This window comes from Sphaerodactylus townsendi, linkage group LG04, assembly GCF_021028975.2.
Source record: "Sphaerodactylus townsendi isolate TG3544 linkage group LG04, MPM_Stown_v2.3, whole genome shotgun sequence".
In the NCBI taxonomy this organism is placed as follows: Eukaryota; Metazoa; Chordata; class Lepidosauria; order Squamata; family Sphaerodactylidae; genus Sphaerodactylus; species Sphaerodactylus townsendi.
This window is the reverse complement of record NC_059428.1, coordinates 99,715,651-99,859,829: the sequence shown is the minus strand read 5'-3', so window position 1 is coordinate 99,859,829 and position 144,179 is coordinate 99,715,651. Positions and strand designations below refer to the sequence as shown.

General features: G+C 41.9%; 4 protein-coding genes across 13 annotated transcripts in view; 2 read left to right on the top strand and 2 right to left on the bottom strand.

Annotated features, from left to right (window-relative positions):
• Nucleotides 1-300, top strand: part of ST6GAL2 (ST6 beta-galactoside alpha-2,6-sialyltransferase 2) — a 57,553-nt gene extending 57,253 nt beyond the window's left edge. For all 7 annotated transcript variants that reach the window (XM_048492785.1, XM_048492779.1, XM_048492782.1 and 4 more), the window contains one exon: nucleotides 1-300. This exon is cut by the window's left edge and continues 3,495 nt beyond it. The gene's annotated coding sequence lies outside the window, so the exon portion shown is untranslated.
• LOC125430674 (parapinopsin-like) overlaps nucleotides 1-43,012 on the bottom strand; it is a 49,400-nt gene extending 6,388 nt beyond the window's left edge. Inside the window, exons 1-4 of one of the 2 annotated variants that reach the window (XM_048492787.1) lie at nucleotides 42,872-43,012; nucleotides 34,713-35,388; nucleotides 32,186-32,511; nucleotides 14,071-14,304 (exon numbers count right to left, since the gene is read on the bottom strand). In XM_048492787.1, coding sequence (XP_048348744.1) covers nucleotides 14,071-14,304; nucleotides 32,186-32,511; nucleotides 34,713-35,049 — 897 coding nt within the window. In that variant the 5' untranslated portion in view covers nucleotides 35,050-35,388; nucleotides 42,872-43,012. Of the gene's footprint in view, nucleotides 1-14,070; nucleotides 14,305-32,185; nucleotides 32,512-34,712; nucleotides 35,389-35,943; nucleotides 36,041-42,871 lie in introns of those variants that run through there. The other variant, XM_048492788.1, reaches the window with a different exon arrangement.
• A 48,895-nt stretch (nucleotides 43,013-91,907) lies between these two features.
• UXS1 (UDP-glucuronate decarboxylase 1) lies at nucleotides 91,908-116,434 on the top strand. 2 transcript variants are annotated; one of them, XM_048493363.1, is made up of 12 exons: nucleotides 91,908-91,971; nucleotides 93,971-94,031; nucleotides 97,018-97,198; nucleotides 99,723-99,827; nucleotides 100,736-100,795; nucleotides 102,052-102,173; nucleotides 103,323-103,442; nucleotides 105,953-105,996; nucleotides 110,346-110,406; nucleotides 110,950-111,007; nucleotides 111,781-111,884; nucleotides 115,626-116,434. In XM_048493363.1, the coding sequence occupies exons 3-12, from the start codon at nucleotides 97,066-97,068 to the stop codon at nucleotides 115,755-115,757; spliced, it is 939 nt and encodes a 312-aa protein (XP_048349320.1). In that variant the 5' UTR covers nucleotides 91,908-91,971; nucleotides 93,971-94,031; nucleotides 97,018-97,065; the 3' UTR covers nucleotides 115,758-116,434. The 2 variants fall into 2 exon arrangements, with proteins under 2 accessions (XP_048349320.1, XP_048349321.1); XM_048493364.1 differs by having other exon boundaries at nucleotides 91,914-91,971; nucleotides 97,116-97,198.
• Nucleotides 116,435-117,161: 727 nt separating this feature from the next.
• Nucleotides 117,162-143,852, bottom strand: ECRG4 (ECRG4 augurin precursor). 2 transcript variants are annotated; one of them, XM_048493365.1, is made up of 5 exons: nucleotides 143,609-143,852; nucleotides 128,207-128,312; nucleotides 126,098-126,145; nucleotides 123,865-124,022; nucleotides 117,162-117,540 (listed from the first exon to the last, which is right to left on the bottom strand). In XM_048493365.1, exons 2-5 carry the CDS (start codon nucleotides 128,271-128,273, stop codon nucleotides 117,379-117,381), a joined length of 435 nt encoding a protein of 144 aa, XP_048349322.1. In that variant the 5' UTR covers nucleotides 128,274-128,312; nucleotides 143,609-143,852; the 3' UTR covers nucleotides 117,162-117,378. The 2 variants fall into 2 exon arrangements, with proteins under 2 accessions (XP_048349322.1, XP_048349323.1); XM_048493366.1 differs by lacking the exon at nucleotides 143,609-143,852 and adding an exon at nucleotides 135,409-135,452.
• Nucleotides 143,853-144,179: the final 327 nt, after the last annotated feature.

Genomic DNA, 144,179 nt, shown 5'->3' with positions numbered 1-144,179 from the left:
GGAAGATTGTCCTTCAGCATTTTGCTACCACTAAGTACAGATAAATATTTTATGTTGATTCCTGCATGTAGGCATTTCTGTTTATCAATAGTACTTGAGCTCTTTTAAGAGGGATATTATTTCTTACATGATGATAACAAACCATGCATTTGATACTTTTATCCATGGTATTTTATTAGGGTATACTCTAAGGCAGGGGTCCCCAAACTTTTTAAACAGGGGGCCAGTTCACTGTCCCTCAGACTGTTGGAGGGCCGGACTAAAAAAAACTATGAACAAATTCCTATGCACAAATGATTGTAAAATGTTTGATTTCACCTTTCAGCCTTTCTGTCATGGTCTATTTTTAGAACAGTGACCAAAGTATGTCAAGTACAGAGTGGGCTCCAAATATTGTTGGGGAGGCTGTGGAATACCTTCCCTGTAAAAAAAAAAAGCAGAACTTTCCCAATGAAGCATTCCATCTAACCCAGGATCAGGTATCTTCCTGGGTTCTTTCCTCCCTAGCAGCCAGCGAGCGATTCGCCAGCCTGGCTGATGCCAATGGGAGTGAGGCGGAACAGAAAGCCTGAGAGCAACACATGGAGTAGCTGAGAGGGAAGGGTGGAGCAGGCGTTGCCACATGTAAGGTTTCCAACTCTGGGTCAGAAAGTTCATGGAGATTTGGGGGTGCCATCATGTAATTGCAATCAACAGCCGTTGGGGCCAGTTCCTCCTCTCCCTCAAGCCCCCACTGCACATGAATGGAGCCATCGCCGCCTTGCCTGGCGGGCCGGATAAATGCCTTCAGGGGGCCACATTTGGCCCCCGGGCCGTAGTTTGGGGACCCCTGCTCTAAGGGATAGAGCTCTCTGATATTTCTTCAAGATTCTTAACCCAAATTTATGCTTATGCTGGATTTTCTGAAAAGAAACTTAGAAATGTCATCCTTTTCCAAAAAAATAGACAAGAACAGATTTGTGAATTTTTGCAAATTGTCAGTCATTCTCTAAAGAAGTAGCTTTCAAAGGAAAGTTTCCCACCTTGTCTTTCAAACGTGACCATAGCCATTTTAGGCACTTGTTCATTCCACTGACTTCAGCAGAGTTTGTTGTGTAAGGTTTAAAAAGTTAGCAGTTCTTCGGGTGATCATAAAAACACCAAATGTTGGCTTGGCAAAACTGAACAGACGAAGTACTCCAGTTAAAGAGGGAAGTGTAGAAGGAAAAATAAGCATTGGACTACCATCTATACCAATCTATCTTTTTCCTTCTCAAAGGTAAATGAAAACATTAACAGAATCAACAATGGCTTTCTGAAAATGCAAACAATCTAGTCAGTTTAAGACAGTGAATGAATGTGTATTAGATGTTAAACAGATTTTTATATTTTTTTAGACCAGCTTATGGTATATAGTGCATTTTATAGTGCATATAGTGCAGATTTATAAATATTGTACATATGTCTATAACTCCTACTTGAAGTCAGTGAAAATCTCACTTAAAAATACAAAGCCTGTTTAAACTTCTGCTTTATTTGTTGGTTAAAAAGCAACCTACACTAATTTTAAAGAGTAGGAACTAGTGAAAGGGGTGAGTTTTGACTGGAATAGAGACTATGAAGGTTTCATAATTTGTCTGCATTGATGGCTGAATAGATAAAAAGAGAAACATCTTGGGACAGACATGCTGAATTTCTGTTATTATTTGTTATGGTCTATGCTTCCCACTGTGAATTTAACATGGTGCTTTCTCGATTTTTATGCATAACACCTTTACATGGTTAAATCAAGGTGTTCCTTTGTAGCAGGGAATTTCTCTGAACTATTTGAGCCAATCTTTGTCAGAAAAAAATTATTAATTGCATTCCTTCTTATTCTTGTACCGGGACATATATTAGTCTTTTCATTTTTGGTTTGTGCTCTCAAACTGTTCTATTAGTACCAAGGTTCATTTGCTGGGCTCTGTAATACTATGTGGCACTTGAAGCCCTGAAAAAAAATACAGAACTTACAGAGTTCAGTTTTTTGAGAATCGCTTTCAGTTGTTGTTTATTTTTCAAAGCAAGTTTGTTGCCCTTATGACTGCAAATGTGTTTGAAAGTGTGCTTCTGAAATCTCAGAGCCCAGAAAAGTGACAGAACAGTGATCTAGGGCAATGCTTAAGGGTCCTTTGCCCCATTTTTAGCAAAACCAGAATAAATTATGCAAAACAGTAAAAATTGTGGAATGAACTATACAGATTCAGAGTTTATGCAAGATTGTTTCATTTGCTCACAGAATTTCGTTCTGAATTGCTTTACAATTCAAAGTGTTAATTTTGAGGCAACTGAGCATCGAGTCTATACAGTCCACATTGATCTTGTTACAGCTGAAGCAATGGCCCTTTTCACACAACACAAATAAAACGTCTTGAGGACTGAAGTAGAAGCTTTTGGGGAAGAAGTTCTGCGCTGCTTTTTCCCCAACGCATGGTGACCACATATTATTTCAGCCAACAAACGTCTTTTTTTTATCCTGGATTTTAGCAATCTTTTTCCCCCAAGATGAGTTTAAGACACTTCCTTATGCTGTATGAAGGTCAGGACACATATTTCTCCTGCACAATTTTAAAGCTCTCACTTTTGTTTCTTCACCACCCGCCACACCCACCATTTTCTGCCCCTTCAGAAGTTCTGTGTGCGGTCCACCATTTACTGAAGTGTCCTATGGATGCTTTGTTACCTAGCATCATGGCTACCTGCCATTGCTATGCATTAATAAACACAGTGTTACCTGTCAATTACGCAAATGTGTGGTTTTCTATTTTTTTATTTTTTAGGAACTATTTTTGAAACTACGGAGACACAAAATGAGAATCAGCAATGCACGCAGATTTCAAGTCTCCATATTTTTGCAGCTTCAAAGATACTTAACATAATTTAAAAAAAACAGAAATAACCTTTGTCACTGGAAACACTTTATTTTCCCCTGCTGTGCAGACAAAAAAAGCCAGAACGGTTCTTTTTATAACATTTGCAGGACATTTTATTTTTGTTGTGCAGAAAAAGCCAATGACAATAACCTGAAGATGGAAAACCTGTATCAATTCAGTAATGTATGGTGAATGTTTCTCAAGATTATAATAGAATATAGACCCCAGATGATAAGATGTGTGGTAGCTGATGCTAGCAGTTGGCTGAAGTATATGAAATACATTTCAGGTTGCATGCAAGCTGCCACATCCTTTACCCCAGAGTATGCCTTGACCTGAATGGCCCAGGCTGGCCTGATTTCATCAGATCTTAGAAATTAAGCAGAGTTAGTTCTGCTTAATACTTGGATGGGAAACCACCAAGGAAGTACAGGGTTGCTTTGCAGAGGTAGGTGATGGCAAACCACTTATGAACATCTTGGACAGATTTATGGAGGAGAAGTCGATTTATGGCTACCAATCTTGATCCTCCTTGATCTGAGATTGCAAATGCCTTAACAGACCAGGTGATCGGGAGCAACAGCCGCAGAAGGCCATTGCGTTCACATCCTGCATGTGAGCTCCCAAAGGCACCTGGTGGGCCACTGCGAGTAGCAGAGAGCTGGACTAGATGGACTTTGGTCTGATCCAGCTGGCTTGTTCTTATGTTCTTATGTTCTTATCTCTCACCTTGAAAACCTTATAAGGTCACTATAAATCAGCTGCAATTTGTCAACACTTAATACATAATCCAGAATAGGCTGCAGTAGAGATAGTCACTAACATTACTGAGAATTACCTCCATCTTTAAATAGGCATTGAACATTTAAAAAAATCTATCATTTCTCCATCCTTTAACCACCCTAACCACAAGTACAAAGCAGTTAAATGAGTGATTGAGTAGATACAAAAGGGCTGCTATCTGAAACATACTTAATGAGAAGTAAATGCTGTTGCTGTTGGTGGTAAGTTTGTTAAAGGCAATGAAATTATGCCACTAAACATATGTTTATGTGGAGAGAAACAGATTTGTATATAGTCAGAGAGCTCACAACCAGACAGACTAGGTTCATTCACAAGCATCAGTCTCCATGTGAACATATGAAACTGTCTTATAGTGAATTAGATCTGGACTATCAAGGTTAGTATTGTCTACTTAGACTGACAGTCTGCTCAGACTGCCAGTGGCTCTACCCTAGAGGGCAGAGATCTACAACATCACCCACTACCTTATCCTTTACATTGGATGGAAGGGATTGAACCTGGAATATTTTTTCTTGCCAAGCAGATGTTCTTCCACAAAGGCACAACCTTAGTTGCCATCCTAAGAGACACGTTGACCGACCTGCCTAAATCTACTCACGCCATTTCCCCCAGAATTATAACCTTTGCTAGCTTTTGATCTATCTCTGTCCCACACGAGTCTGAAGAGGTTGCTATCATATGCCCCTGGTTAATGAACAGAGGTGTTTCAGATGTTTTTTGCAGCCCTGGGTAAATTAATATTTTGTCTCCCTTCCAATGCTTGGGTAGAATTGACTTATAAGTGAGGAGAGGATTGCATTCTGTTTACATTGTTCTGGTTTCCCTCACAGAAGAAATACTGAAAGGGAATTAATCTTGCTGTAGTACAGTTACTGCCCTGATCTGGATCGCCCAAACTGACCCACTCTTCTCAAATCTGGAAAGCTGAGCAGGGTTAGTACTTGGGTGGGAAACCACCAAGGAAAAGTCTATAGAGGATAGCAATGGCAAACTAGCTGTGCTTCTCTCTTGCCTCAAAAGCCCCTTGCTCGCGTTGCTACAAGTTGGTTGCAACTGACAGAGATTTTTGTATTCCTGCATAAAAGGAATTACATTTTCAGTTAAAGGAAAGCAGATGGTCAGGAAGGAAATAAAGACTGTTTCTTCTGTCCCATTTTACTACCATCCAAGGCCTGCCAAGTCAGTCCTGAAGCTATGTGAGCACTCATCCCTAAGACATAGAAGAAACACCTACTGGTGTTAAACATATCGAGTAACAGATCTGAAGTGATACCAATGAATACGGCTGAGTGCTCCTTCACACCACAAATCACTGAGCCTCTGGTGAATAAATAGAACTGGGTGTTTTTGCAAATATTGCTCTGACCCTACTTAATAAGTAGATCTTCCAGAAGCTTTTGGTTTCTGTTTAAGAGAGCCACTGAATTTTGACTTTGTTAATTCAGAAGATTAGTTGGCTGTGATCCATAATTTTTGACCAGTTCTCATTTCATTTTTTACATTCTCATTCACACATCACTTTTAAAGTCCTACTAATAATGGTAATTCAGTAAATACTAATTCCAAGAGCATTGCACTAGAAAGAGTGGTTGAAGTGTTGGTTAAACTGACAGACAGGTTTATAGACTGTAGTTTCCCATTCTTTAACTTGTGGATAGCAAAGAATCCACCCCATGACACACCAAAAGAACTGAATAGTAACATTTTTAAAGCCACATTCTGATATTTCTTTCCTTAAACTCTACTATTGGAGATATTTTGTATTGGCTTTATATATTAATTTTGACCTTTAAAACGTCCTTCTAGACAGAAGTGGTAGTTTCACAACCCCATCACCTTCTGTGCAGAGGACACCTGTTTTTATTTTAAGTAGCCCGTGTCTGATGAATACTTATGTAATAAAAATCCATTTGTGACATCAGATATTTATCCTCTTTAACTGGTCCACATAAATTGCTACTTGGTTCTTGAATGATCATCCTGTGCACATGCCTTAGAGTCATATATATCATCTCATTTTCTGAAGTTGTAGTGGCTGAGATATTCAAATAGAAGACTGTACTTTTTAATAGCCTTGAGAATTATTTTGTATGATGTTTTTTAAGTGAATGTGCACTCTTCAACAATTGAAAACTTGAGATTTTCCAGGAGTCACATTTTTAAACCGTGTTTGTATACATTTTAACACTTTTGTATTTTCTATTTTGGTTTTATATATTTTTATGTATGCACAGTGTACAGATTTTTTCTTGTAAATAAAGTTTGTTTTTTTATTTGATTAAAAGTACTGATCTGCTGTTGTTATTTAGCTGATACTGCAAACTGGATGTCATTAGATAATTGTGTTTTGAGTCAGTTTGTGTGGGAGCTCATGACAACAAACCTATAGTTGGTTAGTGAAACCAAATTTCCTGCTTCCACAGGTGGAAAGCTCATGAGCAAGAAATAAAAGGGGGAGTGAAATATTTTAAAATTACTAAGAGATAGGCTGCATTCACATGAATGCCAATGTAGAGGCATGAATAATGGAACTTCCACACAGGAGTTTGCTGAGTGCTTCTTTCTGTCAGCTGCCAGTTTTCTTCATTGTGCTAGTGGGGGGCTTTGTATGGCTTCAGAACCCTCAAAAGGCCCTCAGTGGGGGGCAGGGAAAATGGTGGTCACAAAGGGCTGACGCCCACCTTCTCACCCAGAGTGAATGATAATGCAGTTAGACTGCACTCTTCCCAAAACAATGTAGCAAAGCAGATTTAGGAAGGGTCATACTGAAGACTGGAAAAGGACAATTTGAACAAGATTACATCATGATAACATGTGGATGACCCAAAATAAAAACCAATCCAGTTTTGATGCCAAAATGGACAACATTTTTCATGTAGAAGCAGCCATATTCAGTCAGAACAATATACTAGGACCTGGATTCAGAAAGAGATTCCCATGTGTTGAGCAGGCTTCAACATGTACAGCTGATGCTTTCCAAATAACCAGTGCCACACTGAATACCCTGAACGAAATCTGCTAGAACACGAGAATATAAGTTTTAGAATACAACATATTAGCAATAAACTCATTCCTGGGATGATCCTGTTAGAGGCTGCATCAAAAAAATACTTGTAACACAAATTAAGGTGGCACTTGAATGTTGTATTGCTCCAAACAACTTTTCCAGGAACTCAAGGATTGATTAAGAGAAAACTACCATAGACATGTAAAAATATTACTGGAAACTGATTTTGAAGTTAACCTCTGTGCATTCATCAAAAACTTCATCATCATCAAAATTAATACAGCATTCTCCAGAAAAGATGCTTAAATTACTGCTGATCGATTGGAAGTTCAGAATGCTAAGTGTTTAAGTGAACACTTCACCTTGCTCCTTTTCAATGTTAGTAGGCTGGAATCCCTTAGTCAAGTGATACACTTATACACCCTGACATATATTTTCAATCAACTACAAATTACGATGTATTTATTAATGGAAGCATTTGATGAACAATTTCAGATTGTTAATGTTAGATGTATTTGTCCTGGAAGATTGTTAGGAAACTTCAACAGGTCCAAAATGTACAGTCAAAGCCCTTACAAACACCTGCCAGAATGATCATATTAAGACCAGTGTTACATCACCTACACTGGCTTCTATCTTGTTTCCAAGTTGAATACAAAGAGATGACTTGGGGCCAAAGCCCTCAAAGGACTGACTTTACCCATATCAGTGAACTGGAGACTTGAAATTAATCTAAGGCCTTTAATAATTAACTTTGTAGTGGATGGAATTATGACTGCTATCATAGATAGCTTTAAAAGGAAATTAGATTTCCTACTGACCATGGCAACTGAAGGAAACCTTCAACACCTGGAGGTAGTAAAGAATTTAATACCAATTCCAAAAGGCAGCATCAGGGAAGACTTGGGTCTCTATGTCCTATTTTCTGGCCCTCCAGGGTGACTTATTTTTCATTATGTAAAATAGGATGCTAAATTAGATGGACAACTGGCCAGATTCAGGAAGACATCTCTCAAATTCTTTTGCAATCTGATCACAGGGTTACATGACAGATCAACTAAGCGAGGAAAGGAATTTAGTTTTACAATGAGATGCAACTGAAAGAAGCCACCGTTATCCAGAGCTTTGTACTTGCTTCTCAAAAAGCAACCTGGAATCCAAGATCATCCTCAAACCTTTTAACTGCATGGACAAGGATAATCTCACCCCCTCTAAAAACAGTAAGAATAGTTACTTCTAAAACAGGGATGGTGAACCTTTTCGAGACCGAGTGCCCAAATTGCAACCCAAAACCCACTTATTTATTGCAAAGTGCCAACGTGGCAGTTTAACCTGATTAACCCCCTCAAGCAGGGGCCAGCCTGCTGTAGCCTCCAGCAAGTCCCACATGCGCCACTCTGTGCCTCCCTAGCATCTCTGCTGCCTTGGCCCCCTCCCCAGGGCAGCAGCCACCTGGAGCACAGGCACCAGGCCTGCCAGCTGAGTCCTCCCTGCTTGCTGAGGTGCACGCACATCAAGTCTAGTGGCCCAGGCTAGCCTAGATGTGGGGGGGGGCAATTCCCCCCCCACATGATGAACTCTGTGCGCGTGCCCACAGAGAGGACACTGAGTGCCACCTCTGGCACCCATGCCATAGGTTCGCTGCCACTGCTCTAAAATATCCACTCCGCTAATCAGTGTTATTCTGCTTCAGCTATTCTAAGTGATCCAATTTGACTCAGACAACAAGGCGCTGAATCGGGCTACAAGCAGCTGCTTCTAACAGCCTTGGTAATATAAACCAGGATGTAATCTGTATACTGATCACCCAGACCCAAAGCTCCAGATTATCTCATTTAAAGGATTAAAAGAATATGGGTAAGAATGTAGAATGCTGAAGAACCAGGCCAGGATGGTGAACCTGCATCTCTGACAGAAACACCCTGTGCCCTGTCGGACAAATGCTTTCTTCTACTGCCTATGTTTACACTGTTCCTTTTTTTGTCCTTTTCTACTGTTTCATTCATTGTTTAGTGATTTGAATATCCTCAGATTGAGAGGCAGCATGATGTAATGGTTAAGGTGTTGGACTAGGTTCAAATTCCCATTCATGCCATGGTGCCTGATAGGTAACCTTGGGCCAATCACAAACCTCTCAGCCCTTACCTGGACTGGGATTTGGATGGGAGATCTGCAAGGAAATGCCAGGGTTATATGGAGGCAGACAATGGCGAACCAACTTTAAATGTTTCTTGCCTTGAACACCCTATGGGGTCAGGATAAGTGACTTGATGGGGGGGAAATTGCATCAGAAGTTCTGAACTGTGTATCTTCTACTAATTTGTTTTATGAATAATTTTAAGCTGTTCCGGGAAAAGAAAATCAGTTCTAGTTGCTATCAGCTCAACACCAATTTGCAAAACGAACAAAGCATACAGCCTTGATAGTTTTAAAGGTTGGTATTGTTGGATAATCTCCTTGCAGAGATTATACCGTTTCACATCGACCAGAATGCAACTGCAGGCTAAAGCGCAGAGAAGTTTTTCCATACATGCGCACGTGTGCGGATCCCAACATGCGTGTAAGCTTTGGCACAAAGAAAAGTCGGAGTCAATTGTAGTTTCTAATCTAATAAAAAGAGTATTTATTAGTAAACTCCATTCTGGATAGAAAGGTAGGTAGATAGGTTCACTAATCTAATCTAGCTGGATGGAGATGGATGCTAGGAGCGTCCATCCTCCTTGATTGCTGGAGAGCAAGATGGAGAGCAAGAGAGAAGAGTGAGCTGGAAGGAAGAAAGTCCCTAAGAGTATCAGTTTAACATCAAAGGGATAGAGCCAGCATGATAAAGGTGCTAATCCCAGGTCCCTATCTGGCCTCTGGCTAACTAGTAAAGCCCCCCTCTGTGGTTGAGGCAGGAAATGGCGTAAAGTCCTTCTCTTCCAACAGGTATATCTCTTAATTCCATGTCTGGCGACACCCCAAACACAAGCCTCCTCAACCTCTCCAGCAGCAGCTCTAAATACACCTTGCTCCCTTTGGGGCACCTCCACAACACCCAGGCAGCATGACTGCAATTATTTCCAGGTGGCTCCTCAATGACCCCATCTTTGTCGGGCTGAAGGCTAAACCCCACACAGGTGAATCTTTGATGGCACTAGTCCCTATGGGCCTGTCTCTACCTGCAGAAATAGCAAGGGTGGAAAGGACAAGGCCCTTCTTCCAAAGCTGAGAGAGAGGAAATGTCAGGAGACTGCCAGTAACTCACTGCAAAGCAGAGCAAGAAGGTGGGAGCATCTCATAAGAAGCCCTTTTGGGCATCAGGGGAACATTCTCTCCAGAGGAAGTTTGAATCCTCGAAGCGAAGCCAAACTGTAAGGTAGGGCATGGCAAGAAATTGGACGAGGGAGGGGGAAGTTCTTCCTCTAGGGAGAAAAGGATTGTGGGAGAAGTAGGTCCATAGGTGGAAGGGTAAAAAGGATGAAACAGCTTCTCCTTAAATACGGGCCAAGGAGCAGATAAGCTGGAAGGAGTCTATGGTACAGACTTGCCAGCCGGGGCGGGGGGGGGGCGGCATTTGCTATCTGCTGAACCTCAAAGAGGTCCAGCCCAAGTGAGGGTGGAGGATCTGTGGCAGGTCATGTCCAGGAATATGTCTCATATTTAATTACTAATCAAATTTGAGGTGATAGAAATCAAAACTTTAATTTGTTATGCAAAAGAACAGTATGACTGGAAGAGGTATAACAGGTTCAGCTGCCCCATGCATGCCCTTGAGGAGCTGCTACACACATCTGCATGTGTTTTTATTGAAATGACAATCCTTTCAGATAGTTTTACAGGTTTGAGAATAAATTTTTGAATATGAAAGAAAATTATCACAAAAAATCCCATCGGTTATGAAGCAATTAATTGGGTTATTAAAATAGCAACGTAGCCACAGGCTGCCACACTATATACCACATGAAAATAACGTAAAGGTCCAGAGCATAGTTTTAAATTACAAGGATAGGCATCAATGAAAACAGTAACGATTAAATACAAGATCTTGGACTTTAAATTAATTCTACCAGACTACTAAAACCATCAAATTTACACACTTGGTAGGTTTATAAGAAATGGCCCAGGGCTGGACTAATTGAAAATTCTATTACAACCCATTATGAATCATTAATCATTTCTATCTAGGTTGAATCTACAGTTCCATAAAGCGTTGAGCACAGAAATTCTCTCTGGATCAATTCCAACATAACGTTGACTCCTTGGACTGTTTCTGAATGATGTCCACTTTGATTTTCCAGGATGGAGCTAGGAGCAGAAGATTACTTCATCCATCAACTCCTGGCCAGAGATTTTTCCCTGTAAAATCCACTTGCATTTTCAGGTCTGATGAAACTATTTGTATATGTATTTGATTAAAATAACTGAAAAGTTCCCAAGAAGACAGCTGCTAAAATCTGAACTGGACTTACATTAACAACCCTATCCAAAGGGGGGGGGGGGGGCACGAATCTGCCACTAGGCGTTATGAGGAGTCTGTATCAGCAGATTCACCCTCTCTAAGGCACTTACCCCTGCAGAGGGGCAAAACCACTTCATGCAGCTGCTGCCCTCCCCAGCAGTGGGACATGGTACAGGACTCTGAGGCAGTGTCCCTGTGCCTCTGCTGCTGCTGCCAGTATAATGGGGGTGGACCAGGAGTAGGGCTGGGGAGAGGAGCTGACATTAGTCAGTTCTCCCCTAGCTTTTGCTGGTGTTGCATTGGCAGGCCACAGCCGACACTTAAGCCAGCCCTTTGGCTTGCATAAGTGCAGTGCATCCCACTGGGGCTTCTCTGAGGCAGGGAGGGGTTTTTTTCCTTCATGCTGCTGGGGAGCCCCTTTGGGAGGGGAGGAGCAGCACGGTTGCAGTGCCGCACCTGGGCACCCGGCCAATGGATGGGACTGTCAGTCATTAAGTAGGGAGGGATGGCTCTTCATTTAAGCATTGGCACTATTACAAGGTACACTTCTGCCCTTCCCAGCTTCAATAGCATCCTATATAGAGCACATCTGTCCTGTTATAACATATATACACATACTAACACACACATACACAAACGTGTGCTGTAAGAACATCCCCATTTACAGAAGAGAGCGTGAATACTTGCCAAAATAGTTGCTGAAGGGCAACTTCCTGTCCCACTACCACTCTTGATCCCTAGGTTAGATAATGCACATATTATTTCAATTATCTGGTTGACTGAGGAGGGAGAGGATTCATTGAGTTGTTAGGAAAGAGGTGCATGTTCCTCACAGACACAGGCCATGTTTACACATGTTTGGTCTCCTTTACTTCAAGCGGACATTATCTTCGGGGTTGATTAGCTACATACAGGTTTTCCACTCTTTGGCACTCACTCCATTCTCAGATCACAGAATCCTGACGGTTTCTAAAAGTGCTTTTTTTCTCCCTTTGCAGGGAAAGTGAAGGAAATAACTATGCATTAAGAAGAAGTGAAAAAGAGAAGAATATGGATTTATATCCCACTTTTCTCTCCTGTAAAGAGACTCAAGGTAGCCTACAAGCTCCTTTCCCTCCTCTCCCTTCACCTTGTGAGGTAGGTGGGGCTGAGAGAATTCTGAAGAACTGTGACTACCCCACGGTCACCCAGCAGGAATATAGAAGTGTGCAAACACATCTGGTTCACCAGATAAGCCTCAGTCACTTAGTTGGAGGAGTGGGGATTCAAACCCAGTTCTCCAGATTAGAATCCACCTGCTCTTAACCACTACACCATGCTGGCTTACATAAGATTTTCACATGTTTTCTTGCTCCTCCCCACCTTCCCCAGCCTCTCACTCTACTGACCACAATTTCATGATGATCAGAAGGTTTGAGGAGGTTCCCCCACTGGCTTTTTTCATATACACAACATTAAATTAAAGTGAAAGACAAACAAGGTAGGCAATAGGACCACAGCACAGCATTCAGTCAAAAAGAAGGAAGAAGCCAGGAAGAGGGGGCAGACTGATTTACAATCAAGTTCTCATCTTTATCCTTAACAGGGCACAGGCACCTTCCCCAAATCTCCAGGAATCTCCCAAGCTGGAATTGCAGTCCTTTTCATTTGCAATGAAGTGGCTTACGTTCTGTTCATTCAAATATTTTCAGTAGAAATGTCCTCATGGATTCAAAACACCAGGGGGCAGTATGAAGCCTCTTTGTGTTTTAGCTGTTCTTTCCAATTGTCAACTATTTTTCAGTTGTTAATACAGTACTGGTTTGACTGGACCATATGAACAAAACCTTTCCTAATGCCCTTGCTACATTCCTAGACACCTGTGGTGTCTACATTCCTAGACACCTAATGCCCTTGCTACATTCCTAGACACATGTCATCAGTACACGTCATTCTCTGCTACATCCCTCAGACTGTTTATACTAGCAAGAATGAGCCTTTATGTGGAAGACCATGGTTTAAATCAACTCTGACTAGTGATTTAAATAAAATCCACCCTAGTTTGAGTTAATGGGCATATATTGTTATTATTTCTTTTATTTATATCCTGCTTTTCTCCCTAATGGGGACTGAAAGCAGCTTATATAATTCATGTCTCCGTTTTAACCTCACAACAACCCCATGAGGTAGGTTAAGAGTACAGCAGACTCATGGTCACTCAGCAAGTTTCTGTGTCAGACTGTAGATTCAAACTTGAGTTTTCCAGATCCCAGTCCAACATTTCAGCCACTACACCATGCCGTCTTTCTAGTGACATGGTCAAGAATTCCTTTTTGTGGTGCTTACCTCAGAACTGAAATAAATGATAGAATCTGCAACAATTAAAGAGTAAACAATTTGCTTAAAATTCAAATTATGACTCACAGATCAGAGACCTGTAATATCAGTCATACAAATAATACAGATCTGTGAGTATAAACAAAGACAATTATTGATTATTGATTAAAATATATTGAAAATTATTAATTATTTAACCAGGTAAATTATTTATTATTATTTAACCAGGTTATTATTAATTATTTAACCAGGTATATTATTTCCTGCAGGCTGATGAGCATCTGCATTTGGTTGCTTATCTTCATTTGACAAAAAACCTTTAGAAAACAAAGTCAGTGTGACTTCATTTTATGGAGGATGGTGAAGGGTGTTGTGGCAGCATATCACTGTTTACTGAATATAAACAACAGTGAGTGGGTTGGATTCTACCACATTTTCCAGTGATAAAAATAAGAGAAGAGTTCTCCTTTGTCCATCCAATAAAGCTATGCTGGGGATTGTAAGACCTCCAGGGAGGAAAGTCATGCAGGACAGGAACTGTTAATAAGGAAAATAATTTAAAAGATTGAGGAAGAAAGGTTGGCAGTAGCTAAGTTGAACATCATTCTCACCTGTTTATTCATAAGTATATAGATGACTGGATTACATACAGTGCTGCACTTTGCCAGAATAGATGGTATGATACTTGCTACTGGAGTCAGTGAGCCCGGCCTACCAAACGTTGCAAGTAGTGCTATAACTCCATAAGGCATCCAACAAATCAGGAAGCAGATGACAGTAGTAATCACCATGAAGAGCACATGGAATTCTCGTTTCCGGGCAGGATTCTTCCGTATTTTTCCAACCTGGTAAAAATCACATCACACTTTACTAGTCACATATTTTATTAGAAAGACACTGTACTGAATACCTTTTTAATACTCAAACTATTTGTTTTTAATTTTGTCTCTATGTCACATTTACTCAAAAAGGATTGAAGAAGACATCATACATAAAAGAATCATAACAGTTGGTGAAGGCCCAAATGCTATCCTGCACAGATTTAGGCTGTTAAAATGCAAATAGCTTCTACAGATTTTATAGCTATATTCGAGTCCAGTAGAACCTTACAGACCACAAAGATTTCTTCAGCTTTGACAGTCAAAGTTTCCTTGATCAGTTTTTATGTAGTATGTGTTCAGGATGATGTTTTAAATGTTTCAGTGCCAATCAAAATCAATTGGTAGGACTGACAGCACCACAAGAATCTGGGAGTTGTGCTACCACATCGCCTCATAAATGACCCCTTTGCCCCTCCATAAATGACTTCTTTACCCCTCCATCAAGCTTCTGAAAAACACTTGATAACAGCTTCCACTTCTCCATGTACAAACCCAGCATATAGCTTACTTTTCGTCCAAAACTGATGGCTTTTATTGCAGCACTTAAAACCAAAGTGTGCAGAAATAGACCATTGCTTCAATAATGTGTGAGCTATGTCTATGGCTGCATCTTCCATAATAGTGATAAATCTTCAACCATATTTTAAAACAATTTTTGGAACTGCAGAACATGCAACTTCAGAAACTATTTGGGAAAGTCAGATATTCATGACTGAAATCTGCTGAAACTTTTTGGTAGCAAGTTCCTCTGCGTAATACATAATGTGACATTGCTTAATTCCAAAGAACCCCCAATATACACTGTAAGTCCTGCACCTGATAGATTTGTGATTCTGTTCAAACAGAATCAAATGCACTGCTGAAATGTTTTGCTGGACCTGATTTTTGAATCATCTCTAATTCTAATTCCAAACTTTATGGTCCTGTGTAGGACAGTAAAAACCCTACAGAAAAATTGGGGTTTCTGCACATTTCCAGGTGGAAGAACTCCCCGAGTATACAGGAATTTGAGGATGAAACATTACCCTTGGATTCCTTCCAATCCAGTTTAAGCCCACAATTTGGCACTGAGACTGCCCTGTGACCTTTGGTTCATGACCTTTAATTGTACATTGATAAAGGTGGACTAGTGCTACTGATTCTCTTTAATCTGTCAACTGCTTTTGATTTGACACAGTTGAGTATCTGGTCCTTATTCACCACCTAGCCTTTTCTGGGGGTGAGGGGCACTGCACTGAGGTGATTCTCCTTATTCCTCCAGGGATGCTCATTGAAGATAGTGGTCAGTGGAGAGAAATCTACACCCCAAGCCCTAACCTGTGGAGTCCACCAAGGCTCTATCTTCTCCCAAATGTTGTTTAATATTTATATGAGTCCTCTGGTGGAAATTGCCACGGGACTTGGAGCTGGATGCCACCAATAAGTTGATGTCACCTATGTCTACCTACTGCTTGAAAAGCAGCCAGCTGTTAGGACCTTGGTCCTGGCCTCGTACCTTGACCTTGTAGTGGATTGGTTAGTGAGAGCTGGCTGAAGTTAAACCCTTCAAAAACAGATATCAGGAGGTTGGGTAGATCTGGGGCCTGGGGGTAGCCAGCTCTACCTCCACTTTACCTCCAGTTGTCTGCAGTTGGCTCTACTATGAGCTTAGGAGTGTTACACAATGCTTCCTCTGGACACATGCAAAGTCAGAGTGTTTATCATCAATGCTGAGCCAACCACTCTGTCCCACTCTGACCTTGCCACTTGATCCATGTGCCCAGCGTAGGGCTGCCTTTGAAGATATTTTAGAAGTTTCAGGAAGTCTAGAATGCTGTTGCTACACTGCTGTCTGGGACTCCCTGATCTGCACATATAATGTCAATATTTTGGTACCTATACTGACTTCCAATCAGGTTCCTATTCCCATTCAAAGTGCTGGTTTTGACCTACAAAGATCTCAATGGTCTGGGGCCATCTTACCTGCATGACTGCCTCTCCCAGTATGACCCACCCCTCACCTCCTTAGATCACCATCATGGGCCTTCTAAGGATACCTGACCTGCAAATTACCCACCTATCAACCACCAGGGCACAAACATTTTCTGTGGCTGCTGCTCCCCCTCTTTCTGGAACCAGTTTCCCAGGAAAGTTCATGTCATTCTTGGCTTTTTGGCTAAGATCAGGTTAGTTCATACCCTACCGGAACTGTCAATATTCTGTACAGCATATAAGGCTCCTTTGCTTTGTGCAGCCTTTGGTTAGTGTAATAAACTAGCAAGCAAGTCAATTGTTTTCATTTTCAGATTTGCTCATTAAATTGATATTTAATTGGTTGTACTGTTTTATACTTACGTTTATTTATACTGTATTTGAATTTATTGTATTTTAAATGCTGTAAGCTGTCCTGAATCCCCTGCAGGGAGAGCATGCGACAGATTAATTAATTGATTTTACTAAAAGAAAAAATAAACATTCCGGTGCCCAGTGGGTTACCAAGGACAGAAAACATATTAATTGTATTCTAAAAGCATAGGATATTAATGATAGTTGAGCATCAGTTAAAGGAGGAAACAAAAGAATGGAGAAATTGGCCTAATTGAATAGCTGACAGCTTTTACGATGATGGAGGGGGAAGATCATGAATGTGCTATGTATCTACCCCCCAACTTGAATTTCCTTCCATCTACTATCTTAGGATGCTAAGATTTTAAGGGCTCCAGCCACATGGAAACTTAGATTACTTGAGTGATTGATTAGGATTGGAAGAAAAGCACTTCTGTTACTTCACTTTGTCAAAATCATTCTCCTAGCATTCTTTAAGCTGAAAATAGAAGACAGCCCATTACAGCTATATTATCCTGGGATGAAGTATGTGTATGTGAGATACAAGTTGAAAAATGTATGCTGTGAAGTGCATCCCCCAGTTTCAGTTCCTGCACCATTTCCAAATTCTCACACAGCACAGGAAGCTCATTTCAAAATATCCATTATCGGGGAGAAATTCCTAACTGCTTTCCTCCCACCCACAATTCCTCTTCAAGATCTCAACTCTTTTCTAATATGGACTGTTCAGTATTTCAAAAACCTGATGATCTAAATATTTAAGATGGCCCATACTTCTTGGAGGGAGCTATACTGTTGATTACTAAAAATGTTCTCTTTTCTACACAGTTTTTGAAACAGCTATATTTTTAAATAACTTATAATTATTTAGTTAAAACTCAAAGAGAAATAATTGACCTTGTTCATGAAACTATTAAGAAGTTATACAACCATAAAACTCCAGAATTACTGAGACATACTGAGCCCTTATCCACACAAGTCATTTAGAATGTTTCCAAAACATTTTCAGTTCTCCTGCTCTTTGTCTGCATTCACCCGGCTCCAAATGTTCCAAGGCCGCTATGAAGGGTTTTTTAAAATTGCTTATTCATTGAAATGATACTTTGCTTCGATGCTCTATAGATCTGTTCAATCGATGCTTTGTTGATTCAACCAGAACAGCAAAAATAAATAAATAAAGCCACATGAAACGATGAAAATAAAGAGACAAGAGGGAACGGAGGTAGGCAACAAACATGAAAAAGGGGTGGACCTGGTGCTGAGAGGGAAGTTGGGCAATGGCACAGAACAATGGAAAATGGCCACACTTTTCAGCAAAAAGATAAAAGTGGTTCAAATATGTCCACACTGTGACGGAAACTATCTCAAAAACATTTTGGTGAAAAGCAACACCGTAAAAGTGCTTTTTTAAATCGATGGAGAAAAAGTAGCTTGGAAACATTTCCAAAAGATTTCCAAAACCAAAGATAACAAAACCAATGCAAAACTCCACAGAGGGAACGTTTTATTTCCAGCCTGGCGGCGGGTGGCCTAGATGGGTGCCGCAGAGCCCCCCGGCCTTCCTCCCCATTGCAGCACCCATCTGAGCTGCCCCCTGAGTCCCGCTCTCCCTGCTGTCTCCCATAAGTGGGGCACAGGGGGGCATGGGGAGCCAGGCGGGGGGGGGGGGGGCGGGGGAGCCAGTCATACCCCTGGGCGTCATTTAGGCCCGGTACACCACTGCTGTCAACACAGCTATGCTCACTTGTTTGTATCTAGCTGTTGACTCAGCATAATGTGGACAGACCCTTCCCCTGCCAACAAAATGGGGAAAGATTTGAAGGTCATGGCTTTTGAACAGTATTGCAATATAGATTAGATGTTGCCCTTGAAATAAAATATGTAATTTCTTAAAGCAATTCCTGAAACACATTATGTTCTGAATATTGTTCTCTATTATTATTTTATCAAATTGATTTTAATCAGAACATGCAACTTGAATGTAAATCACCTTGCCCATACCTTCTAGAAACTCTCGGATTCTTGACAGGTACATTGAATCATAACATAAAAACATCGCACAGGCCATTTCCCACTTGCCTAATTCATTTCACATGTTTTTCAGACCAGGAAAAATACAATTGCAAATGTTGGCTGCAGTGCTACACTATTTTGTTTACATAGTGCCTGACTAAGCCAGTAACAAGGCTACTTCAGAATGAAAAGGGATGCAATTCTCAAGTACTACAATCTTCAAAAAGTTCTAATTCTTGCAGTCAGGAAAATGGAAAGTAAAAAAATCATCACCCTTCCATAAGCAATTAAAATTCTTACTTGCAGAGGATTGATTTTTTTAATTAAAATATTTTCATGCTACCTTTCCACCCAAACAGGGTGCCCAGGGAGGCAAGCATCAGAACATTAAAATATTTCAACATCAAGGCATTAAAATTACATTTACAATATAATGAGAAATGAAACATTTTAAAAAGTCAGTAAAAATATAGAAATACAAACATACATAACAATCATCAGGGAAGAGGGCCAATAACAGCACATGGGGGAAGTCAAACAAAAAAAGTCTTTCCACTGGTAGAAGACAACAGTAGAGGTGTCAGGTATAGCTAATGGTGTGTGTGTGTATTAAGCCATAGAAAGATATCTTTTCACCTCAGAGATGTATTAGAATAGCACACAGCTTATTATATGTAACAGACAGCTAGAAGGGTCTGGAGAAGACACTAAAGCTTTGTTAACAGTTGTAAACATGCAGGAATGCGGTATTCACAGAGAAGAAGAGATAGTGGGCAAAGAACATAGATTAGTTTAAATTGACGTAGCACTTAACACGAGGGTGTATATGACGTAAATATATATTGACCAAATATAGAAGTTAAAGGTGGGCTTATAGAGGGGAAGGATTAGAAAATGTGATGGGCAGTTTGGCTTAGCCAATGACCAAAGGACGGCCCGGCGGGGGGGGGGGGTGCCCATGCCGGAATTGTAAGACTATAACTAAAGCCGAAGTTATTCAACATCTTGTGTATGGCATACCAATCTGGATAACATCTTGGAATAAGTCAGCTGAAAGATTGCAATCTGTTTTTCTTTATAAAGTGTTTGGGGTGCCACACTCTGTTTCCTACTCAGTTTTATGTCTGGAAGCAGGCCTGAGTCTATTAAAAACCAGAGCATAGTTAACTACTCTGAGGCCCCTTCCGCACACACAAAATAATGCATTTTCAAACCACTTTCACAACTGTTTGCAAGTGGATTTTGCCATTCCGCACAGCTTCAAAAAGCACTGAAAGCAGTTTGAAAGTGCATTATTCTGCATGTGCGGAATGAGCCTGAAATTCTGGCTGAGACTTTGTTTTAATACAGAAAAAGACAGCTTAATCCCATTTGCAATGCCTGATCTAATGAGTTCCAACTGGTGGTCCAACATCATAAAGAAGATCAAATCACTTGGTTTCTCACTGGAAACATTCTATATGCTTAATTCAAACCAGATCTTTAGCATACTAAAAACAAGACTACTATACCAGGAACAACAGCTGCTTCTAGCATCAGCAAATAGATGGTAGTCTCCTCTATACCACAATATAGTACCTATACACCAGCAGCTGGCACACTATATTGACCTGATATTGGAGCCAGCACAGAGATGGATGGGTCTTAACCCACGCCAGATGCAATGTGTTTCCATCAGCAATAGAGGAGGGGCGACTACTCTCTATACCATACAATGAAAGATTCTGTCCACATTGCCTGAATCAAGCAGAAATTTTAAATCATACGATCTTCTTTTGTCCTAAGTATTCAAATATCAGATACTTACTACCACAACCCACATACCATAAAGCACTAACCTGTCCAGCTGACTTGCAAATGAACTTACTTCTTAACAGTAAAAAACAGGAGATACTGGAAAAGACTGCAAAATTTCTCCAGCAAGTGATTGCTGTACGCAGTCAAGGAAAACAGAAGGGAACATGATCTGTTTAATATTTACCCACTGAATCACCTCTATTTATTTTATTCTGTATGCCTAATAAAGGTTATTGATGATGAACTAACGCCTGCTGAAAACAATGTTTTGAATTCTCCTGCTTGCTTGCTAAAGGAGAGAGTTCCCAGCTTGGAAGAAAAAAACTTTGACTGCAGAGGCACCTGAAGAAGGCCTTCAGTGCAATGGAAGGTTTATATGGGGTGCAGGTGGTTCTTAAGGAATGGTGCCCTCAAGCCATACAGCTTTTAAAAGTCAATATCAACATCTTGAACTAGACATGGAAGCAAACTGGAAGCCCGGGCAGACATAGGCAGAAAGTGTGAAACAGAGGTGTGTATGGGCCTCTCCGCACTGTAGATTCAACCTTAATTCGACTTGGGTCCGACCCGGGTACTCCGCACAGCCGTAGCATTGGACTCGTGTCTGACTCGACTCACCCCCCTCTCACCGTTAAATTTTTGAGCTCAACTGGGAAGTAAAACTTCCTGGCGAACTCAGGTTGCACTCAAGCAGAAGCCAGCAGAGTGCGGAATCTCCCTCGCCTCGACTCTGCCAGCCAGCCAATCACAGTGCAGTATTTTCGGCCATGCGCAGAACGGGAGACTCGTGGCAGCAGTGAGAAGCATACCTTTAAAAAAATCCTCCTATGTAGCTCCTACGTAGGTAAAAGCGGAAAAAAAGGGACGCACACTCATGTTTCCCACCATAGAACAGCAGCCAATCGGGAATGAGGAGCGGAAGATGCAAGGAGGTGGTCCCGCCCTCTGAACTCGGCTCCGGAGACATGAGTCAGCTGCTGTGCGGAGAAAAGGAGGAGTCGAGCTCACATAACGATTTCCGCGGACATGAGTCAAACCTGAGTCGCCTTGTGTGTGCAGAAGGGCCCTATGGTTTGCTCCTCTGACCAGTATGCTATGGTTTAATTTTGTTTTTATGAATTATTTTCCCCTGTCTGCCTATTTTCCCCTGTCTGCCTAAAGGTACACAGTCCCTTAGCAACTGGAGCCATACTGTTTTGAATCAAAAGGTACTCCCAAAGTTAGTGAGGCAGTGCAGTTACCAGAAGATAGAAGAAAACAGTAGAAATTTTTGGATGTCACAAACAGTGATACACTAATCTCAGCACCATTTTACCAAAGAAGAAGCAAACATGAGCTTCTTTGATTCTTATTAATGGACTGAAACTCAACTATTTCTTTTGAAGTGGCGTTTTTTTATTAGTGGTCTCTGATCAATGATTATCTAGTCTTGCTGTAGACTGTGATTAATGCCTAACAGAGATTTTGATGGGCTGAGCATTATATCCAATGTAATAATTTTAACTATGCCATTAAAGGTTTTCTTGTCTTGTTTTGTCTAATCTCAGTTGGTCATTGCTAGAGTCCAATAACAATTAATAAAACCACGAATTGCACATACTTCATATAAATTCCCTGCTATTTGCTCTCAAATATCATACAATGCAAATAAAATAGATAGATAGATCCACTCCCCAGAGATATTTTGTCAATCTCAGGGGCTTTCCGAATTTAGTAGGCTAATAAATAATAAAATTTGTTCAGTTCCATTCAAAAGGAAAACTGTTTCCCAAAGTTGGGGAAAACCCCACATTTTTCTGGTGGTTTCTGCACAGCACACTAATAACATGTGTAGCATGTTATTAATGAATCCAGTTTCCTCTGTTTGCCTTCTCACTGCAAATTTCACCCTTCCAAAAAGCGACTGCAAACAGTCCAAGTTGCTGTGGCTACTTTGGTTTCTCCAAAAAGATAGCTAGTTAAGTGATTTTTGTAAGACCTGGGTTGAGGGAAATATAACGGGGTGAACCCATTTTTGAAAAGAGTCCTGTGTGAAGTTCTTCCCCAAAATAGGATAAATAGCTTCCTCAGCCTGTTATATTTGGGCTGTGCGGAAACCAACTCTGTTCTGGTTTTACAAGTAAAATCCTGAATATATTTCATATAAATTTTACTGTATTGAAGAAGAAGAAGAAGAAGAGGAGGAAGAAGGAGGAGGAGGAGGAGGAGGAGGAGGAGGAGGTGGAGGAAGAGTTTGGATTTATATCCCCCTCTTTCTCTCCTGCAAGGAGACTCAAAGGGGCTTACAATCTCCTTTCCCATCCTCCCCCAACAACAAACACCCTGTAAGCTAGGTGGGGCTGAGAGAGTTCCAAAGAGCTATGACTAGCCCAAGGTCACCCATCTGGGATGTGATGGAGTGCACAAGCTAATCTGGTTCCCCAGATAAGGCTCCACAGCTCAAGTGGCAGAGTGGGGAATCAAACCTGGTTCTCCAGATTATAGTGCACCTGTTCTTAACTACTACACCACACTGGCTCATTGTCATTTCTTGTTCCCACTCATCAGTAGTTTCTTACCATATACAAAATGTGAATTCTGTAACTGCTAATCCCTTATTACGAGATGACAGAAACATTACTGCAATTGTAGCAAAATACTCTCCTGCATACCAGAAGAGCGGTATCCCAAACACTGTTGACTCTTTGATTATTTCTGGACTTTAGAAACAGTAAAGGATGCCAGTGCAACATGACAGTAATGGGGAAGCCAGAGCCAAACACAAATGTAAGAAGGTTCTAAGCCAAATGTCCTCCTCTGTTAGAGGCAGCTGCTTCCAAAATGGGCAGACAGAACAATAATGTTTGTTGGGTTCATCATTTGAAACATCTTGCTCACAGAGAACGTAGAGGAAAACTGGGATCAGCTCTTTGCTTTTAAAAGAAAGATGTTGTTTGTTTTCAGTTTCCTAAAAATGGGGATGGTCTGAGCCCAGATTAACAAGAAAATCTGCATATATGGCCAAGCCAAGAGACATCTTTTAATATGCCTACTAGAATAGAGAGCAACCTGAAGTATCTAGGGTTTCCCCCATCTATATGTATAAAAAGTTAACCATTCGTTTGTTGGTAATGCCCTAACGCCGAAACGGCTGGACAGATCACCCCCAAATTTTCACATGACGTCCCTCCCTGTTGCGGGCAGGTAATTGGACCTTCAAATCGCCAAAAGTCCATAACTGAGCCAGGTAAAACCTCTTTTTTCTGGCGCACCAGACCATGAAGCTGGCTCTGTTTAACTGTCACCCTTAGAATGTTCGTGCAGCCTGTCTGTGGCCTGAGGGCTTGGTATGAGGGCCTAGAATGTTCGTGCAGATGGGCAGAGATGAACAGTGAAGAAGAAGAAGAAGAAGAAGAAGAAGAAGAAGAAGAAGAAGAAGAAGAAGAAGAAGAAGAAGAAGAAGAAGAAGAAGAAGAAGATGAAGAAGAAGAAGAAGAGGAGGAGGAGGAGGAGGAGGAGGAGGAGGAGGAGGAGGAGGAGGAGGAATTTGGATTTATATCCCCCCTTTCTCTCCTGTAGGAGACTGAGAGAGGTCCGAAAATCTGTGACTATCCCAAGGTCACACAGCTGGTGTGTGTGGGAGTGCACAGGCTAATCTGAATTCCCCAGATAAGCCTCTACAATTCAAGCTGCAGAGCTGGGAATCAAACCCGGTTCCTCCAGATCAGAGTGCACCTGCTCTTAGCCCCTATGCCACTGCTGTTCCCAAAAGGCTATGCTGGGGATCATTGGACCTGCATGGACATTTGTGTGGGTTGTGATGAGAAGGACAATTGCCACAGCAACGCGTGGCCGGGCCCCGCTAGTATTCCATAAGATTTTATTCCAAAGACTCAAAAAAGTACAAATATCACACAAATACTTAATTTTTACTTGGAAACACCCACAGTTCTAACAAGATCAAATGCTGGACAATCTGGACAATCGCTAATGCTGCATGTAGTGAGTACACCACCCCACTGGCCACCAAGTATAGTGGATTGGCCAGAGAAAAGGGGATTCCTGGTTGTTGTTTTCAGGAACCCTCCTTTATTTAACTTTTGCTGCCACCAATTACTTAAGGAAATCTAGAAACCCCCACACTGCTTCTAGCCACCAGTATTTTCAAGGATTCCCACCTCTCAGTCACTCTTGCTTGAGGGGAAGTTCCTACAGGGTCCCTTAAGTAATAATTTTGGAGGGAACTCAAGATGGCTGGGGTTTCAAGTCAGTCACCCACGTTTGAAAGCATTTTTAAAATGTTTAAAAAATTATTTCTGCTGTGTGGCATGGCATATTGCTGTGTTCAGATTTGTGAGTTGGGGCATGTTCTATAACGTGATGATGACTTTGAAACAACCTGGTGTAAAAAAATCATTGCTTGGTCACAGTGGGGGAGGGCGGCTGCCCATGGGGGGGCGCCAAACTCCAGTTTGCCTGGATACGCCACTGGGCATAGCTACAAGGTGCCGGGGGGTGCAAGTTGCACCGGGCATGCCCCTGGGGGGGCATCAGACTCAGGTTTTGCCCAGGGCTCCAGTTTGCCTAGTTACGCCACTGACTCACACACACCAAACCCGCTCTGCCAAGAGGATTGGGCCCTCTCCAGACTGGTATGGTACGGTGGCTGGACAGACTCCTAGGTCCGGTCAGTGTCCACTGACAAGCCTCTGGCCGGCGCTTCACTCTGCACCAAAAGCCAGGGCCTTCCTTTGCACAAGCTTCCTTTGCTTGAAGAGAGTTACTGGAATTCTGTCAGCTATCTGACAGCTATCTCCTTCTCTTCTGACAGCTATCTCCTTTTCTTCTGACAGCTATCTCCTTCTCTTCTGACAGGCTCTGCTCTGTCTGTCTATCTTGTCAGCATTATATCGCCCCCTAACATTGGCCATAGGCAACTGTGCCTCCCAACGACCAATCACATTACTTCTATGTAAATTGGGGCCTGCTGCATTACTTTAAGTGTCACCCAGGCCTCTATAAGCAGGACTGTTTCACACCAACCCTTCAAAGTGGGGCAAGTCCGTTACACTGCACCTTCCTGAATAGTGATTTTCTGAAGCTAGGAGGCAATTATTAACTATGATGTCTGCAATCAAGCCTCATGAATGTGAAATGAATGTGAAAATTTAGCCCAGAAAAAGGAGCATTGGCCAATTTGAAGACAAGTGTACTCCCAATCTCTGCTAAGCTGCCTGACCTATTTTTTTTAAAAAATGTGCTTAAATATGTTCTGTATTTTCTGAAGATGAATCAGAGATCACAGGGTACACATTAATAAGCATTGCCTGATAGTTTCATATGCGCTCCTTCCATAATAAGCTTTCAACCAAGAGACCATAATATTCCACATGCAATTAAACAGTCCAGATCTTGAACAGAAATAATTAACTTTATCTTCCATCTTATATTTATTTCCCTCTAAAACCAAGATGCAGAGCTAAGGAAGAAAGAAGTATGCAGAGTTCTGTCTACACTAGAAGGCACAACTAAGCTGGAACAGTTTCCTAATGCAGGACACACCAGATCACTTTAACACATCACAAAGTACTAGGTATTAAAAGTTTTGGAATGGAACAGAATAATACAAAGATTTACAGCATATTCCTTCTGAGAGACTCATGAAAATCTCAAGGTGTACCAAATAATTCATAGCAATACTTAAAGGCCACATTACATGGATTTCCATAAGTTTCTGACTGGCAAGAGGAAGACGGGCAAAATGGTTTGACATGCAGGAGGTGCTTAAAGTAAGTCAAATGCAAAGTAACTTCTTTGTCTTGGGGCTTTTCCACACAATTCATTTAAAATGTTTTGAGGCAGGAAATAAACTTTCTCCATGGAGGTCTGCATGGTTTTTACTCCCAAACAACCTCAAAACATGTTAAATGAATCCTGTTTTTAAAAGATTCTCTGGCTGAAACATTTTGAAAATGTCTTCAGTTGCTGTGTGATCCGTTGACTATGTTTCCCATGCTTTTCTGCTTCCCTGAACTTTTTCCTCAGTGCCATTTTTTGAGCTCACTCAACTTCCCCTCGCCTGTTAATTTGTAGCATTTGTTTGTTCTTTTATCTTGAGGGGCCAATCTTCGAAGTATCAAGCATAACAAAACATTCCCAAAGGTATCAAATCCTATTTGCTACAGCAGGAACTCTTCCTGGAAAGATACCAGATGAGTCTTCCAGATTGGTAGTTGCCCTAGGAGCAATGGCGTATCTAGGGGGGACAGAGGGGGCAGACAACCAGGTGTCACTTTCAACCTAGATGGGAAAGAAGGGATCCAGTCTTTCCCCCTGCACTGTTTTCTGAAGCCAGGCCCTGCTTGCTCCTGGGAGGAGGGGGGACAGAGTGAATTCCCCCCCACATGGCCTGGTTGTCTGCCCCCTCTGTTTCCCCTCCAATATGCAACTACTCTTAGGGTAACTACCAAGTTGGAAGACTCGTCTGTTGTCTTTCCAGAAAGATTCTTTGGGATTCTGCTCCAGACTTGGTCTCAGAAAGCACACACACTGCTGTCTGCAAGGGGCTGTGAAGAGGACTCTATTATATGATAACAGTTAGTGAACCAGTGTTAATATCTTCGGGAATGTTTTCACAAATGCTTTTGGCTGTAGTTTAATAAATGTTATTTGTATTTTGAGTTTATTAGCATCATTCTAGATTTTCAACCTGGCCATTGGGGCCAAGGGGTTATAGATATTTTTCTTTTTTTAAAAAAAATACTTAAACATTGTCACCCCAGCAGTTCACAGTTAAATCATAACTACAAAGGAGTTAGCATGCCCAGAAAGTTCTCTTGCTAGGCTGATAAGAAGCAGGGGCCACAAAAGACTCTGTTTACTTACATGAAGATTTTTGAGCATAGTTGTGGAGACAAGACTTTTAAAATTGATCTTTGCCAATAGAAATGAATGGATACTATAGTTCCGTTTAAAGCCTAGAAACTGGCCCTTTCCACACAGCAAATTCTGAGTGGGTTACAGCCAGGATTAACGAACTTGGCATAGCCCTGGGACCTCCACATGGCTGGCTGTCCCATGGACAGCAGGGGCGTGCACCTTCACATGAAGGAGCTTTTAAAAAACTTTTCTGCCTGCTTTTTTTCCCTGCCTGCCTGCGAAGGCAGGATCACTCACCCACCCACGCCTACCCCGGGCCATGATAAAGTCCATTTCCCCCATGTGGCTCTGCAGGTGGGAGCCAGAGAAGGGGTTTTCGAGAATCGGATTATGTCCGATTCTCTTGTTTTAACGCAGCTGACAGCTGTGGCTGTTTGCTTGGCTGCAGCTGTCAGACGCATTAAAACAAAAGAATTGCACATAACCCAATTGTCAAAAAATCCGGGGTGGGTGGGTGGAGCAGATCTATGTTACGATTGGGATCCTTACAAAGTCCCCCCCACCCAACCCAGATTTTTAACCAGGTTTATCATGGTTTAATTGGCCCGTGCAGAAAGAGCCACTGAGAAGCAGAGAGGACAACTGGCTGTTGGATTGCACATCAATGTTCAAGACTTTGGAGCAAGTTACAAACAGAACCATGAACCTTTTTAGGACTGCAACTTGAGAGACTGCATCACAAGGGTACAATTCCCTTTGGAGTCACCCAGAACATTTCATTTGCCTTAAAAGCAAAATAGAAAAATCAATCTATCCCACAAATAAACTCACTTTTGGCATCCTCGGGGAGACAGAAAGTGCTGTAATGTCACTGTGTGGTAGATCCTGTCACAACACATTCATCCAACCATGCTCAAGAAACGCTGATGTTCTTTATAGTTTTCTCACTCCAGCAAGAGATTGGTTGCCATATGGGATTAGTCAAAGCACATCACATCTAAAACACATACAATTTTACAGTTCTTCCCTACATATCTGGATTCAACTTCCCCTCTGCATGAAAAAGAACTTTTTGTAGATATACCTGGCCTCCAGCAAATCATCCCTAGATTTTTCTTGACAGAAGGGGGAAAAATCACAGGTCTCCAAGAAACAAAAAATGATTTAAAAAAAGAAAAAAATGTGTTTATGGGATTTTTGTTGTAATAATCAGGGTCCAACTCAAATAGTTTGAGAAATCTGCAGTGTCATACTATTTAGTAGGGAAGCAAATGCATTTCTATGGGAAATTTGTGGTAGAATGAGGTTTTTTAGCTGTAAGATTCCCTCCCCAACCCCCCGGTCATTGGAATTTGTATGTTTCCTAGTCACAACTGCTGCAGAGTGTGAGTCAGATCCACAGCAAATCCTAAAACAGTGATGGTGAACCTTTTCAAGACCAAGTGCCCAAATTGCAACCCAAAACCCACTTATTTATCGCAAAGTGCCGACACAGCAATTTAACCTGAATACTAAGGTTTTAGTTTAGAAAAAATGGTTGGCTCCAAGGCATGCGTTACTCGGGAGTAAGCTTGGTGGTATTCGGCGACTTTGCTTTGAAGCAACCGTGCAACTCTTCCAACGACCCTAGGAGGGTTTACTCAGAAGCAAGCCCGTTGCCAGCAACCAAGCTTACTCCCAGGTAAAGGATCGTGCTTTAGTTCTTTGCATGAAAATCAGTGGGGTTTAACAGCACTTAACAGGGTTACCTACACTGCTTCCCCAAAACTAGGTCTTAGGTTTAATGCTAATAATCGAGCCCAGCGGCCCAGGCCAGTCTAGATGTGGGGAGGGGGGAACTCTGTTTGCGCATGCCCACAGAGAGGGCTCTGTGTGCCACCTCTTGCACTCATGCCATAGGTTCGCCACCACTGTCCTAAAATATGAACAACAGCAGACTTGGTCTGATTTTAGCAGATCCACACGTGCCAAAATTTCATCTTGGAAATGTTAGAGCATTTAATCATACCAGGGTCTACTGGATGGATATTCAGTCCTTAAGGATAGTTAGATATTAAATTCCCCACCCAAAGCTTATATACTATATTATTGAGCTCAGAAACCCTGCATGGAAGATTCCCTCCCCCCACCTCCGCCTCTGCCATCCAAGCCCTTCAGGTTTAATTGAGTTTTAAATGTGTATGTGTGTATAAATTGTTGTGAACTTGTTGTAAGCCTCTTTGACCCTGACTTGGTCAGGAAAGGGTGGAGTAACAATCAAGGTAACAATCAATCAAATAAATAAACAAATATTTCTCCAATAGCCTGTTTTTTCTCCCAGAGGTATTTTCATGAGAGGTTAATTGAATGCAAACGGGGGGAGGGGGGGCAGTGAGGGGCAGAAGTGATTCGCTTTAGATGTAATTAATTCCAAACACATATAAAATGAGCTTCTGTACTTACTGTTTTAGTCATTTATGCTTTACTGAATGCTGTGCTAGTCTAATTCTATGTATAAAAATCCTGTTCCAGAACAACTGATGAGTGTTGTTTATTGATACTGTTTTTTCCCCAGGGTAATACAAAAATGAAATCAGTTAGACATTCCATACAACAAAGCCACATATATCTTCTGGATCTTCCAATCCAGAAAGCAGAGTGCGGGAAACACAGTGGTCACAGTTAACTGACTATTTAGAAGAGATGAGACAAGAACAGCAGTGTACTGACCTGATTGTGGCAGGGAGTTTTAATGCTAGAATAAGAAGGGATGAAGACAACTTTCAGAACTCATCTTGGGTTAGATTCTGATGCCTTACATTCGTACTTTTCCTTTGCAAGGTGCTCCAATGATTTAATAATGAACCAAGCTGGCAGTGGTTTTGTTAAATTGTGTACTCAGTTAGATCTAATCCACCTTAATGGTCTAACCAAATTTGATAATGCTGGTGAATATACCTTTCTTTCTCCAAGAAGGTGCAGTGCTACTGACTACATACTGGTGACCCATACTGGCTTTCACTATGTAAGGGATTTTCAGATTGACCACCAGCACAGGAGTGATAATCTGTGGTGGGTTTTCCGGGCTGTGTGGCCGTGGTCTGGTGGATCTTGTTCCTAATGTTTCACCTGCATCTGTGGCTGGCATCTTCAGAAGTGTATCTTAGAGTGAAGTCTGTTACACACTGTGTCCACTGGAGGTGGCACCTCCTAGCATCCAAAGCCCCTATGACATGGTAGATTCAAAATTATACAGAATAGCTCTGTAGAGACCAAAGTCTGTGTCCTACTTTATTCTCCAACTCTAACTAACATCAGGGCAGAGATGATGCTGATGACTACACCTATTGATTTTTTTAACTGAGGGAACAAAGGAGGAAACAATGGAGAAGATCACTGATATGTCTAGACAGCAACCAGTTGTCACTATAACGCAGGCTTTTAGCCACGCTAGCACATGCCATTCTAACATCAGTGTTAATAAAGAATGTTGAATTATGAAGTGCCGAATTAAGCAAATTTACTGTGCCTTCAAAGGTAGAAGTGGAGTGAATTTGCCCAACAAATATTTTGCACTTAAGAAACAATTATCCCAATTGGCAGAAGAAAACAGGCTTAACATCATTAATGCTAAATGGGCTGCCCTTATCCTGGCAACCAAGAAAAACATTCCACATAGCAAAGGGAAGCAAAAAAACCCCTCTTCTTCGTTTCCTTTCATACTATTAAGGTTAACCAGTGGTCTAGAATACAATCCAAATTAATATAGTCATTACATTAAAGACATTCTTTCACACATTTCTTTATCCTAACTTTCCTGCTAATCCTGCCTCAGTACACAAATTAGATCATGAACTTTGCACAAATCACCTTCTTTTAAACATTTATTACAGCAGACAATAAACCAGGTGTTCCTGCCCCAACTTAACTTCAGCATCACCACAATTCAAGAACGATATTGGCAAGCTGGAACAGCTCCAAAGGGGAGCAACCAAAATGGTACAAGGTCTGGATTCCATGCCCTATGAGGAGTGGTTTAGGGAGCTAGACATGTTTAATCTGGAGAAGAGAAGGTTAAGGGGTGACATTATAGCTATGTTTAAATATTTGAAGGGATGTCATGTTGAAGAGGGAGCACATTTGTTTTCTGCTGCTCCAGAGATTAGGACAAGGAGTAATGGATTCAAAGTACAGGAAAAGAGATTCCACCTAAACATTAAGAAGAACTTCCTGACAGTAAGGACTGTTCAATGGAATACACTGCCTTGGAGTGAATTGGAGTATCCTTTGGAGGTTTTTAAACAGAGGCTGAATGGCTTTGATTGTGTATTTCTGCATGACAAGGGGTTGGACTTGATGGTCCTTGTGGTCTCTTTCAATTCTGTGATTCTATTCTATGATCTTCATGTGGAGAATGCTTTACTCCATATTCATGGACAATCTTTTTCCAGGGATAGATGTTAAATATTATGGACAAGGTACAGTTCAGAAGGATCCAAAGTGCAACTGAAATGGGAACAAGTAATAGTTCTCAGGGCCCACTTTCTGGCACAGGTCAGCCAAGTAAGAATAAAACCTCCCTCCCCCAAGCCTGGTGTCTCCAGTATTCATCTGTATGTCCAGAAGGATACAATGCTTTAAAGTACATTTAATTAGATGTTTGTTAGACAGTTTGAACAAACATGGAAAGGTGGGATGTGAATTTTCAATTAATTAAGTGTAACATATACAGTTAGGGGCCATGAAGCTCAGTTGAAATTATTTCCATGTAATATACATAGTATTGTAGACATATACGGTTGGGAACAAATTTGCCTGGAGATAGCATTCCATATCAATATACAATGTGCGATTAGCTTGTGACATCACTTACTTGTTTGACAGCATAGAAGAGGCATCCATAGCTGTATATCATGACCATTACTGGGATGACTAAGCAGAACATGAAGAGGCAGATGATGTAGGATACTGACTCTACTGATTCCGAGCTCCACTGAACTGAACAGCTGGTGCCTGCCCCCTCAATCCCATAGCTGCCCCAGCCAAAGAGGGGTGGCACGGTCCAAATCAGAGCATAGAACCAGGAACCACCAACTCCTAGCAGGACCTTCTGATAATCAGAGCCATGTTTCCTGGAGAGTGTGAGTGTTCTGTAACGTTCATAAGACAGAATGGCCAATGAAATCAGGGACACAATGCCTGAAACAAGCAATAACAGACAAACAAAAAAATCACACAGGAAGTCACTACGTATCTGACACAGAACAGAAAGTAAAACTTCTTCATGCACAATTAAAATGTCAATTAATATTTGCATTAATTGCCATGCAAAATAGTGTATTCAATTTCCATTTTGCCTAATTTCCATCTATAACCTTTGACCGCTTCAGAATTATTCACATTCAAGCAACCTCTGCAAAAGTTCCAGGGTCTGTCACAAAGAAAATAATTCCTATTTGGGACTATAAATAAAATGATGTTGGAATCCCTGGCAGGGGAGGAAGTGGGAAAGATGATGTTTAGCTGAATAACTGACTGTTTAGCTGAATAACATCTGATTGAGTTTGTTTCTTCTCTTTTGCAAGTTTTCCAAGCCTGCATGCGCCCAGAGACATGAGCCCTTGTGTGAGTCTGGAAACTAGCTGCTCTTGCTACTTTTACACAATCATGAAGGCTTCTATAGATACAAGGGTCCTGCCCTGATTGCTGCATTTGCAATATTTAACAGTAGTTTGAATACTGAATTATTAGTTCTTCCATCTGCAAAAAAGTTGCAGCAATACTTGATGAAGCAACAGCAGTAGCTATCATCTTTTTTAAAAAAAAATCTGTATGCAAAAAGAAATTTACATTCGTAACAAGTTTCATACCATCTTTCTCTCCAGTGAGGACCCAAACCAGTTTCCATTGTTCTCCCATCCTCTACCATGTGACAATGTGTCACTCAACATCTTTTCATGGCAGATTCGGTATATGAGTATTGCAGACATATGGAAGGTTGCTTCAAAGCTCTCTTATTATATACTGCCTATCATGAAGATAACCTGGTTCAGGTTTTCCAATTCCCTTCATTTTTGGCAAGTTGCATCATCATTCTGGAATTGGTGGCAAATATTTAAATATGTAGAATTATTTTCTGATTAACTAAGCCTGCCACAAACAGGAACCCTTGCCTTCCATTGCAAATAGCCCAGGTGGGTTATCTGGTTATTTCCCTGCCTTTCATTTTTGGCAACTCTCACAATCTGAAGCTGGTGAACAATTTTGAGTCTTGCTTTATTGGATGGAGAGGCCAATTCTGTTATTACTACAGATTCATGGTAACAGCAAGCCAAGTGATTTGTTTTGCACTGATTTGATTTGGATCAGGGCCATATGGGATGCCCACAGTCTTAATATGTAAAGAGAAGGCTTTGGACAAATGAAGTTTCCCTCTGCATTATGTACCAAGGTATGATGAAGTTGTTAAAGCTCAGTGCTAACAGAGTAACATCGTTTCTAGCATAAAGCTATTTTCACTCTGTGTAAAGAACAACCTTCAAAAGCTGAAGTTTCGCTATACTTATAGTAAGTCCAAGGCACGCAACAAACCAAAGGGAACAACATGTAATCTGGGAACAATGTATCAACAGATTTACACAGACAAAAGTATTTCGCTTGATGGAAAAGGATTACATAAAGTACAGCAACTTGTGAAGCTATAAAGAAGTGGCCATCCGATTGCTTAACTATAAAGCAAATCTCTGTTCAGCTCATGATTAAAAAAAAGAATTCAGTTGATAATGGACTGGCTTGATAGCACTGTTTTGATGGTCACAATGAATTTAGTTTTGCATATTCTTTTGCATCACACTGACCTCGGTCATTTTCCTCATAGTGCGGCAACTATACAACTGGAACTTGGGCAAAAGGAAAAATTATCTCTCAGGTCTGGGTCTGCCAGCATATATCTAGTTCTAAGCAGGTATACACCTATAATCAGTGGTGGGATTCAGCAGGTTCGCACCAGTTCGGCAGAACCAGTTGCTAAACTGGCGCTTGTAAACAACTGGTTGTTAAATTATTTGAGTCCCACCACCGGAACTAGTTGTTAAATTATTTGAATCCCTCCACTGCCTATAATACTTGTGCACAATAAAGTTGCATGGTTGAATTTGGTGGGAGAACAGGCTTATATTTACCTAGAAAAGTACAATGATAAACAAAACCGTCCTAAACAGAGTTATGTCCTTCTAAGCCCAGTGATTTCAATCAACTCGGAAGGCATAACTTTATTTGAACTGCACTGCTAATTGACCCAACAAGCATCTTCACAGCATACAATCCTATGAAGTGTTACAACGTTACATGAAGCATCAGCGTTATAACAGCAGTGAAATTTTAAAATGTTGAATCCTTACCAAAGCAAGAATTGACAAAGCCATACCATCGACAGCCATACTCCCCTCCAAGCCATTTGCCATAGATGTTGGATGCAAAACTGATGGTGGTGCCAGAGATGCAGACAAGCATGTCGCTGAGACTGATGTTAAGCAGCATCATGTTCACAGGATTACGGAGAACTTTAAACTTGCAGAAGAGAATGAGGACGATCAAATTGTTCCAGAAGCCAAAAATCATTATTAGTCCAAGAAAAACCGCCACAATGATGTGCCCCTTTCTAGAGAGGCCAGTTCCCAACGCATCCGTAGATTTGTCCAGGTTGAATGTCCAGCTGGCATTCATTTCTGACATCATAGTGAGATAACAACGAAGAACCTCATTTTCAGGTTTATCACCGTCCGAAGATAGCTTTCTTGCCAGTCATGGTGGACCACCTGTTAAAACATTGGACTGCAAATTCCATAAACATATTGTGCCACTTTTTCTGCAACTGACGGTCAGTGTTAGACAGGCGATGCAGATAATCTGAAGGCTACTGTAAATTAGGCCATTGAAGTATGTTTTCATTACATCAAAGACGGTATCTTTCAAAACTGCAAGGAAGTGATTTCTCTTTTTCTCCTTCAGAGCCAAAAGATCTTCTCCTAACGGTGTGCTGTTGCCAAGTTACTCTCCCATGCCAGTTCTTCAATTCTACATGTAAGGAAAGGAGTGGATTATAATAAAAGCAGTAATTTTATACTAAGGGATTATATTTAGTACCTTTTCTCTGTAATTATATTTATCATCCTTATATATCCTTCCACACTGAAGGCAAAACTACACTATTCTGGGAGAAAAGGGTTTTTGAAATAATAGATCTGAGTCACAATGCAAACAAGGAAGCGTTTAACCCTTATTCTCCATAGAGTTTTGCTAATAACAACCATCTTCTCTCCCCTGCATGATTAGCATGGAAGAAAACAGAAACAGATAACCTGTCTTCTTTACTTTTCAGGGAAAATAAAATTGCAGGGTAAAATAGTAGTTATAGTATCAAATTTTGATAGGGAGACTCAAATTTGAATCCTCACTCTGCCATGGGCGCTTGCTGGGTGACCTTGAGCCAGTTAAAGACTTTCAATCTAACTTCCTGCTCAAGGTTGTTGTTGCAAGGACAAAATGAAGGCGAAGATAATGGTGTAAGCCACTTTGAATCCCCAATGTGGAGAAAGGTGGAGTGTAAAGGAAGTAAATAAATAAATGAACCTGCTCAGGAAAGGAGGACTACCGGTAAATCTCTTCCCCAGAATCACAACCTTAGACCAAACTGGATCTCTCAGCCAATCATAGATCTCAATGGTACATCCAATTTTGTTCCCAAAAACAGGAGAAAAAAAACGTTTTTAAAAGGTTTGACAATCGAAAGCAAAACAAAAATACAGCCTCTCCAAAGCTGAAGTTCATAAGCTTACATTATAAATGTGAGTTTCCTTGATCACAGTGTTGCCATACGTTACACCACTATGTTTATAATTTTACAAACAATTCCAATTATTTTTTTCTAATATGATATAAGACAACCACACACACTTCATACAAGTTATAATGGCTTAATAGTATCTCAGACTACAAACCAACCTAATACATTCTGCGTAATATCCAATAACATTTAGAGAGAAAAAATTAAACTCTTGAACTCTTATTCTAGACTAATCTTCTAGCTGTTAAAAAAGACAGGCAGCTGGAACAATGCCCCTAATCTCTTCTTCAATTTAAGGCGCCCATCTGCAAAACACCAGTTTTTATCATTCTTCCTCACTTAACTGTCAGTTGTAATCTTTGGACTGGGATGAAGCTCCCAAAAGCCTTCTGAGCAGAAAAACATTATTGCTATGCATACATCAGTAGCCTCATACTTCTCAGTCATGCATAGATATGACCACAGCACTGTGACAAACACTGCTAATGTATGCCAAGCAACTGTTATTACTATAACATGTAATGTGCATATGTTGCTTCTCAGTTAATTTATGCTGCAGTTTTTAGGTTCCCTTGTGTAGACTATGTGAGTCACAAACAAGGCTGCCACAATCGCATGATGACAACGTAGCCTGAAATACTATTGCTTTAACAAAATATGTCATTATCTTAAAAAAAAAGAATTGTTCCTCTTTAAATATTATACACATTAATTCAAGTTGTAATCTTTATAATATTTATCAACAGAAACTGAATTATTAAGTATTGCAGCAAGTAGTCTTGATGGGGAAAACAAAATTTAGTCACACCCCACATTTTCAGCAAAATTGATGTAACCACAGACTTATTACCCAGTGTTACTGAACAGTATCTGTATAAAACTATCCATAACCATTCACATCTTAAATGACTTTCAAGAAGTTAGTTGGTAATTAATCATAACATGAACTAAATGCACCATGTTCTTTAATACAGTTTTCACACTGATCTTCCTCAATAATTGGAATAGGTAATTAATCCTGATTTTTCTGGTGCCTTGCTGGTGCTTTTTCCATTTGATATGGGAAGTCAAATAGGGAAAAGAGGGGGGGAAAGAGCAAGCAGGTAAGTGACATGGTCCTTCGACCCACTAGTAGAGAATATATTGATCTTGTTAGTAAGGAGAATTGCAGTAACAGATTTCTTGGAAGGAACCGCATTTCCAGCACTCTTTGTAACATTCTTCGTCTCAATGGCCTGGGAAAGGCTTTATAGATTACACAAAACCTAGAGATCACACACAATGAATAATGCATTCTCAATCCACTTGCAGTGCACTTTAGTGATTGTCAGCAAGTGCAGTTTTTGAAATTTCACTCAGTGGCTTTTTTTGTGCATTTAATGTTTTTAGTGTGGCTGTGGACTTCAAAGTGGGGTTTCCCTGTGGTTTACCATTCAAAAAGGAAGTCTTCTGTTGCAAAGCACCCCTAGATGAGCCAATCCAATCCACCCACTGCTGCCTTGCTTGTTTCTGTGCAATGCCCCTCTTGGCACCCCTCCCCTCCCCATCTTTGGTCTAGCATTATTTCACTGGATTAAAGACAGATACATAGATCTACACTGCTAATGCTTTTTAAAAAGTCCTTCAGATTGCTCTTAATGTAATGGTGCAGCTGGTGGAACTATTGCCTGCTCACTACCTACTTGGTTCCATTGTTTGCTACCTTTTTTTCTGTTGTTTGTTGACCTCTTTTTGCTTTTTTCAAATGACTTTGCTTTCCTGGCACGGTCCTTTGCTGTATCTATCACCAACCAGTCACATGGTGGATGGGGGTGTTCTGTATTTAAACAGTGTCACTACCCAGGCCACCAACCTTATGGAGTGGCTGAGGAGTGCAGTGCCAAGATGGTGAGCCCATCCATTGCATTTGTTAGAGTCATCCATAAGAACAGCATTTTGGCCTGGGAAAACCCTCACCAGCATCAGCTATGCAAAAAAACCTTGCCGCAACTTACTCTAGAGACCAGAGAAAGACAATGCTTCTAGCAAGGGAAGGCTGTTCCCAGCTCCCACCCTGAGTCATAAACCTCTGCAGAAACAAAGGATATGCTAAAGTTTAAACTCATTCATCAAGGAAGTTCCTGCTGAACATTTGTATTGCATGCTAATTTTATTTCTAGCTTCCTGACTAATCCTTCCAAAGGACCACCTCCCCCGAGACTGGCTTTGTCCTAATCCTGACTCTGATATTAAAATCAGTTTCAACCTAAAACATTAATTTCATGCTGGCACTCCCTAACTTGGACATCAAGTCTATGTGTCAGCCATTAGTCACCACTTAACTTAAGATCTCCTTTTGTCTCCTCTCAGGACAGGCTAGCCTTGCCTTTGTCCTGGGAGATCAGGGTCACTTACCATACCCTGAGGATCTTTTCTCCACTATAGCTAGCTCATTGTTCAGCGTTTCTGGACTAAACCTCTGGTCAAGTTGCGTTGTGCCCAGTGTACTCTGAGCTTGGTTCAGTTACATTGCCTGCTGGCTTCCAACTTCCATCTTCTGCCGGAGCTCAGAGTGGTTCTCAGAATTAAAGTCTCTTCAGGATGGTAAAGTATCACCTCTAAAAATCCCAGAAACTCTCTACCTATCTCCAAATCTATCCCCTCAACACTATACAGGGGCGGAGCGAGGCGGAACTTCGCCCGGGGCACACGTATGCCCTGCACCCCTGCCATAGTCCTTTAGACTTGTAAAAAAAGAAAGAAAGAAAGAAACCCTTCTGAACAATCTCAAATGGTGAAACTAGGATGGGTAAAGGCAGGGAAAAGCAAAAAAAAAAAACCCGGAAAGAGAGAGTAACACATGACATCACCTTCGCTTTCCCTGTGAAGGGGGGGCGGGGAGCCACACTTTTCCTGCTTTTGGAAACTGAAGGGATTCTCTCATCTGCTGTACTGTGAGATTGGGAGCCAGGAAAATGTGTGTGTGGTTGCAAATATGGTTCGAAGGTAATGTTCCCGTACTGCGGAGCAGATCATACTGCACAAATAGCCAGTAAAACCTAGTTGCTTGGTGCACTGAAAGTGGACTAAAAGAGCATTATGAAGCAGATGTGAAAGATTCCCAAGTATTTATTTTGAAAGTCTGTGCCTTTATGCTAATGCAATTGTAAGTATGCAACTTATTTGTGAGAGAATCCCTCTACTGTGGCTCCTAAGGGCTAGCACTGCCCATTCTGCACCACGTTGCCTTCTTTGGGTGCCTACTGACTCCTTCCAAATGTGTCCCACTGCCATTTTAAAGGCTTCCTGATATTTTGGAGAGCTTCAGTAACTTTTCAGCCATGTTTCATCTGCCTTTACTGTGAAGTCAAGAATCTCACTATGTTTGCTATACAATTAAAAACATTAAGTGTCCTTTCACACACTGAATCAATTGTAATCCATTGTTGTCCCAATTTCAATTAAAGTACAATTGGAATCGAGATTTTATACAGCACATTTAAATCTGTTAATGAGCCATGTCTGAAGCACTCTGAAACATTTCAAATTGTACCACTCCAGCTATCACACATGCACCTTTTTCACAGCATGTTCTTTTCATCTTTTTAAAGACTAAACTTTTCTGCGATAGCACTCAACCAACATAGCAATTCAGCGCTTGCAGCTTTCATCTGAATAATATCAATTTAGCATTGAATTGCTATATTGGTCTAGTGTTATAGCACTTCTTTAAAAAAAATGAAATTAGATGCTAAAAAGGTAGAGGGGAGGGAGCGACATTTTCAGAAGTGATGCAGGCATTTCAAACAAAACACTACAGCAATTCAGAAACACAAAAGGACCTGAAAGCAGGATTTTTTTTTAAAAAAAAAAGTTGAACCTTGCCTTGCAAATGGGACACAAGGGAGTCTGTCCCTTTTACAGTGGGGAATTAGCAAGAGCAGACTCTTGGCTTAGCAAAAGGTCAGGCAAACTCAGGGTCTTTATTGCCTATGTATACAAAAGAAAGAAAATCCACAGGAGAGCAAATAAAGTTTGATAATTTTATTTAGGGATAACTGAGGTAACAAGCATTCAATAATCAAAATAACAGAACACACAGAGAGTCCTAAAATATAAGCAGCAGTGAGTGGATAGGTTTGGAATATATATGAAGGGAATTGGGGTGTAAGGGTTATAGTCACTTGATTCTGGAGCAGAATGGTTCGATGAACAGAGCTGAGCAGCTCGCACTTAGCTCTGGTAGAAGAAAGAACAACACATTGTGGGATAATATCAACAGGCAGAGAGGTATCCAGAGATATTGACAATGGCAACTGGGAGAGGGGGCTTCTTATAGGGAAAAAGGGGCCCTAAGGTTATGCAGAATAGGCCTTAAACTGCCAGGACAAAGAGGAGTCCTGCCTTTTTGGGGAAAGACTAGAGACAGATATCAACCTTTATGGTTTGAATCGTTAGTCTAATGGTTGACGCATTAGCTTGATGGTACAAGTTTGGGAATGCCTGGAGAGGAAACTAATGAAATTTAAGTTTCTACAACAATGACAATGTAAATGAGGTGGTCGCTACAGAGGTTAGTCAGGGGAAGAAGTTCTTAGGTCAATACATCACTTGGTGAAATATGAAAGTCAACATATTTTTTATCTTTAATTGGTTACCAAACAGAACTGTTTCTTCCTATCCATCTGAAATCTGGCAGAAATATGGTTGTGTGCTACAAATATTGCAAATTGCACCTATTTGAGGTAAGAAATAAAGTCACACCATAAATATAGCCAACATAACACAAGGAAATGACCATATGAAATGATAAGAAGAATGATCACAAAATAAACATAAACTAGAAACAATACCAATAGAATTTTGGTGTGCATCTTCAGTAGAATCATAGAGTTGGAAGAGACCACAAGGGCCATCAAATCCAACCCCCTGCCATGCAGAAACACACAATCAAAGCACTCCCGACATATGTTCATCGAGCCTCTGTTTAAAAACCTCCAAAGAAGGAGACTCCACCACTCTCCGAGGCAGTGAATTCAACTGTCGAACAGCCCTGACAGTCAGAAAGTTCTTCCTAATGTTTAGGTGGAATCCCTTTTCCTGCATCTTGAACCCACTACTCCATGTCCTAGTAGTGTCTGAGGCAGTATGCTAAATGCCTAACTACGCAAGCATATCTAACAAATTATGAGCTGACATTTTTTTCTAAGAAAGGTGGCATTTGGCATGGAGAAGTAGTGGGGGAAAACTTCACCACTTCTCTGGTTCCTTCCCAAAACTGTTTTGCTTAAAAATGGAAGCTTGAGGAAGGGTGGGGTGTAGGGTAGAGTGAGGTATTATATGTAATGTGCAGGTAGGTCCAGACTTTGCTTATGGATTAACCAGAAAGAATAAAAACAGAAAGGTTATCTACACTAATAGAAATTTTAATCCAGTTTGATTAGTGAATTTTTTAAAAAAATCATTTTTAATAAGAGTTCTCTACCATTACACATTTACACATTCTGGTCCAAACACAGACTACTACACACACTTTTTTTTTACACCAAATATGTCTCTAAACCTCACTTGGGCGACACTGGGGAAAGACGCTAGCTGTGCTGCTACGAAACCTCACTGAAGACACACTCTGCCATTTAAATCATTGTGGATCAACCAAAATCCAAATTGCTAGAGTGTGGTGGAGTCTCCTTCTTTGGAGGGTTTTAAACTGAGGCGGGATGGCTATCCTTCAGGAGTGCTTTGATTGTGCATTCCTGCATGGCAGGGGGTTGGATCTGATGGCCCTGTGGTCTCTTCCAATGCTATGATTCTATGAATCCAGGTGTAAAGATTATCAACACTTATTCCAGCACAAATTTTCATGAGTCACAGCAGCTCACTTCTTTAGCTGCTTAGGAGTACCTATCAAAAACAGTTCCTATTTCAAGGAAAATCACATAAAAATGTAGCAGCTTTGGATGGACAGTCCACTAGTTCTCCCGTTTAATTTTACCTCTGGGTAGATAAACTAAAATTCCTGTACACAGGAGAACCAATACCACACACTAGTGCCTAATATATTTACAGTTAAATCCACTTCACATGAATGGTTTTTGCCCATATGTTCGCAAGGATGCATTCTGAAAAACAAGCCAATTCAGTTTGAATTACATGCTGGTAGTCCCTAATTTCACCCAAGCTCATGAAGGGATGACAAAATCCTTCCAGCCTGGAAGGGCACTGTTTTCAAATTTCTGCACTGTTTATTGGAGGTCCCATCCTGTTGATAGTACTGACTTTACACTGTGCAATCTGCCTTGAGTCTCAAAGAGAAAAGTAGGCTATTAATAAACAAATAAATAGGTGCAAAATTACACCTTGCCAAAGCAGTCCAACAAACTAGAATATATAGACCCAAACGGAAATGCTTAAGATTGCCTTTATAAGTCCTGAAAAAGGCATTCACATTTATGCACCGACAAAACTGTCCTCGAGCTGGATCTCAGCACTAGAAGCAGGGAGACTGAAGTTTTGTGCCAGCAGGTCACTGCCTGCAGCCACCCCCTCCTATTTCTCCAGAAGTTTCATGCCCAATCTGCAGAATCCCTGCAGAACCCCTTTTTCTGTCAAACGCCCGTCGACGTCCCGCACCCACGCCAGAGGGCACAACCAGTGGCGCCAGGATAACCTCAGCCTTGCCCACCCTGCCTTGAGGCTTTCTTTTACTCTCAATGCTCCTCTCCAACAACTCACCCCCGGCGGCGCTCTAGGCGTGCCGTGACACACCTGCAGAAAACCACTTTAAGAAGACGTGCCCCAGTTTCGTCTGCCCCGGCTTGCAAAGCTTCGAAGGCACGTCGCTTCTACATCTGGTTCCCCGCGGTCCTGGAGGTGCGGCTGCCACCTCTTGCGTTCAGATGCCGCCGTCCCGTTTTGCCGCCCTACCCAAAGCAGCCCCAACTTGCAACTCTTCGGGCCAGGCTCTCCGCTCGCCTGCGGTAAACTCCTCCCCGCCGACAGGTGGCCGGCTCCTCTGGGCGCTCGGCCGGGGCCAGCGCGGCTTGGCTGCAGGCAGCGCACTGGCACCTCTGCCCGAGGAATCTCTGTTGGCCGCGGACGGGATGGCTGAGCCCTGGCGCTTGCTTGCAATGCTGGCTGCTGAGACTCCGGCTGGAAACTGAAAGGAGATAAGTGGGCGCCTCTGACTCTGTGCAGAATAAGCCGGGAAGCTTGTTCCCAGGGCATCAGCTGCCCGCGAGCTGACTGTCATCATTATTTATTTATTGCATTTATACCCCGCCCTACACTGGCGTCCCAGGGCGGCTTCCACAATGGGGTTAAAAGTCCGTTGAAAAATACAATCCTAAAACATAAAACATTAACATTAAAAACCAACATCCTTTGGATGTTAAAAACAGTCAATAAAAACACCATTAAAAATTCCCACCCCACCCTCCCTGCACCCTTCAGCTGGCATCGATGTGGGGGATCCTGGGTGTCACACACTGAAGGCCAGTGAAAGGTTTTAACCAGGCGCCGAATTCCATAAAGTGTAGGAACCTGGCCAGGTGGATTCTCCCCCACCCTGAAACAGCATCACTTTCAAGGTTTAAACTGTGGACCTCAGATTCTCCCTTTAAATCCATGCCAAAGGGGGAGGATTTAAAAAGAGAATCTGGGGAAATTTGTGGGGTGCCTGCTGTCAGGGGTGCAATTGTTAAGCTAGCAGCACCAAACTTTCAGGGTATCTTTAGGAGACTCTTCTAATGATACCACCCAGGTTTGGTGAAGTTTGGTTTAGGGGGTCCAAAGTTACGGAGCCTCAAATGTGTAACCCTCATCTTTTATTAGCTCCCATTGGAAACAATGGGGGATGGGGGCACCCCCTTTGGGAGTCCATAGCTCTGGACTCCCTGGACCAAATTTCACAAAACCTGGATGGTATCAGTAAAAGACTCTCCTGATGCTACCACCCAGGTTTGGTGAAGTTTGGTTCAGGGGTCCAAAGTTATGGACCCTCAAAAGTGTAGCCCATCTTCTATTAGCTCCCACTGGAAACAATGGGGATGGGGTACCCCCTTTGGGAGCCCATAACTTTGGACCCCCTGAACTAAACCTCACCAAACCTGGGTAGTATCATCAGGAGGATCTCCCAACAAAACCTAACAACTGCTGCTAACCTAAAAACTGTGCCCCCTGCAGGCCAAAAACCAAAAACACTAAAAAATACCAAAAAACACAAACAGGGCAGAGCTTCTGACATGTAACGGGGGGGTGGGGGTGGGGGGGTGGGGTTGAACCCAAGAACCCCCCCACCTTTACCTACATCCTTGCACCTGGCAAATTTCTTCAGGGAAGCTATTCCACAGCTTGGGCTTCCAGGTAACCTGGTGACATTTTCTTGACCTGAAAATGGCTGGGAGGGGGTGAGGGGGTCACTATTTAGCCTATTGGGGCATCCATGAGTGCACGCATGGACTTCCTCCCAGGATCGAATTAAGATCTTTAGAGGCCCTAAGCACTGAAAAGATTATGGTACACCCATATACTGTAAGTGTAATTCAAAATAAAAACAGCAGTAAACCATACAATATATAATGTATTGTCGAAGGCTTTCACGGCCGGAATCACTTGCTGTGTGGTTTCCGGGCTGTATGGCCGTGTTCTAGCAGCATTCTCTCCTGACGTTTCGCCTGCGTCTGTGGCTGGCATCTTCAGAGAAAATTCTAAGAAACCCTCTAAGAAAATTCTAAGAAAATTCAACAGATGCTACGTTCAACAAAGGATAAGAGGGATCCTTTAGCTACTGCAGGAGTCTATCGCATACCATGCAGCTGTGGACAAGTCTACATAGGAACCACCAAACGCCATGCCATTTTGCACACGACACGATCAAAGAACACTCGGAAGGCACTTGCAGACTTATTCTCAGCCAGAAAAACTCAGCAATAGCAGAAACACATGGCGATAAACCAAACCCTGGACATAGAATATTATTCTGAAAAAAAACAGAAATTCTGGACCACTCTGAAAGCCACTACGCCAAAGGACGTTCACAACAGAGAAGCAAATTGAAATCCATAAGCACATGGACAATTTTAACAGGAAGGAAGAAACTATGAAAATGAACAGAACTTGGCTGCCAGTGTTGAAAAATACTAGGGTCAAGACTGTGTCAAACCAGCTCCACACAAACACAGGATGACCATAGACAAAAGAAACAAAGGCCAGGATACTTCTATTCAGATGTCTCCCACTCAAAGTGTACCTTGCTATCTACATAGGGTTACTTCCCAGGCTATAGTCTTCTTCATTGTTACTCATACTTCTATCTCAGATGCCCTCAACTATTGACCTGGTTGTCAGCTTCTTTGTTACTCACAGACAAGGTTTCCCCACCCACCCTGGACACTCCAACAGATATATACTCCACTTGCTTTCCCAACATCAGATCCTCTGAAGATGCCAGCCACAGACGCAGGCGAAACGTCAGGAGAGAATGCTGCTAGAACACGGCCATACAGCCCGGAAACCACACAGCACCCATACAATATATACATTCTAATTAATATTGTTATTTATATGAAACAAAATACCAATTATTCCATGGCTTTCTTGCCTTGAAGATACATAGCATTTTAACTTCTATGACTCAAACATGCAAAATAATGTTAAGTTTTGCTTATTTATAACATAATTATATTAAAATTATTTTTTTCCATTTATTGTGGAGGCCCCTTTTATGGGCTTTGGTTCAGCTGCAACATTGCACCATGATCCATTGTAAATCCAGGACTGGGGGGAGGTGGGGAAACTGCATGGGGCCCTTTTTACTTGAGGCCCTAAGCATGGGCTTATTTCATGTAATGGTTAATCCAGGGCTGCTTAGTAGTGTCCCCTGGGAACATTTCAAACTGGGAAGATGCTGAGGGGAGGGGAAGGCAGGTCAGGAGAAATGGTCACATCTGTATTAGTCCAGCTAAAATCATAAGAAAAGCCCTGCTGAATCAGACCAACAAGGCCCAACAAGTCCAGCAATCTGTTCACACGGTGTGGTGACCAACCAGATGCCTGTAGGAAGCCCGATCATGATAACTTGAGCAGGATTATACTGCCTGAGTTCCATTGCAGCTAATATAATAGGTGCTCCTCTGATACTGGAGAGACAGTTTAAATATTAGCCTTTTGCCATTACATAATTTTAAAGCAGTAGGCTGTTTCCTGATATGCCATCTGAGTATCTAAGAATAACTTGGGGAAAGTTTCATAACATATGTTTTTACCACTCTTCCACTGTTTCCAAGCTAAGATAAAAGCTTAAGATGGCCCCTTTGAGTTTCAAAGCAATCTAACTTACCTAGTCTCAGCATTGTCAAATGTGAGCAGGGAATCTCACTCCCCTTTGAGATCCTTTTCTTGATTGGTTTACACAGATTAAGGAGTCACCAGCACAAGTCCATGCAAGATCTACTAATAGCATCAAGACCAGTGATAGACTAGGGACCATCTTGCAGCCTCTCGTCTCGTATCTGCTGCTTTGTTACTTATGTAGAATTAAACATCTTATACCCTGCCTTCCTTCACTTCTGTAATTATATGTTAGGAAATTAGCTTTGTTATTTTAGTTGCACCTGCTTATTCTGTGCTTATGCTTAAGCCTGAGCTATTTTTTAAAATCTAGTCTGTTATTATTGGTGTGTGTAACTGTTTATATAAGAGTTCAAATTCAGTCTTGGTCAAACTATCACAAACCCAGATTTGGGTACAGGGGAAATAAATCTTCCTTGCAACAATGTTTTGGGGTGGAGCCCTAGTCTTTGACAAGACCGAAGCCTTTTCTCCGCACCACTATCACAGTTCTGAATTGGGTACCATTCATGTGGGAACTGAGAAGAATTCACAACTGATGTCTTAACACAGAGCTCAGTAATGTGTGAACAAAGGATTACCAAAGGCAAATGTCTCCCAGAGATACAAGGGGGTGCAGGTAGGGAAGGAGAAGGCTACCACAATCCACTTTACCAGGAATGTGTACAAAAGTGACAGTCATTTGCGTAAAAGAACCTCACTAAACCCTCTGCGGTCTTGATGGGTGTTGTGATGCAAGAAGACATCCATTTCCAATGAAAGCTACGTGCTTAGTAAGTTGTGGTTTGTTTTCTAATGCCGCAAACAGACAGAACATTACTTTTGTTTAGGTTCCCTTTCCTTTTCTACCTGCAAAGAATAAAGACCTCATGTTGCCCAGATTCTCTAATCTTATTAATTTGGCAACCTAGAGAGATCAAAGCATTTTTCTCCAGCTCTAAGATTCTTCAATTCCCAAGGACAGGGGCAGATCTAAGCAGGCTTCTCTGCTTGTTCATCTTTTTATTTATTCTCTGTCAGTAAGATTGTCCCTGCTTCTGAGAAACTGAAGGACTCAAATATGAATGCCAGAGGGTTTATTTATCAGACATTGAGCATTCCAACAAATTTATTAAATCTGCTTAAAATTGCCTAGTGGCCTTCTTACATTGGCAGCTTGCACTATTACAGAGGTAAGCCCTGATATACAAAGCAATGCAAGAACTCAGCTTGAGAAACATAAGAAAAAACTCAAATATGTGCCTGAGACTGTGCAGAGCTTTTCCTCCCCCCTCACCATAGCCAGCTATTACACATCTAGATCTGATGTGCACTGGTTATATATTTGTGCTTTCTATTTCCCCTTTTCAGAAACTTCTTTGGGAAGAGCAGGATGTAGAACAATGAGAGGATGTAGAACAATAATATTGACATATGCAAGGTATGTTCTAGAAAGAAGCAGTTTTTTTCCAATCAGAACTTCTATGTTTGCTACAGAAAGCTGGCAATATGCTCTGCCATCCTTTTAAGGTATTTGTATCTGCCATTGTGAGACACAACATGGTGCAGTGGTTAGAGTATGAGACTGAGACCCAGATTTATACTTTCAGTCTACCTACCTCAGTGCTGTTGTGAGGATAGCTGCTCGGGACCATTTTCTCTTTCCAGGGGAAGCCAATTATGATAGCCATGCTACAATGCTTTTACATTACATTATTTATTCATTTTTTAATTTTTTGCTTCTAGGAAGAATCTTTCACATTTCTAGTCTATTCCTAGTAGTTTCCTTTCTGCAGCTTCTGATCTGGTGGGCACAGCACATTTGCCTGACTGGGAGAAAATGTGTAGTGATAGTCAGCAAACACAATACATTAACTGACTTCTTTAGGTTAGGTAATCTCATTTGCTGCTGTTTTTAAATGATTTATATAAGTCTTCATGATTTGTTCTATTTCTGCAGTACAGTTATCACAATTTATCTGTAGACAATCCTCCCACCCACCCCTAAAATCTCTCTCTACAGAATTCCATGAGGTCAACATCTACTCAAGACAGAATGTGCTAACTTAAAGGTGTGGGGAAATGTTGCAGGAATATATACAGCATGGGTGTCAAACTCACGACTCTCCAGATGTTATGGGCTACAGTTCCCATCATCCTCTGCCAGCATGATGCTGGGAGGGGATGATGGGAACTGTAGTCCATAACATCTGGAGAGCCGCGAGTTTGACACTTGTGATATACAGTTTCTGTAGCAACAATAACAGCTGTTTCTTCTAGCATTTATATATTACAGATCTCACAGGTATGTATTTTAGCTCAAATTTAAGTCAGAAGGAGTTTAATTATACCTCATAAGGGTGTTCGTGTTTTCTGAGAGAAGATCAGCACAACCGTGGTAGGTGTTCTTTGGTGTGATTCATAGAAATGATCTTCCAGCATTCTGTTTAGCATGTACAGGAATCAGATAACTTTTCCAGGTAATTGCTTTATGTACAGTAAATGTCCATGCAGTTATTGCAGAAGATTTCAAATATCATCACAACTTGTTAAAAAAGGTCATTTACTAGGAACTCAAATCACAATCTATTATTGCTGGGAAAATGCAATGTTTGCCCAACAGGGATATTTATTATCATATTGAATACTGGGCAAAAGTGTTCTGATCATTTATTGGATGGTACACACAAAATCAGTGTTCATCATGACAAATTATTTTGTATGCTAAGATACCACAGGAGATCAACTAGCCACTGTGCCAAAGCAACTTTGTGACTTAATATACGTAGGTTTTTCTTAGCTTTGACAACAACTTCTATAAAATATTCTTTCTTTGTTGTTAAGTTAGACTGCAATTCTTTGTTGTGAATAGGGTTGAGTACTTGAAAAGAAATACCAAACACCAGCAAGGTTAACTCCATAAGAGTTGCCTCACACTTCTCAGAAGATGCAGGAGTAACCAATAGGTAGACAACAAGGCCTTCACTGGGCATGTTAAAGACCTTTTCAACATGTTCGAGTTACTCCTGATTTTCTTGGGAAATGGTGCACAGGTATTAGAATTGATTTGGCCAGAGTTCTTCTGCACCTTTGCCTCCTTGTGCATTTTACAGTTGTGGAGTCCGTTTATTTTCTTCTGCATGTGACTTAAATAATGAGAATTTTCAAAGGAGGGTGCTATCATTATCAGCTGTTGTCACAGAACCCCCGTATTTTTTTTAGAAAAGACCTAAAATATTGATACAATGTGGCAGTGTTGTAATGATAATTTAAGCAGAACATCTGAATTCCCAGCTTTCATTTTTTTTAAAATTTGCTTGTGGAGATATAAGGACAAAGGCATATCTCAGCAAGAAAAGGAGCTGGAGTATTTTATAAACGAAAGCTGGGAATTCTGGAAACCTGTTTAAACTCTCAGCATTATATCTGTAGTAGTGCACTGCCGACCCAGCAGCGCCATGGTAGAACGTTGGGACGCCAACGGACCTGCGGCCTTGCCGGTCGCATCGCACCCCCACTCCTCATCCCCCCATGAGTCACGGGTCATGAACTGTCTGGCTCAATCACCGGGCGCAGGGACAATGATCCTGCCCCCAGGTGAGGATTAGGCTCAGACGCGTACGCTTCCTCTCCGCACGTAGCCAGATGAGATCATGCATCACATGATGATCTCCCGACCTCCCGCCTCCCGTTCTCCCGGAACTCCCCCCGGTCCTCCCTCCTACACGCCCCCGATAGAGTAACAATAAAAGGTGCCAGGAACCGGCAGACGGGAGACTCGCTAGGAACACGGACCTCCGGTCTCCCGCTGCTGGCGATCTCCACCAGATGTTATCTCCGCGTCTCGTCTCGTTCTTCCGCTGACCGCGTGGGTCGACTACACGCTGGTGCCGAAACCCGGGAATCCTCGAACCTCCACCCTGCTCACCGTCGCCTGGGGAAGGGCCGCGATACCGAAGTCCGCTGGATCAGCGCATCCAGGGACCACCGTTTCGGTATCGCCTGTCCTCTGGATCGACGCATCCAGAGACACGCGTCCTAGGACACTCTCTCGTCCGACGGAACACCGGTGAGTATGGGAGCTTGCAAAAGCAGGGCTTATGACAAGCACGCTGATCTAACTGAAAGCGTTAAGCTTAAATGCGCAGGGTCCCCGTAAAGAGAAGGAGCTGCGCAAATTGGTTGAGGAGATTGACGCTCAGTGTCCATGGTACCCAGAGGGGGGGACATTGAATCTTAAGGACTGGGAAAACATCGGGCGACTCTTCGATAACAGAGCCTCGCTGCCGATGTCGCTGCTACTGACGTGGAGACAATGTTTTGTCGCCATCAGCCTGCAGACCTACGGCTCCCTTTCTGTAGGCCGCCCTCCTTTCGATCTTTCACCTTCAATTTCAACCCCGGAATTTCTATCCACTAAATTGGACGCCTGTCCTCCTTCTGCCCCCCTTGCTCCTTCACCCATTTCAAACTCTCCCGCACAAGCTCAGCCGCCTCCTCTCCCCTGCTCCGCCTTCACTTTCCGAAGCCACTGCACCTCCGCCAGCGCCACATAATGGCGCTGGTTTCAAAACTCTCGCAGAACGCATTAGCCACGATCTGCAGAAGAAAGAAACCCTGACGGAAGACGATGCCGCAGATTCTTGCATTGTGCCCCGCCCACTTCACAGATACTGAGGGGGAGGGTGGCGTCATTCGGCGGGTTGTCGAGTACCGCCCTTTAAGCTATAACATCCTCGCTGAGCTCCGCGAAAGCAATGCGGGACGTAGGGATGACTAGCCCCTACGCGGAGAGGCATGCTGGAAGCCATCGCAAGGAACCACCTAATGGTTCCAGACGACTGGAAGACCACCTTTCGCATGCTCCTGAGCCCTGCACAATTTGTGGTCTGGGAAAGTGAGTTCCGCCAGCAGTGCTTCAACAGAGCAGCCACCTCTGGCGGCGCCTACACCGCCGCACAGCTTTATGGCTTCGATGCTTTCGCCAACCCTAACGATCAGATTGTCCTGCCTGAGGCCACCCTTACGGTCGCCTCTGGAGTGCGCCTATAAGGCATTTGTTAAGGTCCCCAACGCCGCCAGCCAACCCAGAGTTTCTCCTCCATCCGCAAAAGCCCCAAGAGCCCTATGCCGAAGCTTTGTGAACAGGCTCCAGGAAGCGCTCAAGAGGCAGGTAGATAGCGAGGAGGCCCAAAACGAGCTCCTCATGCGCCTCGCAAAGGAGAACGCTTCCACGGAGTGCCGAGGGCAATCACGGGCCTGGGCAAAAAAATCCTGAACTGGCCGACATGCTTAAGGCTTGCCAGGACATCGGATCCTCCGCCCACCAAGCTAGCCTCCTCGCCGCAGCACTCTCCGCCGGCGGGAGGCAGTCTCAGGATGACTGCTTTAACTGCGGCAGATCCGGACACTTCCGAAGGGAGTGTAGGCAGCCCGGTGGGGGGGCCTACAACCCCGATGGAGGAGGGTCCCCCCAGGAGGAGAAGGCCACCCAAAACCCGGTGCCCACGCTGCCAAAAAGGCTTCCACTGGAGAAATGACTGCCCGCCGGGAAACTCCCGCCTCGGGCGCCTCCCCAGCCCAGGACCAAGGAGGAGAGTACTAGAGCAGACCCAAACACCAAGGCCCCTGCCAAAACCGCTCCCCCTCTCGTGGCATCTCGCCGCATGCACCCAGCCCATCTCCCTTTAAGTTCCCCCACAAGGTTCTTGTCGCCCCAACCCAGTACGACGAGCCCATCCCTACCGGGACTATTGGGCTGGTGCTGCCAAAGGCCTCTGCCGCTGAACAGGGACTGTTCATCGTCCCCGGAGTGATCGACTCCACGCACCAAGGACCCATCCATCTCCAAGTCTGGACAAACATCCCACAGGAGTTGCTCTGCCGGAGCCAGCTGGGCGCCAGCTGATTCTCTTGCCCCATGCGCAGCCCGCTGCCGACCCAATAAAGGCTACGAGCCCCAGCAGCCAACATGGCGCAGCCTACACCACCGGCGCAGCGGTGGGGACGCCTATCGGGAGCTCCCGCCCATACCTGGAGCTCGCCATAGAAGGATGTAAGTTCAAGGGCCTGGTGGACACCGGCGCTGATGTTACCGTCATCAGAGCAGCCGAGTGGCCCGACCAGTGGCCGACCGGAGGCTTGCCCGCACATCTGGGGTGGGGAGACAAACCGGGCGAGACGGAGCATCCGCCCGCTCACGGTCAACAGCCCAGGGCTCGAGCCGCAGCTCACAGTCCGCCCCATCGCCTTAGACAACCACATCAAACTCTGGGGAAGGTACCTCATGAGCAAGGCCAACACGACTTTGGTCTGGGACGGGTAAGGCCGTCACAGATCAGTGATCCCAACTGTGACTTCAGAAGTTCATTCTCTATCTCCGTGAAGGAAACTGTTTCCCTCTCCCCTCCTTTTCTCTTTCTGTTCTTTCGACCAGTAGAGGCGGGAGGGCCAATTGGCTGACTGGCCCTCCCTGGATTAAAATCTGGGCCCGTCCTGATACCGCAGCACTGTCAGACAGGCCCCAGTTTAAAAAGGGGCTGCCGCCATTATGCCCCTAATACCCAAACCCGCTTGTTATGGAGCTGCCCAGCCGCTTCGGCAACTTTATCAGTACCATGTTAAAGGCCAGAGCGCTCAGCCGAAACCGCCTCTTAAGGAGCGGTCTCGGCGGACGGCAATTCCCCAAGCTAATTCGGTCAAAGATTTTAGCACGATCCAGCTTCCTGCATTAGCCACCAAGGTCACGTAAGTGCAACTCCCTTGCAAAGAACCCCCCCTCTTTTTCCTTTGTGTGTGCGAGGAATCCGCCTCTAATTGCCTGATTGCTTCACTCCCCGGATGCACCCATCCCCCCAAAAGGTGCTTCCAAAGCCCCCTTTGTGTTGCTGGATTAAGCATGCATACCCACAATCCCCTCAGGACTCGCCTGTTCCTCTCGAGGCTCGGACCCTCGCCTTGACGCACCCTGATGACGCTCTGAAGCCAATTCCCACCAGGGTCGCCTACCTCCTGCCCTCCCTGTCAAACAACTAAAGAAAGAGGAGTAGGCGGCCCCAGGAGGATTGCATTAAAAGCAACCTTCACAGGCTGCACAACAAGCCGGCTGCCTCCTCATGCTAAATTCTAAACACTAAACTCGATCCCGATCTCCCGCCATCCGCTTTAGAACTGAGCCTGGCGGGACCTCGTCCCCCCCCCGTGAACCTGGGAAGAGGGGGGTGGGTTTCAGTCCCTCTACCTACGGGTTGCTGTGGGCTCCGATCCGCCTTGACAGGCCAACCCATGGAATGGCGCCAGGAGGAAACCAACCCCTATCCCGGAGATGGAACGCATATCCCTAGAGGATCCCGCCCAGCGATCTCAACAGGAACGCCGTCGCCAATGCCCAAAGACCCGAATGACCTGGGGAGACGTCAAGGCGACCACCAGCCAAGCCCTAGAGCTGCTGCGCCAGCAAGACCACCCCGAGACACCCGAGAACCTCTGTGCCGCTCTCTTTCGCGATCATCACCGCCAACTCGGCGGCCACCATCCTTTGCCTGCTCTGTGCTGCCTCCTGCCGATGGCGATCGCCACCCCTGACGAAGCCTTCCACCAGACCAACATCTGGGAGCAGTTTGCTGCCGCTGCCAACGCCTCATCCTTCTGCCTGGGCCAGTACTCTAGGAGTCGGGAGCCTGCTAAGCTCCTGCCTGCTCCCCGCCTGCAAGCTACCGGAGACTTCCTAGCGGAGTCTGGGCTAAGCCCCTTCATGAATGCCTCATCCATCAGGGTACTCTATGAGCCGACTGGGGACCCGTCGTCCAAACCCTCGCTGGCGCTCTCTCCCCTTGTCACCAAGACTGTCGCTAACCACGAATCTAACACCTGCGCCCGCATCACCGGCGCAGCCGCGGGGAACCGACCCGCCCATTCATCGGCCCGGCCAGTTAGAACTGCACGAACACGGAGGACATTCCCCATGTTCGGAAACATCCTGCTCCCCAGGGGCTGGTTCTGGACCTGCGGGGAGAGAACGTTTAATTATATCCCCGCCCGACTCTCTGCCGGAACTCTTTGTTGCCTCAGTCGTCTCACCATCGTCCTACCTCAGGCTCCACCCCGGGAGCCCGGACGCCGCCGCCTCCGCTCCGCTCTGCCTTCGACCCCTCCTGTCGGAGCGACGCGGTCGCCCTCTCGGGCGTGAGTTCGTCTCCCTCGCAGAACTTCCCTAGTGGGAGTCCCCGGACTCGGCTTCTTACAATGCTAAGACTATTGGCCGGCTGGCCTGTGCCCTTAAGCGTAAGTCCATCAACTCTACCTCCACCGCTCTGGATGCCCTGGCCTCCGAGCAGCAGGAACTTCGGTCAAGCGACCCTAGACAATCGTAGTCGCTATTGATTACTTGTTGTTGTTACATCACCAAGGTTGTGAGAATGTACATAATATGTGTTGTTTTAATCTTTCTGATAATTCCCAGTTGATTCACATGAAAGTGCATGAGCTGCAAGAAGTTGTATCTAATCTGAAGTATGATGTTTTGCCCCATTGGTGGTCAGCCCTCTGGAGCTGGCTGCCGGGAGGATGGTTGAGTGCTATTGTACAGCTCTGCATTGGTTTAATTGTGTGCCTCGTTATCGGATCTTGTTTCGTTCAATGCGTGTCTAATATTGCCTGTAACGTGTGTAAGAAACCCCTCAATTTCCCTTACCCCGGAGGCAAGTTCTAATGGTACACAAGCAGGTTGGTCAGCTTGACCAAACGGCGGAGGAGACAAAGCGTCTCTTTAAATCGCCTTAGCATTTCGGCCCCCTTTCTAAAATGTAAAGGAGGAGACGTAGTGATGCACTGCCGACCCAGCAGCGCCGTGGTAGAACGTTGGGACGCTTAACGGACCTGCGGCCTTGCCGGTCGTGATCGCGACCCCCCTACCTCATCCCCATGAGTCACGGGTCATGAACTGTCTGGCTCAATCACCGGGCGCAGGGACAATGATCCTGCCCCCAGGTGAGGATTAGGCTCAGACGCGTACGCTCCTCTCCGCACGTAGCCAGATGAGATCATGCATCACATGATGATCTCCCGACCTCCCGCCTCCCGTTCTCCCGGAACTCCCCCCGGTCCTCCCTCCTACACGCCCCCGATAGAGTAACAATAAAAGGTGCCAGGAACCGGCAGACGGGAGACTCGCTAGGAACACGGACCTCCGGTCTCCCGCTGCTGGCGATCTCCACCAGATGTTATCTCCGCGTCTCGTCTCGTTCTTACGCTGACCGCGTGGGTCGACTACAATATCAACATTTTAGGATCATTTTTTAAAGATCTGAAATCATTTGTCTTGGAGTGGAGAGGGAGTGGTTTAATTATGAGGACAATCCAGTCATTGAAAAAATGGGCTGAAACTGCGTGGGACATAGAAAACTGATAGAAACATAATGTGCTTGGGAAAAGCTTCCAGAGTAAAACTGGTTTCAAAAGAATTGGGATAAAAACAGGAAAGAGGAGGAATTTTAAAAAACTGAAGTGAAAACTAAAGGCACATAAATGCATGCAGAATCAGGGGATAAATCGAAGCAGCACATGGTAACTAACAACACATGAAAAAGCTTATAGTCTTTCCAATAATAAAAGGGCCTGCGCCTCCGTTGATCTTTCCTTTCTTCTGTTTTGCAGATGGGTGTGGTCAGAGTGATGTCAGAGGGGGTACATTAGTTGGCTGGTTTATAGAGGCCGTTTCCGCACGGGCGGAAAATGACGGCCTGGAGACGGTAAAAACGCCATCTCCAGGCTGCCATTTGCACGAGCGGCGCAGCTGCAGCGCAGCCGCGCCGCGCCGCCCGGCTGGCCCGCAGCCGGCGTATTCCGAGAATGCTAAGAAGCGCTCTTTTTGGAATACGCCGCTTGGATGAAGCCGCTACCCAGCGAACGGCAGCGGCTTCACGGCGCCTCCCTGACCCGGCACTCACCTTGTCCCTGGGCCTCCGGCGCGTCGCTGAGGCCTGGGGACACGCCCCCCTGCCCTGCGCCGCTCGAGCAGGCACGCAGGGCCAGGGGGCGTGTCCCCAGGCCTCGGCGACACGCTGGAGGCCCAGGGACAAGCTGGGTCGTGCAGGCGCCGGCGCTCCGTGGCGCCGGCTGCCCGCCTCTTCCCGGGACCGTCCGTGCGGACGGTCCCAGCGTCTTCTGGTCGGCGCGAGAAGCGCCGACCCAGCCGTTTCCGCCGCCGTGTGGAAACGGCCAGACAGTTGAGATTGGGGGGGGGGGGTGCATTGTCAGCTTGTTTGGTGAGTAATGATGGTATTGCTACTATCCACTCGGGAGTTGCATCTTTTAAAAAATGCTAAGACAGCCCAGGATATTAACTAGCTACACTGGCGTCAGTGATGTGCTGGTATCTCGGGCTGATATTGCTCAGTCCATCTCCAAATACAGCACAGGTGAATGCTGGTACTTCATGTTATTATTTGTTCAGCAAGTGTGTCTCACAGTAAAATGCTTGAGGCACATTATTAGTGGGGCAGGTTGCTGTGCGAATGAATTAGACAGATAACTGTGTATACAAAGGCATCTTTTGATGATGTTAAGATCACACCCTTGATTTTCAGCACCAGTGGATGGTTCTGGTGACAGAACTGTACTGTTTTAATCCCCAAGCAATGTTGACCTTGAAATGATTTAGAAGTACACAACAAGAAGAAGCCTTTATTGGCATACAAAACAGGACAAAATTTTTAGAAGTACACAGCACTTTATAGACAAGGAATAGCAGAATGTTAAGATAATCTTAGTAATTGGCTGCCACAATGACAATGTCAACAATTGTCAAAAGAAACTCCAGGAGCAATTTTGGTTTGCACTTTGAAGAAAATATTGATTATAATCCTAAAGCAGCTTTTTACTTGAGGAACTTCTCTCTGTAAACAGGACCAAAAATGTTCACTACAGGGTACTCCATGTATGACAAAATTAAATAAATAAACATTTTAAAATGTATATATCACTAAATGATGATATTAAGTCAATAACTAGGGTTGCCAGGAGGTGAGGTTGTCAGATCCAGGTTGGGAAACCCCTGGAGGTTTAGAGATTGAGCCTGGAGAGGACAAGGACCTTAGCAAGGTGCAGTTCTACAGACTTCACCCTATACAACATCCAGGGAAGTAATCTCTGTAGTTTCAAGATGAGCTACAATTCTGAGGGATCCCTAGGTCCCACCTGGAAGGTGACATCTCTATCAATAACCATGTTTGTGCCCTGACTTCTAAAGTGTACCCTTACTGCCATTGCCACAAAGAAGCAAACTGTCTTTTCTCATACAATTTTGGTTGGTATTTAAATATTTTCATCAGGCAAATGGCAAGTTAGCTAATTCCCAGCTACAGACAGAACAGCAACATCATGTACAAGTATCTGTAGCTCTTTCAAGATGGTTTCCATATATAGAGATCAGATTTTGTGGTTTCCCCATTGCTAGAGCACTAGCCGTTAGTTGCTAGGTGGTGCTTGCTACCAGGTTTCCTTGCTTCAATCAATGAAAATTGTCCACCATCATTTATGACCCAGTGTTTTTGCAATTAATAAAATGGCTCTAGAATATTATTGCATCAATATACCACTGTAACAATATGTGCAGCAGATTGCCTGAATTCCCAGTTCTTTCTTTTAAAGTTAATCTTCCTTTCCACACAAATATATGCCTTTTCTATTATATCTCCTCAAGGGAAATCATTTTTTAATTGGACTGGAGAACCTGATCCATCTATTGTTACAACAGTATATAGATATAACAACATTCTAGTTCTGATTATTCAAAATAACAAAAGGCCCCTCTGATGATAAAAAGAGAAAATGGCTGCCAGGGGGACCAAGTAAGGGAAAATGTCTGTCATGCGTGCTGACAAATCCAAATTTTCCCACCCACACTGCAGCCATTCAGGCTTCACTGCAGTCTTTTTTAAAACTTTGGAGCAAAGCAGGTTGAGAAAGACTGGAGAAATGCCAGGGAAAGCACAAATGCACTACAATGCTGTGGGGAAGCAGGAAAGAAACCTTGCTTTCCAAAAATATTGAACTCAGACAGCACTGAAAACTCTTTGGGAACAATTCTAAGCAGGTGTACCCAGAAGACCCATTTTACTCCATAGAGTTTATTCCCAAGAAACTGTTTTCCATATTGCAGTCTTGTAATGCCATTTTAAGCAGTTACATCTTGCTATGTTCATTGAAATCAGTGGGAATAGAATAATATAACTTGACTTAGGTTATCACTGGTAAAAAATTTAACTTGGAGGTCAGCACTGTGGTTAATTGTAATAATCTTGCATAGCTGGGATTTCTCATTCATTTTAATGGAGAGAACATCTTTTATACATCCCCAAAAATGCATAGGTCTTTGTTTCCTTTCATTTGACTTTCATTTGACTTTCATTTATTCTGCAATAAGTAGAAGAGTATCTACGGTGAGAACCAGAAGTTTTAAACCCTTTCAGAAATCAGTACAGACTATAATGTATCCCAAATGAAAAAGAGCATTCAACAATGGGGAAAAGACAAGGTTTCAGGTAGCAATCCTGGTTATGAAACATTTATTCCAAGTGTATGGATATTTATTTTCTTGTACAGAAATGTTCAAGTGTGCAGAAAGAGTTCTTGTCTCTGTGTCCTTATTGCAATTTTTCAAGGAACACCTGCCTGGTCATACTTGGGAACAGAATGTTCTGGCAACAAGGCCTTCAGTCCAAAGCAGCAGGTTTTTGCAGTATGCTTCTTACCCTAGATACTTTATACGTATACATTTCTAAAAATCCATTTCAAGCATAATCCCTTGAAAACATAATTCTTAAAGACTAACCACATGCTAGATCTTGTTATGAGTTGCTATCCTCTCAGTAAAAGCACAAGCATGGCAATTCATGTCAAAATATGGCCAATGGTTACAGTTTAGAAATTATGTTTTCAAATTAGCTTTGACAAAAATCTGCTTTTGACTTGCTCACTAGCAAGAAGAACAGTCTTGGTATTTTGAAACTATATTTAGTTCTCAGCAAGTAGCTAAAATATTCTCATGCCATCAATATCTGCATTCCAGTGCATTGCTAAATATGCAATATTAAGAGGGACATTTTTTACATTAGGGAACTAATTCAGTGATAAAAACTAATTCAGTTTACTTTCCCCTAGGCTTTCCCTTCAATGTCATTTTGCTTTCAGTTATCTTGGCATTCTAGTAGATTAATTATAAAGTAATTAATACCATAATAAGATGTGGATGCTCTCTGGGATGGATCATAGAAAGCCCACTAAAATGCCACAACATGAACAGTATAGTAGGGCACAACAATCAAGCATGCTAATTTGATGCCTCCAACGCTGTAATCAGCATTAAGCCACAAATAATATTAACATATGATTTTCAACAGGACTATGGAGCGTAACCACCACTTTTTCATTGTTTCTGTATGACTGCAGGCCCACAGGACAATTATTGATACTTTGTCAGCAACCTTTAAAGCAAAGGAACATTCTGTTTTAAATGAATTTAGACTCCATGTACAGTGATTTGTGTTTCAAGCATCTTTCATTTTGAGATAGCAAAGCCAATTTTCTTTATGTTGTTTAATCCCATTTTAAAATCTAGTTATGTTACCCTGTAGGGCTGGTCTGGATGGCTCAAGCTAACCTGATCTTTGCAGATCTCAGAAGGTAAGCAATGTCAGGTAAGTAATGGGATGGAAGACTACCAAGGAATGTGAAGGTTGTTATGCAGAGGAAGGCAATGGCAAACTACCTCTGTTTTTCTCTTGCCTTGAAATCCCTACATGGTTCCATAAGTCAGCTGCAACTTGACGCCACTTGATCAGGTTTGTAATTACTGCCATCCAAGAGGACTGTGTAAAACATCTAATTAGTAATATCTTACTAATGAACTAAACTGTCGAGAAGATAATTTACTACTCATATTAAAGTGGTCCCCACTATAATAATTAATAATGGATAATTATACAGTGCAATAGACTGTGACCTGAACAGCCCAGACATGTCTGATATCATGAAATCACAGAAGCTAAGCAGGATTACTTCTGGTTAGTATTTGGATGGGATACCACCAAGGAAGTCCATGGTTGCATGTGTAGCTATGGAGACCTTTAAGGGACCTCCATGGCTACACAGTGCCCAGACAAGACAAGAAAAAAATGTATCCCCCCACCTGCCCAGTGCTTGGGACTTTGGGATGGTGGGTGGCCAGAGATTTTCCCCCCACAACTGAGAATCTCCCCCATCTGAACATGGTGGTCACCATTTGAGCAGATTCTCTAGAGAATCCACTGAAATTGTAGATGGGAGGGGGGGAATTGGGCGCTTTCTGCTGCCTTACTTCGCTCAGGCAAGCAGGAAGCATTTGAAACCTGGGTTATAGGCAGTGGTGGGATTCAGCAAATATGCACCACAACCAGTTGTTAAATTATTTGAATTCCACCACCGGTTATAGGAAAAAGATTGGTTTAGCGATCTTCATTCAACCCAGGTTAGGCTCTCAAAAATGGATCTGACCTGTTTTGGGGAGTTTCTGTGTGAACCTTTGCCCCCAAAAGGGGTTGTTGGGTTTTGTTTTGTTTTTGCTTCCTCATCCCATTTTAGATTGGATGTGTGGAATCTTCCAGTGTTACAGATACCATGGACTTCCAAAAAGACTAGGTTCTTGATCAAATTGAGCCTGAACTCTCCCTAAATGTTAAAATGACTAAACTGAGGTTGTTGTAGTTTGGTCACATTATGAAAAGACAAGGTCACTGGAAAAGTCAATAATGCTAGAAAATGTATTGTCAAAGGTTTTCACAGCCAGATTCAACTGGTTGTTGTGGGTTTTTCGGGCTGCATGGCCATGGTCTGGTAGATCTTGTTCCTAACGTTTTGCCTGAATCTGTGGCTGGCATCTTCAGAGGTGTATCACAGAGGGAAGTCTGGACTAATTCATGAGCCTGTTGAATACTTACCAGTGCGGATATTGATGATTTCGCCTTTAAGAAAAACGTTATTGGTTAGACACTTACCTGCATGGATGTTGATGTAATTGGACATATGGAAAAGTATGAATTAAATACTTACCTGTATAGATATTGAGGATTTTGGATTCACTGATTGGACACTTACCTATTGGACGTTGAAGATTTATTTCCTATATTGAATTCCATATAGTAAGTTGATAGAAGTTTCTTCTTTGATGTGTATGTAATTGTGAAAATTATCCATATGAGTTCAGCATATGTAACGCTGTGATTATGATTAATCAGATATATAGGATGACTAAAAATATATATGTTCATGAATGTTGAAACGTGATTCTGTTGTATTGTGACAGCTAAAGTGCACCAGTTCATGTAGTTTTTCTCACAATTTTCACTGCTGCACTCATAGACTTTGTACATTTGTTTTTCTTGCCATATTTGATTTCTTGACATTATTTCAAAAATTTCTAATTTCTGTATAGACCATATTCTGTATAGACCATATACTTTTATCTTTCCATCCCAATGCTATTGAAGCATGGGCTGCTCTGATCATCATTTTAAATACTGTCCTCTTTCTTTGTTCTACTAATTTATTATCTGTTATGCCTGTAAATAATAGGTCAAAATTTACCATTATTTTTACTTTAACATATTTTTCTATATGCAGTATAACATGTTTCCACAATTGTTTCACCTCTTCACATTCCAACCACATATGCATATAAATTGCGTTTTTTTCACCACAATGCCAACACTTTGGACTAAGTCCTCTTATCATATATGCCAGTTGCTTTGGGGTTCTGTATCATTTTAGCATTAGTTTCTTCTCTAGTTCTGCTTATTTGAATTGAATTAGTCTCATGTTTTGCATAAGTTAAAAAAACTAACTCTTGAACCTTCCCTTTGTGTTTGAATTTTCAAGAGCAAAGACTTTGCACAAAATCTTTCCAACATTATCCTTTGGCTTCCGACTAGATTTTATTCTGTTGCCATGACTGTAACAGTTGTCAAGGTATTTGGGGTGGCTGATTATATGATATCTGCAAAAGAAAAAAATGTTTTAAAATACCCTTTGCTCTTAAAAACCAATGGAGTGTTCATCTGTTATAAAAGATTCTTTACTAGAAGGTAAGTAGGTAGAGAGATGCTAGTTGAACTTGCTAAGAGCTTTCAGTAGGCACTCAAATTAGTTACAAACATTTATACTCCCCGCACAAAGATTTCATTTTATTAAAAGATTGTCCAAAAGCTTGCAGAAACTAAAATAATTCTAGGCAATGTTCTGAAGTTTTGGATAATCAGATTTGGCCGGAGCTCTAAACTACCTATCTCTGCTGAGATTTGTGGATTGTGGATTAAAGGAGCCAATAACTGCTTCGGTTTTTCTCCTTCTCAGTAAGTATAGGGCGGCTTATGTAAGAAGTACAGAGGCAGAAAGCTTAATGCAGGGTGGCATGTAGAGAAATCATGTGTTTCTAAAAAACCAAATCCACAGCAACACAGTCCTGAAAATAAAGTTGTAGATGGTCATATTTTGGTTTAATGTGAGACAAGAAGCATAGTGTGGTGTAGTGGTTAAAAGCAGGTGGACTCTGATCTGGAGAACCGGGTTTGATTCCCCCCTCCTCCACATGAGTATTGGAGTCCTATGTGGTGGACCAGATTTGTTTTCTCACTCTTACATTTCTGTTGGGTGACCTTGGATTAGTCACAGTTCTTCAGAACTCTCTCAGTCTCACTTACCTTAAAAGGTGTCTGTTGTGGGGAGAGGAAGGGAAAGGATTTTGTAAGCCCCTTTGAGTCTATTTACAGGAGAGAAAGGGAATGTATAAATCAAAACTCCTTCCCCTCCTCCTCCTTCAATATCCCCAGCCTGGAATTGCAGCCCTGGAAAATGAATTCCTTTAAGGGCAGAAAGGGCGAGGAGTTCCTCAACATTTCCACAAGATTGACTTCACTGTCACATGCACTGAAGGTCTGAAAAGGACATCAAACATCCAGGTTGTATGGCCATGTACCAGTAGCATTTTTCTACTGGAGCAATGCTACTGAAATACAGCCATACAGCCCAGAAAAACCACAACACCCGAGTGATTCCGGCTGTGAAAGCCTACAACAATTTGATTAAAGGATAATTTTTTAAAAAATCACCAACATAGGAAATCCCTTCTGCGTTGCTTGAGCTCAAATATGAGAATCACTAGGTGAAGGGAGCTTTGTAGATGTCTATGGCCATAGGAAGAGGTGGGCGAGAAAAAGTGAATTTCTTGACGTGAACATCCTTTTCTATTCTGCTCCTCGGTGCCCATTCCCAGTACCCATTAACTACTGTCCTCCTGTCTTCCACATGCGCAGTACCTTCCTATTCTACAAGAATATTTTTAATGTTTTTTAAAACATTGAAGAATGTGTATTATTGCAGAATTCCAGAAATTATGTCCCATTAAATTTGTATCTGATCTTAAATTAAGATATGATGAAGCCACTTCAAGCAATCTCTCTACATACTGTCCTTCACACTGTTCTATATAGCTATTATTCAAAGTACTATAACCTTGAAAAAGTTGGTACAGAATAAGCTTCCAATATTTCATATATTAGTTTCTTTCACCTTGTTTCACCTATATTTTCAGTTGTGGTTACCACTGACTTATTTGTTCTGGAAGCACACTGTGAACATAACACCTCTAACAGACTTTTGTTCCGTTATTTCCAATAGGTGACTGATGAGGTTACGTTACAGTTTTTAGAGCAGAAATTCTGAAGCAGAGGCATTCTTACCATTCAAAGCAGCTGCAGAAAGTAGGAATGCTGATGTCCTTTCTTTCGTTAAGTGAGAGAGAGTAATGATGAAATTTTATTCCCAGCAGCCCATAAAACTTTGCTTGGAGAGCTTTTAAAAATGGATTATATAAAGGTATTTCTGACCCAGAGTTCATCCACTCCTACATAAAATATCAACCTAATGAGGAGCCATTTGCAACAGTAGCAGCAACCAAATGGAGAACACTGGGAGGGAAATGAGGGAGCCGGCAGCAGAATGTGTGGAGAGTGGGTGGAGAAATGGTGCATACAACTCTGAAGGTGCGGGGTGTGGGGGAGGGGGGAAGGAAGAGGAAAAAGAAGCCAAGGCTGGTGTGGCACACTCATTCATGACCAGATTACTGGCAAATTCTAGAAAAAGGTCAAAATTTGTCTACATTGGAAAAATTCATCCTTTCATTCATCAGAAGCACAGTGGCGTTGTGACAGTTGAGTAAATTAAAATCAAACTCAGATAATGTTGTGAATCTCTTGCATAACTGGAAATCTTCCTTAAATTGAAGGTGGACTTGACTCAAGGAGAAACCCTGTGCACAAATAGCTTTAGAATTCAATCCAGGGGTTGGGTGGGGAGAGAGGATCATGGATGAAGCATGGGTGCACACCAACATGAGTGCCCCTTATGTTGGTTCAGGGGGCAAATATGCCGATTGGGGGGCAAATATGCCAGTGGCAGGTGTCACAAGGCTCTGCATCACCCGAACACAGAAGCTGCTGCTGCACAGGCACTCCTCCACCACAGGACTCTGTTCTGGTGCAGGTGGGGGAATTCTGGGCAGATTCCCAGGGATGGAGCCAACTAGTTGGCTTTCATGGGCCTTTCAATCCATGAATGCCCCCTATGCATGCTGGTGACTTATGCAATTAAAATAGCAAGTGTATGCCATTGAAACAGAAATTGTATTAGGGGCCATTCCTCAGTTTTGGCTTTTTCATCTTCTCTGCTCCTTCCCAATCCTCTTTGGAGGCACTTCAGGATGTCCCCAGCCATTGCAAAACTGCCCCCGCCCATGTATTTCATTGCCCTAGTGAAATCTGAAAACACTTTCCTAGGAGTTAGCCTAATTGAACAGATCTGAGTAGGAATCTGAGTAGTCCTGCTTAGAATTGGTCTCTTGTAGTATTATTATAAACAGAGCTCCACCCTTGTAAACCCATTGACTTCGGTGAACTTAGAAGATATAATTCTACTCAGGACCATGCGGGTAAAGTATCTGAACACTTATGTTTATCTTTAGTACTACAGACTAACACAGTTACCACTCTGAAATTATCAGAATGAGGAAGAGACAATGATAGCAAGTGGTAAATATGAATAAATGCAGTGACACAGAGCAGATCTTTGTGGCAGGTTGGTAGAAAACAGACAGAGATGGCAGACACGTTTATATTCCCATTGTTACTCACTGCACAGAAAGGGAAATCTAAGATATGATTGGCACCACAATCAATAGTGCTGAGTGCTAGGAGGATCATAAATTAAATGTCAAAAATAACCCAAATACAACTTCTAGATACATATCACCTCACTATAAGAACTAAGCAGCTGTGCTTGGGGAGTTCCAAGAGGAACAAAAGGGTTTTTAATACTAGCCCTTTAGATAAATTAAAATGTATATATGTATCACTGGAAGCCAAGCCATCAGCAAGAACTGCTTCAGGTCCCTACAGAAATGTGCAGTATTGGCAAAGTGTCATCAAGAAAAAGAAGGTCAGAATGACAGAAATAATTAGTTGATGTACAGTTCTTAATTTCTAAAGATGAGAGGCAGCTGAGCCCATGCTTTCCTAATAGCTGTTTTTTCTGCCCTGGAAGCTCATGGTTATAAATGTATGACTGGCAGCTACACTGTCTCTAGAAAGCTTATAGTCCAAAAATCTTGGCGGCCCCTAACTGGCCTCGAATCTAGCTGTTCTACTTCAAACCAATATGGCTACCCTCTGAAATTATCTTCATGAAAGTGACTCAGCATAGAGCAAAAGTTAGGCCCCTTCTGCACATGCAGAAAAATGCACTTTCAATGCATTTTCAATGCACTTTGCAGCTGGATTTTACTGTGAGGAATAGCAAAATCCACTTTCAAATAATTGTGAAAGTCGATTGAAAGTGCATTATTCTGCATGTGCGGAAGGGGCTGCAGTGTTTACAACCAGAACATCCATGTAAAGTGATCTACTTAGGAATGTGGTGATAAAAGATGCAGGCTACCTTGATTAAAACTATGGAACGTCCTGATCTCAGAGAAAGCATATAAATTGCTTGGATTTCAGGGTGTGGGGGGAGTCATTTATAGAAACAAATGGGATGAGGATCACCATTTGCTCACCTGCTGGACAGGGGGAAGATGGATGACTGAATAGTCTGAGTGGGACCATAAAACATTTGGGAATATGCACCTTCATATGATTGGAGAAAGGTGCACATGTGGGCACTCAAATCCAATTTCAGAATAGGTCAATGTGAAATCCTGCCAGCTGGAAAAGGAAAGGTTAAAAGGTCTGACACACTGTGAGAAAGTGTGCAAGCCACCAACTGGGGGACTGGGAGAAATGGTGTGAAGTCTGCCATGACCAGCTTCTATTTCAAAGTCCTTGTGGGATTATGTCCATTTAATGGGAGGAAATGCTCAGGCTAACCCAGTGACTCAGGCTAACCCAGTACAACTAAGTTAGCGTCATATTTTTGTTTCTTTTCTTAGTCCTCTAGCATCTTTCGTTGTTCTGATTAAGTGTTTGCAGACAGAGGGTGCACGGGAAGGAGCAAAGGTGAAGAGGAGAATATTGAGTACAATTATGGGAGCACTGGCACAGATCCATTATCAAGTGATACAACTCCTCACAGGCCGCCTGCTAGGGAGCACCATGGGATGGCACATACAGCATCCCCACATGGGAGTACACCAGTGTGTGATTGAAGCTGGACACTAGTCCTTGAGCTGGAGATAATGCAGAATGACCCACACTCAAGACTTCTTATGGGATCCCCATGCTGGGAAGATAGGCACTCCAGCTCAGTCTCCCCAAAAGTAATAGTGATACTTTAAAGACTAACAACTTTATTCTGGCATAAACCCACAACAATTATACCGCAATAAATCCATTCGTCTTTAATGTGTGATAAGACACTGCTGTGGTGATTTTCCATGTGACTTTTCTGTAGCGGAAGCATGACCTTATATGAGTCAAGTACCATTGAGTTCAGGTCTATATTGCTCTAATCAATGTCAGCATAGCAGTTCTATGTATCTGTATTTCAATAAGTAACTCTGTGAAAACCAAATAATACATTGGTAGTGGCCTGCAGTTAATTTTTTTTAAAGTCTGATAAACTTAACACTATCACACCAACACATTAATGTCAATGTTTGCCTCTAACTATAAAGAGACTAACGATCTCTTCAGGGAGAGAATGATTTTTACAGACATATAACAAATTCCCTCCAGTATGATAAACACTGACGATCTGTTAAAAGTGATAAAGCTTTTGGAGGTCATGATGATTTACGAACTTTCAATCCTTTAAAGACACTGGTTGGCACTCAAGTTTTGCTTTGTTTTTAGGGGGAAAGTGGTGCAAGAGAATTTGGAGGGCTGGGGGCTGGAGGAAAATGAATGTGAAGTTGTTTAAATAGCTGCAATGATTACATCAGCATTAACTGGGGCCAAAATATTTCTTCCATATTTTTGCTGTTACTCTATGCTCAAGGATGAAGGGACATGAAACATTTAACATCTGTACTCTGTAATGATTTTTCATTCCAGGATACTTCCACACCTGCAAATCTGAGGGCAACGTTCACAAGATCATACACCTCACCAATCAATGCTATCCATGGTAAGAAAAATGAATTTACTCTCAGAACAATGAAAAAAAACTTTTTTTGCTGGTAGGGAGCATTGCTATTGAGTCTTGAAATGCGGAGCTGTGTGTCAACTGTTCTGCAATGCCGTTATCCTGGGAACTGATTGAACTAAGTCCTAGGCCAGTGATCCCAAATATATTGCCTGTGGGTGCCATGTTGCCTGCTATGTATTTTCTGGACACTCACTTCTCCAAAGCAAAAAGTCAGTCTCAGCTGTCTTTCAACTCACTGGAGCATAAGGTGCTTAAGAAAACCACAGAAGGAATCATGTTTCTGTCAACAAAGAGATTATTTCAACTCACTGGAGCATAAGGTACATAAGAAAATCACAGAAGGAATCATGTTTCTGTCAACAAAGAGCATTTATTTGGAAAAAGTTGCCTCCATCATAGAAGGATACCTGTCTTTGAACCTCCTAATATATAGGGATTGGAGCTTTTTGATGGTTGTCCTTGCCTCCTACAGCAGCCATTTTGCAGTGCACCTGCTAGGTGTTTTCAAAATTCCAAAACTACCCATAGGTTCTACAAGGTTGCGGATTCCTGCTCTAGACTTTCCTCTGAAAATTTGATCATCAAGTGAAGTACTCCTCAATGATAGAGGGCTGCTTAATGTTTCCTACTTTGTCATACTTTGGGTCCAGGCATGGGGCTGCCTCCCAGCACCAAACAGCATGTTTCACAGCCTCCTTGTCACAGATGCCCACCCAGGGACTATGAAGCACCCCACAACTGGTAGCCCTGCCCTTGGATTTACCAGCTGGAGCAGGACACCAGAAGCTGGGAGAAACTGCAGAGAAATAGCAGGAGGGCCTAAGCAGCAAGAGCAAGTCTCAGCAGTTCCACTAGAAAGGATGGAGATAGCACAGCCATAGCCAAGCTGCAATCAGCAGTTCTCTGCAGCCTTAGAGAATGGGGAGGAGCCAGCACAGCCTCAACCAGGCTACAGTCAGGGAGGAGGGCCAGAAAATCAGAAGAGTCAATCCCAGACCAGCAGGGCACAATGGACAGCTTGCCTGCCACTAGGAGGCTGGAGCAGGAAGCTCCTAGGGAGCCAGGAACCTCCTGCGAGGGATAAAAGGGAGGCAGGTGTTCAAGCTTGCAGGAATGCTAACTGCCTCATGAAAGTAAAAAGCTTACTAACAGAAGCCAGAGTCAGGTCTTGTTTGATCCAAAAAGGTAGGCCAGCTGCTATGAGGCCAAGGTGGCCTACCCTGCAGGGGTGGCTGGCTGAGGAGAGTGCTCACATTTAGATTCTATGTTTTTGAAAATTTAGCAACCTGAAACTACCTGCAGAGTCTGAATGTGGATAACCTGGGTCCATCTCCCCATTAGTGTTGTTTGCTGGCGGCCAAGTCATTTTCTAATACTTCAGGTAGGCAAAACAAACCAACCCTGAGCTGTCAACTGAATTTTAATCACAATAAAGAACAAACGATATGTACATATGCTAAATAAAGAGCAATATAAGCTAAAACAATTGGTACTGATTATGGGCAGCACAGATCTCTTCATGTCTAAAGGTTGCCTAGTTGGAAAATTTGCAAATCAAGCAGAAGTTTCTATCACTTATGCATGTCTGATGGATAGTTTGGATCCCATGTCTGAGTAGGGCCAACAGAGTAAAGGACTTCATGCGTAGCTTCAAATAGAGTTTCTTGAGCAAATGGATGGATTCATGCAAAGAATGCAAGACTTACAATGGTCTGCTGTCTTTGTGAAAGAGAAGTCTCTGCAAAGTTTATCCTCAGAAACTTTACTTGTGAAAAAGAGAATGGTTTGACCTATCCTTCCATGCTGAGTTTAAGAACAAAGAGTGATAAAACCTTTGTGCACTGAGTGGTTTGCACCCAGAAGGAAGCTAATCTGTGCCCAGTCACAGGGCAGAATGCTATACATGTCACTTAAATAGCACTACATCTGCCAAAATGTGCACATATGGAAAAATATATAAACCAGTTCATAATGGAAACAGTTAGCACAGATTCTTATGATTGCAACAATTGTGGAGGGGGGTGAATGGGAAATCCTGCTCAAATGATGTGCTGCCCCAGGTTGGTTGGTTGGTTTCTCCCATGATAAGTAGCATATTGGGCAACAAGTGCTCTGCAGCAGTTCCAGTCTTGGGCGAGTGTTGCAGCCTCTTCCCATGCAATATTCTGTGTCTTCAGGTGTTGCTCGAAAGTTCTCCTCCAGGTGTTTCAAAGGAGTCCTCGCTGTGGTTTGACATTAGGAGGTATCCACCTCATTGCCGTCTTAGTTTAGTTATTTAGATATAGAAAACATGTGTATTAGCTGTAGACAGCTTCACAGAAAATATGACATTCTCAGGGGGGAAAGGAGAAAGCACTGTGCAAATCAACTCTAAACCTCTATTGCAATTTCTTTAATGGGGAAGCTATACTAGCTCATGGGAGCCAAATGATAAAGAGACTAGTGTAGTGGTGGCGAACCTATGGCACTCCAGATGTTCATGGACTACAATTCTCAGTCCATGAACATCTGGAGTGCCATAGGTTCGCCACCACAGGACTAGTGGCATCCTACAGACCCACAAGCTTTTGTGACCAACTTATTTTTGTGATACACTTCTGCCTCTTACATTTTGGTCTTGCTGTTCTGCAAGAAGCTCAGAGGGGTGCACTTTGCATGGTTCTCTTCCCTTTATAGCCTCACACCACCTTTTGGTATTTTTGGTTGAAAGAGGTCGCCTGAACCAAAAAAACACACAGTGAATTTCTTGGCAGAGTGTAAATTTGAATCCTGGTTTCACAAGTCGTAAACTATGACATTTTACTGGCTCCCATGACCTCATGCATTAGATGTTCTTCATGCAGCTGAAGAAGCAAACTGACTCATGAAACCTTAGGGCTCAATAAATGTACCATTTGTCTTTAAGGAACCACAACAGGTATGAAAGCAACATTTCAGTAACAAATTAAAAAATTATTTATTTATTTCCTACCCTTTATCACAATCTCAGAGTGGGGAACAATAAAATATGCATGATAATTTATGGATGTTATGCATACATTGTTAACACAGCCCATTTATGCATGGTTTTTTTTATCAGTGTTTTCCCCACCATGGTTTTCTGTTTAAATGGGAGAAACCCATTGCAAAGCATCCACAGGTGATCCAATTCACCATTTGAACTGTTCCCCACCCCCACCTCACTTTCTTATTCAATCCATTTGGGAGGAGCCACTCTTGTGTGGGTGGGGAAGCCCAAAGAATGGGAAACCTGGTGATCCTTTTTGCTTTCCCTGAAAAGTCAGACTTGAGAGCCTCTGGAACCCATGAACATTCTCAGATCTGACAGTTCCAAAAAGGGGAAAACTGAGAAGCCAACCCAAAGGGAATGTATGTTCAATGTGAAGGAGATCACAAGCGCATAAAAGCCCACAGAGCCTGTAAGTTAATGTGCAGCATTTGATATCACAGTGTCAAAACTCATGTTCCTAGAAACACCTTGAAGCATGCAATTAAAGCACAGAAGTGGAAGAGTGACTTGTCCTGCATGAACCTCAGCAACAAATATTAATTCCATAAAAAGCCTCCATCAGCAGATGAGGGGAGGGGGATATTAATTTAGTCCTGATCATGGCATGACCCCTGCTGGTAAGAAGCAGAATTAACTGAAAATTAATGTGCTTTGAGTCACAAAAATACAGCTGCTCTTTCCACATCAGAGGATTTAGGAGCATGGCATCCCCAGCAATCTGAAAAACCATGAAAAACTCAAAATGCAAAAATCACTGTGAGATCACTGCAGGATGTCATGTGAATGATTACCATAAATATGCTTTGAAGTGCAGTTCTTTTACGACGAAGTTAATTTTGACCCCCCAAAATGTGTAGCTGTTCATTTATGGTATTAAACAGCAGCTGCCAATCAATGCACGTGAGGTGTAGACCCCTGTACCAGTGTAGTTGTGGGCAGTCCATGGGGTATGGCCATTGGCCAGAATTAGCTGGCTCCCTAAGCCCTTTTAGCTCTGGAACATCTTCAACAGAGGCACAAATTTACACAATCAAAAAACACCAATTGTACTAAAAAAAAAAGTAAGCAAGCCCCACTTCTGTGGCCATGCCCATGAAGCCCAAAGCAACTCAGGATGCCAACGACAGGTGCAAGCAAAACCTCCCTTCTCTGCTGTGACCAAGTTTTCTCCCCAGCTCTGAATTGAATCCCCCCCCCCCCGCCCCAGCACTACAAAAACCCTGGCCATGATGCCCCACAACTTACAAGGTACAGTACACAGCAAGGGACTCTCACAGCTCCCATCCATGAGGAGTTAGAGTGAGTGGCAAGGCACATAGCTGCAGATTGGCATTGCTCCTAAGAGGGTCTGGCAACATCAAATTGGCATTTTCCTGTGCTGAGAGAAGACTGAGTCAGAAAGGACAGAAGCTCATGAAGAGCTGCACCCTTCAAAGTCCATTGAAGTCAACGCAGTTAGCAGGGTACATAATTCTGCTTAGGTTAGCACTGCAATTATTCATGTAAAGGCTATTAAAATAACCGTATTTACTGGGCCACATCTTTGAAAAGGAAATGAGCCTGTACAGATTGCCCCTGAGCTTCATAATGGTTAGAATACATTAAATATTTTCTCAAAATATCTTGATTTGCTTTGCAGGTGGATTTTTGTGTGTGTGTGTATAAAGTACCAACAAGTCACAAACAACTTATGATAACCCAGTAGGGTTTTTTAAGGCAGGAAACTAAGGCCCTTTCCGCACGGGCTGATTAATCGTAGCCCTGGGGATCGCAAAAACGCCTGGCCCCCCCAGGAACTGTTTGCACAGGCATGGCGGTTAAAGCCGTCGCAGCCGCTTCGCTTCCCCAAGCGGCACAAAGCTGCAGTTTTCCGACCTCACTTCCCTCGCTTTCGAAGGCGCCCTCCCTCCCCCCTTTTAACTGTCGACCTACCGTTGCTGCGGTGGTCCAGCGCGTCGCCGAGGCCTGGAGACACGCCCCTCTGCCCTGCGACGCCAGAGCAGTCGTGCAGGGCAGGGGGGCATGTCCCCAGGTCTCAGCGATGCGCCGGACTGCCGCAGTGACGGTAGGTCGACCGGGCGACGGTGCTCCACGGCGCCGTCTTCCCGGTTGTTTCTGGGACCGTTTGTGCGAACGGTCCCAGGGGGGTTGGGTCGGCGTCATGTACGCCGACTCCAACCCCCAATTGTGGTGGCCTGTATGAAACGAACGCTTTCTTAAAAGAGGTGGTTTGCCATTGCCTTCCTCTGCATAGTGATCCTGTTATATATTGTTGGTCTCCCATCCAAACACTAACTAGGGGCAATTTTGCCTAACCTGAGAGCTGACAAGGTCAGAATATCCTGGGTCATCCAGGTGAGGATATTAACTTTATTTAAGACCTCTTCTACCCTAACTGCCATGTAAAGCAAAAACTGCATAGTGTTTTGCTGACTCTGACCAAAATGTTATAGCCCAGGACTTCAAACTTAATCATTTATGTGTACCTTGAGCAGACATTTTCAATAACAGTTAAAAAATATATGCTGTCAGAACGGTAAGAATCTTTTTGTGACACAATTTGGATTTATAACATCCCCTTCATAACTTGTAGAATGTTGTACAAATAACTTGGCATTATAGAAAAGGTTGAATTGGGTGAGAATAAGCAAAAGCATTTCATGCTTGCCCTTTAAAACGCTGATCAAATCAATCTGAACAAATAGCAGGAAATAAATAATCAAAATATAGTGCAGGACAGGAAATCTGTCAAACATTTCAAATACAAATCATACTTACATGAACCAATGAACTTACATTAAGCAGTTAGCTGTTAATGCTAACATTTGCTTCGTGTTCTGCACCTGCTTTATAGATCAACATCCAATGGGATCGTGTTCTTCACCTGCAGAACTTCGTGTTCTACACCTGCTTTATAATATTTTTGGTTTGCCCTATACTACAAACTTGTGTGAGTCTAATGTTAATTGGATGTTCAGAAGAGATCAGAAGTGTGTGAAAAATCAGACAAGTTTTGATTTTTGCACCCCCCCTTCCCCCAGATAATCAGATAAGCCACTTCTCACAGGTTCAAAAATGATTTTTACACAAAGCCTTGGAAGCCCAAAAATTCACAGGAAATGGACATTGTTGGATGGGTATTCTTCCAGGATCAAAAAGGTCAGTTGCTTCTTTCCATTTTCTTCTAGTATTGCCTCACTGACAACAATGCCTCTCAGCCACCTCTGGTCACCAGTGCAAAGCCCCAATGACAACATCGCTCCTCATTTCTGTGTACTATCCAAAGAGAAATAGAAAGTAGCAGTGGTACCAATACATGGTTTATACTAGTCCATGTTCAATGAGAGAGAGAGAGAGAGAGAGGCTGCAATCTTACTTGAGGGGAGACTATGTTTTTTTTTCTTTTAACTACTAAATATGCTTAAAACTGCAACCTAATGACCATGGTAAGAGCCTCCGTTTGGTTTCTCCCAACTTCATATCATGCTGAAGTTTAAGATTTATTCCATTTTTGATTACCCTTGTTTGTATGAAGCCATTTAACTAGCAGTGAATTCATATTCATTGCACTGTTCTCCCACTTGTGACTTTTCTTCGCTCTGTAGATAAATGAGGTCCCACAATTTTTACAGGGCCCATGCTATTTACTGGACAAGTAGTGTTTCATTAGGCAGAAATTGTCCCTAACTCAAATGCTGAGGTAGGTTGGATTTATATGTGCTTATGATGCTCATAATAAACTCTTGGAAATGAAAGGTAATGCTTTAAATAATTGATGGACAACTCCTGCCTGACCCAGACAGTGAGCCTTTTCTGCTTGCACAGCTTACCACAGATTATCCCAGGGGCCAAACCTTGTGTCTTGAAAATGTTTTCTGTGAAATAATTCTGTGTACCTTCTTTACTCCCATCATTTTCCCCTTGTCTCGTCGATTGCATTTAGTCTACATGCTACTGTTGAAAATGTATTATTTCTAAAGGTAGTGGGATGTCATTTATGATGCTGAAGAGCAATCTTCCCACCCTTTTTCTTATGGACAGGTGCTCAAACGTTACTGAACAGTTACACTGAAGCAGCAATTCAAAAAATGTCTCAGTCTCCATTTCTACCACTAAGAACTACCCACACAAAATAAAAGCCAAAAACCCTATTGCAGTAGGTGCCATCATGTGAAAGAAATGAAACATGTAGCCGCCTTCCAAAACCCCACATTTTTCAGTCAATTTAGAGCTGTAGTAGTGCACAATCATTACTGCTCAGTCCCTTGTCAATCTCACTCACTAGTTTGATATGAAATTGACAAAGCTGATCCAGTTGCCTCTACTTTTTTGTATCTTCCTGAAAAATAACATCACAAATGCTAGGTGAAATTGACAAAGTTAATGTAATTATCCTTGCTTCTTGTCTCTGCTTCAGTGTTACATTGCTAATTCAATATGACAAAGAGAAAAATGTTTTTAAATCCTTTGAAAAATGGAGGAGGAAATGGCTGAAGGGGAGATTGGGAGAGCTACTTGGGGGCATGGACAAGGGTCAGGTGTTTGGTGAAGTGGAGAAATGAAGGCTGTCTCAACGTGACTGCACATTCAAGGGAAGCTGGCTTGGAAATGTATTGAGAAAAAAACATTGCAGCAAAAGTGCTTAGAAAAACAGCAGAAAAAATGAAAAGAAAACATTTCCAAAACCAAATGGAAGGGGGGGGGAGTAGCATTTGGTGGGAAGATTTGTAGTAAACATCTTTTGCAGAAAAGCCCAGTTGTTTAGGAGGAATTAGCAAAATATGTTCACAGAAACACACACACACACCCATTCAGGCATTCAATATCATGCATAGTATATGCTTGTAGGAAAGCAAGTTGTTATCTGCTGGTCACCCCATAAACCCACAGACGCAAACATTTATGTGAAGGAAAGTTTTTGCAGTAACCCTCAACAAAACAGCATTCCGCCGCCTACGTATGTTTCCACTGCAGATATTTGGCTGTACATATTTGGCTGCACATAAATGTATCTCTATAAACATTAAATTCAAATCAACTTGATTGGTATTAAATGAAAGAGAATATGTAAACAGAGCAGGAGGAAGAAAGCCTTCAACACACAGTTAACAGATCACTTCTTGTTTTCTTATTCATTTCCCTATGTAGTTTACATTGTAGCCATTTAGAATCCCCTGGTTGAACAAAAGCAGCCAACCATATTAACAGGACAATCCAAAGGGAACCTCCTGAATTCACGTAGGGACCCAACTTGCATATCTCCCTTAGCACCATTCTGCTGCTCTTGGGCACTGGCGCAGCCCTGCAGTGGCTGCCTGGGCACAACTGAGTTGTAGGTACCTGAGCTTGTGTTCTGGGTATATAGCCAGAGTTATTTCATTCTCTCTCTCTCTCTCTCTCTCTCTCTCTCTCTCTCTCTCTCACTCACACACACACACACACACACACACACACACACCCCGTCTTGCTCCCAATGAGGCCTGGTGAGCTCACTGGAGGTTTGCCAGTCCAGGCAGCTCTCCTGGTGCTGCTGGTTCACCAGTCCAGGCACCCACTCCCAATCTGGTCCGGCTGGTCGGCTGGTCAGCCCAACCATCCACCACACCGATCTGGAGTGGGGAGCCTGCTGCGAGTTTGCCAGCTGAGACAACCACCCGCCTCCCTGCCCAGTACTGATTTGGGCTAGCAAGCCTGCTGTGCTGCATATGTGACATAATCTTGCACATTTTAAAAAAATAAAGTGAAGAAGTAAAGACAAAACAGGGGCATGGAATCAGTCAGGCAGGTTGGATGTGGGCATAGGTCGGAGTGATGTCATAAGAACATAAGAACATAAGAACAAGCCAGCTGGATCAGACCAGAGTCCATCTAGTCCAGCTCTCTGCTACTCGCAGTGGCCCACCAGGTGCCATTGGGAGCTCACATGCAGGATGTGAAAGCAATGGCCTTCTGTGGCTGTTGCTCCTGAGCACCTGGACTGTTAATGTCCTTCTCCCTTTTTTGATGCAGGTTTCCCTGTCTCTATTGAAACTGTGCAGTCTTTCAGGTGATGTGAGGATTTTGTACAAGACAGACCACCACCACCCCTGCACTTCTGCAGGAGTCTATCGCATACCCTGATGTGGAAAGGTCTACATTGGAACTACAAAACTCAGCATTCAGAATCGTATTAAGGAGCACAAAAGACACTGTTGGCTTAACCATCCTGAAAAATCTGCAGTAGCAAAACATGCTCTAAACAAAACTGGTCATAACATTGTATTTGAAACACACTGAAATTCTGGACAACTTGGAAGGTTACTATGTCAGACTTCACATTAAAATCCACAAACACCAATACAATTCAACAAGAAGGAAGAGACTCTGAGAATGAACAAAACTTGGATACCAGTACTTAAAAACACTAAAGGCCAAGGGCATGCTGGGTTCATGGACAATGGACTCCACCCAGACACAGGGTTTGCATTCACTGAGACTGTTGCTGCTGCAGGTAATGCAAATGTGAATCACTCCCTGGACTGAAAACCTCCACCTGCAATACCGTACAGTCAACCAAAACTTTGCATAGCAAATTCCACCCAAACACAAACTGATTGGTTCCCCACCCTGGAACATGAACACTAAACATTCCCTTCTCACTGGTCAGTGTGTAACAGACTTCTCTTTGTGATACACCTCTGAAGATGCCAGCCACAGATGCAGGTGAAATGTTAGGAACAAGATCTACCTGACCATGGCCACACAGCCTGGAAAACCCACAACAACCAGTGAGGATTTCAGCTTAAGTTCTAATATTGTCCCACCCCATAGCAAGTATTTTAGTGGCTTATCTTCTCAGCTTAAGGAATTCCTGAAAGGTGAAAAGAGCCTTTTTTATTTAAAACAAAAAACCTTTTTAAGGCACTAGTAAACTGAGGTAGATTCAACATATAAAAACAGATTTATTGAACACAAAAGTGGAAGGATATTTTCAACAGCTGGAAATCAGGAGTAAACCACATCCATCTTTAGTTTCTATTACAGGCTTAGAGAGTTTGAAAATCTTTTTGGTCTCTCGGTTTCTTGGATTTGTAAGAGAAGTTCTTTTCCTATGATTGTACCGACTTGTCTTGTATTACTTAGGTGTTTTACAACATTTTTGGGTTCTTGAAGGCTGGTACCCTTTCGCTTAGTACACACAGTCTCTCACACATACTCTACAAGAGCAAATTCAATCACACTTCCTGAGAAGGATACTGGGAACCCCAAACTGTGTTACTTATCCAACATTGTGCCCTGAAGCCGGACTCTCGCTAGTTAAGGCTGAAGCTTTGATTGTCTCTATTAAATACTGGCTCAAGCTACACTTTAGGACTCTTGCCGGTGATCTCAATTTAAATCTTCTTAAAGATCAGTCCCAATTTCACTGGTCCAAAGTTATTGTGAACAAAATCAGAACCATAGGGATTGATCTGGATAGTATAAGTATTAGCAACGAACTATATATCTTCAAACTACCGGTAATTCATGACAGACTATGACCATGAGCATCATTTCTTCTATCCAACAAGGTCACTAAATGATTTGAAAATCAAGATTCAATGACTATGGCACAAACGAGCTGAGGTCATCCCAGTAGTAATCGGCACCCTGGGTGCCATTCCGAAAACATTAAATAGATAATAATGATTGCCTTTAGGCCCAGTAAATAATTGTGTTTAACCACACTTTGCCTACAATTAGAAAACACTCTCTTAACAATGTAGTAGAGCTGTTTTCTGGCAGCTTTTGAGACAACTCTTTAATTAGGTTGGGTTAACAGAGTGATGGGGAAACTGTTCTTTGAATAGTTCTGGTCTTTCCAGTCAGAGATCTCCAGACAAGTGATCTACATATCTCCTTAAGATCTTCTCTGCAAGGAATTAAAGTGGAATCTTCCCATTCAGGTTCAACATATTAGGTAAGATAGTGATGCAATACCGTATCCAGAACATACGAAAATAAATGGTATCAGTAGAATCTGTTGGTTCTTTCCAAATAACTACAAGAATTCACTTACTGGAAAGTATTCAGAGAGGTGATTGGTATTTCCCAGAAGTAGGAAACAAAATGATTTTGTTGATTTTGGTTGAAAACCAGTGTTTCCATAAATAAGAGAACATAAACTGGTTGTTCACTGTGGGTCTTCTGTAGGGTGATGATGAAATTCTGGGAGACTCAATGCATGAACGGTTGTTCCAATTGGCTACTGGAAAGCATTAAAATGAGGGTCTTATTACTGTGAAAGAAAGAGAATATGAACTTTTTAATGGTCTGAATTAATTACAATTTTACATGATTGGGTTTATTTACTTTATTTCTAGCCTGTTTTTCAAGCTAACACTCAAGTAAAAAAATCTTTTAAAAATAGCTAACAAGAATACACATTCCTTTATATCCCACTTTTCCCCTAGTGGAGATCCAGAGTGCCTTATCTTGTTTCCTTTCTATTTTATCCTCACAGAAATCCTGAGAAACCAGTCAGGCTAAAAGAGTAATGTAACACACGCAATAAACAATGCAGCAAAATTGGCTGCAAAATTAGAAAACAATGTAATGAAAACAGAATAATGTATGCAGTTCACTGGATTTTTAAAAATTAGTAGTGGTGGGAAACAGGGTAACACAATTGTGTTTCATTTTTCTTTCAAAAATGGAGCTCAAATCCAACATGTACACTGCAGTTAAAATTATCTCCTGGAACATAAAAACTACAACCTGCTATTCCCTTTTCTTCCTAAACAATTCCATTTCACACTTCACGGACCACATTTGGTGGCCTCTTGCCTGCAGGCAGGTATTTTACGGTATTCCCTTCTCCCCACGTCCCATATACACAAAATCATTGAAAAATTAAGCTCGATCGCCGAAGTTCAGCAGTGTCAGTATTTGGATGGGAGACCACCAAGACCAGGAAGCGGCGATGGCAAATCATCTCTGAACATCTCCTGCTTTGAAAACCCCAGGATCACCATAAGCCGGCTACGATTGCATTCGAAGAAGTGGCTCCACCAGTGCACAAATGCTTCTGCTGGATTATACACTGCAGTTCGGGGTTAAGGTTTTAAGACTCGTCTATCTGAACATACACGAAAGACCCCGTCTCTCCCCTATCGCAGAAGCGGCTCGCAGAAAGCGTTCGCGGTCCTTCCACATCTTATCGCGCTGCAAGCGAGGCGTGCAGAGCTACCGTCCCGGCGCACGCGCAGTCGGCGGGAGTGACCTCACCGCTTTCCGACAGCGCAGCTTCTCCTTCCGCCGCCGAGATCTCCTTCCATGTCGAACGCACGCGCTGAACCCGGGAGTGTGGCTTGCGCGCGTGCGCGGCGGCGGCTCTTGCGGCCGGGATCGGGCTCGGCGGCGGCTGCTGCTGCCGCTGGTGGCACGGCGGGCTGGGGCGGTCCGCGGGTTGCAGATGCTGCGCAGTGCCTGCGCTGGGCTCCCGTGGTTTCTCGTGTTCCCCGTTGGGGATGCTGAGTAAGGGAGCGTTGCAGCGCCTGCTGTCTGCCATCAACAGGAGGAGGATGAAGCTTCTCATGGGGTTCGCCCTTGTCGCTTATGTCGCCTGTGAGTGGAGTGACGGGGTGGGGGTGGGCGTTCATTCATTGGCCTCAGTGGTGGTTGTTGGAGATGGGGCGCCCCTTTCCTTCTGCCATGTGGAGGGTCGTTGAATCTTGCCGCTCCTGCAAGTGGAATATCAGAATTGTTGCAGTGCGCCAAAACAGCAGTTGCACCAAAACGAGTTGGGGGAAAGGTTGCGTGTGTGTATTTGTGTGTGTGAGAGAGAAATTCTTGGAATTTGTGGAAGATTTTGACTCTCCAAACCAGGCTAGGTTTCTCGTGCATTTTACAGGTCTCACCACAATAAAGTTATATTTTTGGGAACAGGTGGCAGGGGAGGAGGAACGAAAATCTAGATTCCGTTTTTCTGCTGCTTATATTTCTGCGAAAACTTTAGGAAGTCTAAAAGCAAAACACTTTGACACTGAAGCTGTCATCCGTTTAGGCCTTGGCTGCATATTTTGAAAATAGATAATCATCTATTTTGAGATGTGGTACTATTTGTCTTGTGAGAGAACTTTTCTAGAATGTTTGTGAACTGTCAACCTGCTTATTTGTTTACATTTTGGATGTATAGTTAAACACACACACACACACATATAATATTCTATTAGATGGGAATCTGGTTGGTAGTGTTACTAACTGAGGGCAGTTTTACACAACCAATTTGATTGGTTCTATATTTTGTTTTTCTTCCACTTGAAGTGACCTGTGGCAAAGTAGTGTCTGCAAGGTCCTGTATGTTTACTCCACATGTAGGCTTTGCATTTTGCTAGTGGCTGGAAAATAGCCATTTCTGGATGTTGTGAATGCATACTGGATCCTGAATTATGTACAGGGCCAGGGTAGCAAAAACTGGCTGGGCATAATTGAATTGCCTGTACTTCAAATGCATTTCCTTGATCTTGAGACCATTATATTTTATGCCCTTGCAAACAGCTTTATCTTGAAGAAGTAACGTGGTATCTCTGAAAGAGTCAACTAAGAACCTATTTGTAATTCACTCGGTATAGTATGTGTTGGAATAGGGGAAATATCTTGGTTTGTTTGGCCTTTTGTGAGATCCTTATCTGTTGGTCAGGTTATCTGGCTGTTTACCTCATTGTTGTTATGAGTAACAAAAGGCCAGTTTTCATGTTCTGGACACTGCATGGTATCCTATCATAATTGACAGCTGTTCTTTAACTGCCTCTGCAGACGAGGCAATACAAGGCCTGTAATACAAGGCCTGGAATGGCAGGGAAATTGGCCTCTAAAAGATCTTGACGCTGAAAATCATGTACCTCACAATAGTGGATAACCTTATTGGTGTGTGCATCACACCAGAGCTTTTACAAAACAGAGGCCATTTTTTTTTGTCATTAGGTGGCAACTGTCAGACCTATAGATTTGAAAACAAGGTCAAGGGAGGTGGCAGAGTTTAAGGAGTTTGTTGCCTTCAAGCGTGTGTGGAAGAAGCTATGATAAATGTTTTAAGAGCTGATATTCTAGGGGCATTTTGGAAAACTGTGGGTAGATGAATAATATGAGAAATGGAAGTATTTTCTTCTGGATGTTTATGTTTTACTTTTTCTAGAATAATGTATCCCATATTAAAGCTAATATTGGATATGTAATTGTATGACTTAAATGGCACAGAGAAGAGAGAGCATATGTTCATGTATTGCTGTGTGTGTAAGTGAGAAGGGGCAGCATGGTGCAGAAAAACGAAATGTCTCTGAGTATTCTTGGTCTCCTTGTAATCCATGCTGGCTTCTATGCATATTGAATGGTGACTCTTATAGGTAACGTGAGTGGCGTATTTTGTTGGACTGGGACTGTGGGAGCAAATCTAAGCAGGTCTACTTGGAAGCCCACCCCATTCTATTCAATGCTACTTACTCCCAGGAAAGCGTCCTTAGAAATGCAGCCACCGTATATTAACCTATTAGTGAACTATAGGAAAACTTTGTGTCCCATTATGAGTATTCAAGGGCATGTGCATGTGTGTAAGAGTGGACATTGTCAGGTGAACATTCTGTTAAATAGTTGAATGCTATTTACTTGCTTTGGGATTCTTAATTTAGTACAGTGTGCTGGTAATGCACAAGACCGGGTTGACGGAAGGAGGAAGGTTGTGTGTTGAGATGATGTATATATAGTACAAGGATGTTATCTGGAAGGTAAATGAAGAAGATCATGTCAATTAGACTGAAAAGTCTGTGTCATGTTTGCCAGACTTTTAACTGTCAGGAATTATGTAGAAACATCAGAATGTTATATAGAAACAATCAGAGTGTTTAAGACCTCCCATTTTATTGTATCCTAATCCATTGTGTGTGCTGTTCTGTCTATTGTTTGTAGGGGATACATTTTTTGATGTTTTAATGAATTTGGCAGAGCTTCTTCTTTTTCAGACTTGAGTAGCATTAGGAAATAAATCTGTGCATCTTGTGACCCCTTGGTTGTTTAATGAATATAGTGGGGTTTGTTATTTGGGAGGAGTCCCTTCTCCTGGTTCAGACCAGGTAGACTTTAATCTGGAAAACCAGGTCTGATTCCCCACTCTTCCATATGAGCAGCATGATGCTGGCAGGGGGTGATGGGAACTGTAGTCCATAACACCTGCAGGGCCGCGAGTTTGACACCTATGGTTTAGAGCTCTCAGTCCCACCTACCTCAAAAGGTGTCTGCTGTGAGGAGAGGAAGGGAAAGGAGCTTGTAAGTCTCCTTACAGGAGAGAAAGGCTGGGCATACATCCAAACTGTTCCTCTTCTTCTCTGGTAGTATTATCTTAAGAAGCTGTGATAGCCATTCACCATTCTTAATATATTTGACTGCATAGAAGTTCCCAAGTTTCTTCAGTAATTTTGTCTCCTCTATCTCTCCTCATTTGAGAAAATGCGGAGGTTAGTTGGTGATTTATAGTAAACGTTCAGTCTGCTTATCTGTTGGTGAATCCCCACTGGGAAAATAAACCATCCCCCGACCCCTGGTTCCATGAGATACAGCACCTTTTCATCCCAGTCTCTGCCTCCCCACCACAGCGTGGGTTTGTTGAAGGGGTCAAAGTTAATCCCAGGATCAAAAACTGTAACTGTCGAAGGCTTTCACAGCCGGATTCAGTGGGTTCTGGTGGGTTTTCCGAGCTGTGGCCATGGTCTGGTGGATCTTGTTCCTAATGTTTCACCTGCATCTGTGGCAGCCAGATGCATAGATGCCAGCCACAGATGCAGGCAAAACGTTAGGAACAAGATCCATCAGACCACAGCCACACAGCCTGGAAAACACACCAGAACCAAAAACTGTAACTATTTTCACAAGCCCATGATCTGCTCTGCGGCTCTTTCGTATTGGCTGTTGTGTTGAGTTGGGAATGCGACCCCTCTGCTTGAGGAAGTTTTTTTTAAAAAAAAAAATGGCTGCGCAGCTTTGTAGAAACCTAGGATGTCTAATTTTTAAACTTTTTGGCTGTGCAGCTTCATTGGTACACACAGTCTGTGCTAGCTCTCCTTCTCTTTGCAGAAAAGTATTTCTGAAGCTTTTGCAACAGTGGTGGCGAACCTTTGGCACTGGTGCCAGAGGTGGCACTCGCATTCTCTCTAAGGGTATAGCTGCAAACAGAATGCCCCCCCACACACATCTGCTAGGGTTGGCCTGGGGTCATTGGGGTTCATTATTAGCATTAAACCTAAGACCTAGTTTTGGGAAAGCAGTGTAGGTAACCCTGTTAAGCCCTACTGATTTTCATGCAAAGAACTAAAGCGCAATTCTTTACCCAGAAGTAAGCTTGGTTGCTGGCAATGGGACTTGCTTCTGAGTAAACCCTCCTAGGGCTATGATTCACCCTTTGGAAGAGTTGCACAGTTGCTTCAGAGCAAAGCCACCAACTACCACCAAGCTTACTCCTGAGTAACGGACGTCTCAGAGCCAACTGTTTTTTCTAAACTAAAATCTCAGTATTCAGGTTAAATTGCCACAATGGCACTTTGCGATAAATAAGTGGGTTTTGGGTTGCAATTTGGGCACTCGGTCTCGAAAAGGTTCATCATAGCTCTTTTACAACAACATTTTCCTGTGCTGCCATGTAGTTTTCAATCTGTTGGCCAGCTGCATATTTCTATTGTATTTCTCATTATAATGGAATACCTTTGGCTTTGGCAATATGGAAATCATAAATATTCCATAAAATGCAAGATATTGGTTAATACTAATGGTAGATGGTTGTACTGGGGGGGGGGGGCAAATTTGATCTTGGTTTTTCCATTAGGTGTATTTGCACCACAACATAATATGACATGGAAAAATGTTATACATTTTAAGATGCTTAGTAGTGTGATAGAATCATAGAGTTGGAAGAGGCCACAAGGGCTATCAAGTCCAACTCCTTGCCATGCAGGAATACGCAATCAAAGCACCCTTGACAGATGGCCATCCAGCCTCTGTTTAAAAGCCTCCAAAGAAGGAGACTCCACCACACTCTGCGGCAGCAAATTCCACTGTAGAACAGTTCTTACTGTCAGGAAGTTCCTCCTAATGTTTAGATGGAATCTTATTGTCTGCACTTTGAACCCATTACTCCTTGTCCTAGTCTCTGGAGCAGCAGAAAACAAGCGTGCTCCCTCTTCAACATGACATCCCTTCATATCATATCACCCCTTAACCAGTGGTGGGATCCAAAAATTTTAGTAACAGTTCCCATGGTGGTGGGATTCAAACTATGGCATAGCGCCAATGGGGCTGGGGGGGCATGACAGGGGCATGGCTGGGCATTCCGGGGGCGGGGCATTCCTGGGTGGGGCTGTGGCAGGGACACAGTCGCTGCTCCGGTCCTTGGGCGGGAAACGAATGCACGCAGGCGCAGGCTGCCACGCACGCCAGTGCACCTCTTGCTAGACTACTTCAAGTTCTGCTTGCTACTGCTGAGAGGAGGGGCATAATTAAGGCAAAAATCATGTGGCAAAATCACCAATTCGTAACCCCTTCTTGGCACACACAAATAATTAGTAACCTATTCTTGGGAACCTGTGAGAACCTGCTGGATCCCAACTCTGCCCTTAACCTTCTCTTCTCCACACTAAACATGCCTAGTTCCCTAAGCCACCCCTCTTAGAGCATGGAATCCAGGCCTTTTACCATTTTGGTTGCCCCCGCCCTTCCCCTGGACCCATTCCACCTTGTCAGTATCCTTCTTGAATTGTGGTGATTCTGCAGTTAAGTTGGGACGGGAACACTTGGCTTATGTTAAAAAGAAGGTCATGTGTCTACAGCCGGTATTTTTGGATGCCCTCCTGTTGCTAAAAGGAGGTGCTGAAGGTGACTTTGAAGTCTTTTGATATTAATCAAGAATTGCCTTTATTTATGGAATCTAATAGAGTATTGTGACTAAATATCAGTTTGATCAGAGTTACACTACCACTACATTAATTCAAGCTTTGTGTCTAGGACTTACTGTGAAACAATGCTCATTCATTTTGGCATAATGGTGGTGCTGGAACAAGAACAAGGTGGCAGTCCTTTTTTTAAAAAAAGTCTTTTTTCTCTGTGCCAGCTACACTATGCAAATCAGGAATTACTTATTTTGGAATCTTTGATGTTATCCTTATTAATGGCCTGTTGCCCATTATTCTCCTCCTTGATTCTTAAGCTGCAAAAGTGCTTTGTTAATTAGCTGAAGTCTAATCCACATCAAACTTGTGAGTGTTGCTCCATGTTGTTTCTCTTGTAGAGCTTTTTAAAAGTAAAGGTGGTCCTCTCTGCAAGCACTGGGTCATTACTGACCCATAGGGTGAGGTCACATCACAACCTTTACTAGACAGACTTTGTTTCTGGGGTGGGTTGCCATTGCCTTATCCAGTCATCTATACTTTACCCCAGGAGCTGGGTACTTACTTTACTGACCTTGGAAGGATGGAAGACTGAGTCAGCCTTGAGCCAGCTACCTGAAACCGACTTCTGTCAAGATCAAACTCAGGTCGTGAGCAGCACCAGAAGTGTTTGGATTTATATACCCTTTCTCTTCTGCAAAGAAACTCAAAGGGGCTTACAAACTCCTTTCCCTTCCCCTCCCCACAACAGACACCTTGTGAGGTAGATGGGGCTGAGAGAGTTCTGATGAGCTGTGACTAGTCCAAGAATTACCCAGCAGGAATGTAGGAGTGCGGAAGCAAATCCAGTTCACCAGATAAGACTCCGCCACTCATGTGGAGGAATGGGGAATCAAACCTGGTTCTCTACATTAGAGTCCAGCTGCTCTTAACCGCTATACTACCCAGAACTTTGACTGCTATACTGCAGCTTTCCACTCTGTTCCACAGGGCTCCTTTTTTACTGAACCTATTCCCCTGAAAGCACTACAGTTTTTTTCCATTAAGAAAAAGAGTCTATTGTAAATTCATGACGAATTACAGATATTTATGGTAAGAATGTTAAGGGGAGTAGAGTTACCTTCAAGAACATCTCCTTTGGGTAAAGAGGCTACATTAAACCTATATACATGTTGGGTGTCTATGAGATAGTGGAGTATAGCCATTCTGGCTCGGTGGATGTGAACAAATGTCACATTGAATAATTTTCAGTGATATTTATGCTTAACATCTTGTCCGAACAGGTGTGATCCATCAATAGTTGTTAAGATGTATCTTTTTCTACTCAACAAACTAATTCTGATAACTGTTTCTGTCACCAATGTTAACCTGAAGCATAGAACTCATGAACATGAGTGTGAAATGATGTAGACGTGAATTACAGTCCCGTTGGCATTCTGTGAAGGATCACAAAGCAGCCTAATGCACTTGAAAGAAAAACATTAAATAAATTCAGATTCTGTCTGAAAGCCATCCACAGTTTGCTGTGTTAAATATTTTTTCAATTAATTGTTACAATTGATTGTTTAACTCTGGAGAACTAAATTATTTTAGCTTATTTCACCAGTTTCTGATAATCTTCTTGATATCCACTCTGGCATGTTTAGAATAGTTACACTTATTAGTTTAATTTGGAAATCTGAGGTGGATGTATTTTGAAGTACCTCACACTGCTAATCAATTCTAATACATTCTCTTTTTTTCCCTCTCATGCAGCTGTATGGGGAAATGTTCGCAGCATAAGGTAACTTTTTAAAACATTTGCGTAGCTGTAAACTAGAACTGTTTTCCTTTCCTGAATTAAAAATGTCTGTTTCTTCCCAAATCTTTTGCTCTTATCCTTGGAGAAGAAGTGAAAGGAATAAATAATAACTGTCGGAGGAATTTCTCATGTTAAAGCCACAAATCTGAGAAATGATTTTAGTGAGGTGGCAAACAGGATGCAAGTTTTAGTCATTCTTTTGTTTTTTCTCCAGTTTTGTTTGTTGGATTAGTTTTTCAGTGCAGGACAAAAAGCTCTCTTTCTTGCTAGAGTAATAAAGGTTTCCTTACAAATAGGGCTGGTCTGATTTCTCCTGATTGCCTTATGATGTTGGTGGAAAAGGGGAAGAAATAGAACTGAAGAAGTTCAACTTACGTTAGTTGTGCCTAATTTCTTAACTCCAGTATCCTGGAGAGCCATATTTGTGGCCATTCTTCTTACTATGTTCTTGTGTGTTGTGAAAACTATTGGAACTTAATGTATTGTCGAAGGCTTTCACGGCCAGATTCAATTGGTTCTGGTGGGTTTTCCAGGCTGTATGGCCATGGTCTGGTGGATCTTGTTCCTAATATTTTGCCTGCATCTGTGGCTGACATCTTCAGAGGTGTATCACAGAGGGAAGTCTGTATATCACAGAGGGAAGACTGGACACAGTGTGTGACAGACTTCCCACTGTGATACACCTCTGAAGATGCCAGCCACAGATGCGGGCGGAACTTTAGGAACAAGATCCACCAGACCACAGCCACACAGCCCGGAAAACCCACCAGAACCTATTGGAACTCACATCCCAGAAAACCCATGATTTTCATATGAGCAGTGATACCCATTGATAGCTACGCCATGCATTTGTACTCTTCACAGTTACCTTTTGGTGTTGAGCTTGCTTCTGGTGTTGAGCTTGGTGTTGAGCTTGAGTAGTGTATATTGGGCTTCCCGTTTTATTCCTGTGGCATAGCCTGTGGAATAGGTTATGGTGAGAAACTGTGGATGGTGCATTCAAATACACCGGGCATTCCAAATATATCTGGGAAATTTTTGGGATACTGAAAAAATGGTCCTGAAAAATCCTGGAAATATTTAAGATTTACCAGGAAGATCAAGAGCCAGTGTTTACAGGGACTGTTTCTTCTCCCCACCCCACCCCCCACTTTTTTTTTTGCATGGTGCCCTTCTATAGAATTGTCAGGCTGCTTATGTCAATTTCAAATGTCTTTGTCACTTTCAAGAGAGTTTTTTTGTCTGTCAGACTTGCTTTGTGACTCCTTTGCAGTTTTTTCCTTGGATTTGGATTTGTTCCATTAGTTTCAATTTGTTCCATTAGTTTCAATTTGGTTTCCATTGACATTCACAGTGGCCCTGGGTTCTGTTGTACAGTTCTGTATATTGCTATTTGGGCTTTTTGGCTTGCAAAAGTGCCCCCCCCCCAAAAAAAACACACACACACAACTACTGCAGAGATTCTTTGGTTTCGCTTGGGCTTGCACTGCCTCAGTAGCCTTGGGTTCTGCTGGGCTTTTGCACATTGCAGTTGGTTCTGGTGAGCTTGCAAAAAACCCTTGTATTTAAGATTATTCTGCTAGGCTTCTGAGGATTGCCCCTGGTTTTGTTAGATTTGCAAATGTGTTCCACCCCATACTTAAGTTTGTTCCACTGAGCTTCTGTGGATTGCGTTTGGTTCTTTAAAAAAATCCTGGGAGTCTCTGGTTTGACATTGGTTCTGTTGGGCCTAGACTACCACATTGGCTCTGGATTCTACTGGGCTTAACTGTTACACATTGGTTCTGTTGGGCTTGTCACATTGGCTTGTAGTTTTGCTGGGATTCCTGGGTTCTGCTTTTGTTCTGTTGGACTTATGCTGATTCTAGACCTAAGAGGCATTGACCACTAGTTGCTGCAGGCAGTGGAATATAGATAGTGCCACCTTCTTTGGGGGCCTATAGAATTGGACCATTCTTCTTGAAACTTGGGGGTTCTTCTGTGGACAGAACCTCTGCGGCAAATTTGGTGCTTCTAGCTTTAAAAAAAATCTCCCCAGACCCCTGGATAACTTCCACATAGGCTGTAATGAAGCCAAATAAATTTGGATTCCCAAATAAAACTCAAATCTGAATGCCATGCCAGTAACAGAATTTGTGGATATTGAGAATACTGATATTTTTCAGCTCCATTATTCCCACATCCAAAAAATACCATTTGCTGGTCCAGTTCCCCCTTCTCAGCTTCGTGTCTTGCTGTAATTTGAACCCAAGGCTTAGGTCCTACAGTAGACTTGTGCTAATGGAAGAATGGTTCTGTTTTCTTTTTACCATCTCATAACTCCAATTCAACTCCCCAAAGCTATTTCTAAAAGGTTTCCTCCCCTGGGAACAGCATTTTGGAGGGCATTTCAGACTGCCGAGGAAGTAGGCAAGGAAATCCTGTTTGGTCAACTGAAATGCCATCTGTTAGCAGTGATTTACCATGAGATCCAAGCCTAGTCACCCCTGCTCAAAGTGCAGCATTCTCTCTGCAACATTGTAATGACTTGGGTGCTGTGTGGTTTCCGGGCTGTATGGCCGTGTTCTAGCAACATTCTCTCCTCACCCCCCCCCCCCCCCCCCCCCCCCCACCCACCCCCCCCCCCCCCCCCCCCCCCCCCCCCCCACCCCCCCCCCCCCCCCCCCCCCCCCCCCCCCCCCCCCCCCCCCCCCCACCCCCCACCCCCCCCCACCCCCCCCCCCCCCCACCCCGCCCCCCCCTCGCGCCCCCCCCCCCCCCCCCCCCCCCCCCCCCCCCCACCGCGCCCCCCCCCGCCCCCCCCCCCCAACCCCACTCCCCCCCACGCCCCCCCCCCCCCCCCCCCCCCCCCCCACCCCCCCCCCCCCCCACACCCCCCCCCCCCCACCCCCCCCCGCCCCCACAAGCCCCCTCCCCCCAAAAGCCCCCCCCCCCCAACCCCCCCCCCCCCCACCCCCCCACCCCCCCCACCCCCCCCCCCCCAAAAAAAAAACACCCTTTCCCCCACTAAACCATAGTTTTTTTCCCCTAATCCGTCTTGACTCTGTATTGGCGCCTTCCCCTTTTGTACTTCAGTTTGCAAAACTATGCCAAGGGTTTGAAAGAGTTAACCCCCACCCTTAAATTCTAAATAGATCAGATCTAAATGAAGGTGACTTTTAAAAGATGCTGAGGAGATCCAGTTTTGGCTGCCTCAGCATCTTCCCTGAGGTTGAGTCTCATTCCCCACCCCACCCCATCATCTGCATTATGGGGCTAATAATACTGAACTGATGTTAATGTTGGCAGCATGGTATACTGGTCAGTGTGTTCAACTAAGATGTGAGAGACCTAGGTTTGAGGCATCACTCTGCCATAGACCTTGGGCCAGTCACACACTCTGCCTAGCCTACTGTGCAGGATTGATGAGAGGGTAAAATAGAGATGAAGAGGATGTTGTAATCCACTTTGGGTCCCATTAGAGAGAAGTGTGAAGCATATAGTCGCCACAGTCAAAAGCAAACATTTTATTTGCGTTTACTTGGGATCAGATCTCAGTGGCACTTTCCCTGAGCGAGCATACGTAAGAATGGCTTGTAAGAGAGGCAGATTTGGATCCATGTTTTCTCCAGTGGGAAAGGGAAAGAAAAAACGTGATCAGCAGAAGGTTTCCCAGGTGCCTAATGGTCCAAAGCATGAGTTGCACTCCTCCTTCACTCCCATATTTGTGAGCATGGAAACAACTGTGAATATAGCCACACAAAGGCAGTAAGATAGATCTGAGTGGTTTGAAATTACTTCCGCTTCACCTACGCTTACCCAGTAAATTACTGACCCGTGCAGGCTTACGTACGCAAATGTAACTATACAAGAACAAAAAAAGTTGTGCAGGAGGGGTTTGTTTCTCCCCTCTTCCTGTAAGTCCTCCACACCCCGCTCAGCTTGCAAGGCAGTGTGTAACTTGAGTCATCAATATAAATTAATAAATCTCAGCTGTGTTAATATAGCTAGGTATCAGGCACTAGTAATTCTTGTATTATCTTGTGATTTGCTGCTGCTGTTAGAAGTGTGTGTGCAACAAGATTCACAAAGCATTTACTTGTAATCTTTGTGTTTAGGTTGTTGCACCTTTAAGGGAAAAGATTCATGAACTGGAGAAAAGGTATGTCTGAAGATAGTTAATTTGGTTGTTTCACCTTTTGGCTTAATTTGTGAGTTGTTTAAACTGCTGCTGAAGATTTTGTTGTTTCAGCCGTTTTCCTCTTTTTTGCTTGATGTCATATTGTTGTTTAATTTTATGGGTGTGACCACCTCACAACAATTTACCCATCGCAGTTTCCCGCCTACCACACTACACTAAGGTTCCAGTGGACATTTAAAAGACTTAAAAGAATAAATCTGGTCCTGGGTATAAAAGCCTGGAACCGTAAGCGACGAATAATAAGATAAAGCGGGATGGGATTCAAAGTGAGCAAAGAATGAAGTTTATTTCAGAGGGAAACGGCTGCTGAGGGCGCTATGGTTTTATGAATTAACAGGCGGGAAAACCTTCTGTCATGCAGATTTGTAACCTATAAACGACTCTGCTGCAGACTCAGCAAACACTGCTTGAATACTGTGATGCCTTTTTACACTGTTACTCAGACTGGAAAACATAACCAAAGGTCTGATATCTCTACAAGATATTTCAATTCTAAAACGACTGCTTCTGTCTCGCTTTTAAAACTTCCCATTGGCCGAGTTTATTGTCAGCCGGCCGGTCGTCCAACAGTACCTTGTCTTCCAATGCATAGCTTCCATTGGCTGTTTCAGATCACCCCTGGTGTTGACTCTGCTGTTGCTAGGGGAGCTTCTGTCTTCTATCTGTCACAATGGGACTGTGTCTCTGGTTTGTTTTTAATAGCGTTTTATTATATTATATGCTGTTTAAAGAACATCTTGTGAAGATGTAATATTTAATAAATAAAGAATATAAGTAGCTGTTGCAGGAGACCACTTTGAGAGGGGAGGAGCCAAATAGTAGTTGGTCCGAGATCCCAGTGTGAACGCAGAGTTCAGGCCGTGTTGAGTAAAACTTGCTCTTGATTTAATGCCATCCCGAAGGTAATTTGTCGGAACATTTGAAAGGGCAAGATGCGGGACGTGGAAACACTTCTGTTCCTGATCATTTGCAGTTCAAGTTTCAGAATTTAACCTGAGCATGTCCTTGACATCTACAAAGCTGGGATGAATTTAGAGTTAAGTGTAGGTCTTAGTAGCCTTGGATAGATGTTTCCTATATTAGTTCAGTAAAATCTAGGTGAAAGAATCCCAAGTAGGGGCAGTGATATGGTTCCTTTCCTTCCTGGATGTCCTTCCTTGTTCACCTATACAGTGTTTATTGAAACACTCCCATGTAGCTGTGGAAATATATAAACTGACCAACTTTTATGCTTTTAGACTAGGCATATCTATACCAATGAGCAGGTTAGTATCAAAGATAAACCCTCACTTTTTAAAATAGCTCTTCTGAAATTTGAGAATCTGGCATTTTTCATCAAGAGCCTTTGATGAGGGCAAAAATGTGCATTCAAATAACAGGTTGTCTAATAAGTTCCAACAAGAGCAGCTGTATGTTTGGGAAGTACTATGTTCTGCTACAAGGGTATTGTGCTGCTTTAACAATAAAGTTTCCTTAACCTCTAGCAGGGAATTTTGCACAACATAAAGAGAAGATTGAGATACAAAATGAAACAATGGTTGTCTATTCAAAATGTTTTTAGAAGTTGTTATTGAAAATAACCAAAACAGTAGCACCAAACATTTGAGAATAGATTTTATTCTAAACATTCTCTTGTGATGAATAAATAAATTACTTCAGTTCTGCAAAGTACAACATTTTTGTTCATTTTCAGTCTAAAATTCAGAAGAAAATCATGCCCTTTTCTACCCTGTAGTCATCTTACATATTTTACGTAATGCATGCCAGACATCAGTGAACAGTGTCCTTGCTGAGGAAAAGTACAGCCACAGTAAAAATTGAAGTAGACAATGTGGTAAAACCAACAAGTGGTCTTTAATTTTCTTGTGTTTCTTTACAGGGCACATACATGCAGAAGTAATAGTCTGCCAACTTTACTAATCTTTAAATCTTTGTGTTTCTGTTTTGAAACATTGTTTAGTTTTACTCAGAAATATCCACCAGTGAAGTTCCTCTCTGAAAAGGATCGTAAAAGGATTTTGGTAAGTTAGTAACGGTAGAAAATAAACAATGCTCCAGATATGGTTGATATACTTCAGTTTGGTTAATATACTTTAGTTTGGGGAAAGGGCTATGTCCTTCTTAAGTCCCTCAAAAATAATTATTTTTTAAAAAACTATGTTCAACCTTTCCACCCTCAGAAGGGCCACCAAGTTAGTTAAAAAATTAAAACATACCTACATTTTAAAAGTCACTAAAACAGCAAACACCATGTCATTCAACAATTAAAAGCAAAGCTAAAATGCATATACAGAAACATGCAAGCAACAATTAAAACATTGGGCAGGAAGGAGGCACCACTGAGAAAATGCCAAATGAAACAAAAAAGGTTTTACCTGCTTTGGGAAGATGGCAACAGAAGGCAAGTCTCCTTGGGAAGGGAGGTCCAGAGTTTTGTTGCCAGCTCTGCTGAGTTGCTGTCTGCCTAATCTCGGAGGGTGAGAGCACCTGGAGCATGGCCTGAAAAGATGACAACAGTACAAGGTGCAGTGTATTGTCGAAGGCTTTCACATCCTGAATCACTAGGGCAGGGGTGTCCAACTCTGGGGTTTCAGATGTTCATGGACTACAATTCCCATCAGCCCCAATTGACCATGCCAGCAGGGGCTGATGGGAATTGTAGTCCATGAACATCTGAAGTGCCAGAGTTGGACACCCCTGCACTAGGGTGTTGTGGGTTTTCTGGGTTGTATGACTGTGTTCCAGTAGCATTTTCTCCTGACGTTTTGCCTGCATCTGTGGCTGGCATTTTCAGAGGACCTTTGAAGATGCCAGCCACAGATGCAGGCAAAATGTCAAGAGAAAATGCAACTGGAACACGACCCACAAAACCCACAACACCCGAGTGGGAGGTTCATTTACAGTACTTTTATCCTGCCTTTGTTTAAGAGGAATAATGGCAGGTAACGTTGTTTAAAACCGGATTACATAAATAGTCACTAGCAAACCTACAACATCCATGAAAACCCAAATACTTTCTTCAGTCTAAATTCCAAAAATCAGAGTTACATGGATGGCAGATCTTTGTTTCTGATGAAGGGCTTCATCCTCTGCAAATACCTGGGCCACTTTTGCCAATCTGAATCTCTCAAGCGCTACAGCAGTTTGTAGGAACAAGGGAAGGAATTTACATTCACCTACCCTGAAGGTTTGGAGTCCCCTACTAGCAGGCTGTATATCAGTGTGTAGTTTTATTGCTGTGTAGTATTGAACTCTGCAGAAAAATTATAGCTATAAATGTGAAAAATAGCATTACATTTTTAGTGTGGACTTTGAATGATGGGAAATGCTATTTCAGCAGTGGTTTTTACACCATAGTTCTTACTTCCAAATGTGCTTGCATGCCATCTAAAAAAAATAGTAGTAAATATTGTTGACATTGTTTAAAAAGGAATTATTGTATTGTGTATTTAATGTCTGTGTTTATAGTACTATTTTTACTGACTGCTGTGTCAGACACTTGAATTATATAGTAGAAGAAGAAAGTCAAGCTAAAGAATTATTTAGCTTGTTAAAGACAGGCATATAATTTTTTTCATAATCATAATTTTTATTCTTAATCCATGTGATTTACTTATGAACAAATAATTGGTAAAGGCAACACGTTATCAGAATATTTAGTCCTTTCAGTCACTGAAAGAAAACATATTCCTGATTATTCACAGCATCAGTAGGAACTTATCAGTGCACAGTTGCTATTTTGGTTTCCTTGGCTGAGGACTGAATTTGACTGTTACATCATTGACCCTGAAGAAGTTGCCACATCAGACTGAAGCCCATTTGTTTGCTTCAGTGGTTCAATAGTGCTCAGTTGTTTTCTATATCCTCTGGAATGCTGGGTGAAACAAGACCTTCTAAATGACCCTAACTGTAGAGCCTTGTGTCTCTGTCTCTGCTGCCTCTGGAGAGAACCTACCTTTCTGTTTTAATATCAGTGTGTGAAGTTGTTGGAAACTTGTTAGAGACTCTGAGGTGCAAGGGAAGGATCATTCGAATGACATAGTTTTTCTTCATTACCATATTAAAGGGCAGAGAAATAAAAATGTCATGCAAACCAAGAGGTGACGGTTTTATCCTGTAGGTATATTACACTGAAATTTTCCATAGGGCCATTACAGATGTGCCGAAGTACAGGTGGTACAGCCATTTGAAATTGCTTCATGTTAAGTCAGACTGTTTCACTTGGTCATGTGTAGAGACTGGCAGCAGCTTTCCAGGATCTCAGTTAGAGAAAGGTGTTACACCTACAACTTGTGCTGGAAATAGCTGGAATTGAATCTAGGACCTTCTGCATACATCCTGGGCTACACAGCTTCAGACTAGGGGTCCACAGAAAGCTAGTCCAAGGAGATTAACTTAAACTCTTCCCCTAACATGAAATCTGTGTGCAAAGACCTTTTTTTTAACCTGTGACAATGCAGTCCCCTATCTACAATTTAACCCTGCCACTAGAATTCATCCAGAGTCCAGACATCAGATTCTCATTCACTCCATTATTAAATCTTTGTAGGTGGTGAGGTGGATACTGCATTTTGAAAACCGTTTGCTGTCTGTGCTTCAACTGTGGAAGCGTTGCAAAATTCCATACTTTACATAGGAAGTATAAGCATTTAGGACCCCTGGACACCTTGTGATGTCTCTAGCTGTTCTCCGTTTCTGTGCTTTCTAGTGACTGAAAACAAAATTTATTATTTAAGAGATGGGTGAAATACTTTGCAGAAGAAACTTTGTACTAAAAACTTTTTTCTGATTTTTGTGTTTGCTTCAAAGTTAGGTGTTCTGAATTTAGAAAGCTCGTGGTTATATGAAGCGAATAGTTCATTTTTGACGCTTAGAACACAAGTCCTTCCCCCCTAGCTACATTCTGAAAACTGCTTATGATGCATTTGATGTTTGTAGACTTTGTCTGCTGTGTCTTTTATTCTGTAAAAGAGAAGAAACATTTATATGCCAACTATCCTAATGCAGATAACTGGAGGAGCAGGGTTTGTGGGTTCTCATCTTACTGACAAACTAATGATGGATGGCCATGAAGTTACAGTTGTGGACAACTTCTTTACGGGCAGGAAAAGAAACGTGGAACACTGGATTGGCCATGAGAACTTTGAACTGATTAATCATGATGTCGTAGAGCCCCTCTACATTGAAGGTGAGTAGCTTGGGACTCACATTCTGTGCTGTATTTGCATGAATTCTGTTCTGGATTCTCTCTTATTAATACCTCAGTGGGGCTGGCAGAAGTTTTGTTAGGAAATTGGGGGAGTGTTATCAGTGCCATTTTGGGAATTGGGCAGCTGTAGTATCCACAGTGTGTGAAAGCTATCCGAGGGGGGTGGGTGGGTGACAGGAAGCTGAGAAGTTTAGACCTGGTTTCATTGGGGAATGGGAACCTATCTGCTGAGAATGACTAATTTTAGAATAGATTAATTGGAACCATTCTAAATTTTTGGATGGAATCTCTTATCATTCAGTTGTGTTCATCTTTCAGACAGAGTGTTGGTTCACTCCACAATGATCATATTTAGTCCCAGAAGCATTCTAGGAAAAGCAAATAACGACTTGGATGAGCAGTAAAGGGTAGAGGGTTGTTGTTCTTTTCCTTTGCATAAAATCATCTCAGAAATATGTTCACGTATTTGGAGATGAGAGTAAAATTTCCACAGGATGGGACAGCGGGATTGCATGTAGCCTCCCTTCCAGGTGCAATTTACTTGCACTGTTAAAGCTAATGCCCATCTAAGCAAGTATGATTACTCCAACATGTAGTGGTTTCAGATGTTCAGTCTTGTTCTTTGCATCAAAATGAATATGCATACATTGCTCATAGACTACGTCAGTGTATTGCTGTGGTCTTGTTTCCTTCTATATGTAGACTGTATGGATACTGTAGAATCTTCAAATGGGTTCTCATTGTGATGTCACTCTATCAAGCTTTAAATGCATTTTTAAATGAAGCTATTGTTTGAGTAAACGTTGCCTTTATTTCTGTAATTGTAAAACCATGCACACCATAAATATTTTTTTCTAACAAATAAATATTATATTTATTTCTGTAACAATAATGGTGGTGTAGTGGTTAACAGTGTAGTGTAGTGGTTAAGAGCAGTGAACTGTAATCTGGAAAACTGTGGTTGACTCCCCACTCCTCCACATTAACGGCAGACTGTAATCTGGTGAACTGGATTTGTTTTCCCACTTTTATTGCTCGGTGACTTTGGGCTAGTCACAGTTCTCTAGCTCTCTCAGCCCCACCTGCCTCACAAGGTGACTGTTGTGGGGAGAGAAAGGGAAGAGAGAGAAAGGCCACTTTGAGACTCCTTGCTGTTTATCAAATCAGGGTATAAATCCAAAATTCTCCTCTCTCACACTGTCACGTTCCTAAGAAAACACTTTTTCCATGTCACTGAGACTGTTATGAACTGGGATTAATAAGGTTCACCACTTATCTTCAATTTCAGTTTAATTGGCTTGTCTGACTACTTGCACGTTTGGAATTTGCTGTTGGCCTGAAACTCTTCCTTTATCCAATCAGTAGCTTTTGGTTAAATAATACCAGTGGGGCACTATTAGATCAGTAGCCAGTTTTTAGTGCCAGGTTCCAGCCTTGGCTAGATATGAATGTATATAGCCTATTTTTGTTATGTGCATGAAAAGCAGTCCCAGTGTGATTGAACAAAAAGACATTGCACAATTTAAAGTGTCTGCAGTATGTCAGTGGCAATGGGAACATATAGGAGGCAGAAATTCACAGTTGTCTTTAAAAGTGTACTCTTGGAATTGACTCTGGACAAATATAACAGTGATTCAGAAGTCAGTTTGTACAACTGAAATATTTATCCAGTTTATTTCAAACAGTCACGTGGAACAGATGAATAATAGGAGTAATTTGTTTAATTGAATGGAGAGTTGTTTGGGCGATCATTCCAATTTACATCTGCCAATTACAATGGAATGTGGAAAAGTGAACTGAATTTCTTTTTGTAGAGTTTGCATATTACAAAAGTTTTTCATACTCTTAACCATTCAGCAAGAAACATATCGAATGTTTAGGTTGTGTTTCTTTTTTCTATCCATCTGTCCAACATCTGCTGCCACAGTAAACGATTGCCTACTTCTTGTAGCATCTGTTACCTGGTTCATCAGAAAATTAACTACGATTGGATTCACCTCTGAATTTGCCACCAGTTGTTGTATCCATTCCATGTTTTCTCTGTTGATATAAAGGGCAGAGATGTGGCTGGCTCACATATGCATATTTATCACTTGATGATTGCATCAGATAATACAAAAAAATTGCAGTGGATTTCAATAAAATAAATTCTCACATTCAAGCAGCAAACCAAGGATTGACAAATCTAACAATGTTATGTGCTCATTTGAACCAGGCCATGGTTGTTTTGAGGGAATATTGAAATTGCACACATTTTCTAATTCTATTTCTCCAGGATGTTCACTTTGTGTTACATTTTCCATGAAATGTTGCAGCACCAAAATTCAGATCAAAATGTCATCTACATTTGAGTCATGTATGTAACTTTATTTCTGCACAGAATTATGTCGAGGTTGAAGAGACATATTACTGTGTCACTGAACCTTATGTGATTTTTTCCCCTCACGCTCTGATGTGACAAAATACGTGTAATTGATTTCTTTAAACTTCTGTTGTTTTATAGTGGACCAGATTTATCATCTAGCATCTCCAGCTTCACCTCCAAATTACATGTATAATCCTATCAAGACATTAAAAACCAATACCATTGGGACGCTGAACATGTTAGGTGAGTTTAAATCTAAAATAATTCCATTGTTCAACAAATTCTAAAATCAGATTAAACTTTTGGTCTGATTTTATTCAAATGTGGTCCAACATTTTAATTTCAAGTGTGTTCAGTAGCATATCAGACTATAAATATTCTGCTTCCATAATAATTAGTGATTTTTCTGCAACATTTGGTACTTGTTCATTGTTGATTAGTTGACTTTTATTTAGGTTTTGTGGTGATTTGTTTAACAATTGTCAAACTGCAGCATACGTCAACCTGCATTCTAATAATGACAGTGACTACTATTATGGTATTACTAATGGAGCATCCTTGGCATCATGGGAAGGAAGAAAAGCTGTTTGTGCATACCTTCTAACTGTCACGTCTTCCTGTATACCTTAGACACATGCCATTTTCATTCCATCCAGAAATCTGAATATTGTGGTCCTCTCCTGACACCTACTGGGATTATTGCAGTCTTTATCCAAGCCATGTTCTTTGAAATATATCCAGTAGATCAAGGGAGGCTTTTACAACTTTATGGGGCCTTGGCTAAAGGGGTTCTGGAAGCTGTGGGTTAGAAGGCTGGTTGAAGCTCATAATCTCAAAATGAGATTGTACTGTAATTGGCTTATACATTACATGGCATCGAGGATCGTTGTGCAATAGAATTTCCAGCACAAAAAGTAAGTTTTGCTTTAGAAACAGACTAATGAACATGTTCCATGTTAGACCTGCTGCCATTATCCTCTTGTCAAAGCAGTCCATGACTTTAGATATGTTATCTTCATTTGCCTCAGGCGTAGGGCAAAAGTAAATAAAGTAACCACATGTCCAGTTCCCAGGGGCTCAGGTGAATGTGTGGGAAACATGTATACAGATAAATAAATCAGTATCACTGAAATTCTGTTTTTCTATTTTAGGGTTAGCGAAGAGAGTTGGAGCGAGGCTTCTTCTCGCATCCACCTCTGAAGTGTATGGAGGTAAGAAGTGGGCTTCTCTTGGCATCTTATCTGCACCTGATTTGGGTGGAAGCCAGTCTTTGCTGAAGGGGGAAGCCCTCCCATCTGACACACTTTTGACATCTACTCTTGCATTGTTTGCATCAGCATCTTTTTGCTGTGTTCTTTTTCTGTTGATTCAACCACTTGTTTCATGCTGTCATCCCTTCATGAAACCATTCAACACATACCTACACACCTTCTTTTAAAGGCAGCTTGGGGTAGTGGTTAAGAGGAGGTGGAGTCTAATCTGGAGAACTGGGTTCGGTTCCCCACTTCTCTACATGAGCGGCGGACTTTCATCTGATGAACTGGATTTGTTTCCTCACTCCATCACATGAAGGCTGCTGGGTGGTCTTGGGCTAGTCACAGTTTTCTCAGAACTCTCTCAACCCCACCTACCTCACAAGCTGTCTGTTGTGGGGAGAGGAAGGGGAGGAGTTTGTAAGCCGCTTTGAGAATCCTTGCAGGAGAGACAGGTGGGGTATAAATCCAAATTCCTCTCCTTCTGTTCTTTATAAAAAGCTGTTGACCTATTTTTGATTATGATATTGAAGTTTATTATTTGTGCATTAATCCATAGTAACACAATTTGGAAGACAAGTGCATCAATTTTTCATACTGCATGAAAATTGGCAATCAACTCAGAATAGCTTTTAAAGAAATTAACTTAGGTTCTCAGGTGATATCCTGGCATAAAGGTGTTTTCAATTTGTTTGTCATAGTTACAGAAGGAGAGGAAAGTCATGCCAAGGGTAGAATTAAGTGTCAGTAGCTCTCTCTCTGTGTGTATAGCCATTTTACTTTACATTAGATAAGACAAAATAATAAAACTGTGTTCCAGAACTAAGACTGAACAAAAGGTAGAGTGTATTTTATTAAATCTTAGTTTGATGAATAAGTGATTACCCATTAAAGGTGTATCTTCTTCTGCAAGTGTGTATAGCTATTACTGAGTCATGTGACCCATATATCTAAATTAATGTCATTTGTCCTTACTGACATTGGCACATAGAAGAACTTGGTTGTTCAGTTTTTATTATATCTCGATCTGTATGTAATTTTTCCTTGGCTGGGATAATTCAACAAAGATTGAAATGGAAGCGGAAGAGGGAAAGCAAATTGGGAGTGTGTTCAGCTCAATCGTACTTTCAGCTGCTCTATAGAGTTTGAGCGAGCATACTTTTGATGTAACTGGCTAAAGGACAAAGCTCATCACGTCTTTGTTTCTCTTTAAGATCCTGAAGTTCACCCCCAAAATGAAGATTACTGGGGTCATGTGAATCCCATAGGACCTAGAGCCTGCTATGATGAAGGAAAGAGAGTTGCTGAAACAATGTGCTATGCATACATGAAGCAGGTATCTGAAATGTTTGTGTTAAAAAATACAAATAAAAACCTAATTGTTGCTTTTGCAAAGTTTGTTTTTAAATGTTTAGCAGCCAAAAAAAAAAAAGATGTTAGCAGACGTCAAGGAGGAGGTGCTATATATACTGAGTAATTTTTGATCACTATTCCAAAGCTATATTAGTCTTCCTAAGAACCTTCAGGCAATGTGATTTAAAGGGATTAGATGCAATGGCCCCCTTTAGTTGGGGGTTATTTCATTTTAGGAGAGAACCACTGGATCCACTACAATCTGGTACATCCTAAAAGCTTGAAATTGGTTTTGCTGCTTGAAAGTCTTGGACCATTTGAGAATTAGCTTTTAGATTAGGTGCAGTTCTAAAATTGCCAATGTGATTTCCATTCAAACTACTAGTAGTGGTTTTCACCCTTTCCAGCCATGAGACCCACTCAGCGTAGGCCCCACTGAGCTGCAAGTACATGACAAGAAATAATGTGATGTCAGAATCATGTGACAAGGGGAACCAGAGTAATGACATCACAGATGCCAAGGGCAGAACTACAAGCAGCAGACCGAAAGAGCTGGGCACTAGAGAAGCAAGCCAAGCATCAGGTTATCATATTGAGGAACAAGTCAAGGGTCAGATCTATAGAGTGATCTCACCCCATTTCCAGATTCAAACACATGAATTACAACGTGGGAAACTTGATTTGGATTAGCTCATTTTGTTCATGGAGTTTAAAAAATGAGTGCATCCTGAGAACAAAATAATTAGTATTTGGCTGTGTCTTGCTGGTTACATTCTGTCACAAAACTCACAGGGAACACCTTGGGTCAGTTCATATTTTTCAACCTAACCTCACAAGGTGGTGGTGAGGATAAAATGGGAAAGATAGAATAGCCGTCATGAGATTTTTGGGGACAAGGACAAGTAAAAATGTAATTGGCCATCAAATTCAAGTTTGTTCTTTTGCTTTGATACTTTAAAAAAAGGTGTTATCTTCTCCTTGGTTTCTTGTATGCAGTTAAATGTAACTTTTTTTGTTAGATGTGTCCTTTTAGAAGCTAGCTGTTTATTGAATATTTATTCATTATCACGGAATCCCTCTTGTTATTTCTGAGTTCCTTCGTTATTGGTTAACAAAACCTATGTTATTTCAGGAAGGTGTCGAAGTAAGAGTTGCAAGAATTTTCAATACTTTTGGTCCTCGGATGCATATGAATGATGGCCGAGTTGTCAGTAACTTTATCCTGCAGGCTCTTCAGGGAGAGCCCTTAACGGTATGTGTTCACCATGTCCTTTGGCTACATGAAAAAGATATAAATAAGCCACTTTCTTAAGCAAAACCCATCATCAAGAGCCAGCCACTTTTGCTTTACTTAGGATTGCACTGTGGAATATTCAGCTTTCAGCCAGTTCTATGAATGGTCAGTGTTAATTGTCCTGTTTCTCTTTACACAGTATAAGAACTGACTGTATTTAAAATGAGATTGTTTAGTCGCCATCTGGTTTTTAGAGTTAGGGAAGTTTTGTTGATTTTGATCTTCAATTTTTCTGTATTATATGTTGGAAGCTGCCCTAAGTTCTCAAGGGGAAGGGCAGCATACAAGTTTAATAAATAAATATTTTATTACTGAGTTGAAATTAAGTGATACAGAAGTGTTTCAGATGAGGAGATCGCCGCTACAGTCGAGTACAAATGTGCAAACCAGTCACTGAAATGTTTTTTATGAAACGATGTTAAAAGTTCTGTGCTTTTGTTGGTCAATAATAATGAGAATTTGTACGTCAATAATAATGAGAATTTCCTGTGAGGTTTTAAAATCTTCGTTTTTTCTTGGTTCCCTGATGGGCTGTTTATGTCATCAGTACTTCCATAATAGACATGTGATATGTGGTAAAACAATACCCAGCATCTCCTCTCTCCCCAAGTCTTTTCAGAAATAGTTTCGAACAGTGGTGTTTTAAGATATTGGACTTATTTTGAAGCACAATGAAATCTCCTGAGATTCACCCAAGAGAGCTACAGAAGATTGAACTAACTTGTTTTCTAGCAAACAATTATATACCTGTACTGCTCTTCAAGTTGACAAGAGTGTTGCTAGGGCACATGATGTTCTCAGTCTCTCACCTTACACTTAACTAGGTGCTAGGAAAAGAGGCTGTTGTAAATTTTCTTCAGGCTGCAAACTGTCAGAAAAGTCATTGAGAATACTTTGTCTCTTTTCTTTTTTCTCCACACCTATTTCAGCGTTATTCAAAACAAAAATGGAGTATTTGTTTAAAAATCCTATCTCTTTTTTTTTAAAAGGTGGCTTTTTTTGGTTGTTGGTACATTAAGACTTTGTTAAATCAAACTGAAGTAGAGATTCATTGAACAGTTACAACAAAGTGCAGTAGAGATGCATTTAACATTCCCAAGAGATGTTGGGAAGCCCGCAAGAGAAAAATAAATAAACAGCCCAGTTAGAGGATTATGGCAGCCGGAGATGGTGCTGCTGCCATGCCGCCTCACCACCTCCAGAGGGGATCAAGGCGGTGTGGGAAGGCAACAATAATGAGAAACCCCCCAGCTGCTAGAAAATCCCCCACAGCCCAAAATGAACTTATGCGACCCTTTCGGGTGGTGTAAGTCAGACTCATGAACTTGGGGTGTTCCTGGACTGAATGCCCAGTGGAAGCTGACTAAAGTGGACTCCATCCCCAGGGGCACCCTTAGCCTGCCCTCAGCTTCCCCTGCATCAACTTGTAGGCTAGTGCAGCTTTGGGGCAGGCAGCCTCTTCCGGTCAGGCACCTGTGGTGAATTGGGGGTAGTGACCAGCTCACATCAGGGGAAGGCGATTTCACCTTGCAATGGACCTGTTTTCCCTCAAGGACGGCTAAACTTCCCTAGCCCACCCTTGATGCCTTTAATATGGATGGCTACTCTATTTTTTCCCAGAAGGGGAGCTGCATGCTGTGGCTAAGCAGGAGGGAGTGGCTGCCCTATTGCTGAGAACACCACTCTCCCCAAGTTAGTAAGAAAAAAACCCGCTCTCCTTTTTATATCCACATAGCCGAGATTGTGGATGGCTTGAGAAAGTTAAAGGAGTACTCTCCACATTGTTGTTAAAGTTAAAAAATAAGGTAACCAAAGTAGGCAGGTTTTATTTAGACATTCAGTTTAGAAACTTAGTAACATATTCACCCCTCAGACAGAACTGATATAAATGTAACCAAAACACAAGGGAAACAACTGATACAGTATGATATTCACTAACCCAGCTATGCTAAAGATCCTGGTCGTTTCCCAACCTGCCAAAGTCTCCTCAACAAGAGCAACTTGCCAGCAACTATCAACAGTATTAACTGATGCCATCTTCCCCCTGATTGGTGGAGTGTTGTCAGTGGAAGGATAACAAGTGTCCCTTGCCTCCACTACCAGAGGGGTTGCTGTCCATACAGATTCATATTAGCGTCAAAGTCCATAGATGAAGGGTTTTTGGGGGTGTTATAAACCCATCACAGCACTGCACAGCTCCACAGTACCTGGATATCTCTCTGTTTGCTCTCCCTGGCGGTGTAGGTTCCACTTACACTGGCAGAGTGGGCAAACACATTGGGGCATGCCTCTGCTGCTTCCAGATTATGCTTTGGCCCCTTAGATCCATTTTGTCAAATGCATTAAATGGAAAGAGTTGTGTTTGGGTGCCAAGGCAAAATTATCATAATTGCTTGCAGCTCGTTGTCTGTCCTAGATTATTAGGCATCAGAAATGTGGATTTTAATCTGTTTTGTTTTCATCCCTAGGTCTATGGGCCTGGCATTCAAACAAGAGCATTCCAGTATGTCAGGTACATTCTCTCTTTCCTCCTCTGTGATATAACTAAAGGATGATACTGAACAAAATAAGAGCATAAATTAATTGTGGGGATACATTTTAACATTAGCTGTGTAGTGACATCAGCCTTTGAAGTCTAGCTTTTGATTTTTTAAAATCTGAAGTAATATCTTTGGCATCTTTCTTTTAAATTTCCCAATTGATTAGAGCTGTGGTTCTCAAACTTACAACCCCATGTTGATTCTCCCTACCTTTACAAAATGTGTGGGACGTGCCACGTTATGCCATCTGGAAGCGTCTATTGTTCAAACAGTTCTGTAAGACTCTTATCAGCTGCACTTTTAAAAAAAAAGTTCAATAATAAGTTTGTTTTTGCTGCCCATGTGCAGCTGACAAGGTCAAGTCTTAGTGAAGTAACTCAGTTGTGTAAGGCTACAACTCCAAAGGCCCTGGACCCAAAGTTCTGCCATGGAGAGAAACATATGTTACCTGTGAGATAAGCCACAGATGTGGGCAAAATGTTAGGAGCCGAAACTACCAGACCATTGGCCTCACAGCCCAGAAAACACACAACAGCTAAATCTGGAAAAATGTTCAGAGTTGCTCTCATGGATGTTTTGTTCCACCTTGGCTGCTGAGGTCATCTCCATTCCCCCATCAGAGGGCTTTTTAAAAAATGGCAATAGTTATACTACAGCATATAGATCAGTCTGCTGCAATGATATATTACCAGTTTCCTTTTTTTTAACGTTTATTTTCATTTTTAATCTGGAGTTACAGCCAAAAAAACTAGACACAAAAAAGAGAAAAAATCTGAAAACTACAACATTGTTCAGTCAGGTGTTTATACTCTGTCTCACGAAAAGAAAAAACAAAATTGTACCCTCATTTGTCACGTGCTGGACAGTCTTTGTTTTTAGAATGCTCTGTTTGGATCCTCGTGCTACCTAACAGAATTCCTCTGCATTTGCAGTAGTACTGAGAGTTACAGAGAGAATCGTCATTGTGTGAAAGCAGCCTTGAGAGAAAAAGAAGAAAGAGGGAAAATCGAAAAGGGAGAGGGAGGAAAAAAGGGGGAAATGACCAGAAAAACATAACCTGAACTTCTGATATTCAAATGAAAACCATTATCAGCTATTATTATTTGTGCATGTAGCACCATCTCTGCTGAAATCCTTTGTGTTGGTGAAGAGTGAAAAACAGTGCAGTTTTAAACCAAAGTTTCTACATGTCCTTCAACCAATTGTTTGAGTTTTAGGTTCCTAGTGACCAATCAGCACATGTTCTGGCTAGTGCTCTCAGGTGATCTAGGTAACTGCAAGGGTTTTTGGAACTCTGTCTGAGACATAACTAAATAGTATTTTTGGACCTTTATGGGACTGCTAATCCCTACTGCAGTTACCAGCCTTAACCTAAGATTTGAAAATAACCATACTTTTAAATACTGTAATAGTGATATTGCATTTTCAGCTTTTTCTAATGCATCACTGCCATCTTGTGTTTATAGCCTGGATATGCAGTTTATATTTGTAAAGGAGAGGAATTTGTGGAGGGAGTTTTCAGGTTAGCCAGCAGAGGTTTATTTCTACTGATTGCTCCTGAAATCAGTTTGAAGCTGTGAAAGCTCTCCTCACTGCATATTTGTGAATCTTTAAGGTACTGCTGTTGTTATTTTTGTTGTTCTAGGGGGCTAACATGGATGTTTCTAAAGAGGTCTTCATAAAGTAAAACTAAAATTTACTTCTGTGTAGTATAGAATTAAATTCTAGATTGAATTCCAGATCAGGTTCAAGGTTTTGGAATTAGTCTTTAAAGACCTACCATATCATCACATAGGGGACCATTTTATCTTGGGGACTGCCTCGGTCACTGTATCCCTTAGACAGCATTTGTTCCACTGATTCCAACCTTTTAGTGGTCCTTGGCCCTAAAAATATCTGCCTGTTCTCAGCCAGAGCCAGGGCTTTTTTAGCCCTGTCCCAACCTGGTGGAATGCTCGCTAGTGAGTCCCAGGCTCTGTGAGATTTAGCACAGGGTCTGAAAGACAGATGTTCCAACAAACCTATTGGTTGAGGGCAGTGACAATAAAAACTCTCACCTGGCCTCTCTCCCTCTTTTCTTTCTGATGGTTGGTCTTTCCCACCATATCATCACATAGTTTCCAGTGTAGAGCATTCCTCCTGAGATGTTATTGTAATACCAGCATCTATTGCAGTAAATTATTTAGTAGCGGTTGTTTGTAAATATACATATGTGATTTTAAACTTGTTTACTGTATTTATATATGATGTAAGCCACCCTGAGCCCAATATACCAGGGGAGGACATGGTATAAATAAAATTTCTATTTTATACTATACTATTCTTATTCTAAAATGTTTTTCATATAATGTTAAAACCTAACATGGCCCTTTTACATTAGTAAGGTTTCATTGATGCCTCAGGGCATTGAGGAGTGTATTACACTTCACTTTTTAAAAGGTGATCTCCATTTTAATAGACCTGTTTGCCACCTAATGCAAATGGGACACACATATTTTATTTGTCTGAGCTTCCCAGTTTTTCCCATTTCCCATTTCATTGTTTGTTCCAAGGAAGACCACTTGCTGAATATGCATGCTCCCCATGCAAGTGGTGGCATCACATGGGTCTTGAAACTCAGGGTTATTTATTTAAACACACATACACAAACATACAGCAATCACAGACTCATTAATTATCAACAGTTTTTGCCTGAATATGATTAATTACTTGTCACTAATCAGATAATATTTCCTCAAAGGTTTTATGTTCAAAAGAGATGTAAGTTTCATCATTAAGTAGATTTAATTGAAATTGCCTGTCCATTTTTGGAATTCTTTTGCACTTTACTGTTCCCAAGAGTTTTAAGATGTAAATTACCAAAGAGAGTAAAGTTTTAATGTCTTCCGAAGATCTTTCACCACATTATCTAACCTGGCTTATGAATGGCCACTTGATTGAACAGGTGAACAAATATTGTAATTCAGGTATTATTATTTTTTATATGACCTGTCTTGGACTTGTCTTGGACAAGTCATCTTACTGATGCTAATAAATGAGCTTCAGTGCATTCCTCAGCCCTCTTACGATTTTTCTACTATGTATGATTTTTCCATTACGTACTAGCTGCCATTCGGGCCTTTCAGGCTAACACTGTTCCATTATCATTATTATATGGAATATCTTTGGCAATAGCCAATGCTGATGATAAGTTTGATTCTCTCTTTGTTTCTTTTGTATGTTCAATGTCCAATTTGCCAGTGTATATTTCTGGTTATGCCATTTGTTTGGAATTTGCCAAATCATTCCTAGAGGCTAAGGCTCAGATAGCAACACTCCTTTTCAAATTAAAAATCTTAAATTATTCAGAAGGTGTAATTTGTATCAGCTTGCTAATGGTGATTTATGAACTACATGGGCAAAAATAGTTAATGATAAACCATGGAAACGTTTTTCTTTTGAGCTTTTAAACAAATGGAATCTAAATTGTAATGTAAATTGATTAAATCTAATGTGCTACATTTTAATAGATGGAGTACTTTAGAGCTTGGAGCCTGTGCTCCCAGCATTTTATAGGTCTCTCAATCCAAAGACTACACCTTATTGTAAGCTTAAGTGCCTAAATATTGAATCCTGTTTTCTGAGGCAAGATTAAATGTATTTCCAAAGGGGGAATTATCAGGTAGGTTTGCAAGGATTCTGTTTTCTGAGCCACTTTGTGGTTCTGGAAAATTAGATGCTTTTCGGGATGTTGTATTGACGGAGACAAGTAGATTACAGTTTACATTAAAAAATGGGTACCACCTTCAGAGTTGAAGATTATAGCTGCTGTGAATACTAATCATCAGAGAGAGAAACAGAGTAGAAGGAACAGTAGAAAGTCCAAGCATAAAGGAAAGGTGTTCATGGTTCCCGGCTCATGCAGTGACATAAAGCTGAATAAGCAAGATCATTTTCCAGGACTGTTTCTGACATATACAATAAATAGTGCTTGGAGGACAGCTTCATACTGTTTAGTGGAATGATGGTACACAGACGTCTAATATGTTCTTCTGTTCTCCACCATCTTTGCTTCCTTCTGAGAGTGGTATTGATGTAACATCTACCATTACTTAGAAGCAGTGGTGGGATTCAGCAGGTTCACACCACTTCGGCAGATGTGCTTGTAAACAACCAGTTGTTAAATTATTTGATTTCCACCACCGGAACCAGTTGTTAAATAATTTGAAGCCCACCACTGCTTAGAAGTGTTTACATGTGGCAGACTTAAGAAATAAAGGGTCAGGCAGTAAATGTGTAAGAAAGTTACTCTTAACTCAAGTGATGTCCTCTCTTTTTGCAGTGATCTTGTGAATGGGTTGGTGGCCTTAATGAACAGCAATGTCAGCAGTCCTGTTAACTTGGTAAGGAAAAAGTTGGCTTCCAGACTTCTCCTCAATGTAGATTTAAGTGAATGGGAAAAGAGCAAAATAATATTACATTCAATTGAAACTTGAAGTTGAAATTGGTGTTAATCCTTCTGGTACTGAGGATTAAGGCCCTACCTATCCTGCTGATTGTTTGTTTGCTGTACACATGATATTAAAAGATAGAAATGAAACACTGAAGACAGTTACCACTGAGAATTTATTAACATCATTGCCTGCAGAAACAAACGTGTTCTGTTTCTGTGTCCTTAGTATCTGTTGACAAAATTTCATAACTTGCTGTTAACATTTTGTTGTCAACTGCTATAATAATGCTCTGCATTCCTAGCATCTATTGTCAAGGGGGGGGGGATTACCTTAAGCTATCTAAAAATCATTTATGATCACTTTTTACTGTAGCTCTGAAATGAAGCAACATTTAGAAATATAGTTTATTCTTCCAGGTATCATGTTACGCCAAATTTCTTTGGTTAAAAAAATAAGACTCTTTTTTTTAATTAATCCCCATTGTACCCTTAGGGGAATCCAGAAGAGCATACTATCCTAGAATTTGCCCAGCTAATTAAAAAGCTAGTTGGTAAGTAAGAAGCATAATTACTTTTAAACAAAATGAGGCAGCCATCTATTGGCTATCTTGCCCCTTGGAGTAACCCATCTGGCACCAACCAGAGCCCCATTCATTTCCTTTGTGGCTGTGTGGAATGGGCTCCCTGAAGAGGTGAGGGGGGACACCTCTTTACAGATATTCAGGAGGTGCTTAATGCCTACCTCTTTGCCTGGGCTTTTGAGCGAATCTGAATTGGCAGGTATCTTTTAAGGGGAGTGGGGGGGGGGGGAGAGATTTGGCATTTGTTATTTTATTTTTGCTTTTAAACTGCAGTCTTTTTTAACCATTGTATGTGGCTTTGAACCCCAAAGAAACATGGAATAGAAATGTTTTAATAAAGAAATAAAAAGGCACATATCACGTACCTGGTATTACATAGTGTGATTGGATGAAATAGTTGCAAATTGTTTGGGGAGGATGGTTGTTTTTTTTAGTTAACCACAATGATAATATTGATGCAGGTTTGATACAAACCATCATAAAAATAAAAGGGAGACGTAATTTGAAGACAGAAGGAGAAATGTATAACCCTTTCTATGTGCAGTTAGGAGATCAGGAACTATGCACTGGGCCTCTGGTTTGTTGACTTCATAGGTTGTAACTTGGAGATTGTGAAGCCTCTGATGTAGTCTGTGCTAGAATACTTGAAAAACTAGCGTATATTAGAAATTATATCACGTGGCCTGTTTGTACTACTGAAAATGTAAAAACTAGCAAAGTAGCATTCCTGTATGATTTTACAGGCAGTGGGAGTGAAATCCAGTTTCTGTCAGAAGCTCAAGATGATCCTCAGAAAAGAAAGCCTGACATCAGAAAAGCCAAGTCACAACTTGGTTGGGACCCTGTGGTAAGTACTGCTAGCACAGTATCACTGTATGCTATTTAGTTTCAAAATGTAGCAACATTAGTAACCAAATAGTCCTCCGTTCTCCTTGCTTTCTATCCATGGCAGACCTCATGAACTGGTAAAGTGCCCTATTTCCATTTTAGGGTGAGACGGGGACCGCAAAGGAAAAATGTTGATGACACTGTAACTGGGAGTGGAAAATTCCCATTGTTTTGTGAATTTATTTAGACTTACAGACAACCCTTCCCTGCAAGCAGGCTCACGGCAGCTTGCAACAATCAATAAATCAATTTCCATACAATGTCTTGGTGCCTTAATTACCAGTAATGTCACAAGAAAAACGAATTAATAATGAGAGACCATAAACAAGCACAAAAGCTAACAAAAAGGGGACAGCGACAAGGAGGCCCACGAGTTGGTTACTACCTCAACCATAGGCCTGGCAGAACAGCTCCATTTTACAGGCAAAACTGTAATAAGTTTCGCAGGGCCCAGTTCTCACTGACAGAGCATTCCACAAGGCTGGACCATACCCCAAAACGCTCTTGGCTTGATCAAGGACAGATATATAGTTTTTGGACCAGGGACCACCAGTAAGTTATTTGCCAAGCAAAGGGTTCTTTGGGGAGTGTATTGGGAGAGGCAGTCCCACAGGTACAAAGGTTCTGAGTTTTGTCTGTGGCTTCCACAAAACTTCCTAAAAATTCCCATTTAATTTCCTATGCCGACCCATGATATATCAAAGCCACAATGGGGAATGTTGCCATGTGAAAAGATTAACTGTACTTGATAAAAAGTTGCCAGCTGTTGCACCCTGTGTTATAATAGCACATATACCTTTAATTTTAGTGATCTGAGGTGTAGGAATAAAAAACATTGAAGATAGAAAATTAATTCTGTATTAAACGAAAGTATATTATTTGTAAAGAATCTTTCCATATAGCCATAGTAGGTTAAGACTGCCAGTGCATATGGATGTTAAGCTGAAAACACTGAATTCTTTAATAACGTATTATTAAACATATCTTAACATATTGTTCCCAAGATTATTTTGATTTTAAACAAAGATCTTCGACTTGTATGTTGTATATGTCTGCAGTATAAGAGGTTTTTCCCAATTCTGGAATCAGTGTCATCAGTCTTTTTCATGTATATTTGGAATGAGTGAAATACTTTGTAAGACAAGGTTTTTCCTCACACAAGGTTTCCCCACCCCCACCCCAGTTCTCCCTCAGATTTTCAAATTTTTCTGTTGGAAAAAAATGGAAAAAGTCAGACTTTTCATGGCTGTACATTTGAGTGTAGAAACCTTGCTGTAAGATACATTTTACTCATTCTGAAAGAAAATTATTTCCTAAGAATTTTTATTGTGCTTCCCTAGATTTTTGTAATTTTTTGTCAGAGAAAGGGGGACCTTTTTAAAATGATTTTTTTTCTGACACCCCGTCCCCCATTTTTTCCAGGCTTTTACATCTCCATCCATCTCTATGTAGTACCATGTCTTCATGAATGAACTAGCAGAATTCTGTGTTATTTCAGATGGGAGGCCATTTTTAGTGCTTATGTAGTTTGCTGCTTGAGTGAGAAATTAGTATCTTTTTCATAATTACATATTTATGTACTTCTGACGCACGCCTTGTACTGACTTAATGTTAGACTGTGTGCTTTGCACTACGTAGACAGGAAAGAAAATTCCATTGGTTCAAAGGGGTGAAAGTTTCCCAACTGCAAAGTTCTAGTTTTAGGTTATTGAAGAGTGTGTGACAATTCGGAGTGTGAAACAAGTTTAGGATGTTCCAATGTGAAGCAGTAAATGACAGCAGTCAAACGGGTCAGTTGGATCCAGTGTACATGTGTGATTATGTCTGTACACATGCATATGTAAAGCTGCCATATACTGAATCAGACTATTGTTCCTTCAAAGTCAATCTCGTCTACTCAGACTAGCAGTGACTTTCCGGGATCTCTGGTAGAGGCCTTTCACGTTACCTACTGCCTGTTAATTTTTTTTTACTGAAAAGCTGGGATTGAACCTGGGAGCTACAACGTAACAAAGAGATGCTCTGCCACTGAGCCACAGCCTCTCCCCATGTAAGAATCTAGTGTTTTACTGAAGCATGGAGGAACTATCACTCCTTCACAATATTTGGTGAGAAAAATCACTCTTCGTGATCCATTAGCAAGTGCCATGTGCTACAATACACCTGAGCAAAAATAGTTGTTGTTTGTTCACTTTAGGCAATCTGATGATCACAGAAACAGGAGTGGCAAATGCTTCCTCGCCAGGGGTTAAACACAGGCCAGAAAAGATGAGTTATGGCCTTCAAATAATCATATTAGTCTTTATCAGTAGAGCCTAGCCAAGCTGTTCAATATATGCCAGGTATCCCTATGGGAGTCCCACTCTCCCACATTTTACTGCCAAGCTTTTGAAAACAACTGTGCAAGTTCTGGCAATGTTACTTACGCAGAAGAGACTAGAGCAGCAGTTCTCAGCCTGTGGGTCATAACCCCTTTGGGGGTCAAATGACCCTTTCACGGGGTCGCCTAAGATTCTCTGCATCAGTGTTCTCCATCTGTAAAATGGATAAATGTTATGGTTGGGGGTCACCACAACATGAGGAACTGTATTAAAGGGTCACGGCATTAGGAAGGTTGAGAACCACTGGACTAGAGCACCCTGATTGAGATTTTTGTACCAGTAGTCTCATTAAACACATTTGTGGAATAGATGAAATCAGTCTTCCATTCTGTGACCATTAGCGAATTGGGAGATTCCCTTTAAGAACATCAGTCGCGCTCTATCTTAGGGTTTCTAGTTTTATCCCACTGTAGCTTGGAAATAGAAAGACCCCTGTTGACAATGACTGCACTGTCCACCTTTTTTCTGCAAGCAGTGGGAAAGGAAATAGATGCATTAAGAGGAAGGCATGTCTTTTTCCACATCTCCCCCAACACATAATCTTTTGATGCTCTTTTGGGGAAGATAATGTAATATGGCAAATCAGGGCCCTTTGGAGCAAAGTGTATAGGTTGTTATAGAAACCTCTCAGATATCAGCCTCACTCAGGTCGTTTCTGCATGGCCACGCTATAGGGGTGTGTCGGCGTAAACGATGCCGACGCACCCCCCCGGGACCATTCGCATGGACGGTCTCGGTCCCCCGAATGCCTTACCGTCCCTCTGATCTTCCAGTGCGTCGCCCAGGCCAGGGGACACGCCCCCCTGCCCTGTGCGACAGCTCTGGAGTTGCAGGGCGGGGGGCGTGTCCCCTGGCCTGTGCGACGCACTGGAAGGTTGGAGGGACGGTAAGGCGTTCAGGAAAGGGGGGGAATGACGCCTTCCAGCCACTGCCGTTCGCACGGCAGTGGTTGGAAGCTGCTGTTTCTGAAAAACCTCGCTCAGGGAGCGAGGCTCAGAAACAGCGGCTTCGCGCCACATGCAAACAGCTCCCTAGGAACAGCGTTTTTGCCGTCCCTAGGACACTGCTTATAGCCCATGCAGAAAGGGCCTCAGTTTTGGATCTGAATAATTCACACAGTTTTCATAGGAATGAACTCTAAAGAATAGTGGCAGATAACTTGTTGAGAAATCCAAATATATAATTGATTATATTACATCTATTGAATATAACCAGTTTGTGATATAGCTATGATAATGGTGGAAGAGTTCATGACCAGAGGAGTATTTGCAGAACTTCAACATGATTTATTTGGCTTTATCTTATCTCTCTGGAAACAGGTCCCTCTGGAAGAAGGCCTAAATAAAGCAATTCATTACTTTCGCAAAGAACTGGAATATCAAGCAAATAATCAATATATCCCTAAACCCAAACCTGCAAGGATAAAAAAAGGAAGAACCAGACATACCTAAAAACTACTAGATTCAACAGAAAATAAATTCTGTTACATTTGAGAAGGTGTAATTTGTCTTTTTTTCAAAGAGACTTCAGAAACAGGTATCATGAAGAAAAAAAACTGGAATTTCACTCTGAAGCTTGCTTTAAAGAAGTGGATGTGCCTAAATCAGAAATCTGCAATCTTTGCCTTGCACTTTTTAAATCTGTCTTTTTATGTAAAATAGTATAGACACATCTTTTTATTAATATCCTCAAGTTTTATACCTTGCTGTGAGATCGTTTTGTTGTGACTGTCCTTGACAGTTTTATTTACTGGTTTCTTTGTGAAGCTGCAGATGAGATGAGAAAATGCCAATTTATTTATAAAGCCGGTACTTTAAAGGAGAGATACTATGCATAAAGGAGAAAAAAAGAAGCTTGCAGTATTGTCAGGTGACTCAAAACACTGGCATTTAGTATTATAGAATTATAAAAGTGCTGTATGAGAGCTTTATGTATTCTTTAAATCTTTTTTTAAAAAAATGTTTAGTTCTAGTTGTACACTTGAATTTGAAATATTTTCACTGACTATCATGGATAAATGCTATTTTAAATCACTACTGTGTTGTGTATATTCCAGGGAGAAAAAAGTTAATGTATTATTGGTTACCAGTGGTTGAAGATGCTATTTTAATAAAATATTGAAACTGTAGATGTCAATTTTTCACGTAAAATATTTCCCTGGTTTTGGGGGAGGAGGGGGGGGGGTCCTGTCTGCCTCTCTGTATAATACGGTGACATGAAATACAAAAGTATAAATGCCTGCTTGGTGCCATTCTTTCTCCTTTAAGTTGTTCATTAATGTCATTTAAGAGGTATTTATGTTGTATATGAAATAATTTCAGTGGCACAAGCCAGACCTCGATAGTGTGAAGGCCCATTGAGCTTGGTTGAGTACATGCCTTAAATCAAACCTAAGTCTCCTAGATCTTAATCTGATATTTCAGCCACCACATATGCTAGTGGTGTTAGCTTAAGGTCCAGACAACTGCATTACAGCAAAGGAAAGTGTTAGCTGCTTTGGATATTTTAAAAACTGAAGGATTGCTTTGGGTCTTGAAGGGTTATACAACCAGGATAATGGTGTTCCTTTTTTAAAACATAATCATACTTACTGCCTGTAATGTGTAGAACAAGAGTGATGGTACTGCTGGCTTTTGATAGGAGCACTGAAAGGATTGTGTATCCCTGTTCCTCTTTTTGACAGTCATTGGCTTAGATTTTGGTTCTCCACCACCTCCCACTATGACCCAAAATGATGCTTCTGACGGACAATGCTGTAACTCACTGTTTTTGTATAGAACTTGGGTGTTTTTTTTAATGTGAATAGATAATTCACAGGAACATCCTTTAAGGTATAGGAATTTGAAACAGGACCATTTTTTAACTAAGTTGATGAAATAGTTTAGTTTATTATAAAACTGTAATTCTAACACATCTATGCTATGAGTACTAAGTGAATATTTAGAAAGTATAAGTACATTGTTCTCATTGCATTTAACAATCTAGTTAAAACTTGAATAAGAGGGACAGTAAAGGACAGACAGGCCGTTATTGTTCTTCAGGATGTTCTTAATCAGAGAAGACAATTCAAGGTTAATAATCATCATAGTTGACGCTGGCTCCATGCCTGAAAGTGTGTGGGTTTCGTGGGCCAATAGGAGCATCTTCATCATAATGGTGTTGGTAATAGCCACCATAATATTCATGGCCGCTGCGTCCTAAGTTTGACCAATAGGAGACATCATCTTCAAATTTCTGTATTCAAGAAAAAGAAATAACAGACAGTTAACTAAAATCTGCAGCCTTGAACTATTTATGCGCTCTGCTTCAAAAACAGTATCTATTACTGTATTATGTACTGGTCTGTGATGACTGCTCTAAAATACATTTGTATATATTATTCCCTACTTTCCCTTGTGTATAATTCCAAATTAAAAATGCAGTCAAACCCCATTAAGCACCCTTCCAGGCAAAATGTTTGCATTTTAAACTCTATTTTTGACAATAGAGTTTACTATTTTATACTATAAACTCTGTTTTTTACTACAGAGTGTAAAAAGTTTTTACTCTACACTGTATCTTAAAACTTTAAGGATGGTGCCCTCTTACCACCTCAGGAAGCCTGTTCCACAAGATGGGAACCTCTGTTCAAAAGGCCACTGATAGATGCTAAGAGGGTAACCTTAAGCAGGCAAACAACCAGAAGATAAGAATCGGAGGACTACAACTAACATACGGGTGTATCAATTTTTATTCACAGTCGAGGATAATATTTTTCCAGTCACTTAACCAACAACTAAATTTTATCTTTAAGATTGCTTAATGGAGCTTCAGAAATGTGATTAGACACCAGCACAGTATTTAATTACTACATTTGAAAGTGGACACTGGCTGCTAGCATGCACATGGAGACCATGCTGTCACAAACAAATTCTATTTGGCTACAGTAATTACAAGGTAAGTATTTTACACACTGCACACTGTGTTCACATTCAGCAAGTCTTTCTGTTTTAATAGCTTTTTTCCTGATTGATAATGGTAACATTTCTTGACATGAAAAGCAAAAATAAGCTATACTAAGCAACCCATTCAAAACCTTAGTTTCATATTTGAAATGGTAGAGAGGCTCCAAAACTTTGGTTCATGTTTTGCCTTGAAATGTATAGCTCTGTGACTTCCAGTTTGGTTTTCAGACTAGCTGCGTCTCCTCTGTGAGAGCAGAAGAACCGGGGGGCGGGGGGGGGGGGTGTTAGTTCTGGGGCCTATCTCAGACCTGACTTGTCATCTCCAGATCAGAGAGAGTGTCCTAAGATTGCCCACATTTCTCCAGGAGGGGTTTCCTCAAGTAGGGAAAGGAGTCAGAGGATTCTTTTCTCTATCCTAGAGTCAAAGTCCTAGGAGACAGACTGCCATCTTTGCTAAACCCCGCTGAGGAATCTTGAAGAAGATTAAAGCTGTTCCAACCCAGATTTCCTTACTTGGAATATTTGGATTTATGAGGGGAGGGAGGAGAAGAAATCACAGAATTTGATGTGGCCATGAAGTGCAAACTGATGGCTGTTTTGTGGATAAAGATCGGCTGGAAGATCAGTGCACTAACTGAGTGTCAGACCTGATTTCTGTGGGTTTCCGCTCTGGGTGAATTCTTGTGCTTGCTAGCCTGCCAACACTAGGTGCATTAACAGTGATTCTCTGGTGCTGGCCTCTTTAAAGCCACATTCTCAAGACTGCATTCTGTCTCGTTGCCTGGATGGGAAGGGGAAGGGGAAGAATTGCTTAAATGGATAACAGCCAGGGATGTAGGTATAGATTTTTATGGGGGGGTTGGGGGGGCCACACCCCCACCTGCCCCTAAAGCATGGCCATGCCTCCCCAAGCCCCGCCCCTGGCCTAGCGCTTATAAAAGCAGTTCTCTGAGGCCAGGGACGGCAGACTCCCCTGCCCTGCCCTGCCCCCCACCAGCTGGGCTCCCAGCCGGCACCCACCAGTTCCTTCTGCCCTCCCCTCTGGGCAGAGGCATAGAGGGAAAATGGAGCCTGGTGCAAAATCTGAGTTTTGTGTCCCGCCCCCGGCAGCCACTGTGATGCTGGAATCCACCCCCATATAGTATCCCTTTCAATGGTGTTTAAACTAGAGAGCCCAAATTCTCCTTTTAAATCCACCTTAAAGGGAGAATCTGGGGTCCCTAGTTAAACAACATCGAAAGTGGTGCTGTTTTGGGGTGGATTCTCCCCCACCCTGAAAAAGCATCACTTTCAATGTGGCGTAGTGGTTAAGAGCAGGTGCATTGTAATCTGGAGGAACCGGGTTTGATTCCCTGCTCTGCCACTTGAGCTGTGGAGGCTTATCTGGGGAATTCAGATTAGGCTGTACACTCCCACACACGCCAGCTGGGTGACCTTGGGCTAGTCACAGCTTTTTGGAGCTCTATCAGCCCCAACCACCTCACAGAGTGTTTGTTGTGAGGGAGGAAGGGCAAGGAGATTATAAGATCCTTTGAGTCTCCTACAGGAGAGAAAGGGGGGATATAAATCCAAACTCTTCTTCTTCTAAACTGAGGACCTCAGATTCTCCCTTGCCGAAGGGGGTGGATTTAAATTTAAATCCATGCCGAAGGGGGTGGATTTAAAAGGAGAATCTGGGGAAATTTGGGGGGTGCCTGCTGTCAGGGGTGCAATGGTTAAGCTAGAAGCACCAAACTTTCAGGGTATCTTTAGGAGACTCTCCTAATGATACCACCCAGGTTTGGGGAAATTTGGTTCAGGGGGTCCAAAGTTATGGACCTCTCAAAGGTGTAGCCCCCATCTCCTATTAGCTCCCATTGGAAACAATGGGGGATGGAGCACCCCCTTTGGGAGTCTATAGCTTTGGACCCCCTGGACCAAACTTCACAAAACCTGGGTGGTATCAATAAGAGACTCTCCTGATAATACACCCCAGGTTTGGTGAAGTTTGGTTCAGGGTGTCCAAAGTTATAGACCCTCAAAAGTGTAGTCCCCATCTTCTATTAGCTCCCATTGGAAACAATGGAGGATGGGGCACCCCCTTTGGGAGTACATAGCTTTGGACCCCCTGGACCAAACAATCCCTGAAAGTCCCCCAAACAATCCCTGAAAGTTTGGTGCTGCTAGCCCAAACAATGCGCCCCCTGCAGGCCAAAAACCAAAAAAACACTAAAATGTTTTTAAAACCCACAAACGGAGGGGCAGAGCTTCGGACATTAATGGGCGGGGGGGGGTTTGAACCCGAGAAACCCCCCCTACCTACGTCCTTGATAACAGCTATGCCAAATTGGCAGAGCTGTCTTGAAACTGTTCCTGACCTGACTTATGCCTGCAATAAAGAAACCTTTGTGATCCTACAAGTGTCTTCATTGTCTGGTCAAGGAGATCTTGACAGTGAGTTTATAATTAAAAAACTCTAAAAATGGATACCGAAAAGGATACTGACAATAAACACTAAACATAAAAAGGTAGAAAATATTGCTGAAATATTGTTAAAATACTATAAAGAAGATAAAGTTTTTAAACTTATGAGAATTTGATGATTTGATTGGTTGTTGCTGCACAATATTTACATATGTAAGTGGAATAAAAGAGCCAGATAGACAGGGAGAGGACCTGAGAAGGAGGTTGGATTTTGGAGCTGTGTATTGTTCCATTGTGAAACTTATACATAAGGATCAAAGTGGCTTCTTGAAAAAAGGCAACAGAGGTAATGTCAGAACAATTTTAGATGTGGTGGAGTATTACGAGAAACATAGTGACAAACAAGCAGTCTTGATCCTTTTGGATGCAGAAAAGGCATTTGACAACGTTTCTTGGCTATTTATGTCAAGTACATTAGAAAAAAATGAGCTTTGGAAATAACTTTTTGAAAGGTATAGAGGCAATCTATACTAAACAGTATGCTATAATAATTGTAAATGGTGAAGTGTCCGAAAAATGAGAGATACAAAAGGGAACCAGAAATGGATGCCTTCTCCCACCATTGCTTTCATACTGATTTTAGAGATATTCAGCAGAAATATAAGGAATGATGACCAAATGAGGGACCTGAAATCAGGCAAACAATCATTGAAATTGAGGGTCTTTGCGGATAATGTGATGATTACAGGGGTGCAGGGGTGAAAATGGCCCCTGGGGCAAAATGGTGCACAAATCACAAATGAGATTAACTTAGGTATCTGGATTTATGGTGGGGAAAAATAAAATATTTGGGAGAATGGCTGATCAACAAGAATTTTATGTTGTACCAGGATAACTATGTTAAAGTGTAGAATGGTGAGGATTTGTTGAGATGGAATAGAAGGAATTTATCTTTTCTGGGAAGAATATCGGTGATAAAAATGAACACATTGCCAAGAATGCTATTTCTGTTTCAAGCCATACCAATAATCAACTCTGCGTTATGTTTTAAATAATGGCAAAGAGATATTAGTGATTTTATTTGGCAAGGGAAGAAACCAAGAATTAAATATATAAACATTCAGGATGCAAAGGAAGGAGGGGGTTTCTTGTTGCTAAATTTAAAACTGTATTTTGAAGCTTCCTCATTGGTATGGATAATGGAATTGATAATGCTGAAGAAACATCAGACTCTTGAACCTGGGGGGTTTTGATAGGAGAGTTGGATGGCATGGATATCTGTGGTATGATTAAGGGAAAATGCTTAAAGATTTTTCTAATCACTATGTTAAGAGGAGTCTTCTTTGGATATGGTAAAAACATAAAGCGTTTATAGCAAGTGTAACTCCTTTATAGTTGTCTCCAATTGAAGCTTTTACTAGAAAATAAGTAAATGTGCAAGAAAAATGGCCTACTTACGAGAATTGCTGAATTTCCAAGATGACAAATGTGAATTTAAACCTATGAATGACTTAAAAGATATAGGTAAAAAATTAGTTCAATTGATATCAACTTCTAGAAACGTTTAAAGCTGATTACAAAAATACGCCTTTTACCACACAAATGACAGATTTTGAGTGTACCTTATGTACAGATGATGATATACTGATTACTAAAATGTATAAGATGTTACTGAAATGGGATACAGAAGATGAGGTGGTCAAGTCTCTAATGATTAAGCAGGGGCAGAGCGAGGGGAAATCGTGCCCAGGGTGCGCTCACCTGTGCCTCTGCCGCTGTGTTGCCTGCCCCAGAACGCCCTCGCCATGCCCCCTCAATGGCCCAGCCATGCCTCCGCCACTGCTCTACTCGGGGCGTCATGCCCCCCTGCCCCATGGGCACTACACCACTGAGATTGTGGGCTAGTATGTTTGGTAGAAATATACGGGTAGAAACAGTGGGAGAAACTGTGTTAGAAAGGTTTAAAGTTCACAGTATATTATAACTTGAAGGAAATTTATTATGAAATGATGTAAAGATGGTATTTGATGCCAAAAAATTGGCACAGATGTGTAAAGGTATGTCAAACAGATGCTAGAAATGGCAACAACAAGAGGGGTCTTTTTCATATGTGGTAGATGTGTAGAGGCTAATTTTTGGTGGGGGAAGGAACATGATATTAAAAGAAATACAAAAGATCCTGAAGGCAACAATTGTGAAAAAATCTGAGGCTTTTTTGTTGGGGCTCATGGGAGATGAAATTCCAAATCAATACAGATCGCTCTTTATGCAGATGATTACTGCAGCAAGGACTCTATATGAACAAAAATGGAGAGACAATAAAATACCAACAAAGGAGGATTGGATTGTGAAAGTCACAGAATATTCAGAAATGGCAAAACTGATGTCTCTATTAAGGGACAATAATATGGACAACTTTTTAGAAAACTGGGCCGCTTCCGCACACGCAAAATAATGCATTTTCAAACCACTTTCACAACTATTTGCAAGTGGATTTTGCTATTCCGCACAGCTTCAAAGAGCACTGAAAGCAGTTTGAAAGTGCATTATTCTGCATGTGCGGAATGAGCCCTGGAAACCTTTTACAGAATCCCTTTTCAAACAGGGAAACAACAGCAGAATTTGAAATCTGAAAAATAAACAGCAGAATGTATTAGAATATCAGGGGAACAAAAAATAACTGAACTAATTTTTTTAATTAAATGCATGAATCTAGAGTTAACTTTCAATCAAAAATGAGATAGCTGGAAGTCATTCTAGGGTGTATAGTAGATTTACTTTGGTATGTGTTTAACTTGTTTTTTTGTTGCTGTTGTTGATGGCATCTATGTAGGTGTTTGTTTTTCCATGTGAGAAAGATAAAAAAAATTAAAAGAAATTTGTAGCTCTGTAGAATGCAAACTGACATGTACCTCAAACTGTATCATTCAAAAATGTCCGAAGTGTTTTAGTATCTTTTTTCTAAGAACAGCAATAAAAGCAGACAACATATATAAACCAAAAAAAATCAATAAGTAAAAGGAGTTTCTATAAGTAGATTTTTTTCACCTTTCCATAGCAGTCTATTCCAAAAATCATGGTCTGAAAACTGGTGAATTCTTGGAGAGCCAGAGTATCAGACGGGCAGTCCCATCTGAGAGGCAGGGTGCTCAGCTACAGCACCATAGCTATTACCTCTTTCAATGTTTAAACTGAAATGTTTGTGACTTACAGCCTCATCAAAGCCCAAGTAAAGGAACTGCTGGTACCACTGCTGTACATCAGGTTGACTCCTGTCCCAAAGCTGGCGTTTCTGGCGTTTCAGGCTGCTTAAGAACTCCTTGGCCTTAGCTTCTTTGACAGACACTTCTCCCTTAGCTGGAACTGGGGCTGGGATGAGAACAAGAAAACACAATGTTTGTTGTTCCAACTGTGGCTCATGGTATATAAACATATGGAAGTGTTGCTGCTGCTTGGCAATGTATGGACTGGATCTACCAGAAATTTCCACTAAAGGAGAATTTTCATCATCAGCATGGAACTTTCTCACCTCCCTCCTCCTGCTGCAGTCCCAATGTTCCCTGAAATGCTGCTCCTGTCCCCACACCCTGTAAGCAGGATAAGGAGGAAACTGATAATCTGCAGTAAGGAGGGGCAACTGGCAAAAATCCTCCCTCCATTCTTGCTAGATCCAACTTTTTGTCAATTACATACTTTAGATTTTAAAGCAGGAGATCTTGTGTAAGCAACCTCTGAATTCTACAATATGTATAGTGTTTGGGTGCTGTGTGGTTTCCGGGCTGTATGGCCGTGTTCTAGCAACATTCTCTCCTGACGTTTCGCCTGCATCTGTGGCTGGCATCTTCAGAGGATCTGATGTTGGGAAAGCGAGTGGAGTATATATCTGTTGGAGTGTCCAGGGTGGGTGGGGAAACCTTGTCTGTGAGTAACAAAGGCGGCAACCAGGTCAATAGTTGAGGGCATCTGAATAGAAGTATGAGTAACAATGAAGACTATAGCCTGGGAGTAACCCTGTAGATAGCAAGGGCACTGGTGGGAGCATCTGAATAGAAGTATCCTGGCCTGGGTTTCCTTTGTCTATAGTCAACCTATGTTGGTGTGGAGCTGGTTAGACACAGTCTTGACTCTAGTATTTTTCAACACTGGCAGCCAAGTTCTGTTCATTTTCATAGTTTCTTCCTTCCTGTTAAAATTGTCCATGTGCTTATGGATTTCAATTGCTTCTCTGTGTAGTCTGACGTAGTGGCTTTCAGAGTGGTCCAGAATTTCTGTTTTTTTCAAATAATATTCTATGTCCAGGTTGGTTTATCATGTGTTCTGCTATTGCTGATTTTTCTGGCTGAAATAGTCTGCAGTGCCTTTCGTGTTCTTTGATACGTGTCTGTGCGCTGCGTTTGGTGGTTCCTATGTAGACTTGTCCACAGCTGCATGGTATGCGATAGACTCCTGCAGTAGCTAAAGGATCCCTCTTATTAGCTACTGCAGGAGTCTATCGCCTACCAAAAGCAAAACCTGGAAAGATAGGAAGAAATGGTACTTGATTCCTTCTTTACCTGCCATTTTCCTCCTACAATTCCATGTCTAGCATTTGGTTCTACCAGCTTTTCCACAGGCAACAGAGGAACCAGGGGCTTCTGGCCTTAAAAAGGTTTTGCCAAAGATTATGAGACATTCAGGAGTAAATACCACATGGGATGGTTGCTGAAGTGAGGAGCAAAATCTGACAAGATCTGGTAGAAAAGTAAAAGGATCCTCCAAACTCAGTCTCTTTCCTCAGGCAGAGTTTTAGAAAACTAAAAAGCTCCAACCTCAGCCTCTTTCTTTAGGCAGAATTTTAGACTTTGATCCATTAAAAGATTCCGTGGATATGGGATCTTGGTAGTGTTCTCTGGCTTTATGAGAAGTGGAAACTGTGGGAAGGGTTTACTGTCCCTGCAAACCATTTGCCTTCTGAAAAAAATCTTTTTTGCGGGGAGGGCAAACTAGATGTGATCTACACATTGCCGTTTAAAACCTAAACTGAGTGATCTAAAATGCCATGTTTAGTTTGGTCCTCGGTGCCACCATAACGGCTGGGGTTCAAGACACAAGGAACAATTAGTATATGTGCTTCTTCCCTTATTTAACTGCTGACATAGGGCCTTTCCCCACTCTCTTGGATCCCCCCTATGCCGCGCGCTGCTCTCAGCGCACGGCATCCCAGGCGCATGCCCGGGCATCCTCTGCACGGGGTCATCAAAAGACGCCCTTAAGAAGAGTGCCTGGGATGCCGTGCGCTGAAGGGACGCAACAGCGGCAGCGTCGGGGCGGCTGCACTGTCGCCGCCCCTGTCGTGAGGAGTGCCAGGGGACCCCGCGCTACTCTCCTCAAGTAGCGCGGGGTTTAAGGTAAGTGGGGAAAGGCCCAAAGATATTCAGATAGTAAGCAACAGAGATGAATCTTACCTTCTCGTTTTTGAAGCATCACCTTAAGTTTGTTTCCTCTTGTAACACCTGAATGGATCAAGTGCATATATTAAATTTTTAAAAGACTGAAAATGTTTAATTAACTACTATAGCCTTAACAAGGAACATGATTGCATATGTAAATAAAGGAGAACCTGTAGAGAAAACAAGATGCCCCTAGGACAAATTCCTTTTGCTACTTTTTGTAGGGGAGAATATTTACCTCCCATGCCACCAGCACATATACACATTCTAACATCTAGTGATACAAAAGCATTGGTAAAAATCTTTCCACTTACCTTGAATCTTTAAAAGGGCTGACACAGCAAGCAGATGCTGGTTGTTTAAATGTGTTTTGTTGTTCAAGTGTTCCTCAGTGTGTTTATTGCATTTTGATGCATTTTTAAATATTCCATCAAGCTGCTTTGAACGCCAGAAGAGCAGCCTCTCAATATTTAGAGAGCTATATAAACCATTAGCTTTGCTGTTCTGCAGTTCTCTTTGCCCACCATAATTTTCAGTTTGCTATGATTGGTTTGCTTCAACAGATTTGTGTGAAGGGTAGGTAATTAGTGGAATTCAGGGCCAGTGGCTTCATCTTTACATGTTGTTTCACAGCTTTTAAAAGTATAAGTGTTAGTTGAACCACTAAGTACTGGGTACATGTTGGTTACAAACTACTAGAAAATGTATTCATCTCTGTATGTGTGTATGTGCACACGTGATTATCAAAATGCATCCACTATACTCAGTTCCACAGAAAGATGAGAGTAGGGGTGTATATTTGTCCATCACAGAACAAAGCATGCTGGACCTTCTTTGCTGTAGAATGCTCTGCTTGTTTTATTGTATTGTTCACCACCCAGAGCCCTTCGGGGGAGGGGCGGTATACAAAATCGATTATAAATAAATAAAATACCTAGCCCTGTTCCCACATCTGTTTGAAAGTTGGTCAATGAACTACAAATGCTCTTTTATCAAAGTACCATGTTCAATAATGCACAAAATAATTGCTTTGATAAAGGCAGTGGGTAAAATGAATGATAATTCTCATATTCATTCAGGACTATATTCTAATGTGAAAGCAAACAATTTTCTCAACCTCTGCACCTAAACTGACTGTACTATCATCTTTCTGTGGAACAGAGAATAGTAATTTACTTATGCTTTTGAAAATATGGGTTTAGAATGGCTTGTTTTCAACCAGCCTTCTGTGCTTAAAGGTGACAGGAAAATGTTCACTGAATGATATTTTTCTCATTGGTGCATCTTGAGATGGGCAAAGCATTTCTACTTATGCTATTAAAGGCCCAGGATCCCTTGCTTGGGGGGAGGGGGGAAGCTGGTACATCATTTGAACACAGAAGAAGGCAACCGTTGTTCCCTGCCTTCTAGCTTCAAAAATGTTATAACATACACCCATGTGTACCAGGAGCCATTTATATTAACATGTCACTATATCACAAGAAGGAGGGTTGAGGCACAAAACATGAATGGACCATGCAGGAAAAATATAAAATCCAGCATTTGCCAGAAAAAAAGTGGGAAGGGGTGAGGGCAAGCTGTTCTTTCTCCCCCCACACCTCCCTAGGAGGAACCCATGCCTTAACAACTGTATCACTAACAGATATCCCACCAGTGTGAAGCCTTTCCTGCCTCTGCGGGTCCACAACGCAGAAATGTCCTGAATTCTGATCTGATGGTGCAGCCATTGAAGGCATTGACAGAGGAGTGGGGGGAGTTTGGGAGAGGGACTGGATTGACAGCCTACGAAATGGCATGATGAGCAAGGGTAAAGAGCCGAGTTTTGTCACGTCCTTTTTCTTCCCAGAGTGGCAAGCAGAAATTGAGCAGGTGAAGCTCCGTCCTTATCACTGCATCGCCATGCAGGAGGGAAAAGTGTTGCCACCTAATGCATTTCTTTGGAGGGCGCAGGAGCCTTCCCCCAAAGTGCGCTTTCATCGAGTGCGTTTCCATGAGGCTATATTCACCCTTCCCCCCTATAAGGGGCCACCCCGGCCTCTCCCCAGCAAGCTTTCCCCTGCTCCTTGCGCGCGCCCTCTACGCACGCGCGCCGATTCCTTCCCGGGCGCCTTTCTTTTGACTCACCCGGGCTCATGCAAACCACCAGGAACAGCAGAAAAGCGGCCAAGGAGAAGCTGCAGAGCGGCTGCATCTCGGCGAGTCGGTAGAAGGCGAATGGCGAGCGCGGCACCTACGAGGGCGAAAGGGAGAAGGCAGCCGCGTGAGAGAGAGCCCGAGAGGGCATCTGGACGGCGCGCAGCTGGCTCGGCGCGGGCCAGATCGTTTCCCGCCTTGGCTGTGCCCCACGCTGGCTGGCCACCGCCGAAGTGCTGCTGATGGCCGCAGTCCAGTGTTTACGGACTAAGGGGGGGGGGGGAGAAGAAGGCCATTTCTCCGAAAAAAAAGCAAGCAGGTACTTGGCCTCTTTCCAGACCTGCTCCTAAAAACTTTATAAGGAGTCACAGAATCTCCTGTTTCCAGCCCCAGGCGAGCTGCAACAAAAAATAAATAGGCTCTTGTGGCACGTTGTAGACAAACCGTCTATAGTGAGGGGCCTCTCCTGGCATCCGAAGAAGTGGGCGCCAATCCAGGAAAGGTTGTGCTGGAATGAAATTGTGTTCAAGTGTGTTGTATAACACCACACACACAACACACCCCGACCATTTGTGCAGAATGGCTTCCAAACCGATGCTAAATGGAAGCTATTCTCGCTGTCATAAGTCATGCCCTGAGAGTTACTCCTCTTAAAAAGTGAGCTGCCAGACGCGCTCATCCAGTCACCTGCATTGCTTGAGACACTTCTTGTGCAAAATTTTAGCACATAAAACTTGTTGTAATAAAGGGCTCCCCAACCTTCTGAAATCTTTCCAAAATTTTGAACAAGGTAGTGGGCACCATTTTTCACTAGCAGTGAGAGATCCCCTCCCCAAGCTCTTTACCACTCTTCCCCCCTCCCCTTTGTTGAACAGTGGTATGAAATTGGCAGGCAAGCCCCTTGCAATGGCATTGCTTTCAGTATGACCTGAAAGTGATCTCATCACATTGGGGGACAGTCTGGTATTTGTCCCAAACTCTATGATTCCACAGTTTTTTTGCAGTCACTAGAGCACACCCTGAGTGATGCTGCCACTTCCATGTCTTTCTGGAACTGATGTCACTGCTCTGATGACACTGATTCTCCTACCCCAACAAAAAGCCCCAACTTCCCTCGTCTCCCATTGGTTGCCAGGCTGTGCCACTGGTAGCCAGCCCCCCCCCCCCCCCGGCTGCTATGACACCAATCACAAAATACTGGAAGGTTCCACAAAATGCTGAGAGGTTTCAAGTCAGAAATGGCATCATGCTGCTGGCGAAACTGTCACCCCATTCAGCAGCAGTGGGTAGAGGGCAGAAAGAGACCTGGTATGCCTTTTAATTTTTGCTGTCAAGTCATATGTTTCAGTGATCCCTGGTGGGGTTTTCAAGACAAGTGATGTTCAGGGGTGGTTTTCCATTGCCTGCCCCTGTGACATGCCCCTGGTATTCCTTGAAGGTCTTTGATCCAAATGCTCGCCATCTTACTTAGCTTCTGAGATCTGATGAGATCAGACTAGCCTGGGGCTATCCAGGTCAGTGCCTGCTATGTCTAGATGTAGTTGCTGTTCCAGAAAAGAATATTCTTCTGGAGTGATATTTGATCAACAAAACCTAAAATGCTCTGAAGTCCTTTGGGAACAGAGAGCACAGTTATAGACTCCTGCTGCCAATAAACAATTTACAAATGATGGACTGGGCTTACCTTGTGTTGAATAATCATATTCAGCTGAGAAACGTGAGAGAAATTTGTAGCCTTTAAGAATCTGGTTTCTCCAAGGATTATTCCTTTTTACCCAATATTTGGGCAGGCTGTTTTTTCACCATCTCATATTCTAATTTAAAACCAGTTTTCCCAGACCACATACTAACATCCTGAGCATTAGAAGCATGATGAATGAAGCTTTGAGCCAGACAGTAGGAAAAGAAGTGAACTGCACTCTAGGAAATTACAGTAATAATTTGTACTACATTTATTAACACCCAGAGCAAGTTGGCAACTCATAAGAAAGCAGACACTAACACATTCTGTTCTCCTTAGGATCTCATCCAAAATTAAACAGGAATCTAGCCCATTCAGCATGCCAAGCTGTGTCTTTTAAAACCATATTTTAAAAAGTCACTATATATTCATCTGTCAAAATTAGTTGCAAGAGCTTTCCCAAAGCCTGTCTATCCCACAAGAGACTTCTTTGGTTATTAAATGTTGCAATATACAGCCACTTCATAATATTTGCAAAGTGCTATGCATACAATGTTGTCCTCAACAAAGTATGGTTGCAAGAGCCATTGTTCAGTTTTTAGAGCATATGAGTTGTATCCAGGAGACCCCAGTTCCAATCTCTATCCTTTTCAGCGGTAGAGCTGGAAAATACCCTTTACAAGAGATGTTAGAAATCAGCCAGCTAAGCAGACCAGTGATCCCAATGTACCATGTGTGAACATGTGTTTTCTGACACCCACTTCCATCTTCCTCAAAACACCTCTTCCTCAAAGCAAAACTCCAATCCTGGTTTTCACCTGGATAAGATATTATAGAAGAAGCCACAAGGAATCACTTTTATTTGTGCACAGAGCACCCATTCAGAAACTCCTTCCTCCATCATAGGAGGGTTCTTAGCTTAGAACCTCCTGACATTTTATGGCTTGGCTCTATCCTCATTGGCTGCCATTTTGTGGGGACACCTTTTACCAGTTCTCAAAATTCCATGACTGCAATCAGCTCAACAAGGATGGAAATCTCTGGAATAAACAATACTGAAATATACTCTCACATAAAGTTGCTCGTAGATTGTATATTCCTCCACCACAGAACAAAGCATACCCGTCCTTTTTTGTTGTAGAATGCTCTGTCTGGGTCCTCCTAGGGCCTACCTCGCCCTTCTGCCCCCCATCCGTTTGAAAGTGAAAACCCAGTTTGGCATAACTGCTCGTATTAAAGTACCATGTTCAACAATGCACAAAATAACTGTTTTGACAAAGGCAGTGCATAAAAATGAATAATTCTCATATTCATTCGGGACTGTATTCTAATGCAGAAGCATAACAACTTTCTGAAATGTTGCACCTCAACTGACTGACTTTGAGTTTCTCTTTCTGCAATAAATTGTGTGTGTTTGTGTGAAAGAGAAGGGTGGTGAATAACTTCCTTCTGTACATGCTGTGTTTCTCGTAATGAGGCTGTTTCGTGTCTTTGGGAGGCTGAATTCACCTGTTAGCTGTTAGAGGCAAAGAAACAATGTTTATTGTCCTCCTGACCAGTGAGAGAAGTTGACATTTCATTGGTAATATAAATAAATGCAGTTACTGCTCTAATCCAAGCAATTTCATGTCCAATTATGTGACTTATCATCAGTTACTTAGAACTTGGTCCTTACTACCTCCACATAGGTTAGGTGAGAAGCCAAAGCTCACATTGAGGGGCGATTGCATCCCTATCAGGCTGCATCCAGGGGCTCACCAAATCTAGGATCTGGACGTACACAACAGCTGTAAGATGCACTAGAACAGTAATGGCAAATCTATGACCCACATGTCAAAGGTGACATGCCACATGTGTTTACCAATACCCAACAACAACTATTCTCCATGTTTCAGTCATTTTTGTAATTTTGACATTTTGTTATATAATACATAACACCACACATGATTAGAACTGTAATTTTAAAATAGATGAATATGCAAATAATTGTTTCTGTTTTGTTTGGGGATGGGGAGAATGACATGCTGGCAGAGTCAATTTAGACATTTTCTGAATTTATGACACACAAAGCCCTAAAGGTTCACCATCACTGCACTACAGTGAGGCAGGTCTTGGAAGTGCAGCATTTGGGCTCCCTCTTTAATCAGCCACAGGGATAAAAATTCTTTACAGTCAAAAGAAGATTATTGTAGCAAGACTGACTCAGTGGCAAGAAGGACCTGACAGGTATCTTATAGCAATACCAGGTCTCTTAAATTTTCCAGGCCATAATGGAAAGAATGAACTAACTACAGCAATCCATGCATTTGTGGGACAGCTTGAACTATAGTTATTAAAGTGCATTAATACTGAATGAAAATAACTTAGGAAACCTACATATTTAATTTAAAATTGAACGCATGATTATTTCTCACAGAACTTATAGGACGAAATATATAGATTCTGAGAACCTGGAAAGATTCCAGTAACTTTACATGTACAGCTACTTGCTCTTGCTTTCAACTATTCAGAACAGTTCATGTATTATTCTTCCTCTGGTGCCTCAACAGTGCAATTCCTCCTCCTGAAAAAACAGGTGGCTCTTAGCTAGATGGCCCAGACTGAAACTGGAGGGACTAAATAGGCTTACTGCATGATTGCCTTTTGATTCCAGTAGCCAATTTGTAACTGAATAAATTAAATAAAAATAATAAGTTAGGGTGAGGGTTAAGGCAAGAGCAGGGGCTCATTCTTGCCTTAGTGTTACGTTGAATTCTAGGGCGCAGTCCGAGAATAGGTCTATGGTCTGTTCCTGAATCCTAACCCTAACTTGTTATTTTTATTTAATATATTCAGTCACAAATTGTTCCCAAAATTGTAATAGAAACCCAAAACTTGAAACAGACCATAACCATATTCTCGGATTGCGCCCTGGAACTCAACGTAACACTAAGGCAAGCCGGAGCCCCTGCCCTTGCCTTAACGCTAATCCTAACTTATTATTTTTATTTAATTTATTCAGTCATAAAATGTTGCCAAAATTGTAACAAAACCCCGAAACCTTAAACTAACTGTAGCCGTATTCTCGGACTGCACCCTAGAACTCCATGTAACACTAAGGCCAGTCTGAGCCCTTGCCCTTGCCTTAACCCTAACCCTAGCCTATTATTTTTATTTAATGTTTTTGTTACAAAATATTTTTGGGGGATTCCCTTAGTGTTACGTTGAGTTCTAGGGCACAATCCGAGAATAGGTCTGTTTCAGGTTTTGGGTTTGTATTACAATTTTGGGAACAATTTGTGACTGAATTAACCTGTTTTTAGGGGATCCCTTACTGGTCCATCCAAGCCTTTTTAATCTTAAATTGAACTATCTTCTGAATACAGAGAATCCCAAGCAACTGGAGATAGTGGCCAAATTCTTGCTCACTATTACGAAATAATTTCCTGGGTTCCTCTTTCGCTCTGAAGTATGCACTTTATGAAACAGGAGTACCTGTTTTATCTCGTTAAACTGTATTTGGATTACTTAGTTCTGCTATGTTTTAATGCCTAATAAAGGACTTTGAACTTTGACTGAATAAATTAAATTAAAATAATAAGTTAGGGTTAGGGTTAAGGCAAGAGCAGGGGCTCGAGCTCCCCTTAGTATAACATTGATTTTTAGGGCGCAGTCCGAGAATAGGTCTATGGTCAGTTTCAGGCTTTGGTTTTTTTTCTACAATTTGGGAACAATTTATGACCGAATAAATTAATTAAAAATAATAAGTTAGGGTTAAAGTTAAGGCAAGAGCAGGAGCTCGGGCTTGCATTAGTGTAACGTTGAGTTCTAGGGATCAGTCCTATAATAGGGCTGTGGTCAGTTTCAGGTTTTGGGGTTTTGCCTTAACCCTTGGTACTGCTAGCTTAAACATTGCTCCCTTGACATGCACTCTCACATTTTTTCCAAGTTCTCTCTTCAAATCCACCCCCTTTGGAGTGGATTTAAAGGGAGAATCCTGACTCCCTAGATTAAAAAAAACATTGAAAGTATTGTTGAAGGCTTTCACAACCAGATTCAACTGGTTGTTGTGGGTTTTACAGGCTGTGTGGCCGTGGTCTGGCAGATCTTGTTCCTAACATTTTGCCTGCATCTGGGACTGGCATCTTCAGAGGTGTATCACAGGGAGAAGTCTGTTATAAGAGAAGTCTGGACACAGTGTATAACAGACTTCTCTCTCTCCCAGAAAACCCACAACAACCAACATTGAAAATGATACTGTTTGGGGGGTGGATGGGGTATCTACCCTGAAACAGCATCACTTTCAATGTTGTTTAAACTAGGGAGGCCAGAGTCTCACTTTAATGTGGATTTAAAAGGAGAATCTGGACTCTCTAGTTTAAACAACATTAATAGTGATGCTGTTTCAGGGTGGATTTCCTCCCCTTCAAAAATAGCATCACTTTCAATGTTGTTTAAACTAGGGAGCCCTGGGTATGTTCAGATTTGTGTGTTGGGGCATGTTCTATAATGTGATGATGACTTTGAGATGACCTGGTGCAAAAAATGTTTGATCGTGGTGGGGGAGGGTGGCTGCCCATATGGGGTTGGGGGCGCAAAACTCAGATTTTGTCCTGGGCTCCATTTTCCGTAGCTACACCTTTGGTTTCATCTGGAAATGAGAACTAAACCAAATTCAAGGTGCTTCAACCTTTAAAGCCATTCACATATCTACAGGATCACTTCTTCCTGTATGTTGTCAACTCATGAAACAATTGTTCAGAGCATATTCCCTTTCCATTCAAACTCCCCAGTATATGGAATTGTCTTCTTGAGGAAGTGAAAGGAGCACCACAGTTAGAAATCTTCAGGAAGCATTGCAAGGGCATTTTTTAAATTTGCAAGGGCTTTCAATGTAGTGTAAACTTCTGTATCTTTCGGGGAAAGGGACTGTTGAGAATTTATGCTGATGGTTTTCAATTGTAATGTTTTAACTTTGATGTGTAAGCCACCTTGAACCCAAGGAATATGAATAAATAAGTAAATGTCCCATACTTCTAGTAAAAGCAAGGAAAAGATACTGAACACAGATTTCAAGTTTCCCCATCATTTGATAGACTTCTCTCAAATCTTTAATAATTGCTGTTGATTGCCAAACTGTAACCAGGCAGGTTGGTAATGGTATAATAAACTATGGTGCAGTAGTTTGTTGGAATATGAGCCAGGAAACAAGGGTGCAAATATCCACTGGACCTGAAGCTTGCTGGCTGACCTTCGACCTGCTTAAAAAAAATTAAATTTCATAATGCACTTGCTATCTGAAGAAGGTACACAGTCTTTCATATAATATAATTCAGCAGCTACTGAATGTAACGCTAAAACATGGTCTGTTAATTCTAAAAGTACAAAAAAAATTGGCAACAGGAACGTTCTGTTTTAGAAGAAATGTAATTTTTAAAATTTCTTAATAATCCCCAACTTTGGGTTGGATCCTGCTCTCTTGTACAAGAGGAAATGTAAGAAAAAGACTACTGTAGCTGCATTGTATCCTCACCTGGGTTTTTGCTTGTGAAAGATCTTCTGCTGCCAGTTTCTGGGCACTATACTATATTGGGAGGAAAAGTACTTGATTTATTACAAGATCTTGGGAAATCAGAAATGCACTGAGTCTATGTTTCTGCTTGTGTATCGCTGGATCTAAACTTTTATATTTAAGTATGAAGTCAAAGGAGATGAATTCTGTTGGAAAACTGATTAATGAATCAAAGACTAATCAGGATTCTCACTTGGCATAATGCTGATTTGTTCATCTTCTAGTATGAACTGTTCCTTAAATTTGATATTTCCAAGATTGTTTGGGGTATTTTTGAAGTTGCAGCAGAAATGCACATAGCAATTAATGGATCTGGATCTGTAATGAGAATTTGTACAAACTGAAGAGAAACTTTTTCTAGATGTTCTGTCTTATTAGGTTGTCATGCCAATAGAGGATTTCTGAGAGAGTGATGATGAGGATTGTGATGCATTCCAAAGATTAATTGATGTAATAATTCTATGCAAAATTATAGCTAAATTCAGTTACCTGTATCAACTAGACTTAACCCTTGGCCATACATGATGTCTAAGTATTTAAAAATCAAGTACAGTTTTGAACAAACATTTACTGTTCTGCATGACCAAATGCTTGTACACGAGGCAACTGTTCTGTCTACCCATATCTCAATTCTGGATGCAAATGGTTGGCTTTGCTTACTCATACAATATTATTTATTTGTTGGCTTTGCTTACTCGTTCAACATAAGTAGTCATTTGTTATTAACAAATGTATTTCCCAACCCCTACATAGGACTTCTCATTGCCTAAAGCTTGGTCTCAGGTTTTGTTTTTGTTCTCATTCACATATCATCTTCATTGCCATTAACAATTGTCACAAAACCGAAGTCACTACAATGCCAGTAAAATCACCAATCTGTTAAATAACACAAATATTCGACTAAGAATCTAAAATGCCACAAAATGGGTCAAATCTAAGATGTTCTAAACACTGATGTTCTAAACACTAAGATGTTCCCACACTGAGAAAGGCCCTTTCTGTGTTCTGGAAGATTCAACTTGTAAGATAGGTCTTTGTTCATCAGCCTTATTTGGCAGGGTGATTCTCATAAAGAAGGAACTTCAAAAATGCTGAAAACTGGGTATGGATCATTCTGATGTCACTATCTGAACAGCAACGGTCATATAGTATTTTTATTCATTACATTTTTCCTGGAATTTGTTTCAATAGTAGTGGGTTTCTATCTCCACTTCTGGTTTTATCACTGAAGTCAGAGAGAAAGGAACTGGTATAAAGACTCACTGTAATTATCCCTGTTAACATGCATTGGTACTACAGACATGTACCAAGCAATCATATTTCTCTTAGAACACATTGTCATCTGATAACAGGAAGCCTTAATGAAGCATTTGTCAACTGAGTCCAATATCCAAAGCCAGTGAGGACTGGACTAGGGTAATTGTTTGGAAAATGATAGCTTTGCCTACACTAAGCACTTCCAATTTTATTCCTAGCCCGCTTCTGCAGATGGATAAATGAATGCCACACAGAAGACAGACCTGCAGGGTAGTTTATTTCACTAGACAAAGAATCAGCACCAGTAATAACTATATGATGATGATGATGCAAAGAGATTGGCAAAATGAAGATCATCCCCCTTTTGAGCTGAATGCTTTTGAAGAAGTATCTTCTGCTGCTGATTAGCACATATTTTCATGTCAAATGTGTGACAGCACATGTGACGTGCAGTGTAATTTGCTGCTGGTAATCACTCGTAAATTGAGGCAAATAGAATAGAATGCTCAAAAGCCTTTCTTTGATTGAAGCGAAAATCAGGCAAGTACAAAGCACTCATTCTCTGCAGTGAACATTACATTAATGTAGAGTGAAACTGTGGTTCCTAAGAGGCTATTATATGAGCAATCTGGACAGACTTAACACATTGGACACTGAAATTTCCACTAGGAAGACATGTCCTTACTTAAAACATTAAAAAATCCTCAATTATTACCACTTAACACTGCTAGGAGAAACTTATTCTTAGTTTTAATTCATTTTATGGCACATTGATTTTTTAAAAAACAAAATTAATAGAGATAGTAAAATGTGTGAAAAGGCATAGCGGACACGTTCTGGGCTTGAACCTGGCAAAATTAAGCACTTCTAAGACTACTAGTTCTATTGAGAGAGAATTAAACAAGTTGAAAGCAACAGGATTTTAAAGTGTTTAGCTGGATTATGTACACTAATTATTATGGAACTGAAATTCACTTTTTGAAAAATATGTGTCTTTAGAATAAAATATTAGTGCAGTTAAATCTACAAAAGAGGATGTCTGGATTTAATCAGTATATTTTGTACGGATTTGTTGCCTTTTATCTTGAGTACTTGCTTTTGCATCTGATGTTCATTCTTGTTTTCACTAGGGTTTGCCAAGAGGACTTTCCCCCAGCTAATTAGCCTGAGATTCAAGTTGTGTGGAGTGACAAGTTACTTGTCTGTCATTCACTTATAAGAGTGCTTCTTCAGTTCCACGTTGAAGCCCCAACCAACACTGGAATGAAGAAATAGACTGGGCAGTTGACATCAGGAGCGGATCTATAAAAAACCGTGCCTAGGGCAAGCTGCCAAACTGCACCCACCACGCTCCCTGCCCTGCAACAATAAGTGACTTTTGACTTCCCGCCCCCCACCTGCAGACACCCCGAACTCAGACGCAGCCTTGATGAGGAAACCCACAGGCGGCACAGCATCCTGCGTAGCCAAGCATTGCACAGCAGTTGCAGAGGTGTGGTGAGGCCCTGCAGCAAGAGCATGCTGTCCCACAGCCAGCCCTGCAATCAGACACGGGTCATGGCACCCATTAGCCCCGCATTCCAGTAGCAGGGAATGTTGGCATACCAAAATGCCTGGAAGATGGCTGCCTTGCTTGCCTTGTTGCAGCCGGCCTTGCACAATTCCTGCGGTTCTGCCCGGCTGGCTGGGCTTTCCCCCAGTGGGCAAAAGGAAGCCACTCTCCTTGTTTCTCCATCTGCCCGCCCAAGCTCACTGTTCCCACCCACTTAAATTGGAATCATTTCTGCAAAGGGAAGGAAAGTGGCTGCAGCGTTATTTCCTCCTCCTCTTCCTCCTCCTCCTTGGCATGGGCCCCGGCTGGTTAGATGAAGGGGGAGAAAGATCAAGAGGGAGAATCCCAGAGGTGGAGGGGGACAGTCATGGGGCTGTGGTTGAGTTTTGCTGCTGCACCACCCCTGCCAGGCCCTGCTTGCTCCTGCTCAGCCCAGCAGTAGCCCAGCTGTCTCCTCCAGGAGCAAGCAGGGTCCAGCAGGACAGTGGCAGCAGAGGGAGGTTGGGAAATGCTTTGGGGGGGGGAGAGAAGGGAGCCTGGGGCTCTACAGAGTGGGAGTGGGAGGACACCTTACTGCTGCTGCCCCATGGGTCCTGCTTGCTCCTGGGGGGAGAGTGTATGGACTGGCTGAATACACCCACATATGATCCTTGAAAGTGACTACTGGGTCACCTTCCCCCCCGTCCCTCCTAGATACGCCATTGGCATATTTTAAGCACTTAAAGTCAGTGCTTAAAATCAGTCACAGCTATTTTGAATGGTGAAGGGCATATTGTAGTCTGACCATAATGTAGTAGTAGAACTCTCATGTAGTAGAACCAATGTGGACTCTAATCTGCAGAACTAGGTTTGATTCCCCACTCCTACATATGAAGCTTGCTGTCCTTCACCTAGTCATAGTTCTTCAGAAATCACTCACCTACTTCACAAGGTGTATTTAGTGAGAAGAGGAAGGGAAAGGAGTTTGAAAGCCACTTTGAGACTCCTTACAGGAGAGATTCTCTCAATGGCTTGGTTGTGTTGCATTTTGAAGATAAAACCTCTTCTATCTGCTCTAGCTTAAACTTTACCTACAACTAATTATTTCAGTTAACACCTCGTCCTGAGAGAGAAATCTCATAGGTGTGAGTCTGACCACCTGAATTCTTGGCCCTTGACTTTTCCATCCCATTAGAGATCTAGAGTAATATTTATCAGATGGATGGATATGATGAATACTGAATTAATAAAAGGCGTAATTTCAACTGTTAAAAAGGCAACTGCAGGCACACTTCTGCTGACCATAACTACCATTTTAGGATAAGGCACTTGATTGTAATGTGGTAATCCAGTTGCAGACATGTCTGGATAATAGCCAGATCCTACAGTAACTGCCAGATCCCAAGATTTCTGAATATGAATTATATATTTCAATTCAGATTAATAGTAATGATCAGTGTTGTTTGTCTTTAAATTAGTTAAACTCTATATAAATATCTGTATGTACATCAGTTTTAGGAATTACTCCTTTTTATTCTCTCCTCCATACTAACAATATTTTCATGTGTATGAATACAAAAAGTTTGTTTTATGTTTTTATCATTATGAGTGGAAATGGTTTAAAACAAACTTTTCTTGCACTATGCTCTGTTTCACAGAAAGCTGTAAGTTTGGTCAACTGATGTTCAGCAGTTGAGAAAACTATGGTTCTGCATTAAAATATGAGAATTCTATGAGAATATATAAAAACAAATGTGAGAATTATCATTCATGTTTACACATTGCCTTTGTTAAAACCATTATTTTGTGCATTATTGAACACGGTACTTTGAGACAAGAGCATATATGCCAAAACGTATTTTGACTTTCAAATGGATGGGGGGAGCAGGGGTGGGTAGGCACTAGGACCCAGGTGGAGCATTCTGCAACAAAGTCCACCATGCTTTGTGGTGGAGGAATATACAATCTACTAATATCCTTATGTGAAACAGAGTATATAATAGAATAAGTACTTCTGCCTATGTGTGACTTGGCATTTTCTGCATTTCTAGTTATGGCATTTAACTGTGCTATGAAAGAGCTCCATTCTTCATGATGATTTCATTGAAACAGCAGTCAGTTTCATATAACATAATGAAAAGGTTCTACTGAGCCATGTTCTTTAATAGTAAGGCCTTGACTCTTTCACACACTGTGAACTCTGCTATGCACTTTATACATTCACAAACCCATGCCATTTTATTCAGATATCAAAAGCTCATATCATTAACGACCTATACGCATACTGCTAAAAGACACCAGATGCTATAAAAACATATTTATTTATTGAAATATCTAGGGAGGGCAAAATATACTTCCACAGTGCAATCGACAGGTGGGGGGAGGGGGGCAAAAGGGCTGTGGAGCCAGTGTGACCCCACCGCCGCCATCATTGCCACTCTAGATAGTGTAAGTGGTACCTATGCAAGATGGACACTAACACTGGCACTGGGGCTCTGCAGCAGCCAAGTGCAAATGCTGCTGCTGCGCCAGTGCTCTTCCACATCAGGACCCCGCACCAACACTGATGGGGCAGTCCAGGGTGCTGCTAGGTTGGAGCTGACTTTAGTTGACTTCCTGAGGGCTTTAAACCCAGGAACACCTCCTTCAGCTGCTGGCAACTTACACCAGCAAAAGACCAGGCATAGCCCATTGGACTACAGTAGTGAGCTTTGGGGCACTACTCGGTTTTTGCATTTTTCCTTCTTCACGCCTCGCCGTTCCTGTTTGGAGGCAATGTGGCTTCGCCATCCCTTGCCATTGTGAAACTGTCCCCATAAAGTGGAATACACTGTAAAAGTTAAACTCTGCTGTATTACTGGCTTTAAAGGGGAGTAAATAGCTGGAAAAGAAATCTCCACGGTTCATTCCGCACACGCAGAATAATGCACTTTCAAGCTGCTTTCAGGGCACTTTGAAGCTGTGCGGAATGGCAAAAACAGTTGTGAAAGCAGCTTGAAAGTGCATTATTTTGCGTGTGCGGAATGAGCCCACATTCAGAGGAGGAAATGAGCAAAACAAAACAAATCTCTTCAATTATCCTTGCTTGTGAGGTTTCAATGCGACTCACCACTGAAGACACATGATGGACCTCGTATGTTTTCATACTGTGTCTTATGCTGAATTCAGCCACTAGAGAACCTCAGGTAACAAAAAATTAATTTCTGACTTTAAGCATCTCCTGGCAAAAGAAGCCATATAATTATGGAGCAGTCACATCTCACCAGGATAATTCAGCCAGAAAAATCCATCCAAGTCCATCAGCACATGGAAATCTGTCATGAAAGCCAAAGGAGTCTTTTCTCCAATGAAATAGTGAACGTACCCAGATGAAAAGGCCATGTCTCCAGCCCATTCTACATCATGGAGAATAATCATGCGTGTCCAACTTGCCTTTATGTAGCTAAACTCTGCCTGCAGAGTTGTCTGGCAAAACCTCTTGTCACAGGTGGGTAAGAGGAGAAGGCTATATATTTTCTGCTTTTGGTGTGTGTGTGTGTATGTGTGTGTGTGTGTGTGTGTGTGTGTGTGTGTCAGGAGAAGGAGAACACAGCTATGATGGCAAAGGCCATCCTCTCCTGTGGGGAGAAAAACAGCTCTCCAGCTGCTAAAAAGTTGGCTGAGGGGGGATGCCATTATGGCTGAATAGCATGCTGGCTTCATTCCCCACGTTATTGAGATGACTGTTAATGCTAATGCATGAATCTCTTCCTCAACCAGTCCAACGCTTCAATATATTTTTTGAGGTTACTATTCTTTCTGTCAGGCTTTTTTCTCTGCTTTACGATGGTAAATCATGCTTACAAGAAAGGAGTATGATCTTTAGAATTCAGTCTCTGCCAGAGACATTTTTTCAAGGACATATGTTTATCCTTAAGCCTCAAACTGCTAACATGATTGTCTTAACGCCCCCCTTCCTTTGAGAGAACAGAATCAAGACAGTATTTTAAAAGAAATCTTTAAGTGTTTCTTAAAATTCTGCTTCTTTTCAGGACTGCTAATTTTGTCAAGAATTCTGACACATAAGTTTCAATGTAAAGGTTGAATGAATACTTTGCTTAAAATAGTGTTAAAGGAGGTAATTTAACCACATGCAAAATGTCTGTGTTGTCTAGTTCTGCTTTGTCTTCCTTTATCAGGGTAACTTTTAATGTGACTTTCAGAGTGGTATCATATTAGGCTAGAAGACCAAATTTCATAGAATCTAGCAAATTCATGCGCATTTTAATATAGAATATATAGCAAGTTTTCACTTGCCTTAAGTATAAATACAAAAAAGTAGTTTAGATTTAAGATCACGCAGAGCAAAAAAGAAACACCTTTGGATAAACAAGAATGCAATCCAGTAAGTACAATTTATGTGAAAAGATCTCTTTACATTCTCAGAGGTGAACAAATGAATCCTATCATGATATAGTTCTAGAGAATCTTAATGCTTCACTCCTCATCATTGTTCATCCCTTCTATGTCCCATAGTATACAAAAATAGAAAATATCATTTTAAAATACATTAATTAGTGAGAAGCTCAATTACATAGCAGTTAAATGTCACAAAATAACTCCTTTTTCAAAAACATGCATTTAATTTATATTGCATTATGATGAATCAACATTTTCATCCATTTTGTATTCATTTATCAATTCTGAAATCCTATTCCATACAGAAAGGATTTTTACCCTTTTTTTCATAGAGAGATCTTTAACGTTAGTTCGTATTTTAAAGACCAGAGGGCTTAACAGCACCTTTGAATTATAGAGATGCAAAGAAGCACAATACACCCATTGTGAAATTACCATTCATTTCAATTTGGGACATGGAAGAAAGGTTCTTATCTGATTATGCCTGAGAACAGATTAAATAATGTATAAAAAAAGCAGCATTCATAGCATAAAACAATATAACTTGATTTACTGTGATCCACAGTTCACAGAATTCAAGGATTTTACTGCTGTTTTCTACTTTTCATCTATTACACATAGGAAAGGGTTTAATTTTGCTACAACAGAATTCTCAAGTCACTTTTTTAGAACCAGATCCCTGTATAACAGCTAAAATAATTTAGGAATAATGCTGAGCAACTAGGAAGAGAAGTGCAGCTATATTAAGCTACTAACATATACAGTAAGCTGAAAGAAACATCTTGCACAAGCTACAATTCCCTGAGCAAACAAATGACATTACAGTATACCAATCTGTAATATTTATACTGCTTCCCAACATCCTGCTTCTGCTGTCTCAATGTAATAGTAGCAAATTCCATTAGAACTTATAAAAAGTAGAATAGTTGATTTAAAAAATAGTATATCCTTAAACACTTTTAAAAAGAAAATTACCTTTCAAGGAATCTACTTCCTGTCTTCACGTCTGGCCAGAAGAAATTAGATTTGTTCCCCAGTTAACAGAAACAAGTTGTTCTTTATTTAAGCACACCTTGACTTTTAAAAGTGGAGCAAGAAGGAACCAAGCAGCATGGGGAAATGTTATTACAGGTTTTTTTGAACCCCTAGGACAAATATATGAAGTGCACATTTATTACTTTCTTCAGGAATCTCTCCTTTTGCAGAGAAACCTGCCCTAAACACTTTAAAGATGAATTTGGAAGAATCACATTTCGCCTCAATCAGTAGGGAAGGAAGATGATTGCAAGCAGATGTATACTTGTGTTCTCATTTTAAAGGAATCTCTCACTGTATGTGTGTAAGAGAGAAGGGGGGGAGAATGGCAAGAAATTTTGGAGTGTGTTTTTGTATTTCTTAATTTTTTGCAGATGATAGAGACAAGCACATTTTGGCTGTACAAAATATATCAGCACATAAGCAGTATTCCTGTAACTATTTGGCTCGTTAAAAAAAAATAGCTTTATTTCATCAGGATATTACTGAAAAACAGTGGTATACTGGGATG

What these genes read in the sequence shown, in the direction of transcription:
- ECRG4 (XM_048493365.1), bottom strand. Translation starts at nt 128,273, where the DNA reads ATGCAGCCGCTCTGCAGCTTCTCCTTGGCCGCTTTTCTGCTGTTCCTG. An exon ending in GGTGGTTTGCATGAGCCCGG is followed by an intron (nt 126,146 to 128,206) that starts GTGAGTCAAAAG and finishes TGATCCATTCAG; the next exon opens with GTGTTACAAGAGGAAACAAA. An exon ending in GATGCTTCAAAAACGAGAAG is followed by an intron (nt 124,023 to 126,097) that starts GTAAGATTCATC and finishes TTCTCATCCCAG; the next exon opens with CCCCAGTTCCAGCTAAGGGA.
- UXS1 (XM_048493363.1), top strand. Translation starts at nt 97,066, where the DNA reads ATGATGGATGGCCATGAAGTTACAGTTGTGGACAACTTCTTTACGGGC. An exon ending in TTCAGGGAGAGCCCTTAACG is followed by an intron (nt 103,443 to 105,952) that starts GTATGTGTTCAC and finishes TTTCATCCCTAG; the next exon opens with GTCTATGGGCCTGGCATTCA. An exon ending in TCAGCAGTCCTGTTAACTTG is followed by an intron (nt 110,407 to 110,949) that starts GTAAGGAAAAAG and finishes TTGTACCCTTAG; the next exon opens with GGGAATCCAGAAGAGCATAC.